Source organism: Capricornis sumatraensis, chromosome 7, assembly GCF_032405125.1.
Source record: "Capricornis sumatraensis isolate serow.1 chromosome 7, serow.2, whole genome shotgun sequence".
In the NCBI taxonomy this organism is placed as follows: Eukaryota; Metazoa; Chordata; class Mammalia; order Artiodactyla; family Bovidae; genus Capricornis; species Capricornis sumatraensis.
This window is the reverse complement of record NC_091075.1, coordinates 18,519,719-18,651,076: the sequence shown is the minus strand read 5'-3', so window position 1 is coordinate 18,651,076 and position 131,358 is coordinate 18,519,719. Positions and strand designations below refer to the sequence as shown.

General features: G+C 39.1%; 1 protein-coding gene and 1 pseudogene across 2 annotated transcripts; one reads left to right on the top strand and one right to left on the bottom strand.

The window, feature by feature from the left end:
* Positions 1-38,404: 38,404 nt before the first annotated feature.
* Positions 38,405-38,731, bottom strand: LOC138082235 (elongin-C pseudogene; annotated as a pseudogene).
* Positions 38,732-44,690: 5,959 nt separating this feature from the next.
* SEC24B (SEC24 homolog B, COPII coat complex component) lies at positions 44,691-123,811 on the top strand. Of its 2 annotated transcripts, XM_068975002.1 has the most exons (24): positions 44,691-44,817; positions 60,780-61,523; positions 69,514-69,684; positions 77,944-78,048; positions 91,765-91,845; positions 94,663-94,880; positions 101,738-101,922; positions 105,210-105,312; positions 106,964-107,090; positions 107,994-108,103; positions 108,936-109,048; positions 111,760-111,878; positions 112,233-112,288; positions 112,527-112,733; positions 114,652-114,775; positions 115,208-115,366; positions 115,851-116,024; positions 116,627-116,737; positions 117,382-117,557; positions 118,171-118,308; positions 119,267-119,371; positions 120,133-120,225; positions 122,614-122,717; positions 122,958-123,811. In XM_068975002.1, exons 1-24 carry the CDS (start codon positions 44,691-44,693, stop codon positions 123,070-123,072), a joined length of 3,765 nt encoding a protein of 1,254 aa, XP_068831103.1. In that variant the 3' UTR covers positions 123,073-123,811. The 2 variants fall into 2 exon arrangements, with proteins under 2 accessions (XP_068831103.1, XP_068831104.1); XM_068975003.1 differs by lacking the exon at positions 77,944-78,048.
* Positions 123,812-131,358: the final 7,547 nt, after the last annotated feature.

Here is a 131,358-nt window from a genome sequence, read left to right as displayed (position 1 = left end):
AATTGTTATTTAGTCAATATAGGAACAATTCGCTGGGGTCAAATGGAAACAAGCAATTGACTTTCTTCTCGGTAGCTGGGGGTGGGGGAGCCCTGGGTGGAGACAAGCTCTGTGAGGAAGGAAGTGCCTGGAATCAGATATCCAAGCAGGGATCAGAAGCACAAGTGGTGAGTCCTCTGTGGAGGGGCACTAAAGGCTGGCAGCCAACAAGTTAGCTGTTTATGTAAATGAAGGAGAGCTACTACAGCTCCTGGCCCTTGCTCCAGCAGAGGGTCACTGCAAACTCTCTACAGGCCATAAAAGGAGACTAAGAGGTGGTCAGCTCAAGCCCAAGGAGAATAAATAATATCCATCAGACTGATGGCATGTGAACCTCCCGTCAACTGCTCTGACAGCAGGGGACCTCAGGGATGCTGAGTGATATAAAAGGACACAAAGTCGAAAGAGCACCATAAAGTAATCTAGTCACCAGGGAAAGGGCTATAAATTTCCAATACCTTGGAGTAAGCTTAACAAGAAATATGCTTGCCAGCATACAGACACACACAATTTTACTGGGGAATATGAAAGTAGTGGTAAATGAATGGAGTAAAACATGTTCTCAGATGAGAAAAATTAATGTTGCAAAATCTCAGATCTCCTACATTTCATTTATAAATTTAATGTAATTAGATTTAAATGTGCATGTCCAAAGCTACGCAGCAAAAGAATAAAGAATGGATTTAAAACTCTTAAGCAAAAATATCTAGATGATATGTTTCCAGCCTGATACTAGGCAGACAGTTTAATGAAACAGACCCTAAATTCTGTGATACATCCAAGAATTTAGAATTAGTGAAGCACTTTGGTGCTCAGTATAGAACAAGTAGATTTTTAATGAATGGCAACTTAAAAATTGTGTTAACTATGGGGAAATATAATTAGATTCTTTACCTAACACCATATACTAACCTACATTTGCATTTTTCCATACACTGTGAAAATGAAATCAATGTATTACATAGTTTAAAAGGCAGAAAAAGATTTTTTTAAAGAGCTTAAATGATTAATAAAACTTTGAAATAGTCTTCAAACTCATTGCAATTTAGAACATGAAAAATTAAAATAATGAGATATGAGTGCAACCCATAAAATTGGAATTTAGAAAATGATTGCACAAGTGCCAATGAGAGTTCAAGAAAAGGGGCCTATCCATTCACTGCAGGTGAGAATGTAAATTGGTATAATCTTTCAAAGGGCAATTTGGCAATATTCTTCCAAAGTGTTGAAAAAAGATGTTCAGACCTTTTTCACCCAGCTTTTACCTCCAGAATACAATAAGAAATAATGAGGATGTCAATATCTACAACCATCATGAACTATGTAAACTGAAAATATGAAATAAGCTTTTCCTGCAAAACACCAAGAAATGTTGGATTAAAAATGAACTTATTTTTTTAAATGTTGGAGGGGGAAACAAAATAAATATGTTTATGAGCTAAAATTTTGGCAGACCCAGAGGGGTTTATTAATATCAACAAAAGAGGGGATTTTGTAGTGTAGGAAATATATTCAAATAATCCAAAGTTCAAGTCTTATAAAAGAGACGTAGGGAAAAAACTTATTCCCAAACCTTTCTTCAAACCACTCCCCAGAAGAAAATCTGCACTTGTACAGACTTATGTGTATTGTGGCAAAAGGTATTTGTAGACTGATTTTTAATCCATATGGCAGCACACTATAACACACTGTTCTGTACCTTGTTCTTTCCACTTCAGATAAGATTTTCTCATTTCAGCATATAAAGAGCTTTCTCATTCTTTGTTTACCAATACACAGTACTCCATTCAACAGCTGAACTATAATTTTGTAACCAAACTCCTATGCACAGACATTTAGACTTTTACCAGTCTTTAACAACAACAAATAAAACTTTAATTAATAACATTGAAGGTAGGTCATTTTGCACTTACACAAGTATATCTGTAGGAGAAATTCCAAGTGGAATAACTACAGGGAAGGATACAGCAGTTAAATACATATTATCAAAGTATCCTTGCTACATGTTACAGCAGTCCATACACTTACTCTCTATGTGGAAGACTACCAGCTTCCCAAACTCATGCCAACATAGTGTTGTATGAAATTTGTGGCTATCCGCCCAGTTAGGAATGTAAAAACAGTGTCAGTTCAGTTCAGTTCAGTCGCTCAGTCGTGTCCGACTCTTTGGGACCCCATGAATCGCAGCACGCCAGGCCTCCCTGTCCATCACCAACTCCCAGAGTTCACTCAGATTCACGTCCATCAAGTCAGTGATGCCATCCAGCCATCTCATCCTCTGTTGTCCCCATCTCCTCCTGCTCCCAATCCCTTCCAGCATCAGAGTCTTTGCCAATGAGTCAACTCTTCACATGAGGTGGCCAAAGTACTGGAGTTTCAGCTTAAGCATCATTCCTTCAAAGAAATCTCAGGGCTGATCTCCTTCAGAATGGACTTGTTAGATCTCCTTGCAGTCCAAGGGACTCTCAAGAGTCTTCTCCAACACCACACTTCAAAAGCATCAATTCTTTGGCGCTCAGCCTTCTTCACAGTCCAACTCTCACATCCATACATGACCACAGGAAAAACCATAGCCTTGACTAGACGGACCTTAGTCGGCAGAGTAATGTCTCTGCTTTTGAATATACTATCTAGGTTGGTCATAACTTTTCTTCCAAGGAGTTAGCGTCTTTTAATTTCATGGCTGCAGTCACCATCTGCAGTGATTTTGGAGCCCAAAAAAATAAAGTCTGACACTGTTTCTACTGTTTCTCCATTTATTTCCCATGAAGTGATAGGACCAGATGCCATGATCTTCGTTTTCTGAATGTTGAGCTTTAGGCCAACTTTTTTCACTCTCCTCTTTCACTTTCATCAAGAGGCTTTTAAGTTCCTCTTCACTTTCTGCCATAAGGGTGGTGTCATCTGCATATCTGAGGTGATTGATATTTCTCCCGGCAATCTTGATTCCAGCTTGTGTTTCTTCCAGTCCAGCATTTCTCATGATGTACTCTGCATAGAAGTTAAATAAGCAGGGTGACAGTATACAGCCTTGACATACTCCTTTTCCTATTTGGAACCAGTCTGTTGTTCCATGTCCAGTTCTAACTGTTGCTTCCTGGCCTGCATACAGATTTCTCAAGAGGCAGGTGACGTGGTCTTGTATTCCCATCTCTTTCAGAATTTTCCACAGTTTATTGTGACCCACACAGTCAAAGGCTTTGGCATAGTCAATAAAGCAGAAATAGATGTTTTTCTGGAACTCTCTAGCTTTTTCCATAATCCAGGGATGTTGGCAATTTGATCTCTGGTTCCTCTGCCTTTTCTAAAAGCAGCTTGGACATCAGGAAGTTCACAGTTCACGTATTGCTGAAGTCTGGCTTGGAGAACTTTGAGCATTACTTTACTAGCATGTGAGATGCGTGCAATTGTGCGGTAGTTTGAGCATTCTTTTGCATTGCCTTTCTTTGGAATTGGAATGAAAACTGACCTTTTCCAGTCCTGTGGCCACTGCTGAGTTCTCCAAATTTGCTGGCATATTGAGTGCAGCACTTTCACAGCATCATCTTTCAGGATTTGAAACAGCTCAACTGGAATTCCATTACCTCCACTAGCTTTGTTCGTAGCGATGCTTTCCAAGGCTCACTTGACTTCACATTCCAGGATGTCTGGCTCTAGATTAGTGATCACATCATCATGATTATCTGGGTAGTGAAGATCTTTTTTGTATAGTTCTTCCGTGTATTCTTGCCACCTCTTCTTATATCTTCTGCTTCTGTTAGGTCCAGACCATTTCTGTACTTTATTGAGCCCATCTTTGCACGAAATGTTCCCTTGGTATCTCTAATTTTCTTAAAGAGATCTCTAGTCTTTCCCATTCTGTTCTTTTCCTCTATTTCTTTGCATTGATTGCTGAAGAAGGCTTTCTCATCTCTTCTTGCTGTTCTCTGGAACTCTGCATTCAGATGCTTATATCTTTCCTTTTCTCCTTTGCTTTTTGCCTCTCTTCTTTTCACAGCTATTTGTAAGGCCTCCCCAGACAGCCATTTTGCTTTTTTTGCATTTCTTTTCCATGGGGATGGTCCTGATCCCTGTCTCCTGTACAATGTCACGAACCTCAGTCCATAGTTCATCAGGCACTCTATCTATCAGATCTAGGCCCTTAAATCTATTTCTCACTTCCACTGTATAATCATAAGGGATTTGATTTAGGTCATACCTGAATGGTCTAGCGGTTTTCCCTACTTTCTTCAATCTGAGTCTGAATTTGGCAATAAGGAGCTCATGATATGAGCCACAGTCACCTCCTGGTCTTGTTTTTGTTGACTGTATAGAGCTTCTCCATCTTGGCTGCAAAGAATATAATCAGTCTGATTTCGGTGTTGACCATCTGGTGATGTCCACGTGTAGAGTCTTCTCTTGTGTTGTTGGAAGAGGGTATTTGCTATGACCAGTGCATTTTCTTGGCAAAACTCTATTAGTCTTTGCCCTGCTTCATTCTGCATTCCAAGGCCAAATTTGCCTGTTACTCCAGGTGTTTCTTGACTTCCTACTTTTGCATTCCAGTCCCCTAGAATGAAAAGGACATCTTTTTTGGGTGTTAGTTCTAAAAGTTCTTGTAGGTCTTCATAAAACCGTTCAACTTCAGCTTCTTCAGCGTTACTGGTTGGGGCATAGACTGGGATTACCGGGATATTGAATGGTTTGCCTTGGAGACGAACAGAGATCATTCTGTCGTTTTTGAGATTGCATCCAAGTACTGCATTTCGGACTCTTTTGTTGATCATGATGGCTACTCCATTTCTTCTGAGGGATTCCTGCCCACAGTAGTAGATATAATGGTCATCTGAGTTAAATTCACCCATTCCAGTCCATTTTAGTTCGCTGATTCCTAGAATGTCGACGTTCACTCTTGCCATCTCCTGTTTGACCACATCCAATTTGCCTTGATTCACGGACCTGACATTCCAGGTTCCTTTGTAATATTGCTCTTTACAGCATCGGACCTTGCTTCTATTACCAGTCACATCCACAGCTCAGTATTGTTTTTGCTTTGGCTTCATCCCTTCATTCTTTCTGGAATTATTTCTCCACTCATCTCCAGTAGCATATTGGGCATCTACTGACCTGGGGAGTTCCTCTTTCAGTATCCTATCATTTTGCCTTTTCATACTGTTCATGGGTAGTGAACATAGTGTCAGTGGTGCTTTAATTTGAATTTTTCTCAGTGAGATTGAGTATTGTCTCTGTTTAAGGTCTAATTATATTTTCTTTTTCATGAACTGCTCATATCATTTATTCACTTTTCAGCTGTGTTTTCTTGTTTTCTAAGTGATTTGGTGCAGATTTTGTATTAAGGAAATTAGCCCTTTGCTTCTGATTTTAAAGTATTCTTTTAATTTTCATTTGCCTTCTGATTCTTTTAACAACTTTCTTGAGATAGAATTGACTTACAATAAACTGTTTATATTTAAAGTGTACTGCTTAGAACTTCCCTGGTGGTCCAGTGGTTAAGATTCTGCACTCCCAATGCAGGGAGCATGGGTTTGTTCCCTGGTCAGGGAATTAAGATTGCATATGCTGTGTGGCCAAAAAAATGCAAACATGAAAAAGCAAAGTGTACAACTTGAAAAGTTTTGAACACATTTATTGAGCTACAGTAGACATGTAATAAAGTGTACACATTAAAGTGTACAGTTTAATAAAATTTTACCTATTTTCAGCAGTAAAGAATCTGCCTTTGAATGCAGGAGATGAAGGTTCTGTCCCTGGGTCAGAAAGATCTCCTGGGGAAGGAAATGGCAATCCATTCCAGTATTCTTGCCTGGAGAATCCCATGGACAGAGGAGCCTGGTGGGTTATGGTCCATGGGGTTACAAAGAGTCGGACATAACTGAGCATGCACAAACCACCACCATACACTTAGGAAATCATCACCACAATCAAGACAATGGTCTATAATCCCTCTCTCTTGTTCCTCTCAGCCTCTCATCCTATCCCTCAGACAACAGATCTGCTCTCTGCCCATGTGGATAGGTTTGCATTCTCCATAGTTTTATGTGAACAGTAACATCCAGTATATAGCCTTTTTCTTGCCTAGCTTCTTTCATTCTGTATGAGATTCATCTGTGTTACACATGTCAATAGTTAACTTTTTTATTGCTGAGCAGTATTCCACAATCATCCCCAAATCATCCCAGATGATTCACAAATGGTTTCAGAAAAGATGCATAGAAAGAATATGAAAAAGTAAATGGAGCAAAATGTAAACAATTGATGAAACTGGGCAAAGAATAGATGGGAGTTCATTGAATCATTTTTTTAAAAGGATAAAAAGCTTTATTAAGATCAAATTCACATACTGTATAATTTACCTTTTTAAAGTGTACAATTTAACATTTTTTAGGGAATTCCCTGGAGGTCCAGTGGTTAGGTCTTTGCACTTTCACAGGCTCCAAGGATTAGAAAAAGGGCATATTTGGGAGGGTCATCATTTTGCACAGCACAGTGTCTATTCACTGCTCATTTTAAAATTGTTATTTGTCTTTTTATTATTGAGTTTTGTTCTTTATATTATATATTATAGAATTAAATGTTATTATAATACATTCTGAATACAAATCTCTTGTCAGATACATGTTTTGCCTATATTTTCCACTATTCCATGATGGTCTTTCCATTTTCTTGATGGTATCCTTTGAAGCACCAAAGTTTTAAATTTTAATAAAGTTAAATTTACCTACAGTTTCTTTTGTTGTTTGTGTGCTGTTTAGCCTAAGGCCATGAAAATTTATTCCTATGTTTTCTTCTGAAAGTTTCATCATTTTAGCTCTTACATTTCAGTATTCCATTCTTAGTTACCTTTTATTTTTATCGATGGTGAGAGACAAAAGTCCAATTTTTATTCTTTTCCATGCAGATATATCTAGATGCTCTAACAACATTTGTTGAAAATACTGTTCTTTTCCCACTGAATGGTCCTGGTAACCTCAGCAAACATCACATGACCATAAATGTAAGGGTTTATTTCTGGACCCTCAGGTCTATTTCACTAATACATATGTCTACCCTTAGGTCAGAACCATACCATCTTGATTACTGTCACTTCACGATAAGTTTTGAAATCAGGAAATATGAGTCCTCCCACAATGTTTCACTTTTCCAGATTGCTTTGGGTATTCAGGTTTCCTTTCCACATGATTTGAGGATCAGCTTGTCAACTTTTGCAAAAAAAAGCTAGGGGTCTTACTGGAATTGTCATAAATCTGTATGAATTTAAGAACAATTTGGGAAATAATGCCATCTTAAAAATGTTTGTCTTCCAATTCATGAACATAGGATGTGTTTCTATTTACTTATATCTTCTTTCTGTCAACATTTAGTAATTTTCAGTATACATGACTTGTACTTCTTCCGTTAAAAGTATATCTAAGGATTTTATTCTTTTTCATGCTATCATAATTGGAACTATTTCCTTAGTATCATTTTTCAAAATATTTGCTAGGATATAGAAATACAATTGATTTCTGTGTGTTGATCTTATATCCTGAAATTATTTATTTAAGTATAGTAATTTGATTATAATTACATACTTACTCTTAAAAATGTTCCTTGCCTCTTGCAATTTCTGGTAGCTCTTGGCATTCCTCAACATGTAACCACATCCTTCTAGTCTCTGCCTCCATCTTCGCATTTCTTTTTCCTCCGTTGTCTATCTTCTCCTCTTTGTGTCTTTTATAAGGATACATGTCATTTGATTTAGGTTCTATATGGCTAATCCAGAATGATCTCCTCATCACAACATCTTTAAGTCTACAAAATCTTTTTCCAAATTATCAGTCATAGATTCTGAGGATAAAAAATAGACATATCTTTTGTGGGGCCACCATTCAGCCCCCTACAAGTATCAAGTGATAGTGTTGAGTAAGCAGTAAGTAATATGAGATTTGGAGTCATCATTTTATAGATGTTTTTAAAGCCATGGAGCTGAATGGCATAACTTAGGAAGGACAAAAACTATCTAAGAACCAAAGCTTGGGGCCCTACTTAATTTAAACATCAGAAAAAGGGTAAGAGCTCAACAAAGAAACAGGGAAATACATGCTCTGTGAGGACAGAAACCTGTCTGTTTTGTTCCTTAACTATTTGGCATTATCTTAAACAGTGCCTGCCATTTGGAAAATACTTCAAAAAAACTCCAAACACTCCAAAGTATTGCTTTTGATTGGGTGGCCAGTGAGGTAAGGGGAAAAAAACAGACATGCCAATACAGTACCCCAGAATCCCAGTGAGAAACATAGTTTTCATGAAGAGGTATTTCCAGCTGTGGAGCTTCTTGTGGAGGCATCCTTGTCTCTGCCGGCCGCCCTGCTTCCCCAGGGTCCACTGCAGTCTGTGCAGGTCTTGGAAAGCAAGTAGGTGACCACAGCCTCAGTACAGCATGAAGAGCCAACTGTTTGTACAACTGAACAGTGGCCCCTGTAGGTGACTGGGCCGCTTGCTCTACGCTATATATATACATGCTCCTGGAGCCCAATCTGTTCCCGGGCAAAGAGCAGTTCCCCTGCATGGACATCCATCCCCACGTGAAAGGTGGCCCACATTTATGCCAGGGGCTAGCCCATCTCCAAAACCCTGGTGGCGTATTACCAGAAATACATGGATAGGTCTTCAAGGAGGAAATCAAAGACATACTCATCTGGCAGGACCACACACTCTCTGCTAGTAGCTGACCCCATCTCTGCAAACCCCAAAAGTTCAGAGGCCTTGGCACACACAGTGGCTACCAGAAGTCTTTCTATCTTTTCTTTTTTATTTTTTGGCTGTGCCACTCCGCATGCAGGATCTTATCTCCCCCACCAGGGATCATACCCATGTTCCCTGTAGTGGAAGCACGGAGACCCAACCACTGGACCAGGAAATTCCCAGCTACCAGAAGTCTCAGGGAGAAACCAACAGAGAGCTCACCTTTATATTAAACAAAGGTTGTGGGAGTTTTAAGGTTTAAAGAAGACAGTGGGCGGGGGGCGGAGGGGGGGGGTAGGTTTTCCAGGTAAAGGTGATGTAAATACACATTTAACTTTCTCCCTCCCAAAAGGGAGTTTTGTCCTAAACATACACGTGTCGGGAAAGCAGTAGAGGAAAAAACAGCAACAAGACTTTGCGAGTTAGAAAGCAGATGGATGTGCGATAACTGAGTTAGCACCCCCAAGAGACTCAAATCCCAAGTTGGCTGCAAGGAAAGTTCAAAATCAACATAATTTGCACCACAGCCTCAAAAAGATCAGAAATTAGCAATGTTAAGAAAAAAATCTGAAACGGAGTGTGAAGGAGCATTCCTAAATAAAGAGGTGGAGGTAAAAGCTGTTTGAGAAACAGTAAAAATCTCAGGTCACTTGCTCCAGCCCAGGAGAAAGAGCAGGGGTGCCATGAGAGCAGATGGCTCTTGAATCGCTGAATGCAGACACCCCTAGCCTTCTTCCCCGACACAACTCCCAGCATGCTGGCAGCCAGACATTTACCCTCCAGAAAAGAAACTGAAACTCCTTTCCACAGACTCTGACATAAGATCAAGACCTAAAGGCACCGACCTCAGAGTTTCCCCGATAAATGACCCACCCAGACTCCTATTCAATGAAATTCACAGTTGAAAAGTCCTTCCCACAGGCTCAGTGTGAATCCGTTTTTAGCCTCACACTTTCTTGATTATTCCCTGGAGAAGGAAGTGGCAACCCACTCCAGTATTCTTGCCTGGAGAACTCCATGGACAGAGGAGCCTGGTGGGCTACAGTCCGTGGGGTCACAAAGAGATGGACACGACTGAGCGACTAACACTTCTTGATTATGAGCAGAGAGCCAAGAGATGACAAGCCCAAAGAAGAAAGTCTCTGCCACAGAAAATGGAAATAACATAAGAGTGACTTTCCTGGTTGTCCAGTGGTGAAGGCTTCACTCTCCCGATGCAGGGAGCCTGAGTTCAATCCCAGGTGGGGAAAAGATCCCGCATGCCACAGGGCATGGTCAGAAAAAAAGTAAAGAGAAAAAAAAGGCAACTGTGGAGGAGACAAGAACTAGACGCTGTGAATTGATAACTGCGGGAGCAGAAAGATGATAGCAGGTAAGGGTTCATTTGTGCTCATTGCACATATTCACATTTTCTGTAACGTGGAGTTTGTTTTTTAAAGGAATGGTAGGGAAGATTTGGATTTCTCAGCAGTACTGGAAACAAAAGGAAATGAAGCAATGCCTTCAAAATTTCTAATAATTGAAAATTATTTCCAAACTAGGATTCCGTAACTAAACAAACTATAAATCAAGTGCAAAAAAAGTGTCCAAATAGATGGATTGGCCCTAGTGAATCAATGGCAGTCCACTCATTCTACTAGGAAGTAAGACCGAATATTTAGGAGTACACTCAGGTAGGTTGGTATGTTTGATAATGGAAATAAGAGCCAGTTCTCTTCTGATTGCTTTACTTTGAAGAGTTCATAGTGCAGTGGGACATTTGGATACATAAACAGATAGTGTTTACATGTACTAAAATAAAATGGCTAAGTTTTGTTACACAGCTATGTACAGTCTTATGGGACCCCAGCCTTTTGGCTCAGGTAAAGCTTTATGTGGTAGGTGATGTCTTAAGGAATGAATAGTGGTTACCCAGAGAATGAAGGGAAAAGCTTTCAAACTAGAAAGACTGTCATTAACAAAGGCACAAAGGAATAAAACCTCATCCTGTGTATAGAATATAGTACATCAAGCACAAGAAAGTATGTAGTAAATACTTCGTGGCATCAATTAAATCACTTGATATTTTCAAGGTCTTGGCATATCTAGTGTGACTGGAGGCTAAAGATAAAACCAGAAAGTATTCTGCAACTGTCTGTTATCCAAGTGTTGGGTTTATCGTTATGAAACAGCGTAGTCAAAGAAACAAGGTGCTGAAATCTGTATTCTGAAAGAGGCGTGAAGGAGCTGGAAAATAAGAAACAACCAAGATTATAAGTTCTTCAGCATCTTAAATTCTCCTATGGATGGATGGCAGCACTTACTTTTCAGAATATTCTGATTGATTCACGTGTCAAAAATTATTTTTGAACTAAGATTGTATTTCCCCTTGGCTAATATTGCATATGTTTAGTACAGCAGCGTTTGTCTTTACTGATTCTTTTGCTAGTCCAAACTACAAAAATGTTTCAGTATCCATTTGTACAGACATTTTATATAAAAGAGTTCTTGGGGTGTTTGCAGCCTGGAGGGAGAGGCAGATGCTAAAGAAATTATGCACAATTAAATATACAAATGATATTTTTACATGGCACATAGCTCCTGCCATATGACACAACCAGAATGTTCAAATATTTCAATACCAATCAGGTCAGCTTCAGTCTTAAAAATATTCCTAAGTACGATAGTAATTTTTAGTACATATTATCAAGGGCCGGGATGGGGAGGAAAAAAAATTGGGTCTTTATATGTGCTCATTTTTAATGAAAATACCAACTACTATTTACCTATACACGTGAAACTCTATATATTTTTATTCAAGTTGAGTTCAGGCCTATTGGACAGACTTTGAATACTATTAAAATGAAAGAATATACTACAGGGAAAGTATAAGAACATAGACCCATTTTCTTTTAAGTTTGAAAATAAGAGTCTTTGACTCAAATGGAGCTTCTGTTTGATGAATTAATGGGTCACCATAATCAAACAATTGTAAGTCACAATTTAACTGAAAACCAGAAGGATAAAAATAGCGGAGACTAAACATATAATATCCTTCTTTCTTCGTCATTACCTCTGGAAGGTGTGTCTTTCCTGAACTATGAATCACTGGCCAGACCTTGCAAATTTGTTCCATGAGCGGGAAGTACCAGAACAGCAGCAATACTCTCATTGTGGGCGTCCCTGCTCAGGAGCAAAAAGGTGCACAGCCCACAGCTTGGATAACTCTCCTTCCCCATAACATGGAAACTACTGTGAAAAGAAAAATAATTCAGGTAGTTTCAAACTTACCTTTCTATAATAACTGTAGTGATTATACTAATAACAGCATGGCAGCCCACTCCAGTATTCTTGCCTGGAGAATCCCATGGGCAGAGGAACCTGGCGAGATACAGTCAATAGGGTTGCACAGATTTGGACATCATTGAGCAACTGAGCACGCATGCATACTAATATTTAATAGACGGAAGATCTTATTCCCTCTTAGCCTTCTTCAACTTGTCTGGAGTGTTGTCATAACTAGCCACATCATAGGACTTCCCCGGTGGTACAGGGGATAAAAATCCACGTGCCAATGCAGGGGGACACAGGTCTGCTGCCTAGTCAGTGAAGATCACACATGCAGCGGAGCAAGTAAAGAAAGCCCACAAGCCACAGCCACTAAGCCTGTGTGCTGCAAGCCACAGCACCCTAGAGCCTTGCTCTGCAAGAGAACCCACCACAGTGAGAAGCCAGGGCACCACAAGAAGCCAGGAACTCTCACTCACCACAGCTAGAGCAAAGCCCACTCAGCAACAAAGATACAGCACAGGCAAAAACAAGTGCAAAATTTATATATATATGAAATGAGCCACATCATACAACTTCCAACAGCTCATCATAAAAGGTAAATGGAAGTGCAGGTCATTAAATGTACAGTTTACACTTGATGTTTTGGCCACTGTTACTACCTATAAGCCTAGAAATAAAATGATTACATCTTGAGTTTTGAACCAGAATCAGAATTGAGGTTTTCTTTCTTTCCAGACTTAGTTTGACTGCCACAGAATTTTACTAGATTTTCAGATTAATAATCATTATATTAACAAAATTTTTTTCAACATTGTTAAAAGTATAGTGTTGTCTATAGTCTATGCATGTTCCTTATTTATCATTTTTTGCATTCCCTATCATTTCTATTTTAGAGATTCCTTTTAGTTATTTTAATAAAAATGAAAATTAAGGTTATTTAAATTAAGAAAATAAAATTTTTCTTTTTTGGCTATTCTCCTAAGACATTTTACTTTCTGTATATGAAACAAAGGTTTCAAATGACAATGTCTTCAAAATTACATAAAAATAAGTTCAGTTCAGTTCAGTTCAGTTGCTCAGTCGTGTCCGACTCTTTGCGACCCCATGAACTGCAGCATGCCAGGCCTCCCTGTCCATCACCAACTCCCAGAGTTCGCTCAAACTCATGTCCATCGAGTCGGTGATGCCATCCACCCATTTCATCCTCTGTCGTCCCCTTTTCCTCCTGTCCCCAATCCCTCCCAGCATCAGAGTCTTTTCCAATGAGTCAACTCTTCGCATGAGGTGGCCAAAGTACTGGAGTTTCAGCTAAAATAAGTTAGGTACCATTTATTCTCTTGTCTTCCCAATAGTACTTGCTTAAACAATCATGATAATCAACTTGTGGGTGGAATTCTTATTTCTATTTCTTTACGCTCTCCTGGCTAATTCAGTGTACAACAGCAACACCTACTGGACAGTTTTGTACTTCTCAGCTAAGAAATATCTCTTACCTTTCAAAATAAGAAATCGGCTAAGGAATGCAATTTAAATGGATACTACTGACGATTTTGTAACCCAGCATTGCTCCAGTGAGCAAATGTGTGAATGTATAGAGTTCACCTGAAATAAACAATGATAATCAACCTCACAAGTTTTGAGTATTTAAAGATAAGAGAGAAGTATGTAAAATATGTGAAGGCACACATATAGTCTGTGCTTCAAATTTAAAATGTCATATTAATTATTTCCTAAAACTGACTTTATAGGAGAAGCAGAGCCAATGCCTGAATTGTTGGTAGTAAAAATCTCACTCACATTCCTGTGTATCTGTAGAAAGATGCTTAACAGAGCTAATTGATGCTGCTGTGATAAAACCTAGGCACAAAGGAGAAAACAATGTATGCTGTCCCAGAAGTTGATATGTAAATACAGTTAACAAGGGGGAAAGCTATGCTAATATCAACATTCTCATTTTCTCTTGTCTCAGGAAAGTTGGATTTGTTAGAATTCAATTAAAATCAGCATGGAAGGGAGGATTTTACACATTCATGGAGGAACATGAGTACCTGCCATCCAAATGCAATAATAATAATTCTAATACTCTCACCACTTTTCTCCCCAGAATAATTGAACCTAAGTGCACACAGCTCCCCTGCTAGTTTGGATCAAAGCCTAGTTGTGTGGAAGAAGCAACTCATTGGCTCTACGCTTTGGGGACTTCATCCAGCTTGTTCCTAGAATCAGACACGCTGGAGAGATTCTGGACTTAGATTCTGGTGCAGAGTGTGAGGGCACAAAACGGAATCGTTTGCAAGAGGCAAACAAAGAACAGCGGCATTCCTCGAGCATTCATCATGTAATCACTCATGTAATTAATCAGACATTTCTCAGTTAAATTCTATATCCACAAAGCACTGATCTGGGTACTATGGACTGGATAGGAGGGGTCTGCAAGCTAAAGCCATTGTGAAGCCTGTTTTTGCACAACCTGTGACCTAGAGATGAATTTTGCATTTTCAAAGGTTATTTGAAATAGAAAAAGAAAATGTGTCCTGGGAAAAACTCACTTTTTCCCCTCCTGTGAGTCTCCTTCACTCTCATGCTTCTACCAGACTCATAGCACTTCTGATACCAGCTATGGGTGTTTTCCCCCAACCAGGGAATTCATTGACACCAGCCAATTGTCCTACAAATTAACTCAATTCTGACACTGCCTACATGGAGACAGCATCTCATTCCACAAATTAAGGTCTCAGTTCCATGTGACTGTCCCTCCCTTCAGATGGACCCCAAGTTACCCAGAACTTCTGTCCAAGTTGTTGATAAGTCAGGGGTTCTCATAACCCTCTCCTGGAGTTTTTTACTTTCCTAGAGTGGGCCACACAACTCAGGAAACACTTTAGTTTACCAGTATTGAAGGATATGATAAAGAATACAGGGAAATATCAAGTTCTAGGCGGGGTCTGGGAGGGTCCCGAGCTCAGAATCTTCTGTTTCCTTGCAGTTGAAGTGGGTCACTCTCCCAGTGTGTGGATGTGTTTACCATTCTGAAAGCAATCTTAACCCCATATGATTGGGATTTTGTGAAAGTTTCCTCATCTAGGCATGATCAAATATTAATTCTGTGTCTAGCCCCTCTCCTCTCTCTCTGGAGAATAAGGAGAGGTTGTGAGCTGAAAATTCTAAGATTCTTATCATGGCTTGGTCTTTCTGGTGACCAGTCCCTTTCCAAGAAGCATCCAGGAATCCACCTAGAATCCTCTTTTTAGAGGGACTACCCTGGCAGTCCAGTGGTTACTGTGCTCTCAGTGCAGAGGGCACTAGTTTGGCCCCTGATCAAGGAACTAAGATTTCACATGCAGTAAGGCACAGTTAAAAAATAAGCAAGTAATTAATTTATTAAAAAGAGAGAGGACACCTCATTAGAACAAAAGACACTTCCGACACCAGAAGATTATAAGGTTTTCAGGAGCCCTATGTCTGCTGCTGCTAAGTCACTTCAGTCATGCCCGACTCTGTGCGACTCCATAGACGGCAGCCCACTAGGCTCCCCCGTCCCTGGGATTCTCCAGGCAAGAACACTGGAGTGGGTTGCCATTTCCTTCTCCAATGCATGAAAGTGAAAAGTGAAAGTGAAGTTGCTCAGTCGTGTCCGACTCTTCGCGACCCCATGGACCGCAGCCTACCAGGCTCCTCCGCCCATGGGATTTTCCAGGCAAGAGTACTGGAGTGGGGTGCTATTGCCTTCTCCTGGACACTGCTTATTTCACTTTGTGGGTTTACAATGCAGCAGCTGTGCTTCAGTTTGTCTTGTAAAGTTAGCTGCAGAGAAATATCATGAATTAAATCGGGCCCCAAAAGACCACAGATTACTTTACCAGTTACCCTCAAGTTGAGAGTCTATAGACTACGGCTGAATCTTAAATTGTTTTGCTGGTCAACTACATTTTTCTGTAGCTCTTAAGTGTCTATGAGAACACCTAAAGCAGGTGATGTTTTCAGTCCAGATTCAGAATTTAAAACTTATGTCATAGAATGTAAGCCTACCCACAGTTTTATGAGAATTTCTGTTAAGCTTTTTGGGGATTTGGGCTGTATGCTATCATCCTTCCTTTTAAAGAAAGACATATTTTGATGATGGTGTTTCCCGTATATATACTTCCTACTGTTGGCTGCATCTACCCCGTGTAATTTATAAATTGCTGTCAAACTTTCAAAACGTTTCTGCCTCATAGCATCCTGATCTTGATTCCTTCTCCTCTCTCTCTCACGAGGGATGGAGAAATACATGATCACAGCACTTTCAGGGGACCTTGGTAGGTTTGTGTGATCTAGGAGAGCTTGTGCAGAGAAAGGAGGAAGAGTAGAGAAACAGGAACCGTTCTTGGCAAAACAGCTTTGCCCGGGAATCAGTCCATCTGCGTGATATCTTGGTGCCAGCCTATAAGAAGAGTGGGCAGGTGATAGAGACACTCAGGGCGGCTCACTGGGGAAGAGTTATGGTTCCTGTAGACTGGGGCAGCAAGAGTTTGTCCTGCCTTTTCAAAATCCTGCCAAGAGACTTCTTTATCAGTGAAAGTGCCCTTGGACCACTGAAAGGGACAAACAAATTTACACATATGCCTTCAGGTGAAAAAAATTAAAAAAAAAAAAAAATTTCCTCTCCCCTGTACCTAGGAGAGATCTTCCCCCATGTCTCAGTGGCAAAGAAATCTGCCTGCAAGGCAGGAGACTCAGGTTCAATTCCTGGGTGGGGAAGATCCCTGGAGAAGGGCATGGCAACCCACTCCAGTATTCTTTCCTGGAGAATGCCCATGGACAGAGGAGCCTGGGGGGCCACAGTCCTTAGGGTCACAAAGAGTTGAACACAACTGCAGTGACTTAGCACACACACACACGTACCTGGGAGATCTGGGTTCTAGTTCTCGATTTATTGACAACTAGTTGTGTGGCCCAGAATAAAATCATTTAGCATCTACAACTTCTAGCTATGTTTTGTGAATAAAGGGAAGATCTGAGTCAATAATCTCCCTGGGCCTAAAATTTCCTGGGCCTACAATCCATTATGTATCTGGTAGCCTCGATAGAAGCCAAAGTCTGGTGCAGCATTTCCTCTAAAGCATCTATTGTCTAGTTCTGTCTACAACTGGGCCAAGTCCCGTAGTTTGTGGGATTAACACGAGGCACAAAATAACTGTGTGTCATCAGAAACGAAGAGTTTGGAAAGGACATTTCACCTAACGAAATTAAATATCACTGCGTAAAAATAATAAAAGGCTATAGAAAGAAAATATCAACGCCATCACAAATCAATGTCTGAGGAACAGCTCTAGAAAACATCTGGAAAATAGCATTGCGTTAACAAACCACTAGATAAAATGTTTGACTTCCCAGTCGCTGATGTTACTAACTGCAAAAGCAGTTAAAAGGCCTTATGAGGAATAATATCTTGGCAGTGGATGAACAGCAAGAAACCCAGCTGTTTGCACTTGCTGTGTAACAAGTGCCAATGTACATAGTGTAATCCACACAGTCTGCTGAGGATTAAACAGCCAACCACACGAAGTGATGGAGTCCTGAGGGGTGGAAGTGATCAGGCCATGGGGACTAAGGGCCGGGCATTGGCCTCTTTTTACTACAACAGCCCACTTTCAGGGCAACTTCCTTGTGAAATGTCATTTCTTGCTATATTTTCATTCATTTGCTTTTACTAAAAATTTATATCATGGCCTGGAAAGAACTTCTATTTTCAGACAAGGGTCCCCTCTAAAGCATAACAGATGTTGGGAACATTGTGAGACTGGTCAAAAGAGAAAAGGAGGGCCTTCCCTGGTGTTTCTTTGGTTAAGACTCTGCACTCCCTATGCAGGGGCACAGGTTTGATCCCTGGTCAAGGAACTAAGATCCCACGTGCTTCATGGCCTTAAAAAAAAAAAAAAGAAGAAAAAGAGGCGTGGTGGCACAGTGGATAAGAAGCTGCCTGCCAATGCAGGGGACACAGGTTGGCTCTCTGGCCTGGGAAGATTCCACATGCCCCGGGGCAGCTAAGCCCACACACAGCCCCTGAGCCCGTTCTGTAGCACCCACGAGCTGTAATTCCTGAAGCCTGGGCGCCCAGAGCCCATTCTCTGCAACAAGAGAAACCACCACAAAGAGAAGCTCTTGTACCTCAATGAAGAGTACCCCCCGCTAGCCATAACTAGAGAAAAACCTATGCAAAGCAACAAACACCCAGTGCAGCAAAAATAAATCGATAAATAAATAATTTTTTAAAAAAGAATATTTACAAGGCAGATGGGATATCAGCCAAGCACTGTATCAGTGGCAGACAGAAAAGGAACGGCCCTTGGGTGAGTAGATGTGAAGAAAGAGAAGCTGATAAACCCGATAATATGTATCCTTTAACTGCCTCACCTCAAAAGAATAGAAGATCCTATTCATTCTGCTAATGAGATATTGAAACAGACTAGTGTAAACTTGCAAGACAAAAGGAAAGGGAGGGAACATTTCAGACAACGTTTATATGCAAAGCTTCTCAGGCATTCCTTGAAATCAGCAGTTCTTTGAAATTTAAAGCTACAGCCTGGTCAACTTTGCAATCAATCATTCAATGATTAACTGTTAAGATTCTTCAGTATGTTTGAGGAAAGCTTCAAATTGTGGGTGGGGTGGGGAAAATTCAGTTCAGTTTAGTCACTCGATAGAGTCCACCTCTCTGCGACCCCATGGACTGCAGCATGCCAGGCTTCCCTATCCATCACCGACTCCTGAAGCTTGTTCAAACGCTCATATTTCAGCATATACACTCTTTAAATATTCTTTTCCATTATGGTTTATTACAGGATATTGAATATAGTTCTCTGGGCAGTACAGTAGGACTTGTTTAGTTTTTTTCATTTTCTTAACAATGTCTATCAGAGAAGTCCTTAACTTTTATGAAGTCAAACCTCTTAATTCTTCTCTGCTGCGGTTTGTGCTATTTGCAGTCATTCCCAATGCCTCTCTCAGCCTCATTCCATCACCCAAGTTCCGATCAGGAAACAAAAACTGTCAGTTATTTAAACAGAAAAGTTTAGTATAAATGTTGGTTAAGTAGTAAAATGTAGGGATCTACTAAGGGATATGGGCTTCTCTGGTGGCTCAGACAGCAATGCATCTGCCTGCAAGGCAGGAGACCCGGCTTCAATCCCTGGGTTAGGAAGATCCACTGGAGAAGGGCATGGCAACTCATTCCAGAATTCTCGCCTGGAGAATTCTGTGGACAAAGGAGCCTGGCCAGCTATAATGCATGGGGTTGCAAATAGTCAGACTGAGCAACTAACGCACACACACACACAAATGGAGATATAAGAGGATTCGAAGGACCCAGAAACAGCAACTGCAGATAGCAGCTACCGTGTTTAAAGTCAATGGAAAGCGAGCAAGGAAGGAAATTTCAAAATTTAGAGGCCTCCTTGGACTTCCCTGGTGGCTCAGACGGTAAACTGTCTGCCTACAATGCGAGAGACCTGGGTTCTATCCCTGGGTTGGGAAGATTCCCTGGAGAAGGAAATAGCAACCCACTCCAGTACTCTTGCCTTGAAAATCCCATGGACGGAGGAGCTTGGTGCAGGCTTCTGTCCATGGGGTCGCAAAGAGTTGGGCACGACTGAGCAACTTCACTTTCTTTCTTTCTTGTGCCCTAGGCTGAGAGGCGTTCCTCGAGGAGACATGTGGCTGCCGCAGGTGGTTACGGAACTGCTAGAGGGCATGAGCCACAGCAGCCCCACCACCAGGTGCCTGAGAACGCGATGGAGGGCACAGACATGAGCTGATCCACAGCACTCACTGATCGCAGCTCGGGTCTCAGGAGATGGACTTGTTAGTTAAAACACTCCTAGCAAGGGAGTGAGGAAAGAGAAGGGAAAGAAACTCAGGACCAAGAAGACTGAGAAGGAGCCTGACAGGTAAAAGGAAAAGATATTACAGAGGGTATTATGCTAAGTGAAATAAGTCAGACAGAGAAAGACAGCTCCTCTATGATACCACTTATACATGGAATCTTAAAAAAAACAAACAAACAACAAACTCATGAATATAATAACCAGGAAACAGATTCACTTCATGGATATAGAGAACAAACTAGTGGTTGCCAGGGGAGATGGGGGAGAGGGGAGGGGCATGATAGGGGTAGGGATAAAAAGTACAAATTATTGTTTACAAAATAAATAAACTACAAGGATATATTGTACAACACAGAGAATATAGCCAATATGTTATTTAAAAAACCATAAACAGAGTGATTCACTATGTTCTATGCTTAGAACTTCTATGATACTGTGCATCAACTATAGCTCAAAAAAAATTACACTTAAAAAACAAAAGAAGGAGCCAGACAGGTAAGAAGAAAAACAGAAAAGTGGAAAGTAACAGAATCTGAAAGTTAATATCTAATGCTGCTGAGAGAGAAGAAGGCAATGGCACCCCACTCCAGTACTCTTGCCTGGAAAATCCCATGGACGGAGGAGCCTGGTGGGCTGCAGTCCATGGGGTCGCGAAGAGTCGGATACGACTGAACAACTTCACTTTCACTTTTCACTTTCATGCATTGGAGAAAGAAATGGCAACCCACTCCAGTGTTCTTGCCTGGAGAATCCCAGGGACGGGGGAGCCTGGTGGGCTGCCGTCTATGGGGTTGCACAGAATCGGACACGACTGAAGTGACTTAGCAGCATAGCAGCAGCTGCTGAGAGAACTGTTTCAATACCAGCATTCTGTATTTGCAAGTTTCCTCTGTGAAATCTTTTCTTCTAACCCATCTTCATCTAATTCTACTTAACCTTTAAACCTTTCAATATCAATTTAGATATCTCCTCTCTGGGTGCTTTCTCAGATCTGCCCCTTAAACACATGGTTTGGTGCTCCTTTGGCTGCCAAATACATTTACACTTATCTTTGTGATAAAACTTAAGCTCCTTAAACTATGAGATTACATTTTATTCTGCACCATATCTTCAGATAGTAACATACTTCTCAGCATTGGTAAATGTTTTTATCTGAATAAATTGCACTTTTCTTTGTCCCAAATCACTTTTCTTATACTTCTGTCATGGAAGTGGTTACCTATTAATATCTATGTATGTTATTTCCTCTCCCCAAGAAACTATTGTGCTTAGTCATTCAGTCATGTCCGACTCTTTTCGACCCCAGGGACTGCAGCTTACCAGGCTCCTCTGTCCATGGCGATTCTCCAGGCAAGAATACTGGAGTGGGTTGCCATGCCCTCCTCCAGGGGATCTTCCCAATCCAGGGATCGAACCCAGGTCTCCCCCATTGGAGGCGGAGTCTTTACCGACAGAGCCACCAGGGAAACCCACTAAGAAACTATTATCTCCTGCTAGTCTTTGCATTCCTAGGACTGACAAGCACTGGGCATTGCACAGAGCAAGCACTTTTGAAATATTTACCGTATAAAACAACTCCAAGCCCATACAATGTGATTAAACTGTAATAGTGAGACTGGGGATTGACTTTTGAACTGGGTCTGAAGACATTTCCTTTAATAATTTTATCCGGAGTCATGCAAGAACCTAGGAGGGAGGTGTCTGTTTAAACTCATTTGACTACAAGAAACAAAGTATCTTAAATGGAGAGGAGGGGAGATTATTCCTATAAGGAGCAGAACTGCAGTGGAAACTGAAAGGAGCTGTAATCAGGTCCTTCGTCACCTGTCAGCAGCAGGCAGGAGTGTTCTCTGTTCCTCCTCTCCACATATCTTTCAGTTGCCTCTCATTCATTCCTTCATTCTTTTCCTCCTTTCTTTCCTTCCCTGATAACCATGATGGAATCACAGGCAAGGGAAGAAAAGCTGTTGAAAAGCATTCCCTAAGGTTGTCAGTGGCCTCCTAGAGCTCCAACATGTATAGCTCCTCCTTTCAAGAGAGATTACAAATTGAGACTAGATTATTTTACCCAGCCCCAGCCAGTGAAGGAACTGCGATTTAACTGGCTTGCCAAATTGCCTACTCAAGTGGTCCACACATAGTCCACCAGATGGCGATGGAAGCCCACCATCAGTTTATACCATCAGTTCAATTCAGTTCAGTCGCTCAGTCGTGTCCAACTCTTTGGGACCCCATGAATCACAGCACGCCAGGCCTCCCTGTCCATCACCAACTCCTGGAGTTCACTCAGACTCACGTCCATCGAGTCCGTGATGCCATCCAGCCATCTCATCCTCTGTCGTCCCCTTCTCCTCCTGCCCCCAGTCCCTTCCAGCATCAGAGTCTTTTCCAATGAGTCAACTCTTTGCATGAGGTGGCCAAAGTACTGGAGTTTCAGCTTTAGCATCATTCCTTCCAAAGAAATCCCAGGGCTGATCTCCTTTAGGATGGACTGGTTGGATCTCCTTGCAGTCCAAGGGACTCTCAAGAGTCTTCTCCAACACCACACTTCAAAAGCATCAATTCTTCGGTGCTCAGCCTTCTTCACAGTCCAACTCTCACATCCATACATGACCACTGGAAAAACCATAGTCTTGACTAGACGGACCTTAGTCGGCAAAGTAATGTCTCTGCTTTTGAATATACTATCTAGGTTGATCATAACTTTTCTTCCAAGGAGTAAGCGTCTTTTAATTTCATGGCTACAATCACCATCTGCAGTGATTTTGGAGCCCAAAAAAATAAAGTCTGACACTGTTTCCACTGTTTCCCCATCTATTTCCCATGAAGTGGTGGGACCAGATGCCATGATCTTCGTTTTCTGAATGTTGACCTTTAAGCCAACTTCTTCACTCTCCACTTTCATTTTCATCAAGAGGCTTTTTAGCTCCTCTTCACTTCCTGCCATAAGGGTGGTGTCATCTGCATACCTGAGGTTATTGAAATTTCTCCCAGCAATCTTGATTCCAGCTTGTGCTTCCTCCAGCCCAGCGTTTCTCATGATGTACTCGGCATAGAAGTTAAATAAGCAGGGTGACAATATACAGCCTTGATGGACTCCTTTTCCTATTTGGAACCAGTCTGTTGTTCCATGTCTAGTTCTAACTGCTGCTTCCTGACCTGCATACAGATTTCTCAAGAGGCAGGTCAGGTGGTCTGGTATTCCCATCTCTTTCAGAATTTTCCACAGTTTATTGTGATCAACACAGTGGCAGAAGAAAATTAAGACAAGTGGCTGTCGGGACCCTGCTTTTTTAAAATCTTTTTTAAGGGAAAGGCTGTTGCATTTTAGTGCCTCAGATACTGAGTTTTTAAAAAAATCCAACTATAAAAGAGAACTTTTTGAAAGATTCATTAGTGACAAAGTATTTTTAGCAATCTAACTAAGGATGAAATTGCTGGATGGCATCACTGACTCAATGAACCATGAGTTTGAGCAAACTCCTGGAGATGGTGAAGTTTAGGGAAGCCTGGCATGCTGCAGTTCATGGGGTCACAAAGAGTTGGACAAGACTTAGCTACTGAACAGAAACAACAACTAGATTATGTTTTCTGATAATTTGAAACAAAATAGTACTGAACATCATCACTGCCTGGGTAAAATTTGCTAAGACATATATTTTTTAAGTTCTCAGTAATGTCATTGAAGTGTCTAGGCTTGGGGAGGAGTAGAAAATGGCTTTTTTCTCTATATGCTTGTAATCTCACATACTTTTTCTCACTCAACTAAGGCACAGAAGAGAAAACCTTCTTAATGGACATCACCAGCTACTGGAAACTGGGTCAGCTAACTTTGCACGGGAATCTTGGAGTCTTCCAGGCAACCATTCCTTCTTCCTCTATGACTGTCCTCATTTCTCATCCCACTCACTGAATTACTGGGATAATTGTGAGCTTGAGGGGAGTTTCTTAAGCATTTTGACTTTCAGAGTTCTCCTCCTTAGAATTATGTTTTAAAAGTCTACTATTTTGTGGTAATAACATTTTAATGAACCTAGAACAATGCCTGGTGCTTCATAGGTGCTCAAGAAATAGCAACAATCATTATTTTTGCCTCCAACTTCTACTTTATTTTGAAAGTGAACATGTGACTTATGAAAGTCAAGTGATTCGCATCTAGTTCTTATAGCTTGTGCCTCATGATCTTGCAAGAGAATTATGACTTGTCTATAGTTTATGTGTGCAGATGAACCATCAAAATCTACACATTTTATGTTGGCAAAGAACGCAAGAATTCGTGTATTTGCAGCCATTGCAATTTTTGGTTTCTTTAGCCTGGTAGGCCAGTTACAACATAAAACACACACAGAGGGGTGGTACTAAGATGGCAGAGGGATAGGACAGGGAGACCACTTTCTCCCTCACAAATTCATCAAAAGTTCATTTGAATGTTGAGCAACTTTCACAAAACAACTTCTGAACACTGATGGAAGACACCAGGCACCCAGAAAGGCAGCCCATTCTCTTCAAAAGGAGGTAGGACAAAATATAAAAGACAAAAAGAGACACAAAGAGTTAGGGATGGAGACCTGTCCTTGGGAGGGAGTCGTGGAGGAAAAGTTTCCAAACACCAGGAAACCCTCTCACCTGTGGGTCTGTGGGGAGTTTTGGAATCTCAGAGGGCAACATAACCGGGAGGAAAAAAAAAAAACAACCCACAGAATATGCGCCTAACTGCAACTCCTGGGGAGAAGTAGCCCAGACGCTTGTGTCTGCCACCAGCGAGCGGGGGCTGAACAGGGAGGCGCGGGCTGCATTGCTTAGGGTAAGGACTGGGCCTGAAAGCCCTGAGGACAATCTGAGGGAGCTAACAGTGAGATAGCAACCAAAACAGTGGGATAGCCAGAGAGAGAGAAAAAAAGAGAGAGAGAGTGAGAGACAGAGAGAACACTCCCACGAAAAGCTCTAACCTGAGGCAGAGCCTGGCCCACTCACAGAACGAAGGACTGAGTGAATACCAAAGGAGAGCTAGTCAGCTGTGGACCCTCCCATCCCCCTGCTGGAGGCAGAGAGGCAGGTGGGCTACAGCCAGAACCGGAAGGCAAGGGGTAATTTCAGCCCCAGAGACGGCGTCCTCCACCAAACTGTGAGCAGGCTCCCAGCAGCTAACCAAGTCTTCCCGGGATCCTGGACAGTTGACATTTGCCAAGAGGGCTGCAGCCAGAAACCAGCTCCCCAGAAGAGACACACAGCACACCTGAGACGGTGCTCTCACGGCACACCCAGAAAACCCAGCAGCTGGGGCTGGGAAGGTGATTAAGACACACAGCCCACCTGGGACAGTGTGCTCACCAAGTACCTGGTCACCTGAGCTGCTCGGACCTGGGAAGGGCACCAAACGCACGCCCAACTGAGTCTGTGCCTTTGTGGAGCACCCAAGAACCTGAACCTGAGCAGCTTAGATCTGGGAAGTGCATGAAACTCAGGGTCCATTTTGAACAGTTTCCCTACAGAGCAACCTGAAGCCTGAGCAGTGTACACGGGGAAAGCACACGTGCCGTGAGCTGGGGCAAACCCAGTGTGGTCCATATACTGTGAGCACTCCCCAAATGCACCAGCGGTATTTGTTTGCAGTGTTCCTCCCTCCCCACAGCACAACTGAACAAGTGAGCCTTAATAAGTGACCACCTTTGCCCCCTTGTGTCAGGGTGGAAATTAGACACTGAAGAGACTTGCAAACAGAGGAAGCCAAAATAAACAAGAAGAGGGAAGCACTCTGGAAATCACGGGTGCAACAGATTAAACAGTAATTAGCATTGACTAAGCATTGGAAGGGGCCTATAGACCTTGCGAAGAAGTGTAAGCTGGAACAAGGAACTATCTGAAAATGAACTGACCCAACACTGCCCTCAACAGCTCCAGAGAAATTCCTAGATATATTTTGACTATTATCATTTTTTAATTTTTTTTATGTTTAAGTTCTTTATTACCACTTTAGTTTTCATTTTAATAATCTACTATTACCTTCCCAAAAAAGACCCTATTTTTAAAGCAAATTTCATATTTTTAAAAATAATTTTTGTGATTGATTTTGTTTTGTATTTTAATATTGTATTTTTCAGAGTCTAACCTCTACTCTAGATTTTTAATCTTTGCTTTTTGGTATTTGTTATCAATTTTGGGCCTTTAAGAATCTGATCTTCAGTACCCATGTTTGCTTAGGGGTGTGTTACTGGCTTGATTGCTCTCTCCCTTTTTGACTCTCCCTTTTCTCCCCCAGGTCACCTCTATCTTCTCCCTACCCCCCTCTTCTCTAAACTCTGAATCTACCTGGGTGTTCTGGGCTATGGAGAACACTTAGGGAACTGATCACTGGCTGGATTGGTCTCTCCCCTTTTGACTCCCCCTCTTCTCCTCCTGGTCACCTCTATCCCCCTCCTCCCTCTTCTCTTCTCTATGTAACTCCGTGAACCTCTTTGGGTGTTCCAGACTGTGGAGAATCTTTTCACCATTAACCTAGATGTTTTATCATCTGTGCTGTATGAATGAAGAAGTCTTGAGGCTACTGTAAGAATAAGACTAAAAGCCAGAGGCAGGAGGCTTAAATCCAAAACTTGAGAACACCAGAAAACTCCTGACTCCAGGGAACATTAATCAACAAGCACTCATCCAAAAGCCTCCATACCTACACTGAAATCATGCTCCACCCAAAAGCCAACAAGTTCCAGAGCAAGACGTGCCATGCTAATTCTCCAACAATGCAGGAACATAGCCCTGAGCATTAAAATACAGCCTGCTCAAAGTCACACCAAACCCACAGGCACCTCAAAACACACTACTGGACATTTCTTCACTCCAGAGAGAAGAGATCCAGCTCCACCTACCAGAACACTGATGCAAGCTTCCTTAACCAGGAAACCTTGACAAGCCACTCATCCAACCCCACGCACAGGGAGCAGGCTCCACAATAAAGAGGAACCACAATCTTCTAGCCTACAGAAAGGCCACCCCAAACACAGCAATCTAAACAAAATGAAAAGGCAGAGAAATATTCAGCAGGTAAAGGAACATGATAAATGCCCACCAAACCAAACAAAAGAGGAGGAGATAGGGAGTTTACCTGAAAAAAAATTCAGAATAATGATAGTAAAAACGATCCAACACCTTGAAAACAAAATGGAGTTACAGATAAATAGCCTAGAGACAAGGATTGAGAAGATGCAAGAAATGTTTAACAAGGACCTAGAAGAAAAAAAAAAATCCAATCAATAATGAATAATGCAATAACTGAGATCAAAAGCACTCTGGAGGGAACCAACAGTAGAATAACCGAGGCAGAAGATAGGATAAGTGAGGTGGAAGATTGAATGGTGGAAATAAATGAAGCAGAGAGGAAAAAATAAAAAATAATTTTAAAAAATGAGGACAACCTCAGAGACCTCTGGAACAATGTTAAACACCCCAACATTCAAATCATAGGAGAAGAAGAATCATCCCAAAAGAAGACAAAAAGAAAGGCCATGAGAAAATACTTGAGGAGATAATAGTTGAAAACTTCCCTAAAATGGGGAAGGAAATAGCCACCCAAGTCCAAGAAACCCAGAGAGTCTCAAACAGGATAAACCTCTGAAGTAAAACACCCCAATGCAAAACACCCCAAGACACATATTAATAAAATACAAAGCACAAATATTAAAAGCAGCAAAGGAAAAGCAACAAATAACACACAAGGGGATTCCCATAAGGATAACAGCTGATCTTTCAATAGAAACTCTTCAGACTAGAAGGGAATGGCAAGACATACTTAAAGTGATGAAAGAGAAAAACCTACAAACCAGATTACTGTACCCAGCAAGGATCTCATTCAAATATGAAGGAGAAATCAAAAGCTTTACAAACAAGCAAAAGCTGAGAGAATTCAGCACCACCAAACCAGCTCTTCAACAAATGCTAAAGGATCTTCTCTAGGCAGGAAACACAGAAAAGGTTTATAAACTTGAACCCAAAGCAAAAAAATAAATGGCAACAGGATCACACTTATCAATAATTACCTTAAAGGTAAATGGGTTGAATGCCCCAGCCAAAAGACAAAGACTGGCTGAAAGGATACAAAAACAAGACCCCTATATATGCTGTCTACAAGAAACCCACCTCAAAACAAGGGACACTTACAAACTGAAAGTGAAGGGCTGGAAAAAGATATTTCATGCAAATGGAGACCAAAAGAAAGCAGGAGTAGCAATACTCATATCAGATAAAATAGGCTTTGAAACATAGGCCGTGAAAAGAGACAAAGAAGGACACTACATAATGATCAAAGGATCAATCCAAAAAGAAGATATAACAATATAAATATATATGCACCCAACAGAGGCACACTGCAATATGTAAGGCAAATGCTAAGTATGAAAGAGGAAATTAACAGTAACATGATAATGTGGGAGACTTTAATACCCCACTCACACCTATGGATAGATCAACTAAACAGAAAATTAGCAAGGAAACATAAACTTTAAATGCTGCAATGGACCAGTTAGACCTAATTGGTATCTATAAGACATTTCACCCCAAAACAATGAATTTCACCTTTTTCTCAAGTGCACATGGAACATTCTCCAGGATAGATCACATCCTGGGCCATAAATCTAGCCTTGGTCAATTCAAAAAAATTGAAATCATTTCAAGCATCTTTTCTGATCACAATATGGTAAAATTAGATGTCAACTACAGGAAGAAAACTATTAAAAATACAAACATATGGAGGCTAAACAACACACTTCTGAATAACAACAAATCACAGAAGAAATCAACATATGCATAGAAATGAATGAAAAGGAAAACACAACAACCCAAAGCCTATGGGATTCAGTAAAAGCAGTGCTAAGGGGAAGGTTCATAGCAATACAAGCTTACTTCAAGAAACAAGAGAAAAATCAAATAAATAACCTAACTTTACACCTAAAGCAACTAGAAAAAGAAGAAATGAAGAACCCCAGGGTTAGTAGAAGGAAAGACACAAAAATTACAGCAGAAATAAATGAAAAAGAAACAAAGAAGACTATAGCAAAAATCAACAAAACTAAAAGCTGGTTCTTTGAGAAGATAAATAAAATAGACAAAGCATTAGCCAGACTCATCAAGAAAGACAGGGAGAAGAATCAAATCAACAAAATTAGAAATGAAAATGGAAAAATCACAATAGACAACACAGAAATACAAAGGATCATAAGAGACTACTATCAGCAACTATATGCCAATAAAATGGACAACTTGGAAGAAATGGACAAATTCTTAGAAAAGCATAACCTTCCAAAACTGAACCAGGAAGAAATAGAAAATCTTAACAGACCCATCACAAGCATGGAAATCGAAACTGTAATAAAAAATCTTCCAACAAACAAAAGCCCAGGACCAGATGGCTTCACAGGTGAATTCTACCAAAAATTTAGAGAAGAGCTAAATGGCAACCCACTTCAGTATTCTTGCCAGGAAAACCCCATGGACAGAGGAGCTTGTAGGCTACAGTCCATGGGGTCGCAAAAAGTTGGACATGACTGAATGACTTCACTTTCACTTCCTTTCAACACCTATCCTACTCAAACTCTTCCAGAAAATTGCAGAGGAAGGTAAACTTCCAAACTTATTCTATGAGGCCACCATCACCCTAATATGAAAACCAGACAAAGATGCCATAAAAAAAGAAAACTACAGGCCAATATCACTGATGAACATAGATGCAAAAATCCTCAACAAAATTCTAGCAATCAGAATCCAACAACACATTAAAAAAATCATACACCATGACCAAGTGGGCTTCATCCCAGGGATGCAAGGATTCTTCAATATCCACAGATCAATCAATGTGATATAACACAGTAACAAATTGAAAGATAAAAACCATATGATTATCTCAATAGATGCAGAGAAAGCCTTTGACAAAATTCAATATCCATTTATGATAAAAACCCTTCAGAAAGCAGGTATAGAAGGAACATACCTCAGCATAATAAAAGCCATATATGATAAACTCACAGCAAACATTATCCTCAATGGTGAAAAATTGAAAGCATTTCCCCTAAAGTCAGGAACAAGACAAGGGTGCCCACTCTCACCACTGCTATTCAACATAGTTTTGGAAGTTTTAGCCACAGCAATCAGAGAACAAAAAAAGGTATAAAAGGAATCCAAATTGGAAAAGAAGAAGTAAAACTCTCACTGTGTACATATGACATGATCCTCTACATAGAAACCCCTAAAGACTTCACCAGAAAATTACTAGAGCTAATCAATGAATATAGTAAAGTTGCAAGACATAAAATTAACACACACAGAAATCCCTTGTATTCCTATACACCAACAATGAGAAAACAGAAAGAGAAATTAAGGAAGCAATTCCATTCGCCATTGCAGAGAAAAGAATAAAATACTTAGGAATAAATCTACCTAAAGGGGCAAAAGACTTATATATAGAAAACTATAAAACACTGATAAAAAAATCAAAGGTGACACAAATAGATGGAGAAATATACCATGTTCATGGATCAGAATAATCAATATGGTGAAAATGTGTATACTACCCAAAGAAATCTATAGATTCAATGCAATCCCTATCAAGCTACCAATGGTATTTTTCAGAGAACTAGAACAAATAATTTCACAATATGTATGGAAATACAAAAAACCTCGAATAGCCAAAGCAATCTTGAGAAAGAAGAATGGAACTGGAGGAATCAACCTGCCTGACTTCAGGCTCTACTATAAAGGCACAGTCATCGAGACAGTATGGTACTGGCACAAAGACAGAAATATAGATCAATGGAACAAAATAGAAAGCCCAGAGATAAATCCATGCACCTATGGACACCTTTTTTGACAAAATAGGCAAGAATATACAATGAAGACAAGACAGTCTCTTTAACAAGTGGTGCTGGGGAAACTGGTCAACCACTTGTAAAAGAATGAAACTAGATCACTTTCTAACACCATACACAAAAATAAACTCAAAATGGATTAAAGATCTAAATGTAAGGCCAGAAACTATAAAACTCCTAGAGGAGAACATAGGCAAAACACTCTCCGACATAAATCACAGCAGGATCCTCTATGACCCACCTCCCAGAGTAATGGAAATAAAAGCAAAAATAAACAAATGCGACCTAAACTTAAAGGCTTTTTCACAACAAAGGAAACTATAAGCAAGGTGAAAAGACAGCCTTCTGAATGGGAGAAAATAAAAGCAAATGAAGCAACCGACAAAGAATTAATCTCAAAAATATACAAGCAGCACATGCAGCTCAATTCCAGAAAAATAAACGACCCAATCAAAAAATGGGCCAAAGACCTAAATAGACATTTCTCCAAAGAAGACATACAGATGGCTGACAAACACGTGAAAAGATGCTCAGCATTACTCATTATCAGAGAAATGCAAATTAAAACCACAATAAAGTATCATCTCACACCAGTCAGAATGGCTGCTATAAAAAGTCTATAAACAATAAATGCTGGAGAGGGTGTGGAGAAAAGGGAACCCTCTTACACTGTTGATGGGAAAGCAAACTATTACAGCCACTATGGAGAACAGTGTGGACATTCCTTAAAAAACTGGAAATAGAACTCCATATGACGCAGCAATCCCACTGCTGGGCATATACTCCAAGGAAACCAGAATTGAAAGAGACACGTGTACCCCAATGTTCATCACAGCACTGTTTACAAAAGGTAGGACATGGAAGCAACCTAGATGTCCATCAGCAGATGAATGGATAAGAAAGTTGGGGCACATATACACAATGGAATATTCAGTTCAGTTCAGTCGCTCAGTCGTGTCCGACTCTTTGCGACCCCATGAATCGCAGCATGCCAGGCCTCCCTGTCCATCACCAACTCCCAGAGTTCACTCAAACCTACGTCCATCGAGTCAGTAATGCCATCCAGCCATCTCATCCTCCGTCGTCCCTTTTTCCTCCCGCCCCCAATCCCTCCCAGCATCAGAGTCTTTGCCAATGAGTCAACTCTTCACATGAGGTGGCCAGAGTACTGGAGTTTCAGCTTTAGCATCATTCCTTCCAAAGAAATTCCAGGGCTAATCTCCTTTAGAATGGACTGATTGGATCTCCTTGCAGTCCAAGGGACTCTCAAGAGTCTTCTCCAACACCACACTTCAAAAGCATCAATTCTTTGGTGCTCAGCTTTCTTCACAGTCCAACTCTGGCATCCATACATGACCACTGGAAAAACCATAGCCTTGACTAGACAGACCTTTGTTGGCAAAGTAATGTCTCTGCTTTTGAATATGCTATCTAGGTTGGTCATAACTTTTCTTCCAAGGAGTAAGCGTCTTTTAATTTCATGGCTGCAGTCACCATCTGCAGTGATTTTGGAGCCCAAAAAAATAAAGTCTGACACTGTTTCCACTGTTTCCCCATCTATTTCCCATGAAGTGATGTGACCAGATGCCATGATCTTCATTTTCTGAATGTTGAGCTTTAAGCCAACTTTTTCACTCTCCTCTCTCACTCTCATCAAGAGGCTTTTGAGTTCCTCTTCACTTTCTGCCATAAGGGTGGTGTCATCTGCATATCTGAGGTTTTTGATATTTCTCCCAGCAATCTTGATTTCAGCTTGTGCTTCTTCCAGTCCAGCGTTTCTCATGATGTGCTCTGCATAGAAGTTAAATAAGCAGGGTGACGATATACAGCCTTAACGTACTCCTTTTCCTATTTGGAACCAGTCTGTTGTTCCATGTCCATTACTCAGCTTAAAAAGAATGCATTTGAATCAGTTCTAATGAGGTGGATAAAACTGGAGCCTATTATACAAAGTGAAGTAAAACAGAAAGAAAAACACCAACACAGTATATTAAAGCATATATATATGGAATTTAGAAAGATGGTAACGATGACCCTATATGCGAGACATCAAAAGAGACACAAATGTATAGAGCAGTCTTTTGGAGTCTGTGGGAGAAGGCGAGGGTGGGATGATCTGAGAGAATAGCATTGAAACATGTATATTATCATATGTGAAACAGATTGCCAGTCCAGGTTCCATGCATGAGACATGAGACAGGGCACTCAGGGCTGGTGCACTGGGATGACCCAGAGGGATGGGATGGGGAGGGAAATGTGAGGGGGGTTTCAGGATGGGGGACACATGTACACTCGTGGTGGATTCATGTCAATGTATGGCAAAACCAATACAATATTGTAAAGTAATTAGCCTCCAATTAAAATAAATAATTTACAAAAAATAAAAATAAAACACACAGAGAAGAAATGTTAACTCAGCCCAGAGTGTGTCTCAAAGCACATATTTTCCAAACTTTAGTTGAAGGGGAGAAACTAATAGACATCAGGACTGCAAATTTTCCCATTAGTAGTTATGGAGAAAGTATATGGATTAGAGTATATGCTTCAGCTATGCAACTTAGAGCTCCACTACAGTTTCATGGAAAACAAAGAACTGTTTTTTTTTTTAATCTTGTCATGGAAAGTAGGTAGGAAAGGCCCGCTTTACTCATATATGGAAACTCCCCCAGATCCAGGAAATAAGAACAATGAGGACTGGAAATTCTTTTTCGATTGTTTGTGCAGTCTACAAGTGGGTACCATGTGATCCGGGGTCTGTGAGGCGTCTCATTCAAAGATAATGAGACTAATTTTGTAAATAATGAAGATCTTTAGTATTAAAAGTGTCCTTAAAGGAAACTTATTTACAAAATTAGTCCCATTATCTTCAAATGAGATGCCTCACAGACACCGGATCGCATGGTACCCAGTGTAGACTGAACAAGCTTAATCCAAAAAAGGATTTAGAAGTTTCTTTAGAGATGTATGGTGACTTCCTTCCTACCTCAGTCAGTAAAGAAACCGCCTGCAATGCGGGAGACTTGGGTTCGATGCCTGGGTCAGGAAAATCCCCTGGAGAAGGAAATGGCAACCCACTCCAGTATTCCTGCCTGGGAAACCCCATGGTCAGAGGAGCCTGGCAGGCTACAGTCTTTGGCGGGTTGAGGAAGGGCGCTCGCGAGAGTCAGACACAACTTAGCGACTAAACCATCACCAAAGAGATGTATTAATAATGAAGCCTTTCCCTGAAAAAGCAAATAGGAAAACCTCCTACAACATAATCTCTTCTCTCGCTGAAGCTTCTTACAAGCTCCTTACTCATGACAACTAAAACCTCCTCCTGCTCTTTCTTTTTTTTTTTTAAATGTATATATATATTTTTTTAATTTTAATTTTTACTTTATTTTGCTTTTTTTTAATGTTTATTTTTTATTATTTTATTTGACTGTGCAGGTCTTAACTGTGGCATGTGGGATCTACCTCCCTGACTAGGGATGGAACCCAGGCCCTCTATATTGGGACTGTGGAATCTTAGCCACTGGACCACCACGGAAATCCCTCCTCCTGCTCTTTCAATCCCCGAGTCCCTAGGAGTTTTGCTTCTACTTTGCTCACTACCTTTTCCTACCTTTTCCCGACATGGTGTAAAAGTGAGAAGCTGTGGGGTGAGGTGTGCCTGGGCTCCAGCCACACCAAGGAGACGACTGGAGGCCTTTTCGCTATTCTTCTCTTAAAGCTCGTGGCATCCTTTAGAATATGCAATCTCTTTTCCTGAATGTTTGTCTACATTCCCTGCTTTGTTATAGTTAAAAGGAGAAAATCTCCTGGGAGAAGGTCTTGTTTAAAATAACCCCTTCTTATACCAAGTTTCCTGTAACTTGAATCCTATAACATCATATGTTTGCTAGAGTGTGATAAGGACTATTTTAGTTTATTACATAGCTACTGTCTTTAGGAATCTCCTTGATTTCTACTTTTCATTAGCGAAGAAGACTGTTATAGGAAAAAAAAAAAGCTTTTTGAAAGAGATGAAGAGATGGTGAACCAAGGAAGTAAAGAAACTCTCCTTCAATATAATTTAGAGAAAAGGAAGGACCCCCCACAGGAAGGACGTTGTTTAGTCTGCTAGAGTTGCCATAACAAAATACCACAGACCGGTTGACTTAAAACAATAAAAATTTATTTTCTCATAGTCCTGGGGGCTAGCGGTCAGTGTTTCAGTGGGGTTCACTGGCTTGCAGAGGGTGCCTTGTCTCTGTGTCCTAACAGGGTCTTTCCTCTTCTCCCAAGGACACCAGCCGTAATGGATTAGGACCCGTCTATACGACCTCAGTTCAGTTCAGTTCAGTTGCTCAGTAGTGTCCAACTCTTTGCGACCCCTATGAATCGCAGCACGCCAGGCCTCCTTATCCATCACCAACTCCCGGAGTTCACTCAGATTCACGTCCATCGAGTCAGTGATACCATCCAGCCATCTCATCCTCTGTCGTCCCCTTCTCCTCCTGCCCCTAATTCCTCCCAGCATCAAAGTCTTTTCCAGTGAGTCAACTCTTCACATGAGGTGGCCAGAGTACTGGAGTTTCAGCTTTAGCATCATTCCTTCCAAAGAAATCCCAGGGCTGATCCCCTTCAGAATGGACTGGTTGGATCTCCTTGCAGTCCAAGGGACTCTCAAGAGTCTTCTCCAACACCACACTTCAAAAGCATCAATTCTTCGGTGCTCAGCTTTCTTCACAGTCCAACTCTCACATCCATACACGACTACTGGAAAAACCATAGCCTTGATTAGACGGAACTTAGTTGGCAAAGTAATGTCTCTGCTTTTGAATATGCTATCTAGGTTGATCATAACTTTTCTTCCAAGGAGTAAGCGTCTTTTAATTTCATGGCTGCAGTCACCATCTGCAGTGATTTTGGAGCCCCCAAAAAATAAAGTCTGACACTGTTTCCACTGTTTCCCCATCTATTTCCTATGAAGTGATGGGACCAGACGCCATGATCTTCGTTTTCTGAATGTTGAGCTTTAAGCCAACTTTTTCACTCTCCACTTTCACTTTCATCAAGAGGCTTTTTAGTTCCTCTTTACTTTCTGCCATAAGGGTGGTGTCATCTGCATATCTGAGGTTACTGAAATTTCTCCCAGCAATCTTGATTCCAGCTTGTGCTTCCTCCAGCCCAGCGTTTCTCATGATGTACTCGGCACAGAAGTTAAATAAGCAGGGTGACAATATACAGCCTTGACGTACTCCTTTTCCTATTTGGAACCAGTCTGTTGTTCCATGTCCAGTTCTAACTGTTGCTTCTGACCTGCATACACATATCTCAAGAGGCAGGTCAGGTGGTCTGGTATTCCCATCTCTCTCAGAATTTTCTACAGTTTATTGTGATCCATACAGTCAAAGGCTTTGGCATAGTCAATAAAGCAGAAATAGATACATGACCTCACTTTGCCTTAATTACCTCTTTAAAGGTCCCATGTCCAAATACAGTCACATTCTGAGTTATTAGGGGTTGGAACTTCAACATTTGAATTATGAAAACTGAAAGTCGCTCAGTCATGTCCAACTCTTTGCAACCCCAGGGACTATACAGTCCATGGAATTCTCCAAGCCAGGATACTGGAGTGGGTAACCTTTCCCTTCTCCACGGGATCTTCCCAACCCAAGGATTGAAGCCAGGTCTCCCGGGTTGGAGGTGGATTCTTTACCAACTGAGCTATCAGGGAAGCCTTTTTTGAATTATGAGGGAACACAATTCAGCCCATAACAGGTTTAAATTTTACTGGAATTAGACTTGGATATGACTTTGAAGACTTTAAGGATATTAATAAAAGTTTTTTAATTACTGAAAATATCAAACTAAGCGAAATCCAAATGACAAATAGAATTATGGAATCTGGAACTGGGTGCAAGTTGCTGAACTTTTGTCCCAGTGCGTGGATACCTTCAACCCTGCAAATTCTTGGACATTTTTAATAAGGCAAGCTTTTTAGACATCTTGCCATCATAGTTGTTTTTTAAAGTATGTCCTCTCTAAATGAATTGAGATGAAATTTTTGAAATTTCATATCAAGTTGAATTTTTTTCAAGCTGGCATTTTCTGAATAGTGAATTGTCTCACACAACTGATTCTTTTTCAGCTAACTGAAGTTTATCCTTTAAAGTGGTTTAAAATTTTTAACCTAATTTTCTATAATAAAGAAACTCCTTATATTTTAACTTAGTTTCATTTAAAAAAAAAAGCTTTCTGGAGCAACAGTATATCAATTTTGCCTGCTTCCAGCAGATGGCACTAAAGATTGTACAAAGTAATTTTCTTCTGGGATAGAGCTTTCCAGCTCCTTCATGTCAGAGCAGAGGTGGAAAATAACAGTATTTTCACTTGATAAGTAAACAAGGGTTTTGCAGCCAAAGGAGACTAGCAGCTGGATCACCTAAAGGCCCCTCTGATTCTGATTTGTTGCTTCTACATTCACATGTTGAAGCTGTAACCACCACCACCCCTCAAGTGACTGTATTGGAAATAGGGCCTTTGAGGAGGTGATTAAGGTTAAATGAGGTCAGAAGTTTGGACCCCTGATCTGATAGAACTGGTACCCTTATAAGAAGAGACAGGAGAGAGAGCTCTCCCCACACCATGAAAAAACACAGTGAGAAGCTGGAGCCCTGCAAGCTAGGAAGAGAGCTCTCACTAGAACCCTGATCTCAGACTTCCAGCTGCCAGAGCTGTGCGACAAGAAATTTCTGTTGCTTAAGCCAGTCAGGCTATGGTATTTTGTTATGGCAGCCTGTGCTAATACAGTATTTTTCTAGGACAAACAATACCCAGCCAGAGGAAAAGTAATTGGCAAAATGGAAACATCGTTGAATGGGTGGCAAGATGGTTAATGTCAACATCAAGCATAGTAACCCATTAGGAGGCGGTTTGCTTTTTTTTTTTTTAACATTGCAAAGGAAACTTTAGAGTCAATGAAAATACAGTACTTTGGATTGATCAAAATGCACAATGCACATGAAACAAAAGTCTTATAGTTTGCTTGTGTGGTTACTGTTGAAAAAGTCCCTGCTTCTAAATCTGTACTTAGTAATCTTCCAAAATTTTAAATAAAGTTCTTAAATTGTAGCAATAAACAAAAAGATCAGATACACTTAAACAATACTGAAATTTATCAAAAGATGCTTAAGAAATTTCAACTCAAGTCTGACAGTTATAAAAATCAATATTTTGGCTAAATTATAAATATGTTTATAATGCAATTATTTGCAATGATATGCAATTGTATAACTCTAATAATGCTAACAACTGCTATAAGATCAGAATAGGTTTTTTGAAAAATACTAAAAACATAAACATATATAACTCCATTAATTACCTATAGAATATGTTCGATTTATGCCTAAATTTCAGCATTTACTGGGTCACCACAGTTCTAATTTAAAAAATCACATCTAAGGGTAAGGCAAAATCACCTAAGAGTGGCATATTTGTTCATGTCTCAATTTGTTGATGTATCAAACAAATTTCAACTCTGCTAGGCAAAGGAACAGAAGATAATCTGCTTTGCAATGAATTCAAAGTTCAATTGCACACAGGCAACATTCTATAGATTAAAAAAGTTACTAACTGAACTATAGGTATTAAACACTGAAAAAAGTTAAGTTTATTATAATTTATTTTTTAACAATCTAGGAAGTTCCTAGCTATCAGCAGTACCAAGGCAATTTCAGGTCTAATTGGGAATTCAAGAATCTCCATGGAATGAAACTTGTAGGCGAAATACATGCATACTTTTGGTAGCACACGTGAAGAGATCTCTCTAAAATTGACTACATTAGTTTCATTCTCAGCAAATGGACCTGGACCACTCAACATGGCTTTAACTGTTCCTGATGTTAGCTCATGTTCTTTTTTTACAATAAATTCATGACCATCGGAAGATACTGATTTGACATACACGGCATCAGGGCCCACAGGACCACCATAGGTTTTCTCTTTGCCATCCATTAGATTCTTAGGAAATTCTACTTTGCATCCAGAAGAATGTTAGTAGTCGCTTGCCATTCCCGCAGTCCGCAGTCACCACACCTGGTCCCCAGATCTACACCACGGCTCCCCACCTACCCCCAGCTGCCTGCCACCAAGGGTTCTGGGGAAGTTGGAGGAATCATTTCTGCTGGGTCACCAGTGGGTCAGTATCTTAAAAAAGTACTGCTGGTGTAGAAAGCCATGGATGTGCCAGACCCATTATAATCTATACTTCAACATGTTATTGTTCAGTTGCTCAGTCGTCTCTGACTCTTTGTGACCCCATGAACTGCAGCATGCCAGGCTTCCCTGTTCCTCACCATCTCCCAGAGCTTGCTCAAACTCAAGTCTATCGAGTTGGTGATGCCATCTAACCATGTCATCCTCTGTTGTCCCCTTCTCCTCTTGCCTGCAGTCTTTCCCAGCATCAGGGTCTTTTCCCATGAGTCAGCTCTTTGCATCAGGTGGCCAAAGTACTGGAGCTTCAGTTTCAGCATCAGTCTTTCCACTGAATATTCAGGATTGATTTCCTTTAGGATTGACTGGTTTGATCTCCTTGCAGTCCAAGGGACTCTCAAGTGTCTTCTCCAGCACCACAGTTCAAAAGCATCAATTCTTCGGCACTCACCCTTCTTTATGGTCAAACTCTCACATTCATACATGACTACTGGTAAAACCATAGCTTTGACTATATGGATCTTTGTCAGCAAAGTAACGCTTCTGTTTTTTAATATGTTGTCTAGGTTTGTCATAGCTTTTCTTCCAAGGAGCAAGCATCTTTTAATTTCATGGCTGCAGTCACCATCTGCAGTGATTTTGGAGCCCTAGAAAATAAAGTCTGTCATGGTTTCCATTGTTTCCCCATCTATTTGCCATAAAGTGATGTGGCTGGCTGCTATGATCTTCATTTTTGAATGTTGAGTTTGAAGCCAGCTTTTTCACCCTCTTCTTTCATCCACATGAGTGGGTGGGAATACACAGTAGCTGCTAAAAGACTCCCTTAGGAGGGCATTCCTTTCCTCAGTGGACTTTGAAATGTAAATGAAAAGATGCCTTTGGAACCTTGCTGCTCAAAGAGTGGTTGTGGACCACAAGCATCAGCATCTCCTTGGAGCTGGCCAGAAACTCAGAACCTCAGCCCTTTCCAAATCTACCCAACCAGAAGTTGCATTTTAACAAGATCTTCAAGTGATTCACAGGCCCATTGTAGTTTGAGATGCACCACTTTACATCTTGTATCAACAGAAAAGAGATGAGTAAGCTTGGTTCTAAAGCTTCAAAGAAACTCACTTTTCTGTTTGGTGGAAATACATTTGTGACCTATGAGAGTTCACCCTGGATTTGTGAGTATTGGGACTTTTGAAGAAAGGAGCTTTGGGAACCTAACCTGTTCATATGCGAAAGTTTCTAAGATTCTAAAAATGGGTTGTAGATCCTTGTTTTCTGGAACAGAGTATAGAGCAGAGATTTCTTCGTAGTTGAGAGGCAAAGCTATGAATATCTGTATATAAAAGAGTGATATTCTAAAGAGTTTTCAAGTTATACAGTAGATGCTCAGTAAATGAGAGTCCACTCTATTCAATTCCCTTCAGAATACCAGCTTAGAAATTCTCAGATGGTAGAGACCTGTGGGCTATGTTTATCATATTCTCAGTGAAATATATAAGGTTGTTCAATTGAACTAACTGCCTCAGGCTGCTATGTGTTTTAACTTCTACCTCCTTCCCAATTTTCTTGTCTCTCCTGTATTTATTCTACCAACTAATGGTGTTGCTGCTGCCATTGTGCCTATATCCACAGTGTTTCCTTCCTCTGCCTCATGATTCATTCTTTCTAACCTGCTGTGGGCTGGGTGAGTGGATAGCCACAGAAATTACCGTATAGCTAAAATAACAGCCAAATAGTCTAAGTGAGAACTTGACAGGATTTTCTGTAAGTGCACTTTTTGCATGTAGGCGATGTGGTAATTATTTGCCTAATAGTCCTACCCTTTTTAAAAAAAAAAATCTTTTAGGATCTTAGTTGTCTTAGACATTTCAGACTTCAATGCTAGTTAAATGACATCAACATAGGTGACCAAATGATATGAACAACTGTGAAATTATTTCTTCCTATCATAATATGAGTCTTGGAACTCAACTTGTGAAAGTGAGTGAAGTTGCTCAGTCATGTCCGACTCTTTGCGACCCCGTGGGAACTCAACTTAGGATGCCCTAATAAAAAGAAGAAATGAAGATACACAGGGAACATGAGAAAAAATAAAAGTAAGTTAAAAAAAAAAAAGAAAAATCAAAGAAATCCATATATAAGAAAGTCAGTAGTGGTATATGTAAAAGATACATATTTATACATATATATATGGAGACAGGTTACATACTATTAATCTTTGTATCCCCAATACCTGGCCTATTAAAAATGCAATAAATGTGTAAACAGATCAGAATAAGGAGAAGAAAAAAGAAAACTGTGTCTTCTTATTGGTAGAGGGACTCCTAATAGGGAATGCCACTAAAAGAGGAAAGTTGTTCTACAGAGATCAAATGTGATTTAAAAACTAGAGGGGGTTAAAAAAAAAAAAAGCTGTGGAAGATGGAAGCCAGAGACAACAGAGAAGGAACTGAATTAGCATTTTTTTTAAATATAAAAATAGGTATTCAGTTGTTCAAGGCTCCCACAACTTCTGTTACAGAGAATATGAGTCCCAAATTGGGGGTGACAAATAGTGGCACGTGTCAGAATTTGACATTCAGCAGAAATGTTCCTCTTGCACCTGTGGAGGTGCTCACTTTCAATAACAGCATTTTTTCCTTTTGGACACAGACCTGGTCTCAGCATTGCCCATCAAAACAAGCAAGATTGACACTACCATATTGGGGACTCTGGCACTGTAGTCACACACCTACAAAATATCACTTTCAATGATTGGTAAAAAATTGGAGAAATGTGCTGAAGAAAAGAACTATTATCCCCCAATGTAAAAAAAGAATGGACCGATTCAGCTTCGTTTTGCTATTCAAAGCAGTGGTTCTCAAAATTTCCAGTACATCAGAATTACCAGGAGAGCTTGCTCTTGGCTCCCATCTCCAGAGTTCAGTAGGTCTGGGGTGGGACCTGAGAATTTGCATTTCAAACACTCTAAGATTCACCATTCAAAAGAATACTGGAACAAATTCTAAATATGTAAAACTGAAAATCTTTTGACAAGCAAAATAGTATGTTGTAATTAGCATAGCTTTATGAAGAAAAACGTAAATTAAACAACTATAGCTTGTAGTGAATAGAGCAAAGATTTCGATGCTAAATAGACTTTGGTTTAAGCTCTGGTTCTATTTACAGATTTATGATTTTTACCAAGATTACTTAAACTTTATATAAGTCTTAGTTTCCTCTGGTAAAATGGGGATAAGAAAAATATCCCATAGAGTTACTGTGAGGACTAAAGGGGGGAAATATATCTAAAGAGACTAGCACAGTGCCTGGTACATAGTAAACATTCATTCAGTCCTTCATCCTTTTCCTCTTCTTGGCTGACAGCAGTCGTGGGTCTTGAAGCAGTAGAGTGAAATAATATATTTTCATAAAGACTGTCAAATCGGTCATGCAAAAAGACTCATAAAAATGCTAGAAAATATTATGATGAATTAGTGGACAAGTGTAAGCAGCTTAAGTGATAAAGATTGCAGGGAGGTCCAGTGGTTAAGACTCTGTGCTCCCAAAGCAAGGGGCATGGGTTCGATTCCTAGTTGGGGAACTGAGATTCCCCATGGCTGGCCAAAAGAAGAAAAAAAAGATCGTGGGGAAGAAGTGTTAAAACATAGCATTCTAGTCCTCCTCTTAGAAGAGTCTCCCCTAAAGAGACAAGGTTCAACTTCATCCCCTACACCTGTGATTAAAATGGGCTTCTTACACCCAAGAGGATACATTCCAGGGGCAGAAAGCCAACTGCCTAATTATTCCCTGAAGTGGCTGTTTTTTTCTGAGCCACTTTTCAAAGGACTCCCAGGAAGTGTTGAAAACTGTTATTGTATAATCTTCTTGACGAAGCAAGGTGTGACCTTTTGCTCACACAGAGGCTTAGGTTTTTGTGGAAAAGCTCCCAATGCTGTGGAAAAGCACTTGCTCATTTTGTGTAGATGAAATATAATGTATTGTTGAAAATCCTAAAACTCAAAAGTACAAACTATTACAAAACACAACTGTTAATTGTATATTTGATGATATACATTATTTTTAATGATTTTAGGTATAACAGTATTGTGATTATGTTATGCATTGAAAGATACATGTTTAATGCTTACCTATAAAATAGTATGTCTGAGATTTGTTTCAAAATAATCTCAGGAGAGCAGAGGTTGGTGCCAGTATACATGAAACAAGATTATCCCGAATTGACAAATGCTGACTAGTTGATGAGTATATGATAGTCCATTATACTATTTTCTCTTACATTGTATTTCATTATCGACCTAAAATGTTAAAAATTCAAGTAGTTTGTATCAATATGATACTGTTTTCTAGGACAGGATTGTCTTATATGTGTAATTTTCTCTAAAGATTCTGAAAATTTACATTTAACAAAATCATAGGTTTTAAACCTAAGAATCTGACAATGTATCTTCCACATGCAGGATCTAGCATATTTTAGCATTTGGTACTGTTTGGGTCCTTTATTAGTGTAAATGTATAAAATGGAAAGGAAAAATTAACCAGAATTGTGGAAATAAGAATATAAATAAATTGCAAAAAGAAAAACTACAAATCCAACTACTGAAACCCTATTTGTAATTCATCTGGTGCATTAAAGCACCAAGTATCATTAATTCATGGCAACAATTAAAAGGGAAACTTTGCATTATTCCAAGCCTACAACTCACTTTATGGTCGGCATAATCATTCAGTAATTAGAAATATCATCTTGCTGGATTCCATTCGGAGTTTGATGTTTTTGAACAGTTTCATTTCTAACACAGAGTAACTGCGGCCAGAATAAGATGGCAAAACGACTTGGGTAATGTAGTCCAGGGTTTGCTTGCCAGTTAGCATGCTGGGACATGCCAGAGATTCAAAGATTTTCCTCACGAAGACACACGAAGCTGAGATCTTGCTTTGAGTGCTACAGCTTCTCTTCTGAATACCAACAGGATGAGCCAACCCTTGGCAAAAACCTAAGTTTGTCTTTCAGTTTCCCTTACTCCATCTTCCCCTTTGCTCTTCCCAGTATGTAAGTCAGTGAGAAAAGTTCTCCGTTCCGACTGAGATTCTGTTTTATCATAGAGAAATGTTTCTTTTTCCTTTGCCTTGGATTATAATTGCCGAAGGACTGGGAGCTTGAATGCCTATTTCCTTTAGAATTTAATATTAAGGGGGGGGAACACCTCAAGATTAAAAAACAAAGACAAACCCCGGGTTCCTCTTCGGAGGAAGGGTGAGTGGGGTCAGTCCGCCCAGACCTAGCCCTGGGCTCCGGATGCCACCCCGCACGCAGCTCTGGGACTCCCGCCCCACCGCCGCCCCGCGCGGGAGCCGCCCCCGCGCCGCGTCGACGCAGGTCCCCCACTCTCGCCGCGGGAGGCGGCCGCCGCGAGCCCCGCCTCCGGCCTGGGTGCGCCAGGCTCCGCCTGCAGGGGGCGCTGCGGCGAGCGTAGCCCGTGCCTGCGGGGAGCGACCCGGGGTGGGAGTCCCGCGGCTCCGGGCTCGGGGCGGCGGCGGGGCAGCGGCCGGGCGGGGTCCCGGTGCCCGCGGCGGCCCAGCTGGGCTGCGGGGTGGAGCGCGAGCATTCCAGCCGCGCTCCCGGGTGACTCCCTCGGTGACGCCGGCCGCGTTCTTTCCTCTTCCTCTCGCCTCTCCGGCCCCGCCTTCCCTTTTCCTCCGCCCACCCCACCGAAGCCGAGCCGCTGCCGCCGCCGCCGCCGCCGCCGCCGCCGCCAGCAGCGCCGTCATGTCGGCCCCCGCCGGGTCCCCTCATCCGGCTGCCAGCGCCCGCATCCCGCCCAAGCTTGGCGGAGCCGCCGCCTCAGGAGCCGCCGCGCCGGCAGGCCCGGGCCCGGGGCCGCACCAGCAGAACGGTGAGGAGGGCGGCCGGGGCGGAGCGCGGGGCCTAGTGCCGGCGGGGCAGCCTGCGCGGCGCGATGGGGCGGGGAGGGCGGGCGGGCGGTGGGAGTTGGGGGCTGCCGGGCTGGGGCGGGGGGCGCACGGCGAGAGCCTGACTGGGGACGGGGCGAGGGGGGACGGACGCCCCGGCGCGGGGCCGACCCGGGGCATCGGGGACTCGGGCTGCTTCTGGAGTGTGGCCCCAGGCCCGGAACCTCCGGGGCGAGTTGGGGCGTAGAAAAGGGGCAGCCCAGAGACCACGTGAATCCCGGTTATCCCGTCCCTGGCGCGGGCGAGATGCCCCGAGCGACCCCTGTCGGGGAGAGACCCGGGGCCGCAGAGTGCGTGGTCCGGGGAAGGCTGCTTGTAGCCATGGAGCTGGGGAGGGTTGTGCCCTTCCTGTCTCGGGGAAAATTGCTCTGATTTCCGAGGCCCGGCGAGCACGCTGCCTGGAAGGAAACTTAAGTTAGTGCTCAAGTTTGTAGACAAAGGGTGTAAATAGGCAACACAAGTGTAACTGTAACCCTGACCCAGTTCGGCCTCGAGATCTGTCATTGCTGCTGCGGCTGCTATTAGAGCGTCGGGAGCTGGCTGGTCGTGTTTGAAAAGGAGCCGGTGTCAAATGGATTTAAACGAGTGCTTTTAGATCTGGGTGTTCCCCCCCGCCCCCCAGCTTCACTTTCAGAAACACAAAAACGTGCCAGAGTTGGCCCCGTTTGAGGCAAGGCCTTCATACCGGCAGCAGGCAATGCAACGTGAAGGCCGCTTTTACACTAAGGTCGTGGGCTTTGGGGATGTAACAGTCTCCGCTGAAAAATGATGCTTGTAGGATACCCATTCCCTCAGTTAGTGGATGGGGCCCGGGGAGAGGGGCCCTCTCTGTATAAACGGGAATATTTCAGATGAGAACTCTCGAAACTGACTGACTGAATACTTTAGAAGAATATGTCTGGTTCTCTGTTTGTGTAAGAGAGCAAAGTCTGGTGGTGCTCTTCAAATGATTGTTGGACTGACCTATTTTACCCAGTCTGCTAGTGAAAACTTACTGGACTTTATAAATCAGTTCAGCGAACATTTAATTTTTACAGCTGATGCTGTACATGCTTGCAGTTTATCGTTTATCCTGAGAACCAGAAGTTGAATTGTTTTTTTTTTTTTGTAAGTCAGACGTGATGGCTTAGTCTTCATAATCCTTTGGATCAGCCATAGTTGTCAGTGTTACATGCTGTACTTTTTCTGGTCATTGTTTACTGTATGGGTTTTGAATGTGAACAGTGTAGTACGTTTCATTCTTCTGCCCTGAACAAACACGAAGATATTATTTGTGAGCAGTTTTTGTTCTTGTAAACTTAACATAAATTCTTGTCTTTGTTTAGTTTTTGAAATAGCTTTGTGTGTGGAAGAACTGAAAGAAGAGATCCCCAGTCTTTTAGAATATTGTAAATCCATGTTTAATAGTGATCCGAAAATTGTGTCTTTTCTTGATTTCCTGAGTATGCATTATTTGTCGTAGTGTACAATTTTATTTGCCTTAGTCTTAAAATTTTGTGAATACTCAAAGAGTGGCAGGATATCAGTTGTAATCAAGATGTTAAATATGTAAAAGATCAGTTAATACATTTAGAAGCCAGATATAGATGATGCTTGATTTCTGCTGTTTATAATCATTGCTTTCCTTTGATATAATTCATTTCGGCATTTGTTGCATGCTTGCAGTTGGGGACTCGAGATTAGCCTCATAGATAAAACAAAATCCCAGCCTTTCTCCTAAATTGCCATGTATTTTGGTGACATTCAAGTTGGTTATGACCTTGAGGAATTTGACAGGTAGAGGTAAGAGGAGAGGGCTGTTGCAGGGGCATGAACTAAAGTTGAAAAATTTAGGAACCAAGAGGCAAAAAGTGCTAGGTGAGAGGGAAAACCCAATCGATCAAAGCTGAAAAGAATACTTAAAAGGGGGCAGATTACAGAAAGGTCTTGAGTGTTAAGGAATTTGGAAATTAAGATAAAGGACTAGAGTTAATTTTTGTTTGTTTTTGTGAAAATAAGTGGCTTAAGTTGATAAATAACAAGATCAAATCTGTTTTTGTTTTGCTTGTTAATCTCAGAGAAAAGTAACTTTTGTTTTTGGAATCCATAGATAATGGTTAAGCAATCGTTTGGGTTTGTGATTGATTCTTCAGTCCTGTATAAACTAGTTTGCCTTTTTATATCTCTGTGGAATTCCAGACATGGTGAAAAAGAAATAGATCAGAAGTATGAGTTTGAAACATCACAGAAGACAGAGTTGTAAAACTGGATTGGTACCCAGCAATCACTTACTTTAGTGTTTATCAAACATGTTTACAAACAGATTTCTTTTCCCAGAGGAGTTTGTAAAGCCCTGCTACAGACATCCGAAAAAAGCAGAGCTGTTGTGGTTAAAATAGAGGTGGAGGTCCCGGTGTTTTTGGAGTACAGTCTGTAAGACAGCTAGTTCGAGTCCCTAATTAAACAGATGAAATCAAGATCCAGAAAGGTTTGGATGGGTATTATTCACCAATGCCTATATAAGCTTCTTGAGGGTAGCTGCCTGTCTCCTGTTCACTGCTATATATTCAGTATTTTTGAGGCCCAGAACAAGTTATAGTTTCATTTGTTAAATGAAGTCTAATACAGTCTTTCTAGTTCCAGGTCCATATCTCTTTCTATTAACATACTCTAAAAAGTTCTCTTACTAGACACTTTGACTTTGGAAAGGCTTGGGAGGCAGAAGCCCAGACTTCATTAATATTTGTCCTTGTTTTCTGTGTTTAACTGTTAACATACTTTTCCCCACTTATTCCTCCCCCCTACCCCCCCACACACTTATTTGAAGATACAATTTGATTTCTTTGAGTTTGTGAAATATTTATTTTTGAACTTCCTTCCTTGGAGTTACATTTCTGTACTTAAGTTTTTCACTGAGCAGCATATGGGCAGTTTAGAATCATTGTATTTTCATAGAAAGTATTAGTTGAATATTTTTCAGCTTACACTTTGCCTTTTGAGAGTCCTTCCAAGAGTCCTCAAACAAGGAAAGACTGAGTGAATAATATCCGGGTAATTACAGCATAACCCCATTGTTGTTGTTTAGTTGCTAAGTCATGTCTAATTCTTTTTGGGTCTGCGGACTGTAGCCTGCCAAGCTCCTCCATTCATGGGATTCTGAAGGCAAGAACACTGGAGTGGGTTGCCATTTTCTTCTCCAGGGACTCTCTTCCCAACCCAGGGATCGCACCTACATCTCTACCTTGAGCCACCAGGGAACCTGGCATAACTCCATAATGTCTCCCCGTTAACTTAAATTGAAAGATATATTTTAGAAGTGGTTTTTTTGTTTGTTTTGGGTGGGGGGCACTCAGATTTATCAATAAAACTCTGCTTTCTGATTCTTCTTTTAGGAAGCAAATGGTGCTCATTTTCAAATGCTTTTTCTTCCTACCATGTGCCTTTCCCAAGAATGATACTATCGGCAGTTTTATCATTTCATTGTCCATAATGCAAGAAAGATGAGATAGTAATGGGAATTATCAGACTTCATTGCTTTATTATTAGACTTCATTACATAAACTGGAGAAGGCAATGGCACCCCACTCCAGTACTCTTGCCTGGAGAATCCCATGGACGGAGGAGCCTGGTAGGGCTGCAGTCCGTGGGGTCGCACAGAGTCTGACACGATGAAGCGACTTCACTTTCACTTTTCACTTTCATGCATTGGAGAAGGAAATGGCAACCCACTCCAGTGTTCTTGCCTGGAGAATCCCAGGGGCGGGGGAGCCTGGTGAGCTGCTGTCTGGGGTTGCACAGAGTCGGACATGACTGAAGCGACTTAGCATCAGCAGCAGCATTATATAAACATACCTATCACTCAGGAATACTATCTGGTGGGTTATAGGAAACTCTTCAACTTTGAGAGCACGTGCAAAATTTAAAATGATACAAGTGTACATACAGATACTAGTTTATCTGAAGTAAGTTATTTTTGATCAGAGCAGTGTCTTTGTCTCAAGTTTCTAGTCTTCCTTTATAGCCAACCAGAAGCATCTGGTCCTCTCATGAAGACAGTGCCATGCTATAATAGAACTTTCTGCATACATAATTTTCTCCTAAACTGATTAATAGATGTCTCAAGGATCTTATAAAATATATACACAAGTGTCTGGTATCTGGATTGTTTTTACTTTTTTGTTGTTGTGTTGCTTTCATTTCAGTTCAGTCACTCAGTCATGTCTGACTCTTTGCGACCCCATGAATCCCAGCACACCAGGCCTCCCTGTCCATCACCAACTCCCAGAGTTCACTCAGACTCAGGTCCATCGAGTCGGTGATGCCATCCAGCCATCTCATCCTCAGTCGTTCCCTTCTCCTCCTGCCCCCAATCCCTCCCAGCATCAGAGTCTTTTCCAATGAGTCAACTCTTCGCATGAGGTGGCCAAAGTACTGGAGCTTCAACTTCAGCATCATTCCTTCCAAAGAAATCCCAGGGCTGATCTCCTTCAGAATGGACTGGTTGGATCTTGCAGTCCAAGGGACTCTCAAGAGTCTTCTCCAACACCACAGTGCAAAAGCATCAATTCTTCGGCGCTCAGCCTTCTTCACTGTATTTTCATTCCCACCCCACACCTCCCCCTCAATTTTTGAGATAATGTGTATAATAATTTTTGTGGATCACGTTCATTGCCACTGATTCCAGTATTTCAGCTAACTTCCATCTTTCTGATTTATCTGTAAACCCTGAAGTATTAGATGCTAAAGACGTTGAAATAGAAGGGATTTTGAGTCAATCTTTAATGGACTTTCCTAGAAATGAGAGCATCTTCAGAGTTAACATTGCGTGTTAGAGCAGATCTTGTATTCAGCCCCCGGGAAGCCGCTATTATTTCCAGTAGGTTAAGCATACTCAGACTCGGCCAGAAAATGTAGGCTAGTGAAAAAGGTGTAGGCTCTGTTACAGCCCAGGGTTTTGTGGAGAAAATTACTTAACATCTCTGAGCTTTAGGGAATAATACCTTCCTCTTAGGGTTGTTGAGAAGATTACATTAAATGAGGTGCTGTTTTTTAAAGTACCTGGTGTTTAGTAAAATGAGATGCTTTGCAAATGAGGGGCTCCTTCATTTCCTTCAAAACACCAGGATATAAGTTCTTCAGGCAGCAGAGACCGTGTGAGTTTTCCTCCTCATATTTCCAGCGGCAGTGTGCGATAGGCACTCAATGGAGTATGTGAACTTGGCTACTAACTTTCTTACACTGTCCAGCCTTCCCTGCAAAGAATCTACTCTTGGAAGGTTTCCTCCGATAGGCCACTACTGTAGCTAGCTGGTTTATGGGAAGAGAGGTTTTAAGTTTTATACGATTGCGTGCCGAAAGCTGCCAGGAAAAGGAATTGAGGAAAAGGGAGATGAAATAGGGAGGCAAGAGGAAGTAGTAAAATCCCTTGCCTAGACTGTAGCCAAGTCCTAACTCACTTGTTTTTCCTAGTGTTTCTGAGAAATAGGTATTGTGAAATGGGTATGGAACCTTGACTTCACTGGCATCTTCATTACTTCCGAACTGTGTGAAATTGTATGAATTAATAACCTTTCACGTCATTGTTTGTTTGTAAAGTGATGATAGTGATACCTCACAGGATTTTATGAGAATTATATAAGATTATGGATAGAAAAGCAGAGTACCTTGCATGTAGTAGGTTTTCAACCAATACTGGTTTTCTTTTGGCCCCTTCACCCTTAGCAGTCGTTACGATGGCATCCAAGAGGACAGCTGATGGAGTGGCAGGAGTAATCTGTACTTAGTGCAGTGAGAGCTCATCTGAACGGTTCCATGCGCTCTGTCTGCCAGCCGTGACTGGAACAGTTACCTGTGTAGCTGTTAGCCTGCCATCAGGAAGAGTAATCCAGGGTAATCAGATGTGATCCAGACTTCCCATTTTTTAAATCACTAGGGTTTTAATTGCAGACTTTTTAGAGGTGTATGTGTCTGTATACATTTTATGCTCATTAAAAATGTATTTTAGCAATATTATTGATACTTTATATTCAAAATATTTAGTAATTAGTACTTAACATACTGACCACTGAATAGATCCCAGCTTTGACACTGGAGCAGAATTGTGTCAGACTGTAACGTGCCTGGCATTACTGCTTTAGTTGCTGGATCGTGAGTGGGTCTGGGGCAAGGGACCAGCATGGTGGGATGTAACAGGGAAGCAGGGTGAGGAGTGTGACTGTTCACCAGCTGGCTCAGCAATGTTTTAATAAAGATGATTGTTAAAGTACATACAGGCTGAATATTGAATTATTTCTTGGTAGTTCAGTGATGAATGAAATAAATTTTTAGTAATTAATTACTTTTCCAAATTAGTATGAATTGTATTTCAGTAGGACAGAGGAGCTTGTAGTTTGCTGACCTTGATGTTCTTTTGAAGATAATGAAAACTTCTTAATCTGCCTTTTTAAAAAAGTTGAAATTCTGGAATTCCTGACAGTCCTGTGGTTAGTACTGTGCACTTCCTCTGCAGGGGACGCAGGTTCGATCCCTGGTTGGGAAACTAAGATCCTGCATGTTGTGTGGCATGACCAAAAAATAAGAATAAATTTTTTTTTAATGTTAAAATTTTTTAAATTTCAGGAATTTGATCCAGGAATTCAATTTTTCCTGAATTAATTCAGTCTTTTCATTCAGGAAAAGGTTAATGAAACAAACATTTTTATATTCGGAATGTTGCTTCTCTACGGAATGAGGGGAATGAGGAAACATTTAAGAGCCTATGATTTTTCTGGTATAGTGACTAGATGTTCCATAAAATACTTGCTGTGTAAATTTTGATTTTCATTTCGAGTTTGCATAAAGCAAGAATAGAATCAGTTTTCCTTTGGTGAGAATCTGATCTCAAGAAGGAAATTATGTCACTGATGCAGATCTATCGTTTGGGTAGATTTTATGATAATTTTCTCTCAATAAGGATAGCAAGGGTGCTTATAGAAAATCAGAGGCTGTACCTCGCTGACCATCTAAAACCTTTGCAGCTGTGATTAGAGCTAGGGAGATTATCCTGGATCTGGGTGGGCCCGATATACTTGCAACCATCCTTATTGGAAACTGGAGGAGTCAGCCTACAGAGAAAGTAACAAGACCACAGGAGCAGAGGTTAGAATGATGATCTTTGAAGATGGAGGGAAGGGGCCACAAGCCAAGGAATGCAGGTGACCATTAGAAGCTGAACAAGGCAAGGAAATAGATTCTTTCATCAGGCTTCAGAAAGAACCAGCTTTGCCCATGACACCTTGACATTTGCCCAGTGAAACTGATTTTGGACTTCTGACTTCCAAACTGTAAAGTAATAAATTTGTACTATTTTAAGCCACTAAATTTGTAGTAATTTGTTACACTTCTACTAGGAAACTCATACATCTAATAAGAAGGAAAAAAAGCGGCAACATCAAAACACTTTAGATGCAATGAAATGCAGTGGATTTTTACTTGCCTTTTGTTTCGAGTGTTTTCATACTTGAACTACTAAAGAATAAAAAGTGTAGAATGGCAGAGAAAAAATATTCAGACTTGTAATTTGTTCTGGTAGTAGAGTATAAGTATTAAGTTTTGAGTTCTTTCTCTTTAAATACCATGCACGTGCATGCCTGCTGTCGCTCTGTCGTGTCTGACTCTTTGGGGCCTCATGGACCATAGCCCACCAGCCTCCTCTGTCCATGAGATTTCCCAGGCAAGAATACTGGAGTGGGTTGCCATTTCCTTCTCCAGGGGACCTTCCCAACCCAGATACTGAACCTGCATCTCTTAAGTCTCCTGCATTGGTGGGTGGATTCTTTACCACTGAGCCTCCAGGGAGGCCCTTAAATACCATGCAGTTGTTGATAGCTGTGATGAGATAAATGCCGTGATACAGAAATATTTGATGATTATTTACTGGGCTGATTTTTTTTTTTCTTCAAAACACAGCAATGGAATCCATGAGGCAGTCACTCTCCTAAACCTTAAGGATATGATAGAGCGGAGAGCCAAGTAGGCCCAGGTTTTTGACTTATAGAGTGTACACTAGTTACAGTTCCACATGCAAAGCACTGTCACAGAGGTCCAGTATACTGCAATACAACATTAAGCGGACATTAAGTGGGCATCGACTTGTAGAATTACAGAATGTTTTCTAGAGGAAGAGCTGAGAGCTGAAGGATAAGTAAGAGTTAGTCAGGTGAAGTGGGTAGAAGGGGACCTCGAAGGTTCCAGGTAGAAGGAAGAGCCTGTGTGAACAGTCGGAAGTGAACAAGCATGACTTGAGAACTCTCTGTGCTAAGAGTGAGTGTATGTGGAATAGAGATTTTCAGCCTTTTCACTCATGGCTACTTTAGTGCTGAAGTTTTTGGTGACATTCTTGAAGGAGTTAAACTTAGAACACATGTATTTTAAAACAACAAGTTCCAGGAAAAATATATTAACATGATCCTCTTCAGAAGTCTTTATAAGGCAACTTAATACTCTGCCCTAGTCAGCCTCTTTGCTGGCCTTTGGACACAAAGCTCTAGCATGCAGCCTTACCTGATGTTGTGCTGCGGCTGCTTTGCTTTTCTTGTGGCAAGTTATACTTCTTTACCAGCTCAGCATTCTGTGTCACTTCACCATAACGCTAGGCATTTCTAGTTGTAGCAGAGCTTTTAATACATTTTATTGATCAAAGTTTGGCAAACCCAGGTGAGGACTTGCAGTAGGTTAAGGTGTACCTTTAGGAAATGATTGTGAAAAGGAGGAGTACTGAGGTGTGAGGGGTAGAGGTTTCCCCAGTGGCTCAGTGGTAAGGAATCTGCCTGCCGGTGCAGGAGACACGGGTTCGATCCCTGGTTGGGGCAGGAAATGGCAACCCCCTCCAGTATTCTTACCTGGGAAATTCCATGGACAGAGGAGCCTGGCGCGCTGCAGACCATGGGGTCACAGAGTCGGACACAACTTGGCAGCTGAGCACAAGCACACACACAAGCAGGGCAGGGGTCAGATCATGAAAAGTCTCTGCATTGGTTTTATCTTTGCTTCTGTAACAAATTACCACAAACTGGTGGCTTAAAACAACATGAATTCAGAATTCCTCTTCTGTGGGTTGGAAATCTAACTGGGCTAAAATCCAGGTGTCATTAGGGCTGCATTCACTTCCAGAGGCTCTAGGAGAGAATCCATTTCTTCACCTTTTCCAGCTTCCAGAGGCTGTGCACATTCCTTGGCTCTTGGCCACTCTTTCCATCTTCAGAGCCAGCAACATTGCCTCTCTCAGAGGAGTCTTCTGTGGTCACATCTCCTTCTGACTCCCTTCTGCCTCCCTCTTCCACTTTTAAGGACGCTCATCATTATGTGGAGCTTACCTGGGTTATATATTCCCTCTTCGAAGATCCAGTGACTAACAGCCCTAATGCTCTCTGTAATGTTACCACCCCTGTGCCATGTAACCTAGCGTTTTCACTGGTTCTAGGGATTAGGACACGGACGTGGGGTGAGGGAGGGATTATCTTGTCTCCCACTATCTTACAGGCCATATTAGAGAATTTGAATTTATTCTTGATAGCAAGAGGAACCATTAGAAAGCTTTAAACAAGGAACTAACAATCTGCTATTCTTCTTCAAAGTTTTTTTTTTTTCTCTTTTCTATTTTAGTACCTTGCCTTTCCTTAGAAATTTTAGAATCTTCTTGTTGGTATCTACTAAAAAAAAAAAAAGCCTTCATGTGTTTTTGTTGGGATTGTATTGAATCTAAAGATCAAAATTAAGATAACTTACATCTTAATGTCAAGCCTTCCTGTCCACAAAGACTGTATATCATTCCATTTATTTAAGTCCTTGATTTCTTTCGTCAGTGTTTTGTAGTTTTCTACATACAGATTCTTCACATGTTTCATTAGATTTGTATTTTCAGTACTACTTTTTGTGTGAACTGTTGTAAATAGTATTTTGGCTTTAGAATCTGAATCCTAAATTTTTAAAAATAGTAACTGCTATTCTGGTTGCTATTACTACATAATAAATCACAACAGAACATAGAGGTTAAACAACCATTATTCTCACAGCTTGTGTTGAGCTAAGAATTTGAACAGGGCACGGCAGAGATGCTTTAGGATGCCTAGGGCCAGAGCTGGGAAGATGCAAAGGTTATTTTGATGGCTGGAGATTAGGATGACCTTGAAGGCTCATTTATTCACACATCTGGCACTTAGACTAGAATATATCAGACTTGTACTTAAAACCAGAGTGCCTAGCAGTGACCACTCTGTGTGACTGGGCATCCTCAGACCATGGCAGCTGTGGAGTAAAGGGGCTTCTTATGGAGTTGCTTAGGGATCCGCATGCAAATAATCCCATCAAACAATACAGGTGCTCAATTGTCTATGACTGAGTCTGGGAATTCACACAGCTTGGCTTCTGCCATTCTTTATTGGTGGAAGCTGTTACAAGCCTGCTCAAATTCAGGAGGAATAGACAGATTCTACCCTTTAATCAACAGAGTGTCAAAGAGTTTGGTGACCATGTTTTAAAACTGCCACGGTTGCTGAGGCAATTATTGGAAATATAAGTAAATGAAAATGCTAATACTAGTAAAATTCCCATAATTTACAGAGTGTCTTTTTTTTTTTTTTTCTTTTTAAAGTGAATGGTTACATTTGTGATCTTTGCCAGGCTTAATTTTTAGTTTATACAGAAGAAATATAACTTTAATATTCATCCCTCTTGGGCTTCCCTGTTGGCTCAGATGGTAAAAAATCTGCCTGCAATGTAGGAAACTGAAGTTCGATCCCTGGGTTGGGATGATCCCCTGGAGTAGGAAATGACAGTCCCCTCCAGTATTCTTGCCTGAAAAATCCCATGGACAGAGGAGCCTGGCAGGCTACAGTCCATGGGGTCTCAAAGAGTCAGACAGGACTGAGCATTCACTATTAATATACCCCAAGAAAAAGTTAAGAATTATCTAATACATTTTAAAGTTGATGAAAATGCACAACTTGTTAGGTCACAGTAAGACAAAATTTTTAAAATTATTTTCTTGTCCTAGCATTTTCTTTCAATTTAAACTGATCTTTATTTTTTTTTAGTGCAAGTTTTAAAAAATTGATCTTAAACATTCAAAAAATTATTTTACTTTGAAAGGAGTTAATTATTTTGGTTTAATTATACTAGAATCTTTGGGGAGGGTACTCGTGGATGATTTAGATTTTGATAAGGAATGGTATCCAAAATCACTGCAGATGGTGATTGCAGCCATGAAATTAAAAGACGCTTACTCCTTGGAAGAAAAGTTATGACCAATCTAGATAGTGTATTCAAAAGCAGAGACATTACTTTGCCAACTAAGGTTCGTCTAGTCAAGGCTATGGTTTTTCCTGTGGTCATGTACGGATGTGAGAGTTGGACTGTGAAGAAGGCTGAGCGCCGGAGAATTGATGCTTTTGAATTGTGGTGTTGGAGAAGACTCTTGAGAGTCCCTTGGACTGCAAGGAGATCCAACCAGTCCATTCTGAAGGAGATCAGTCCTGGGATTTCTTAGGAGGGAATGATGCTAAAGCTGAAACTCCAGTACTTTGGCCACCTCATGCGAAGAGTTGACTCTGATGCTGGGAGGGATTGGGGGCAGGAGGAGAAGGGGACGACAGAGGATGAGATGGCTGGATGGCATCACTGACTTGATGGACGTGAATCTGAGTGAACTCCGGGAGATGGTGATGGACAGGGAGGCCTGGCGTGCTGGGATTCATGGGGTCGCAAAGAGTCAGACATGACTGAGCGACTGAACTGAGCTGAGCTGAAGGAATGGTGTGCACTGACATATAATTAGCTATTCTTACCTTTGCACCCTCTCTCCAAATTGAGTACCTTCCGTTTCCTTGATGGATGGAAAAGTAAATAGACATTTTTGGGGGTAATTTACTTCTGATAAATTTTTACCAGTTCCAACATTCCTGTTATTTTTAGAAGAATGGCATTTGAGTAGCTTGGACAAGATAATGGTTATTGTCCTGTTTCCAGAGATTTAACATAGATAAGCCAAATCAAATCATAGAGTGAGTAGATATTTAAACAGATTTATCTGATCTCTTGATTAATAAATTTGTACATTGTTGGGTTTTCCCGGGCTATAATGAAGACTGGCAAAACCACTTTTTAAGATCTATTTTAGTAAGAGGAGAAGAACATTTTACACTTTCTTTTTTAAGGCATGTTAATGAAAGATTTGTATTAAGGCTTGTTTCCTTTTAAGTAAATAAATTCTTTTAAGTGAACTATGATCATGTGAAATATCCTATAAGAAAAGTAAATTATATGCCTAGTAAAATAGTGTTACCTGAGTTTTGGTTCATTGTATACTTGGAATTACGGAAGTGTGGACATTATTTTTTGTTTACAGCTTGATTATGTGAGTTATCTTTGGAGAATGTATTTAAATGACTAAATACTAAAGATTATTTAGTAGGAATTGAAAATAGAATAAGGAAATTATTCATGTATCTTTTATGAATACATATTTTCTATTTTATACATTATTGCAAGGAATACAGTGACACCTTCTGTGTCAGTGAACTTGAAGCAGCTTGAAATTTATATACGTATATCTTTGTGTGTGTGTGTGTATATATATATGTGTGTGTGTGTATATATATTTGATTATCCTTTCATTTGGACTTCCCTGGTGGCTCAGACAATAAAAAATCCACCTGCAGTGTGGAAGACCTGGGTTTTTACCCTGGGTTTGGAAGATCCCCTGGAGAAAGGAACGGCTACCCACTCCAGTATTCTTTCCTGGAGAATTCCATGGAAAGAGGAGCCAGGCAAGCTCCGGTCCACGGGGTCGCAAAGAGTCAGACATGACCAAACGACTTTTACTTTCACTTTTCATTTCAGGGGCTTCCCTGGTGGCTCAGAGGTTAAAGCATCTGCTTGCAATGCGGGGGACCCGGTTCGATCCCTGGGTCAGGAAGATCCCCTGGAGAAGGAAATGGCAACCCACTCCAGTATTCTTGCCTGGAGAATCCCATGGAGGGAGGAGCCTGGTAGACTACAGTCCACGGGGTCGCAAAGAGTCGGACACGACTGAGCTACTTCACTTCACAGATACCTATTTCATTCCAAAAGACAAGCAAATTAGATTCTAGGATAATTCAAGTTTGCCCTTGGAATCAAAACTGGAATTCCATTGTTTGAGATAATTGACCTACTGGGCTGAAGAAAGCTAGTAGGATTTTAGTGTAGCGAGGGCCAGGAGATCATTGTTTAAAAGCATGGACTTGAGCCACATTATCTAAATCAAATCCCAGCCCTATTATTTTCTAAGTATGTGACTTTATTAACTTAAATTTTGTTTCATTTATCTTATTATAAAGTAGTTATAATGATACTCTATTTCAGGTGGTTATGAGGAGGAATAAAGGAGTGAATATATGTAAAACATTAGAACAGTGAGTGGCACAAAGTGTAATGTTTAGAGTATTAATAAAATTAATATTAAGTTATGGTGAAGTGAAGCGAAGTGAAGTCGCTCAGTTGTATCCGACTCTTTGCGACCCCATAGACTGCAGCCTGCCAGGCTCCTCTGTCCATGGGATTTTCCAGGCAGTAGTACTGGAGTGGATTGCCATTTCCTTCTCCAGGGGATCTTCCCAACCCAGGGCTCAAACCCGGGTCTCCTGCATTGCAGACAGACGCTTTACCGTCTGAGCCACCAGGGAAGTCTAAGTTACGGTAACTTTAATGATACTGATAAAATAAATACATTCTATGGTGACCAAAGATGAATATGTAAAAATGAAAGTAATAAAAATACTAGAGGAAAACATGGGTAGTTTTATAATATTGGAGTGGGGGAGGCTCTATGAAGTATGAATTAAAATTTTATCAAGCATGAAAGATTTTACTACATGATAATTGAGAAACTATAGCAAGAGACAGCGTGGACAAAGTTAAGTAATCTGAAGGAAATACAGGCAGCACATAATAATAACATAGTTAAATTGCTTAATGTATGTGAACATTTATAAATTATTAAGGGACACACAATCCTTTGGGGAGAGGGTAGATAACAAAGATACCCAAGTGGCTAAGAAACATTTGTAAGGATTCTCAGCAGCACTCAAAGTTTAGTACTGCAAGCTAAAATGTTTCTCTCTTATTAGATTGGGAGACATTAAAATGGTACTCAGTGTTGGGAAGATGAGGCATTCTGAAGCATCACTGATGAGAGGAACAAATTGATAGACATTTTTGGAGATATTTGGCAATAATGGTCAATTTTCAGTTCAGTTCAGTCGCTCAGTCGTTTCTGACTCTTTGTGACCCCATGAATCGCAGCACACCAGGCCTCCCTGTCCATCACCAACTCCCGGAGTTCACTCAAACTCATGTCCATCGAGTCAGTGATGCCATCCAGCCATCTCATCCTCTGTCGTCCCCTTCTCCTCCTGCCTCCAATCCCTCCCAGCATCAGGGTCTTTTCCAATGAGTAAACCCTTCGCATGAGGTGGCCAAAGTACTGGAGTTTCAGCTTTAGCATCAGTCCTTCCAATGAACGCCCAGAACTGATCTCCTTCAGAATGGACTGGTTGGATCTCCTTGCAGTCCAAGGGACTCTCAGGAGTCTTCTCCAACACCACAGTTCAAAAGCATCAGTTCTTCGGCGCTCAGCCTTCTTCACAGTCCAGCTCTCACATCCATACATGACCACTCCTTTGTTGGCAAAGTAATGTCTCTGCTTTTTTAATATGCTATCTAAGTTGGTCATAACTTTCCTTCCAATTTTAATTGCCCCTAAACCCTTTGAACCTCCAGTTTCAATTCTAGGAACTTATCCTGCAGATTCATCACAGGTAGACCTCATAAATTAGTTCACTCCCTGGAATTAATATTCATCATGGGGATTTGGTAAATAATGTTATGTTTCTACAATGAAATATTGTTAGATTCTTTTAGAATAATAATAAAGATTTATATATGCTAACACAGAAGGATATCCTTGCTGAACTGTAGTATGGTCTTTGTGGTTAAGTATCTATATATGTGTATATATATATATTACATATACTGTACATATAGGTATCCAAAGAGTACATAAGAAACCATTAACTAAACTATATCTGGGAAGTAGGATTTCAGCTACCAGGGAAAGAAGGGCACTTGTACTTTTCACTTTATGTTCTTCATTGTTTGAATTTTTTAAATAGTAGATATATTGTTAGCTTTATAATTTAAAAAAGGGGGAGGCAGTAAGAAAGGTTTGAACTTCGTCTTTGGTAGGTATATTGTTATCTGTTACTACATGACGAAATAGCCTAAAACTTGCCAATTTAAAACAGCCAGTACTAATCTCATGGTTTCTGTGGGACCTGAAGCAGTCTAGCTGGGAGATTCTGGATTAGGGTCTCCAGCGTGAGATTGTAGTCAGGCTGTCAACTGGGGGTCTGGTTATCTTTAAGACTCTATTACGTGGTGTGAAGAGTCTGCTTCCAGACTCACTCTTGAGGTTGTGAGCAGACCTCAGTTTCTCTCTGGCTGTTGGTCATGAGAATGCGATTCCTCACTGTATGGATTATTCCAGAGAGCTCTTCACAACTTGGAAACTTTAATCTTCCGCACTGAGAGATCTGAGTGCCAGTGCCTGAGGCAGGACAAGTCTCAGGAGTGATAGCACTGCCTCTGCTGTGTGCTGCTGGTCACACAGTCCAATCCGGGTTTATCGTGGGAGGGTATGAGTACCAGAGCATGGAGGTAACTGGGCACCGTCTTGGAGGCTGACTACCACGGCAGGTCTGTTAGAGTACAGTCTCTTGTAACAGTTTGGGATTATGAAGAAGTAAATTAGGGCAACATTTAGATGGGAACTGTGCTTAAAAATTAGTTGCCTTCTTACTAATTCCTGTCAATACTTGCTTTTCTTTTTCAGGTCCAGCACAGAATCAAATGCAGGTTCCATCTGAGTATGGATTACCTCCTCAAAACTATATTGTTCCCTCAGGACATTACTCTCAAGGACCTGGGAAAATGACCTCATTGCCATTGGATAGCCAGAGTGGTGATTACTACTCTGGTCTCTATACGGTACCAACCCAGAACGTGGCGACTCCTAACACAGCCAGCCAGCAAGCAGGAGCACAGCAGATGTATGGCAGGGCTCCTCCCGCCCCTCATGCTGTGGGATCCACTCCGGGATCTTTCCAAGGTGCCTCGTCCTCCGCATCGCATTTGCAAACGAGTGCCTCCCAGCCGTACTCCTCTTTTGTGAATCATTACAACAGTCCAGCCACGCACTCTGCCGGTTCCTCTCTTGCTTCTCAGGGATTTCCCTCTACTTGCGGTCACTATGCTTTGTCAACTGTTTCTAATGCTGCGTATCCTAGTATTTCATATGCCTCTCTACCTGCTGGTGATCCATACGGGCCACAAATGTTTACCTCACAGAATGCTCCAGCTGTCAGGCCAATTAGAGATAACTCATTTTCTGGTCAAAACACCGCTGTCAGCCATCCGTCCCCGCTTCCACCTCCACCATCACGACAGTACCACCAGCAGCAGAGTCTTTCAGGATACAGTACTTTTTCGTGGTCAGCCCCAGGCCTTCCATCAACCCAAGACAATCTGATTCGAAACCACACCTCCCTGGCTACAGCCAGCAACCCAACAAATACTGGTAGGTTGAATGAAAAGTCCACCAAAACATGGTTGAAAGTCAGTGCATTTCCAATCCGTTTTTATTGCATGAAGGTTAAAGATGATATTGCCCGTTAGAAAAATCGGAAATTAGCTTACTTTTGCTATTTATTTGCTTTTATTTATTGTAAAATTTTGTAGCATCTCCTTGAACGCTTCCCCTTCATTTGTTCACAGTTAGCCTCCTGACCGTCTGCCTTCTATAGCATGGTTCCTTGCCACGATTAGGATCTCCGTTGCTGTTTACTAATACGTTTTCTTGCCTCTGCAGTAGCTGTCTTTAATGTGAGTTAGGAGTAGGGCACAGTGGAAGGGTCCATTTGAGGATATGTTTTGTTAGCTGCTACTTTGTTTTTTATATTAGTTCAGCTTTGGGACAGTCATTCTTCCAGTCATAGCCCCATTCTCTGTAGAAAAAATTACAGCCTGTAATTCCAAACTGGTTAGGCAGACTCTTATTTGCAGCTTTCACAGAAGGTATATTTCCTATACACTAAAGCTGATGTTTTCTCAGCCCCAGATAGATAAGTTAGAATGCAGGACAGTGAAGATGGAGAAAGATATATGAAGAATACCCTTGTAATTAGTTTTTTCACCTTCCTAGACCAAAATATGATTAAATTTATTTGTTTAAAATTTATATACACAAGGTATATATATAGTTTATTTAGTGTGGGGTTTGCATAAAATACACTCACTTTAATTCATCTTGTCACTTTGACCTTGACAAAATCTGCTCTTGAACGGAATGAAACAGTATGTAAAGAATGAGTACTGGAAATCTGGGATAGTTTTCTGAATGATGTCTCTACATGGTCTGTCAGAGTCTAGATAGCCACCTGTCAAGAATGTTGTAGAAAAGTATCCTTCCCTGGACAGTTAGCTTATTTAAAGTTAGACCTTCAGAATATTAGATCTGAACTGTACGTTTGAGATCTGTTCTTTCAGTGCGATGTTACTTAGAAACACCTTGGGTTGCAAGCAGCTAATAGTGGTGTAAACAGAAAAGGTGTGTTTTTTTCCTGGAGTCAAGAAGTCTAGGCAGATGCAGATCCAGACGTCCTCATTGTCTTCTCTGCCATCCTTAGTATGTTGGTTTATAGAAACAAGACAACTTACGTACCTGTCAAAATTAAAAGCAGAAAGAAGGGAGAGGATAGACAGTGGGTTCGTGGCACTGGCAGACTTCATCTTGCGTGTCATTTGCCATTGCTGTTTAAAAGGCCATGTCTAATATGAGGGAAGGCCAGAAAATGAATAGTTGGCTTTGGAGCCTCCATCGTAGAGAAGGGCATGAAAAAGGGGGTTAGCATTGACTGGGTCTTAGGTAAGTCAACTTGAAGCGTCCGTCACAGTTCCCAAATCTGGCTCTGCACCAGAATCCCTTGCATAGAATCCCTCAAACCCAACTGACTGAGCTAGAATAGAATAATCTCCAGGGTAGTCTTGGGAATCTGAATTTCTGCCTGGATCTTGAGTGATGTCCGGTAACAGATCCAGATTCTAGTGCCGTCCCTTCGCTTTACAGACTTGGAAAGCCTGTGGTCCTGAGCGCTGGAAGCAGAGTGTGTCCTGAAGCTTGGTTTCTTCTGACTCTCTGTCTACCTATCTCGGAACCAGGGCTTTCTGTCCTGTAGAAATCCTGTTTTCTTTTTCCTTTCAGCAGTCCTTTTACAGATCAGCTTATCTAAGGTCCCTCTGACCTAAGGATTTTATGACTTTTGTGACCAAGAAAAAGAAGAAAGTCAGGTAATTCCTGTCTTATTTCTGAGGTAGTAATAGGACCAGATAGGATGAGTTTATATTAAGATGTAGGATTGAAAAATGTGGGGCCACTTGGCTTATGAGTAGAATACCTATTGGCAAGGGCCTACTATTGAAAAAAATATTGAATAAAGAGTAAGGATAATTACGAAATTACCTTCTATTTGAATGACTAGTAATTAGTCCATTAGGCAAAGAGAAGGGAGTGTATTTCCATTGTTTTAATTGTAATACTATATTATGAAAGCCATAATAAATATAATTTTAGAAGTTAATGTGTAAAGAAGGGGGTTTTTCCCCCCTTAGATTGGTAAATGACTTTTTCATTGTAGTTCAGAAGTTGACAAATTAGATATATCTCAGGTTAATATGGCCTATTGCTTGTCATCATTTCAAAAGAAAGAGATTACTTTTAAAATTCAGTATTACAGAAGTTCCTAAACGTCCTCAGTTGATGTTTCTCTATTTTTTCCAGTGCCCCACACTACATCGTAGTAATAGTTCATAACGTTTTCTGACAGATGTTACTGTTTTTCTCTTGGAAAATTTTAAACATCCGTTGGAACCGTGAGTTTGTTGCAAGGGCAACTTGAGTACCTAAGTACACGGTTTGGGAACCATAGATATATTGATTGTAACTTTCTAGAAAGACAAGCAGTTTAATTGCTTTGGACACTTAAATTATATTGTCAAAGTAGGAATCTTATATGTTAAGCATGATTTTGTATGAAAACTAATCTTTGAGTAATTGATAAGAATGATTGCATTTTATTACTTGATTATATTAGTTTAATTTTCGGGTAATATAGTTAAACTTCAGCAATTCATGAAGGGTTGAGATCCAAAAGCATAATCTGAGCTAAGTGAAGTCGCTCAGTCGTGTCCGACTCTTTGCGAGCCCATGAACTGTAGCCTACCAGGCTCCTCTGTCCATGGGATTTTCCAGGCAAGAGTACTGAAGTGGGCTGCCATTTCCTTCTCCAAGGGATCTTCCCAACCCAGGAATTGAACCTGGGTCTCCGCATTGTAGGCAGATGCTTTACCATCTGTACCACCTGAGTTAAGTGATTATCAAAAATACAGTGATTGATACATGCTGTTACTTTTAGGCAGTTGAGTTCATATTCAGAAATGTGGAATAAAAGAGACATTTAAACGTTATCTCATTTGCCTTTTTAGAAAAGCACTTTAATTTAGCACTAGAATTTCAGGTTATTTTTGTTAAAAACAGTGATGTATGTTTTGAGTGCTATGTTTAGTTAATTTAGGGTGAAATTTTGGCTAGTGTTTAAAAGGTATCATTAGGCCATTAAATTTATTTTAACTGTCGCTATAGGTAAATTTCTCAAGGTTCAGAAGCTCTTTCCTAGTTTGAGGTGTAGTTGGTTGAGTAATACAAGTTCAACAAGGATTACATCTTGCTGGCATATTGTAAAATAGTACTATCTGATTAATGCTATTTTACCAAGTAGTTTTATTTTTTTAAAAAAGGAACTTTAAAAAATCTACTCATAAAAATAATAATAAACGTTGATAAAATCCTTGTGTAAAAACCTACAACTTACATGATACTAAGGTGTAATTGCTGATAGGTTAATATATGTCTGTCATCTTGGGGTGATGATGTGCCTGAGGAAAAGCAAAGTAGATACTAGGAGGTGACTCTGGATAAAGAAATCAAGTTAGAAATGTTAGAAAACTACGTTGGAGGTACAAATAGTACAGCTAAGAGATTATTTTCAGCTTCGGGAACTTGTGTTGAGACAGCAGAGTTGTGAGATAATAATACTTTTGCTCCCTCATACTCCTTCAGTTTTTCTTAGGCACTCTTGAACCTTACCTTTTCTCACCTTTGTACCTTCCACCTGAAGATTTTCTTTTTTTTTTTTTTTTTCACCTGAAGATTTTCTCTACTTGCTCCTTCAAGCTCAGAAGATGAAACGTCCATCTTTATGACCACTTCCTTCAAAACTTGGTTTTATCGGTTATTCCTTTTCTGGTGTCTCAGTTTCCCAGTTTCTGCTGGGCTGTGGCATTGGGAAGGTGAGAGGAAAGGATGAGGTGAAGGAAAAACATAAGCTTGGTTCTGTCTGTAATCAGCAGCCATCAGAAATTTATAAGCACAGTGGTGACACTGTCAGATTTGTGATTTAGATCTTTCTTTGTGAGAAGTGTGGTAGGTGAACTGGAAGAGGAAGAACTTGGAGACAAGACTAACTAGGAATTAACTACGACTATCTAGCTGAAGGATGATAACATAGGTTGGGATTTGTTCAGATAGAAGACAGGTGGCAAGAGATGATTTCAAGAATTGGTTGATAGGGTTTATGAAGGAAAAGGAATAATAGAAGTTGACTTAAAATTTTCTAGTTTGAACAGCTTGAATGAGTAATGGTATTATTAGTTGAGAATTTAATCTCCCTAGTTCCAGCAGAGTTGTATGTACACTTACTGAGAAGCTGCTAAGAACTAGGGAACTACCTTAATGCCAACAAATAAATAGATAAATGGTTTTTTTAAAAAATTGTGTTCTGTTGCTAAATATACCATATTTCATCTGTCACATTCTCTTTATGAAAGGGGTAGTTTTGTTGTTGGTTTTTTTCCTGGCATTTTTTGGGTGGTCTTTAATATTTGTGGAACTTGTCTTCATTTATTTGACAGATATTTGAAAGCTAACTATGTGACAGGCATTTATTTTAGTGCTGGGAAATAAAATAGCAAATGAAAAGACTCGATGCCTTACCTCGAGAAGCTGTAATCTTCTAGGAAGGCAAGTGAAGTCGCTCAGTCATGTCCAACTCTTTGCGACCCAATGGACTGTAGCCTACCAGGCTCCTCCGTCCATGGGATTTTCCAGGCGATAGTACTGGAGTGGATTGCCATTTCCTTCTCCAGGGGATCTTCCCGACCCAAGGATTGAACCCTGGTGTCCCGCATTGCAGGCATTTACCGTCTTGTGATAAAGTTAAAAAACCAGCAGAAATAATGTTTAGAGATACTTATCTGTGTGGTAAACTATTGAATAACAAAAGCAAGGGGATAGTGAACACAGTCAGGAGGGAGGCAGGGGAATGCCTGCTGTGAGGAGTGCACCAAGAGCGTCAGCAATATTTGAAACACTTTCTTTTCACAGTTGGATGCTGAGTTCATGGGTATTTCTTTTATTATGATTTTATAACTACATACACATATGTAAGGCATAGACTGACTTGTATCAATTATTTTATTAAAGCGAAAAGTCCGTTACATCTAAAGGGGCTTACGTGTAATTCCCTTTAATGGAAGAGAGCACGGCAAGTGCAAGGGACTGAAAGACTTTGAAGCTAGAGGAGAACCGTGGGCCAGGAGGAGGCTGGGATCATTCAGGGCCTGGTTGACCACATTAAGCTTTTCAGGACAAGATGTTTTGTCTGCACCCTCAAGCACTGGCAGAATATTGAAGGACTGTGAGCAGGACGATGCCGTGTATCAAGCTGGAGACTGGAGAGCGCAGAGGGCCCTGCGCACACCCCAACTATTTCTCGACTTGGTGCCTGGAATTTTGTTTCTGAAAAATTACTTGTGGGGCTGTCTAGAGGCCCAGGGGGATGGAATCATTCTCCAGAGAGGATTTATATTTCCTTCTGCCAGTTTCCTCCAAGAACTACCAGCTTGTGATCACATTCATCCCAGGCTAAGGCCCTAGGTGTAGTGGACTGTGTAGATGTTCTGAATCAAAGCTGCTGGCTTTTGTAAGGCCTGGCTTCCTGGTTTATCCTGGTCCTGAGGTTATAACCCTTCAGATACTATCCGAAAGTGAAGGTATGGGCTGCCGTAGCAGGTACCCTATCTTGGGTGTGCTGTGGGAGGCGTCTTATTTTCCACACTCTGCAGGGCCACCAAGAACAGCAGATCTGGTTTGCGATAGATTATCCACAGGGTTTCGAAAGCAGCTCTGTGTTGGGCTTATTTCTCTTCAGTTTTCAATTTCTTACAGATTTTCCCCGAGAGATTAGTTTATGTCATGTTAGGTTTTTGGTGATTTTAAGAAGATCTTTTAGAATATAGTTTTTAAAGTTATCTTCCTTAGAAGGTTTAGTCATAATTTCCTAGATCATCATTACCAGAGGCGGAAATATTTTCTATATTTTTTTACAGTGTCTTTTAGTTTCTCATATGAGCAAAGGTAAAATTAGCATATTTACTGTTTTCCATACCCCTTTTCTTTCTCACTCAATTTTAAGTGATTATAACTCTCTTAATTTTTACCTTGTACTGTTAAATATACTCATCACTCTTGTTACTTTGACATTTTGAATGATTTTATCGGTTATCTAATGCTGGTTGAAAACCAGAATTATTTATTATTTTTCACAGTTCTGTGGGTTAGTTGGATTCCTCTGCTTGTTTTCCTGGGCTTCTGTGACTTCATTTAGCTTGACAGTTGGCTGGGCTGAAAGATCCTAGGGCTTCACTCACATGTCTAGCATTGGTGCCCACTGTTCACGTGAGTACTTAGGTTTTTCTCCACATTGACCGGATCCGCTTCCTTACATGATGGGGTCAGGGCAGCATTTCAAGAGCAGAAAGGTATAAGCTTCAGTGCCTCTCAAAACCTGAGGTCTTGAGCTTGTACACCATTACTTTTGCCACATTCTGCTGGTGAAAGCCAGTCGAAAGTTTAACCTCAATTCAGGGAGTGGGAAAATAGATTCCTGCTTCTTAATGAGAGGAACTGAAAAATATTGTTGACTGTGTCTCTCACAGTGACGTTTGTCCATACTAAAAATAATGTGGCAGTCAGTGCATTTAGACCACAGTCCACCTTCTTTCCCCATTCCTCATATTTGTGTCGTTTGTACACTATTGGGAAATATATCACATTTTGTTCTGTTACTATATATATTGTTACATTTGTTTCAGTCTTAGACCTGAGTTTGTTCATGTATGTATACACACATCATGCATATAATACACATACGTACCTGTCTGTGTGTGTATGCTGTTTTGTAAGTTTAAGATGTGCCGCATAATGATATACAAATTTATTGCAAAATGACTACCATAGCAGGGTTAGTCACCTCTCATAATTGCCTTTTTTGTGTATTTGGTGAGAACATTTAAGATATACTGTCATACTTTAAAGTATATTATAACAGTGTTTTTAAGTATAGTCACCATACTGTACATTAGAGCTTCAGAACCTACTCCTAACTGAGAGTTTGTACCCTTTGACCAGTATCTCCCTATTTTACTCACCTCCCTGCTTCCGGTAACCCAAACTTTCTGCGAGTTTGGCTTTTTTAGGTTCCATATATAACTTAGACCATACACTGTTTTTCTGACTTAACCTCAGTTAGCATGATGACCTCAGGTCCATTCACGTTGTCTCGTGGCAGCATTTCCTGCATTTTTGTGGTTGAATGGTATTCCAGTGTATGTGTGTGTATTTCCTTTATTTCCACATTTTCTGTATCCATTCATGCCCTGTATGTGTGTATACACACACATACATATATATGCATACACATACCTCCATGTGTGTATATCTAGAGCCACCACATTTTTAAAGTCCATTCATCCGCCAGTGAACACCTGGGTCGTCATCGTAGGTTTTTCTATTATCTCTTGTTTGGCTGAAGAGGATCTTGCAGGTCGGGCAGTTGGAGCTGTCACAGAGACCGACTATGAATCACATGCACTTTTCTCCAGAAGTCCAACCTGATGTTAATCTCAGAACCTTACTTAGCTACCTGTGAGACAGGGCATCTGACTAGAGACAGCAAATGAGACGTGGCAGTTTACAGTACAAAGTGGGGTCAGAGCTAGTACTGGAAACATCTGTATAATTCACAGATCACATTACTGTTGATGCAGACCACCTCTATCATCTGAGGTACACCGCTGTACAGTGCAATAGTCCATATTAATAATAGTGATCTTTAGTAAAGATGGTTGGGGTTCATTTTGTTTAAGAAGGTTTGGAAGCTTCTGGAATGTTTTAGGAAAATTGCCATTAAAGGGTATTAAAACATTTAATGAGTTAAGTTTTTCATTTTTTGGAAAATCATTTCTTTGGACCCGTTATTTCCTAGATACAGACATACCAGATAAATGTGATGCTGCTGAAGTTTCTACAAGAACTTCAGATAAACTGTGTTTTGTTGGTATTTTAATGTATTTCAAGCTTTACTGCTGTGGGTGAAACAGTTTCCTGTCTTCAGTTGCAGATTCCTTGTCCTGTTCTGTAATGCAAAATGTTCAGCCCAAGTCCAGCCCAGTAGTATCCACTGTTGTGTCAGGAGCCTCGTCAACTAGAATGCCTCCTGCTGCAAATCGTCCAGTGGAGCCTGTGGCCTCGGTTACACAGCCGTCAGAGCTATTACAGCAGAAAGGTATTTGAGAAATCTTATTATACTAGGTATAGTACATACACACATATACGTACATGCTAATTCAAATAGCTGATTTTAAAAAGTCAAACTGAATAACCATAATTTATAGAAAATATGAAAAAACTAATTTATAGTTTCTATTCAGATGATTGTATTTTAATATATTCCAGCCTCTGTTTATGATTTTATATATGTTGTAGAATTTTGTTAAATCTGTTATGCATTTTATATAATTGTAATCAGTTTGCATAATATTTTGTATTTTGCTTTTACATTTATTAAATTATATAGTTCTCCGTATATGTCTGCACAGTTTTGTAATCATGATGACTAATTCATTGTGTCAGTATAATTTACTAATCATCCCTCTATTATGAACCATTTCATTTCTCTTTTTTTTTAAATAGATTATTGTTGTTTCTTCTAGGATGAAACACCCAAGATTTCCTTGTTTAGTGAATTTACATACCCTCTTTGATGACTTCTTTGCTTGTCTTTATAATTAATAGAAAGTAACTTTTGACCCAGTTTTTAGAATGAGAGGATGAAAATGAAATTGTAAGCCACACTCTTGCCTTGTTGACAAACAATATGGTTTATTTGTTTGCTCGTTTAATAGTTTGCATGTGTTAAGTGACAGGTGTTCTTTTAACCCTGTCTCCCCACACCACCTTTTCTTTTGGCAGTATTCTTGACTGTTTTGCGTCTGGCTAAAATTCCAAATCTGTTGATGTTTCAGGTTAATTTACTGTATTTCTCATTAGATGAGAGAGAACTGTTTTGGGGATGTGTTTTAGGCACTGCATCACTATGTGATGACAAACCCTCACCTTGAGTTTGAAGAACGCTTTTTTGTTTTGAAACTTGGGGAAAGCCACGTAAATCCTTCGACTTGTCTCACTGCTCTTACTGCACCTGCTAAGTGTTCCTGTGGTCAGCAGAGGCTTTTCTGTCATTTGATTGGATTGTACATTATAGATTTTCTTCTTCTTCTTTTCTATTTTTAAGAAAAACCAACTGCAGCACCAAAGGGTATCCGTTGATTCCCAACAAGCCAGTAGATGTATTAGGAACAGAATCTAGTTGTTACAGCATTAACCTTCAAAGTGAGGGACTATCAGGAGAGTTTTACTTATCATGAGTAGAAGAAGCTTAAGGGTAGGTAGGAGCCCTAACTAAATGAGTGGTGTGTTTCCTAACCATTGGTGGCCACCTTCCAGATATTACGTATCTTGCTGCTTTTGGTCCTTTACATTGCCCCCCACTAATTTATTTTAAACCCTTTATCAGTTCTACTAGGTAGACATCCTGGTTTTAAGATAAGAAAAGTGACATTCACAGCAATTAGGTAACTTGCTCAAGATGATAAATTAGGGAATAGTAGAATGAAAAATCTTTAACTCTCACCCTCCTATCTTGTGCTGTCTCTATGAGGCTGAATTATTGTTTTTGTCAGCTGTTAAGCTCTTATCTTACTCAAGATAACGCTCCTTGAATAAGTAACAGAAAAGATAATACTGGAGACATTTGAATTGCAGCTTTTATTGTTCTGTTTTCTGAAGTAGAAGATAGGCTGCTGAGTGGTCTCTTTGCCTTTGGATGGATTTGGAATGTACACACAGGTCTGTGTGAGCTCTGGCACCAAGCGTGTTGTGCACATAGTGGTTTGTGGGCCTGATAGTTCTGGTAGTTCTGCAGGCTACAGCTGTGTATGGTGTGCTCTGCGTCTGATACGATGTCTGAAATATTGTTACTTGAAAGAGATTAGTCTTTTTCTCCTGTGAATGAAAAATGTTGCCTGCTATATAACAAGGAATGGGGCAGCCACTGAGGCGCTGTAGCTGCCCGCCAGCAGTCAGCCCTGAGGGAACTCAGGACAGAGGCAATGGGGTGCCTGCTGCCTTGCCCTAAACCGCTGCAGCGGGGCGCCTGAGGGAGTTCGGAGAGGGAAAGAACTGGACGTTGGCCTAGCGGCAGTGCATATCAAAGGAGTGATTTCACTGCGTCTTGCCATATGTAGAAAAGTGCTACACCCATTAACTGGTTTTCTTAAATTAATGGTGATCTTTTGATGTTCCAGCTGCCTGGTCTTTGTCCCCCAAACCTCTATATATCCTGGCTCCTCCCTTACCCCTTCAGAACAGCCCCTCAGAGCTGTCTGATATCCCAGCCTCCAGGCTTAAGTCCTCAGAAAGCCCGGCAAATAAAACATAGTTCTCAACCTTTGCTGCTGCTGCTGCTGCTGCTGCTGCTAAGTCGCTTCAGTCGTGTCCGACTCTGTGCGACCCCATTTAGGTTGTGCTTTTTTCCTAGTGTTTCAGAGATACCCTTTCTTAGTTATTCCCTCAGCAATTTTTACTGGTTTTTAGAGTAGAGACTTCAAATTTTTGCTTGCATACCTCCTAAAATTTTTTTGAAGAAAACTAGAACTACTTGAACATTTTTAGATCGACATCTAAAACTTTTCACCAGAAGTTTAAATACTTGCAGTTACATAATTTTCAGTGTACTGCATACATTGACTTTTAAAACAAAGATGTTGTGTTTTTCGTTGTATCCACTGGGATGAAGTCTGTCATCCTTTAAAAAAAAATAGTGAAATGAACCCTTCTTTAACAATGAGAAAGTTTACATTTTTCCTTTTTCTTCTTAATATCATATCTCCTCTCTTGAATGTAGTAAAAATATATACTTAAGCTAGAAAATTTTTAACACTCCATCATGCTTCTCTGCTACTATATATATGTATATATACATATATAATTGAAGTTTTAAAATTTGTGTTATTGTCTATAACCACAGGTGTCTAAGAATTAACACTTTTTCTTCTTGATTATTCTATCAATACAGTTATTTTGAGTTTCTAGTTGGTGAAAACAATAAACATTATGAATTTTGGTGCTTTTTAAATGGAAAGTACCTTTTCATTGGAAATACATCTTTCATTGAGGTTAATGGCTTTCTCTCCGCCCCACCATAGCTTTCTGTACCTAGGTTGCATATGGTTCATTATTAAAATAAGATACATTTTAGAAAAATTTCATTTATAGTTGTTTATTTTTGTACAGATAATTACTGAGAAAATTTTGGTCATGTAAGGTAGATAGGAATGGTATTGGAAGGGTTTTATTAAAGCAATATTGTTCTTTTAGGTTTTTTAACCTTCTGAGTTTATTTTCCAGGTTGTAGATAGCTGGTAGCATTATTATTTCATGTAGCAGTTTACAGTTTACAAACACCTTTAGGTTTTATTGTCACACTTGATCATCGTGTGAAGCAGACATACCGTATATTTCTTTTATAGAAGAGAGAAGTTGAGGTTTAGAGAGGTGTTTGTTTTACTGAGTTAGCAGTTATTCAAGATACTGTAAATTTCATTATACTATTGCCAATATAATATCACATACTTTTATCTCACAGGTAGTATCTCCACATAACCTAATTGGCAAAGGCAGTCCTCATTTTCAAACCAGTGAGGCACATTTTATTCTTTGTCAGATAGTCTGATGTAGGTTTTAATCCAATAAAATGTGTTTCTAAAGTTTCAGGAGGCATCATAAACTCCACTGAGAAATAAATTTCATCTTGTATCTCATAAGCCAGAATTACTAAAAGCTGTCAAGTTTAAATGTCAAAGTCATTCTTTTTTATAGTAAGTTATAGAAACTAGACAGTGAATCCAAATGCTGTTTCTCATTGCCAAATTTGAAACAAAGCGTTGTAATATGTACCTAATATTAAGCTATTTGTGAAGCAAAGATTGTCTTAAAAAGCACTGTATTCCTATGGTAAAATACATGCATAGTGTTATGCGCTCCAGTCACATCCAGCTCGCGACCCCGTGCTGTAGCCTGCCAGGCTCCTTTGTCCATGGAATTCTCCAGCCAAGAACACTGGAGTAGGTTGCCCTTCCCTTCTGCAGGGGATCTGCAGGCAGATTCTTTATCTTCTGAGCCACCAGGGAAGCCCTAAATATTTGCATGCTGCTGCTCCCTCTAAGTCACTTCAGTCGTGTCCAACTCTGTGTGACCCCATAGACAGCAGCCCACCAGGCTCCCCCGTCCCTGGGATTCTCCAGGCAAGAACACGGGAGTGGCATAGTGTTTATCAAACTATGTTATTTGACTTTTTTTTTTAGTATTTAAATAGGAATCATGCATAAAAGTTAGAAATAATTCCATTAATCAGACATAGTAAAAATTTGTACATATACTAATATATATACAGCATGTATATATATTTTATAATATATATATATATATGCTACTAAGTACTAATAGGTTTATTGTTGTTTAGTTGCTAAGGTGTGTATGACTGTTTTGTGACACCATGGACTTGTAGCTCACCAGTGTCCTCTGTCCCTGGGATTTCCGAGGGAAGAATACTGGAGTGGGTTGCCATTTCCTCCTCCAGGGGTTCTTCCCAACCCGCGGATAGAACCTATGTCTCCTGCATTGGTGGGCAGATTCTGTACCACTGAGACACCTGGAAAGCCCAGCTAATAGGTTTACCTGCTAATAAATTTTTTGTTGTTGGTTTTAAAAGAAGGTAGAAGGAATTAAATATTGTATAAAATAGGAGATATGAAATAGTTATTATAAATATGTTATGATAAAATGTGCTTTAAAGTACTTTGTTGAATATCTCATAGACTTTGAGAGAAATCCAGTGTATCTTGAAAAAGACTGGTAGTCCTAGAAAATATTCTACATGTTTTTAAAGGAACTGGCATTACTCAAAGTGTTGCTCAGATTGGTGGAAGGTTCTTTTTCTAATGACTTGCCCTAGGGATAAGTATTGAGAATAGTTGAAAATAATTGTTTTCTTTTAAATATACACAAAAACATGTTTTGAAGTTCAGTAGTGATTGTAGCAAATACTTGTGTAGTATTTACTGTATTTCAGGTTCCATTCTAGGATTTAAAATATATTAATTCATTTAATCCTCCCAGCAACCATTTGAGGTAGTCATTGTCCCGTCTTACAGATGATATAAATGAAGAACAGAGAGGTTAGTAATTTGCCCCAAAACACACAGGTAGTAAGTGGTATTTCCTGGAATTGAACTCAGAGACCCCATTTTATCCATAATGTCCTGCTGCTTGTCTGTTTAATATTTCTTACTATTTTTGCTTTGTTCTCATCGAACTCTGAAAAGCAGTGGCTTCTTTGATAGTAGTGGTTGGGGCCTGCATATGTGCAGAGTCATTAAATAAATCATTATTCCCAGTACCCTACTTTTCAATATAAAGCCAACCCTGTTTCTAATATGTTTAATTTTTAACTGAAGCATGTATGGCAAGGTAAAAGAAAGTCTGTAGATTTAAGGTGCCTTGATTAATCATTTAAAGAAGGAGGAAACTTTCCTATATTAAGATTTAGAATAAGTGAAGGGAATGTTTTCTTTTGTAAGTTGAGAAAAAGTCTGTTCTTGACACAGGTACTTTCTTGGACAAAGTATAGGAAAGAAAGTACTGTGGAAAGTGATTACCGTAAAAACCGTTCTTTTGTGGGAATCCTTGCAAAGTTTTCTAGTGTATGTGCTTGGAAGACTAGGTTAGGAAAGGTAACAGTCGCTCAAAAGTCTGAGCTCTTGAGTTTAAAAAAGCTAGCCTCCCCAAAGGATTTATTTTCTCTTTAGACTGGTTTTATTTATTCTCAGTGTAACTGTATCTAGGGAACAGTAAAGATGCCTTTTATTAAGCAACTCCAACTTTCATGACAAGTAGTTTAAAGAGAATGTCTTTTTTAAAATATTGGACACCTGTTAATAACAGGTTCTTTATCATGTCATTCAGTCTGTGAAATAATGTTCTCCCTCTTGGTTTTCTAGATTTATACCTTGAGAGCTCTGACAGAATAAAATAGGAATGTGGCTTTGCGTCCTTGTTTGATGGTGATGGTGATGGTGGTGGTTGGACATGTGCCCCGTGTACATTTCTACAGTGTACTGTGTATAGTCTAGAGCAGGGCATTTAATATGGATTGATTGTTTTCCTAGAACTCTTACCATTCTTCTGTGGATTAAACAGAATGTTATATTCTTGTACCGTTAGTATTCCTAAACTTTTAACAAACTTTAGTTAAACGAGCAAAGAAAGGTTAAAATGCACAGTAGATTGAGTCATCATTGGGAAAGAGCTTAAATACTGATACATTCATCTCTAGCACTTCTCAAAAGAGATTGCCTCTTTTTAGGACAGTGAAATTAAGTATGTTGTGTGACATTCAGTTAATATAGTATGTTGACAACCATTGAATGATCTAAAATGATATTATAATAAATAATATTACTGTTCCATCTTATTTTTAGGTTTGTTCCAGTGCATTAAATAGTTGCTCTATAAAAAAAATTTTTTTTTGCTTCCAATTCAGCATTGGATATTTTCCCAGTAAAATGTGAAACCTGTTTTTATTCAGTAAATCTGGAAAAAGAGGAAAATATTTATCTTATAACACACATAGGTTTGCCCTATGCTTTGACTCCTCTGATTAGGTACAAAATCAACAGTCTACACAGTCATGAAAAGAATGGATTTTCTTCCTGTTTTTTGGACTCTCTTAGCTTAGCACAGCAGATAGAAATTTCTTGTTTTCTTCTTTCTCTTGTTTCTTATTATATACATACACATACGTGTACTTTTTAAAGTGCAGTGCTAATTGGTATTTTGAGAAAGTATTTCATTTTTAAAGAAGTCCTTAAATTGGAGAATTTTTCTAAAAAATATTTTTACTGTTAACATGTCTAAATATAAACTTCTTAGTCTATTTAACCTAAAGTCTAATATTAGTCAAATTTTCATTTTAACTAGGCTATTATTAGAGGAACTTGCCACTCTGAATTTGGTCTTTCAAGGTATCAAGTTTATTTTTTGTGTTGCCTGAACTTACTTTGCACTGATTTTTACTTTTTCAGGTGAATTTGTTATAACTGCCATTTTATCTGTATTTCAAACGTATTTCAGCAAAGCTAGCAGATTTGTCAATGACGTCTTTAGTCATGAGGATCAAAGCTTTACTCATATACAGTTTAACCTTTGCTGTCTTCTAAGTTCAGACTTGACTTTGTTAAAATTTTTTTATTATACTCCATGCTAATTAAGAAGGTCACCTGAAAAAAAAACAAAACCGAGCATGAGAGGACTACCACATGATTTTTTAGTGAGGCAGGGCTTCATTGTACTTACAATATTGTGACATGTTATTGAAAATCCACGTTATATTTCTGGGTTCTTTTTTTTCTTTTTCAAATTGAGCTCTAAGATTTTTCTTTGTAAGGATGTTTATTCTTTTTTATTTTTAGAATGTTTATTCTTATTTATGAAGAGTATGTATTTTTAAGTGTATATATATATTATTTTTAAGTGTATATATATATATATATGTTTTTAAAATTTTCCCTCTTAAAAATTTTGTGGATCTTAGTTTTTGTCCTGATTTTGCTAGAATAATTAAATAATGAAAATATGCAGCCAACTTTTTTGTTTTAAAGGGCGGTGTTGTCCAGTTACTAGTTGTGCCTTTTCCATAGGCTGCTTTCTCTTGCTGTATCTCCCACTGCGGACCTGTCTCCTTCACTTAATTCAGTCTCACGTGTAGGCAGTAGGCTGATGCTGAGATGATTTGCTGCCTCTGAAAATTCACTTTAATTGTCTCACTTGTCGGGCTACAGTTAATAAGCAGCCCCCCCCCTTTTTTTTTTCTTTTGAGCATCTCCTCTGAGCAGAGAAGGATGCTAGATACAGTTCTTTTCTTTAACTGTCATTCTTTTTCCGTTATGAGAACTGAGTCACCATCAGGGTGGCATTAGCAGAAGGAAGGTACCGAGGATTTGTATGTGTGTTGTATGCTGTATAAATTCATTTCAGTAGAAGTGATCACTGCTCACCAAGAATACATGGTCCCAAAGGAAGTATACCACAAGGGCCCCAAGGTCAAAGAAGGTAAACATGTGTAGAGCTCAGTAAAATGTTCAGAGACTATCAGTGGAGTTTCCTAAATATTATCGATGTCAGACATGGTGCTTTTTTTTTTTTTTTAACACATAAACCAGTTCATATTAAAGCTGCTTTTACTAAACTGCTTCACAGAGATTTCTAACAGTTTCAGTTTTGATTATAAATTAGCTAATATTAATATGCATGCTGGGGTGTTCTTTGGAATGTCAGAGTTCTTTCTCACTTTTGATGCAATGTCAAAATTTTATTTCTCATCTTTCCCGTTGGTTTGACTCTTGTGTTTGTGCTTTCCACTTTACAGGCATGCAGTATGGTGAATATGTTAATAACCAAGCTAGCTCCGCACCAACTCCCTTGTCATCAACTTCCGATGATGAGGAAGAGGAGGAGGAGGATGAGGAAGCAGGTCTGCTTTAGCTTTACCCCAGTTCTTGAACTTTTCCTACTCAAGTTTTCTTTTTATGTCCATAGTCTTACTCGTCCTTAAACAATGTGTCTTTGCAGATTTAGCTCATTAGATTGGTTTGGGCTATAGAAGGTGGGGGTCACTGGAGGCGTTTTGCTTGTTTGTTTTGTGTTTCCTTTTTTGGACATCTTTACCATTTTGTAAGTAACAATGCATTTTTCATGATGATAGAGTGCTTTCTTCTTTCAGAAGTTTATTTTCTCTCATGCCACATGCTAAAGAATGAGTCCTGACTGATGCTTTTGGCCGATGATTGCTGTAGCACCCTTTTAGGAATGTTTTATTTTCTGCTTTGCATGCTACTTTGGGATAATCAAAATGAATCATGTGGGTTTTATAAAACTGATATAAAAATTGGAGAGCGTTTCTCTGAGGTCTTTTCTTTGTGGCCCGTCTTGTCATATATTTTGAAGACCCCATATTTGTAGTAGCTTTCCTACTTCATGAAGTAGAAGTTCACATCTTGCTAGTTGAAGAAATTGTGCATGCGATGTTGTGTTGCAGCCTGTTTAGTATCTTTTTCTACCTTTGATAAGTATAACTGCTAACTTTTAAGTAATTCAGTTCCTCTGTTAATTTTAATATTTTAAGACTGAATCAATAAGTGATGATCTTTCAAGTTATACATGACCATGATTCTCTGTTATCTTTGTAACTGAGTGGAAGGATTTGCTCTGTAAACAGTCTGTTTAAATAGAGCTTTCTGTTTCCTTTGCATTTTTTAAACATTCAAATCCTTATGCATGATTTGTGGGCACAGGGTGAAAGTTAAGGGTTCCAGAAGGATGGTATTTTTTTCTTCCCTTAAAAAATCCAGATACCCATTTATCTTTATGAATTTTTGGTAGTTTTTTATTTTACATAATTTCAGTCTTACAGAAGAGTGAAAGAAACTACCGTATGTACTTTACCAAGATAAACCATTTTTGCCTCATCCTCGCTATATGCAGTTTTTCCTGTGTCATTTGAATGTAAGGTGGAGATACCATGAACCTTTACCTCTGAATATTTCAGTGTGTTTTTCCTGACTGTAAGGACAGTGTCTTACATAACACAAGCATAATATAGTTATCAGGAAATCAGTCACTGTTACCTTAATATCTGTTACACGGTCCACAGTCATATCTTAACAGCTGTCTTAATAAGATCTTTTATAGCTGTTTCCATGGCCTGGGATCTAATCCAGGGTCATGGTGTTGAATTTAGTCGCCATTTATTTAGACTTCTTCAACCTACAACAGTCTCTTAACCTTTCTTTATTTTTCGGACTTTGACACTTTTTTGATTAAATTGAAATCACTCATTTTTGGTGAGATTACCACTGAAGTATGGTGTGTTCTCAGAGCCTCCTGTTAAGAGGCACATGCTGTTGATTTGTTCCCATATTGATGATATTTAACTTTGATGACTTAAGATGGTGTCTGCCAGATTTCTCAACTGTAAAGTTACTTCTCTTTTCCCTTGAAATTAATAAGTAATTTGTGGGGAAGTTCTTTGATACTATTATAAATATCTTGTTATTTATTAAACTAGCATACATTAGTTTGAACATTCTTCAGAGATTTTCCAGTTCTAACATTCCCTCTTTGTTCATGAGTTCAGGTTTCACTGTGAAGAAGAGCCTTCTCTTCTCTCTTATTGATTTCTTTGGGTTTATAATGACTCATGGATTCTTGTTTTATTCAGTGGGTCATAATCCATTACTGTCATTAGTTATTCTAATAGCAATTTGTCTTCAACCTGGGCAGCAGCAGCTTCTTCAAGCTGTCTTTTAAAAATGTTCCCATGAATCTTTAAGCACTTATTTTAAGTCCCTTAAGTCCTCACTAAGATGTTCCTAGCTCATCTTGTGTTTGGGCTGCTGCAACCTGGGATGGACCATTTCCCTCAGTCCTGGTACCTGTACTGCAGAAGGGCATTGTAGGAGCCAGGGTCTTACTGTAACTGATGGCCCTTGATGGCCTTTGCTGCTGAAGGGCCACTGGTCCCAGGCCCTGGCATTCTAATTATTTAACGCAGGGGTTATTCAGATCCTACAAATGTCTCAGTTTTTAACCTTATGATCCTAATTTTACACAGTTCAAAAATGTGTTACTTTGTGTAATGTTGTCAGCCTAAATTGCCCTGTTTTTGTTCTGCTGAACGATTAGGTGCGTTGGTTGAAAATCCCGTTTCCTTAGATGGAAAAAAAATCAGATAATGAAAAAGATTTAGCATTTATGGCTTTTCTCCTGTCACCTTACATTATTTAACTACAGCTATGGGTTTTTGTATCATTTCTTCTCGATTCAAACCCCCATTTTGTTACTTACTAGCTTTGTGACCTGAGACAAGTTTCTTAAACTCATTGAGCCTCAATTGACTCATCTTGTCAGTGGAGAATGATAGTAACAGTTACACATGGTTGTTTTTAGGATTGAAGGTGTTCTTTGTCAAGAGCTTAGAACAGTGTCTGGCAAATGCTGAAATCTCTCTAAAAATTAGTTGTCATTAATAATGTTGAGAACATGTTCTTATCTCAGTTTTATTCTTCCCTACAATCTTGCAACGCAGAGATAATTGGCTCCATTTTGCAGATGAGTTGATTGAGATGTGAACAATGCATTTGCCTCAAACTAGGTCTGTTTGTCTGCTGAGAGGTATGGACAGTGTAGTCCTCATGTCCTCGTGAGAACATGAAGCCCTGAAGTAGAGGGGACTAAAGAGCACATGCAGTGGCCACTGTGGCTTGGCTTAGGTATTGTCTTCCTCTTTGCCTTTTTATCGTGCAGCAGGATAATAGGGCTTCCCTTGTGGCTTAGCTGGTAAAGAATCCGCCTGCAATGCAGGAGACCTGGGTTCGATCCCTGGGTTGGGAAGATCCCCTGCAGAATGGAAAGGCTACCCACTCCAGTATTCTGGCCTGGAGAATTCCATGGACTGTATAATCCATGGCGTTGCGAAGAGTCGACACGACTGAGTGACTTTCACTATTCACACTAAAATAAAATAAGACTGTATTATGGACATTTTCCCTAGGATCCTGGTGTTATCTCCTTATGGTTTGTAAATAAAAATACTGTTTTTGTTGGTTGCAAATTAAAGGGACATTCTGAGTGAGAGGAAAGAAAAAATAGAAAGGAAATTTAGCTTTAAAATGATTTTTTAAAAGTCCTGGTCAGTTACAGTATTTTTTCCATATGTAAAATGGTAAACGAAAGTGCCTCAAATTGGTGTGGAGGTTACATATAAGCAGCTCTATGAAGTAGAGAATTTGGAGTGTTCTATTTGTTAACTGTTTCAGAGGTGTTTTTTTTTCCTATAATCATTAGATTCTTGGGTGTTTAGTTCATGTGAAATTATTCTCCAACTTTGGAAAAATTTGTTAAGCAGTAGTAAAATACCAACTAACAGGTCGGGAAATCGTAATATTAATATTCTTTATGCTGTGCTCTATGTGCTTAGTCACTCAGTCGTGTCCAGTTCTTCGCGACCCCATCGACAGTAGACCGCCAAGCTCCTCTGTCCGTGGGAATTCTCCAGGCAAGAATACGGGAGGGGTTGCCATGCCCTCCTCCAGGGGATCTTCCCAACCCAGGGATCCAACTCAGGTCTCCCGCACCGGAGGCAGATTCTTTACTGTCTGAGCCACCAGGGAAGCCCGTATATATTCTTTATGCTTTTCATTTATTGAAGCTTATGGTTTGTTTGACAGTGTGTCTATCTAGGAGTCAAGTACAGGGATATTTCTTTAAAGCTTTCATTTCATTTTTTTTTTTTAAAGCTTTTGGATTTAAAAGAAAATTTTAATTTCAGTTCTGATTTTACATTAAACCATCTAATTATATCTTTAAAATTACATGCTACAAATAGGCTTCCTTTTTTCAAGTTTCCTTGTTAAATGCATACTTGGAAACTGAAATAGGATTTTGTACTGGAGACAGTCTTATGTTTTGTTGGAAGCTTGTGAAAGTTCAGAATTGTTCGAGAATAAACTTAGATTTAAAGAAAGCAGATAGCAAGCTGCTTATAATGGTTATATTTTAAATTCTTCACTAAGTTTATTCAGTTACAGATATTCTCTCCTTCAGTTGTTAGTGCTAGAGTGGACCTTTGGTGGACAAATACCATCATACCTGTACTAGTAAGGAATACTAACTTGAAAATGGGAGTGAAAGCAGTGACCTGAAATTGAGCAGTGAGATAAAGTGAAAGGGGGGGCGGTGTAAAAAGCCAAAGACCAGGGCCAGCCCTAGTCCCTGGAAGACACTATTGTCTAGCATTCTGTCACCTGCTCTCCGTATGCCCAGCCGCCTTTCCTCTAGGGAATTTTCAGGTTGGGAAGAGGCCGGAGGACAAGAGGAAGTTCTCTCCCATAATGTGACAGCTTGATGCTTTATTCTGTAAATAATGTTAGAAGAAAAAAACTTTTTTTTTTTCATAATGAGTTTTAAGGTGCTAGTCAGTTTTTACTTGACTTTCACACAGACTAATAGTAATTATTCAGTGCCAGGCACTACCTCAGAGAGAATATGTTTTTGCTTGACTTGGTTATTTTAAAAGGTAATGCTGCATTTTGACATAGAACAAATAAAGTCAACTCTTATAAAGGACAGGACAGTATTGGCCTTATTTCTACCTTCCAAAGAAAATTCCTTTAAAAAAAAAAAAAAGTTCAAGTATATCATGCAGTGTCACTAACTGTAATCATTATGTGCTGTACATTAGATTCCCAGGTCCCTAGAACTGTTACAACTGGAAGATTTTCTTCTTTGATCAACATCTTCCCTTTTCCTCCACCATCCTAACACCCCTTGCCAAAGGAAATCCCTAAAAGGGTTCAATCTGACTCTCTGTCTTTTTAATAATTTTATTTATTTTTGGGTGTGCTGGGTCTTCATTGCTGCACCGGCCTTTTCTCTAGTTGCAGGGGGAGGGGGCGCCTACGCTCCAGTTGCAGTGCACAGGCTTGTTGCGGTGGCTCCTCTTTTTGTGGATCACGGGCTCGGTAGTTGCGGCACAGGGCTCGGCAGCTGCTACTCATCAGCTCCAGAGCGCGGGCTCGGTAGCTGTGGCACAGGGCTTGGTAGTTGCGGCACAGGGCTCGGCAGCTGCTGCTCATCAGCTCCAGAGCACGGGCTCGGTAGTTGCGGCACAGGGCTCGCCAGCTGCTGCTCATCAGCTCCAGGGCACGGGCTCGGTAGTTGCAGCACAGGGCTCGGCAGCTGCTGCTCATCAGCTCCAGGGCACGGGCTCGGTAGTGGCGGCACAGGGCTCGGCAGCTGCTGCTCATCAGCTCCAGAGCACGGGCTTGGTAGTTGTGGCACAGGGCTCGGTAGCTGCTGCTCATTAGCTCCAGGGCATGGGCTCGGTAGTGGCGGCACAGGGCTCTGTAGTTATGGCACAGGGCTCGGCAGCTGCTGCTCATCAGCTCCAGGGCACGGGCTCGGTAGTTGTGGCACAGGGCTCGGTAGCTGCTGCTCATTAGCTCCAGGGCACGGGCTCGGTAGTGGCGGCACAGGGCTCTGTAGTTATGGCACAGGGCTCTGTAGTTATGGCACAGGGCTCGGCAGCTGCTGCTCATCAGCTCCAGGGCACGGGCTCAGTAGTTGCGGCACATGGGTTTAGTTGTTCTTCAGCGTGTGGGATCTTCCCAGACCAGGGATTGAACCCATCTCTCTTGCACTGGCAGGCTGATTCTTTTACCGCTGAGGGAAGCCCTAATAGGTTGGGGCTACCAGGAAAGCCCCAATCTATCTTTCTTGCTAACTAATGTACTACTATTTGATTATTTTAAAAAGTAAATATCTTCAAACTAAATTCAGTACATATTTAGTATATTTTTAAAATTTTAGAAATTGAGCACATATACTGGCTCTGTGAAGGAAGTAAACAGATATCATTGCCATTAAGAAAAATATTAGTTTGAGGGTCTTCAGTATTCATTGAAATCAATCAGTTCAGTTGACAGTCATGTCTGACTTTTTGCAACCCCATGGACTGCAGCATGCAAGGCTTCCCTGTCCATCACCAACTCCCGGAGCTTACTCAGACTCATGTCCATCGAGTTGGTGATGCCATCCAACCATCTCATCTTCTGTTGTCCCCTTCTACTCTTGCCTTCAGCCTTCCCAGCATCAGGGTCTTTTCCAAGGAGTCAGTTCTTCACATCAGGTGGCCAAAGTATTGGAATTTCAGCGTCAGTCCTTCCAATGAATATTCTGGACTGATTTCCTTTAGGATTGACTGGTTTGATCTTCTTGCAGTCCAAGGGACCCTCAAGAGTCTTCTCTAAAACCACAGGTCAAAAGCAGCAGTTCTTCAGCGCTCAGTTTTTTTTATAGTCCAGCTCACATCCACGCATGACTACTGGAAAAACCATAGCTTTGACTAGACAAACCTTTGTTGCCAAAGTGATGTCTGCTTTCTATGCTGTCTAGGTTGGTCATAGCTTTTCTTCCAAGGAGCAGTTGTCTTTTAATTTCATGTCTGCAGTCGCCATCTGCAGTGATTTTGGAGCCCCCCAAATAAAGTCTGTCGCTGTTTCCATTGTTTCACCATCTATTTGCCATGAAGTGATGGGACCAGATGCCATGATCTTAAGTTTTCTGAATGTTGAGTTTTAAGCCAACTTTGTTTCACTCTCCTCTTTCACTTTCATTAAGAGGCTCTTAATTTCTTCTTCACTTTCTGCCATAAGGCTGGTAGTATCTGCGTATCTGAGGTTATTGATATTTCTCCTGGCAATCTTGATTCCAGCTTGTGCTTCATCCAGCCTGGCAGTTCACATAATGTACTCTGCATATAGATTAAATAAGTAGGATAACAATATACAGCATTGACGGACTTCTTTCCCGATTTGGAACCAATCAGTTGTTCCATGTCCAGTTCTAACTGTTACTTCCTGATCTGCATACAGATTTCTCAGGAGGCAGGTAAGATGGTCTGGTATTTTTATCTCTTGAAGAATAGTCCCCTGTTTGTTGTTATCCACACAGTCAAAGGCTTTGGTGTAGTCAATAAAGCAGAAGTTTTTCTGGAACTCCTTGCTTTTTTGATGATCCAATGGATGTTGGCAATTTGATCTCTGTTTCCTCTGCTTTTTCTAAATCCAGCTTGAACCTCTGGAAGTTTTCAGTTCGTGTACTGTTGTTCTGTTGAAGCCTGGCTTGGAGAATTTTGAGTATTACTTCGCTAGCATGTGAGATTAGTGAAATTGTGCAGTAGTTTGAGCATTCTTTGGCATTGCCTTCGTTTGGGACTGGAATGAAAATTGACCTTTTCCAGCTCTGTGGCCACTGCTGAGTTTTCCAAATTTGCTGACATATTGAGTATAGCACTTTAACAACATCATCTTTCAGGATCTGAAATAGCTCAACTGAAATTCAGTCACTTCCACTAGCTTTGTTTGTAATGATGCTTCCCAAGGACCATTTGAATTCTCATTCTGGGATGTCTGACTTAAGGTGTGTGATCATACCATCATGGTTATCTGGGTCATGAAGATCTTTTTGTATAGTTACTCTGTATTTTTGCCGCTTCTTCTTAATATCTTCTCCTTCTGTTAGGTTGATACCATTTCTGTCCTTTATTGAGCCCATCTTTGCATGAAATGTTCCCTTGGTTATCTCTAATTTTCTTGAAGAGATCTCTAGTCTTTCCCATTCTATTGTTGCCCTCTATTTCTTTGCATTGATCACTGAGGAAGGCTTTCTTATCTCTCCTTGCTATTCTTTGGAACTCTGCATTCAGATGGGTGTATCTTTCCTTTTCTCTTTTGCCTTTAGCTTCTCTTCTTTTCTCAGCTATTTGCAAGGCCTCACCAGACAACCATTTTGCCTTTTTGCATTTCTTTTTCTTGGGGATGGTATTGATCACTGCTTCCTGTACAGTGTGTCACAAGCCTCTGTCCAAAGTTCTTTAGGGACTCTGTCTGTCAGATCTAGTCCCTTGAATCTATTTCTCACTTCCACTGTATAATCGTAAGGGATTTGATTTAGGTCATACCTGAACAGTCTAGTGGTTTTCCCTACTTTCTTCAATTTAAGTCTGAATTTTGCAATAAGGAGTTCATGGTCTGAGCCACAGTCAGCTCCTGGTCTTGTTTTTGCTGACTGTGTAGAGCTTCCCCATCTTTGGCTGCAAAGAATATAATCAATCTGATTTTGGTCTTGACTGAACTGGGATAATAAAACCAGTTATTTTATTATTTCTCTGAAACATGTTTTGAATTCTGAACAACCAAATTATAAACAGATTAACAACACTCCATATGTAAGCTTGATTGAAAACCCAAGAAGCTCACAGTCTGATTTGGAATATAGAATGGAATTACACTCAGTCCTGTGTTAATTATGGTGCTTTATAGGAATACATAGGAGAATCTAGAACCAGATGTAGGGTGGAGATGACCAGGAGGGTTCTGGAGGGCAGACAGGGGAACCTGAAGTGAATCTGAAAGAACTTGGAATTGAGAGAGTGAGGGACCTCGGGAGAGGCAGAGACACTTTTTTGAAACAAAGCAAGAAGCATGAGAGATAGTGGCATATTTGGGGAACTTTACTGAGTTTGGACCTATTGTTTGCAGAGGGCAAGTGGTAAGATTTGGAATGAAGGTGAGTAGGCTGGATAAGATCTTTAAGAACCTCACATTTCCTAGTAAGAAGTTTGGGTTTTATCTTTAAGGTAGTGAGAGGTCATTGAACGAGTTTACATGGGAAAATAACATAACCAAATTTGTATTTAAGAAATGCAGATTGATTTTCCTTAACAGAAGAAATTGATTAGCACTAGAGGCTTTTGAAATAAGGAATAAGCTAGTGAGAAATAAGACTAAGGTAGCAGAAATTTGGAGGAGGGAAGCATATTAGCAGAGTCTTTCTGAAAGAAGGGAACCATTTTTACAAATCGAAAGAAACTTGGTTGGCAGTGATAAATGTTAAGTTTGGGTCGAGGCCTGAGAAAAAACGCTTGGCTTTATCAATCAGGAGGTTTTGTCTTGTTCTCTCTTTTCCTCTCTTTTGTAGCGGTTTTAGGATAGGAAGAGGGAAGAGAAAAGATGAAGAATGTTTTCTCAGTCTTTGGCTAGTAACTATTTAGTTTATATCTGTTATAGCTCTTTAATCTTAACATTACCATGTAGAGTTATAAAATCTGTTGTTACAAATAATAAATCACTCAGAAATGTTAGGAGTCCTGTCCATTCTCTCTTGGGCTTCACTTATAGCTCAGTTGGTAAAGATTCTGCCTGCAATGCGGGAGACCTGGGTTCGGTTCCTGGGTTGGGAAGATCCTCTGGAGAAGGAAATGGCAACCCACTCCAGTATTCCTGCCTGCAGAATCCCATGGACAGAGGAGCCTGGTGGGCTGCAGTCCACGGGGTCGTGAGAGCCGGACACTCCTGAGCAACTGAACCACCACCGCCCGTTTTCTCTCACCTCCTAAGTGGCAGAGGTGGGATTTGGCTTACACTTTTTCTGTGTTTTATACATGTTATGAGGAAATGCAATTTCAAATTGCCTCGTTAATTTTACGTTGAAAAATATTAATAAGTGCATTCGACTTTGTTGACCCAAGGAGAGAGAATGAAGTCTTTTTTAGAAGGCTTTAGTGTGCCGTGGTTTGTTTTCCCTGAACTTCACAGATTCTCAGCTATGTACTTGACCTTACTTGTGACTCGGCTCCCACTCTTTTCCAGCTTCTTGTCTTCTCTCAACCTGTGACATAGAGCCAGTAAAAGAATGAGGAAAAATGTTCCCTGAGTGTTACATCCCTTTGAGCTCAGAATATTTATTATCGGTAGCTGTAGTGTGAAGTGACTGAGGCAGACTGGATGTAACGTTTAAGAGTGGCAACAAGTGCCAGAGCTTCTCATTCAGCTAAAACTAGATTGGATGCAGAAAGCAGTATTTTACTTGGTGTCATGGTTCCAGATATCAATATAGTAGCATAGCTGCCTCTGTGTACTTGTAGTGTGATAGGGCAGCATACTGTGATCACTCAGCCAGTACAGTGTATGATTACAGTACAGCTGGGAGAGTGCAGGAATTTGTCCCAGCCCCCCTTTTCCTTTAGCAGCCATAAGTTTGCTTTCTATGTCTGTGAGTCTGTATTTTGTATATGAATTCATTTGTATTATTTTTTAGGTTCTCTGCATAAGTGATATCATACAGTGTTTGTCTGTCTGACTTCACTAACGACAGTTTTCTCTAGGTCCACCCATGTTGCTGCAAATGGTGATATTTCATTCTGTTTCTAATGGCTGCATAGGAGACCCGGGTTTGATCCCTGGGTTGGGAAGATCCCCTGGAGAAGGAAATGGCAACCCACTCCAGTACTCTTGCCTGGAAAATCCAATGGACAGAGAAGCCTGGTAGGCTACAGTGTGTGGGGTCACAAAGAGTCAGACACAACTGAGTGACTTCACTTTCACTTTCTTTACTCTGTTACATATATTTGTATCACACCTCCTTACGCCAGTTGTCTGTTGACGAGCACTTGGGTTGTCTTCGTGTCTTGGCTGTTGTAAATAGTCCTGCTGTGAACATTGGGGTGCACGGATCTTTTCTAGCTGGGTCATGTGATAGCTTTGTTAGTACTTCTTCAAGGGACCCCCATACTGGTGTCCATAGTGGTTGTACCAGTTTACATTCCCATCTACAGTGAATGAAGGTTCTCTTCTCCACACTCTCCGCAGCATTTCTTATTGGTAGAATTTTTGATGATTGCCAGTCTGATCAGTGTGAGGTGATACTCGTTGTAGTTTTGATTGGCGTTTTTCTAATTAGTAATGTTGGGCATCGTTTCATGTGCTTTTTGGCCATTTGTTTATCTTTTTTTTTGTAATAAATATCTGTTTAGATCCTTTGCTCATTTAATTTGATTATTTGTCTTTTTATTGTTGAGTCATAAGAGTTCTGTAAATATTTTGGGTATTAGTGAAAGTCGCTCAGTTGTATCTGACTCTGCGACCCCATAGCCTGCTTTGTTCCTCTGTCCATGGAATTCTCCAGGCCAGCATACTGGAGTGGACAGCAGTTTCCTTCTCTAGGGGATCTTCCCAACCCAGGGATCAAACCCAGGTCTCCTGCAATTCCTCTGTCCATGGAATTCTCCAGGCCAGCATACTGGAGTGGACAGCAGTTTCCTTCTCTAGGGGATCTTCCCAACCCAGGGATCAAACCCAGGTCTCCTGCATTGCACAGTGGATTCTTTACCATCTGAGCCACCAGGGAAGCCCAAGAATACTGGAATCCATTTTCCAGGGGATCTTCCTGACCCAGGAATTGAACTGGGGTCTCCTGCATTGCAGGAGGATTCTTTACCAGCTGAGCTACCAGGGAAGCCCAAGTTTGGATATTAGACCTTTATTAATTAGATATATGATTTGATATTCTCTCATTCTGGGGTTATCTCTTAACTTTCTTGATAATATCTTTGGAACACAAGTTTTTAACTTGATGAAGTCCATTATATCTATTTTCTTTCTTTTGTTGTTTGTGCCTTTGATGTCATATCTAAAAATCTATTGCTTAATCCAAGGTTGTGAAGATTTACTCTCATATTTTAAGAGTTTTAGCAGTTAGGTCTATGATAATTAATTTTAGCGTAAGGTGTAAGAAAGGGATCTAACTTCTGTCTTCATTTTTTCATATCCTCCTCTCAGCCCTTGGCAACCACCAGTCTACTTTCTACCTCTGTGGATTTACCTATTCTGGGTATTTCATATAAATCATACATGTGCCCTTTTTTGTCTGGCTTCTTTCATTTAACATGTTTTTAAGGGTCATTCATATTGTAGCCTGTATCCGTACTTAATTCCTTTCTACTGTTGAATAATATCCCATTGTATAGATATACTACATTTAGTCCATTTTGTTTATCCATTCATCTCCTGGTGAATATTTGGGTTTTTGTTTTTTGTTTTTTAATCCTATTACTTCAAGACTTTTGACCTTATATATCAGCATGCTTCTTTAGATATAAATTCACAAATATAAGGAACAAAAAGGAAGAGCCCATACTTCTCACTCTTAATTAAGAGTAATGACAAAAATATGCAACAGTTTTCTATTTACCACCAAGAAAGCACTTTGTGTTAGTGTCTTTCGCCTGTTATTTATTTTATAGTCTTCATGTTTTGTAAGTTGCTTAATATCAACTGCCTCATTTAGGCATCACAAGAACATTAAAAAGCACACATAGGGCATTTAAAAAATTGTTCTTGTTTTGCAGGAGAGAGTATTATTGATGGTTGTCACTTACCCAAAGCTGTGTAGCACTTCAGTGGCAAAGTCTAATGTAACTATAATCTTTTGCCTCTGCTGCTGCCGAGTCGTTTCAGTTGTGTCCGACTCTGTGCGACCCCATAGATGGCAGCCCACCCGGCTCCCCGGTCCCTGGGATTCTCCAGGCAAGAACACTGGAGTGGGTTGCCATTTCCTTCTCCAGTGCATGAAAGTAAAAGTGAAGTCGCTTAGTCATGTCCGACTCTTTGCGACCCCATGGACTGCAGCCTACCAGGCTCCTCCATCCATGGGATTTTCCAGGCAAGAGTACTGGAGTGGGGTGCCATTGCCTTCTCCTAAATCTTTTGCTTCTAAATCATGTTATTTACTAATAACAAAATGATCCTACACAAAGAATTTTAGCTATTATGCTCTGAGTCAGTACACTGAATTCTTGCCATTAACCTAAATCACTCAATGAAAGATATTATGCATACTTATTCTTTTTATATCACAATTGAAAATTAACCTAAAATATAGTTTTAACCCCAGTTATAATATTGGTATTAAGAGCTAGGGATCATCTCTGTAACTCAGGATTTGTCTTCTGGTGAAAAAAAGCCAACACGAGAGGGGCCATATGCATTTTCAGTTTTATTCAGTAGTATATACTTTAGTGTATCTACCTATGTTAACTATAGGCTTTCAATAAAGTGTTTGTTGAGTGAATAACTGAGAGAATTTATATTGTATTCTACTATCTGTGTGACATTACTAAATATTATAAATTGCCACTGAACATTCCAATTAATCTTACAAGTTTTGAATGAACACAGTAATAAAAGTTTTTATAGTCTATCACATATTTAATAGAGTACCACTTATTTTTGTTATCTTATTAAAATCACAGATATTATTTAATCTTTATTGAGCAGATGAATAAGCCAAGACATAGAAAAGCTTAGTAACATGCTAGGTGGCAACCCAAGCCAGAGATTCCTCTTATGTGAGTTTCATACAGCTGTACTGAGTTGTAAAAGTCATTAAAATTTAATTATCTTAAAATAGCCTGATATTGATAAGATATATTTAATAGCTTGTGATTTGGTAGAGCCTGTCTTTGAGGTGTGATTATATTAACATTTCTATCATTCTAAATTGATATTTGTGTTTTACTGCTTCTAAAGTTATATATCATTAAGATGCCTTCATGTGTGTCTGATTAAATTTTATTCTACTCATCAGCTCTGTATTCTTCCCACTTTCATCCCCTGTTCTTATCAGAGATTTATATATGGTTTTTAAAATGACATTAAACATCAGCCATCTCATGTTTCTAGGATCAGGAATTTTCCTAGATCAGCAAAACATCTTTTTTCAAAATTGCCAAAGGGTGCTTTAAGATACATGGTCATCTTAAACTTAGCGGATATTTTGATTCTCCTTTTAGGTGTTGACAGCTCTTCTACGACAAGCAGTGCTTCTCCAATGCCCAACAGTTACGATGCTCTAGAAGGAGGCAGCTATCCAGGTAATTTGTTTTGTGCATAGTTGAAGTTTATTTGAAAAGTTACTGACCATCAATTACTTTCAGACATGAACACTTAACTGTACATAATTAGCAGGCTGTATTTTTAACAGAGAAAGGAAACATTTTCCTGTTCTTTTCAGCCTTAATTTCATGGTGTAATTGTCATGTAACAACTATGGATGCTGTCTCTGGGAGGCCTAAGGAAATTTAGTATTTGGTTTTTGTTACCATGCTCTTTATCCTTTTCCTCTTTCTGGAAGACTTAGTACTGAATAAGTTTCCTCTTCTTTCCCTTCTTTTTTATGCTAATAACTCCTTAAATTTATGTTTCTGTTCTCATGCTTAGGTCCTTGAATTTCTTCCAACTAGCCTCTGAGTATAAAGACTTTGACTCTTTCCTCTCCCTATGGCTCCTGCCTGCCTCCACCAGTAAATAGATTAACCAATTTGGGGGTAGGTTTTGGAGGCATTACTTTTAACCATATCTGGAAATAACTTTGGTCATCATGTAGGAGCAGGAGTGGTGGATAGTGTTAAAAAAATCTACAAATTTGACTTCTAAAATAGATAGGTGTTTCATTCTAGCATCTTGTACAGTTATTTTCCTTATTTGCCTGTTTCCTAACACCAACAGCCTGACAACCACACCTGACCTTCTGCCTTTTCTTTTTAATGATTCCAAACTTTAGGACTAACAAAACAACTTTTTGTGCTCTTCTCTTTCTTATCGCATTGGTAGTTATCCAGGATGAAGCTTAATTGAAGTTGGAATGAGCTGGACTTCACACACTGTCTTGCTGTCACTATCGTTATGAATCAGTAGAAAACTTCAATCTTCTTAGCTTAATATAGCGCTCCCTTTTAATATTTCAAGAATACTTAAATGAGCTACTCAGTCTTTTGTGGTTAAGGGTTTTTTCTCCTAGGAATCTGTGGATCTGTGTGTACATGTATGGGTGAGAAGTTGTGGACCATTCCAAAAGCAATCCCCATTATCAGAATATTCTAGAAGAGTCACTTCATTCACTAAAAGATGAAAACTATAACTATAGTATTTCATGAGCATCAGGTTAACCCAAAGTAAAACATCCAATGTAGTGGAGTTAAAAGATGGTGGCCTTGGAGTTAGACCTTGCTGTGTTTGTCGGTATTCATTTAATCAGCAGATCTTCATCTTGTTATGGACTGTGCTTGGACAGTAAGTGAATGACCCTGGGCAAGTTTTCTAGCTATTTGTACTACACCAAAATTAAGGAAAGATGAGAATCTGTCAAAGTAAGATTAAGTGAAATAAGTCTGTATGTCAGATACTAGATAGGTCTTAGGGCCTGTAGAGACGTATGAAATATTGTCCCTTTCCTAAATAAGGTGAAAAGTGTTGGACCCTCATATTAAGGACTCCAGTTCTTCATTTCTTAAGCTGATGACTCTTGCTGTGTTAAGAGACCTTTCTATTAATACTTCTATTCCTATCACCGTCAGGAGAGACATGCAGGAAATCTAAGGAAATGACATGATGCTGATGCTTTTGTCCTTTTAAGAATATCCAGGAAGGTCTCTTCAAAAATGAGAGCCAATAGAGTCAGTAGAAGGATGGGATTCCTCAGTAAACTTTGAAAAAATAAATCTATTAAAGTCAGATGCTTTTAAGAACTTTTTTGCAGGATTTGATTGCTAGTGAAGAATATAATTTTTATATGAAAAATAGATTAAAATACATATATTTTATTTTTAAAAGAACTTTTTACTTAGTTTTGGAGTATAGCTGATTAACAATGTTGTGATAGTTTCAGGCGAACAGGGAAGGGACTCAGCCATATATATCCATGTGTCCATTCTCCCCCTAACTTCTCTCTTGTCCAGGCTGTCACATTAACATTAAACAGAGTTCCATGTGCTGTTCAGCAGGTCCTTTTAAATACAGCAGTGTAAAGTACACATATATTTTAGATTTGACTTTAAAAATAAGACTAACAGTATAACGAAGTGTTAATAATGATTTTGTGTAGTAGAGTAATAGGCTTTCTTTTGTTGATGTTATTCTTTATATGATAATTAAATTCTCTACAGTTAGTTTCCCCCTGCAGTTTTCATCAAGTTTTAGTTTCTGTTTTAAATTTAAATGAAGGAAAAGCATTCATTCACTAAATTTTATTTGGCCTCTACTATATACCAGACATTGTTTTAGGAGCTGGACACTATTCTAGACACTGTCTTTCATAGTTTTACAGTTTTGCCTCTGAAAATAAAGCAGACTTATGGGGGACTGTGGAGATAGGCCACTTCTTCCATGGGTCTTTTTTTTTTTTTTTTTTAATAAATATCAAGGTCAGATAAAAAGGCAAGTTGGAGAAGAGAGTAATTGACACTCTTTTTATTGCTTTGCTTTGTCTTCTGCTTCTTAGCCCCATTTCTGCTGAGAGAACAAAGGGAAAAAATATGTTCATATATATAAATATATATTTATATTATAACATATGCTATATTGTATTTATTATATACATTTAATATGTTATCTGTTAGGAATATCAACTGCAGTATGTGTTAGTGAAATGATGCAAGGTGGAGTTTTCCTGTAATATATTTGTTAAAAAAAATAAAGATGGAGTAGGAACATGTGAAACAAGATTAGCAAAATATTTAAAGCTAAGTACTGGATATATGGGTTTATTATTTTGTTCCATTTTTGTATACATTCACAATTTCTCATAATAAAAGTTTTAATGAAAGAAAGGAAAGTGCCAGAAGTAGTGGCTCACCCAGGCGTCTTTGTGGAGGGCTGCTTTTCAGTGAACACCATCCTTTTTCCTTTGTTAGATGTGCTTTCCTCATCAGCAAGTAGTCCTGCTCCAGACCCCGCTCCTGACCCTGTTCCAGCACCAGCTCCAGCTGCTCCTCAGCCTTCAAAAATGCCTAAGCCATTTGGGTATGGTTATCCGACTCTTCAGCCTGGGTATCAGAATGCCACAGCACCACTTAATTCTGGAGGACCATCCAGTAGCCCAGTGTATTCTGGATTCCAGCAGTATGCTCAAGTATGTATTTAGTCATATGAAGTTATATAACAATTGTGAAACTTAGCAGTTCTAACAAGTCCCTGGTGGTTCAAATGGATCATAGGTGCTAATGTAGACAAGCCTAGATTAAACATGCGCAGACTTTGGTTCCAGTTTGTATGTGTGTGTTTATGTGTGTATGTATACAGAGAAGAAGGTAAAACTGATTTTTCTTTTCTGCCTGTACTTTTATTTTTCAGAGCCTCTGTAATGTGCAGATTCATTCTATGATCAGGAGATTAAATGTTATTTTAAATTTTGTGTTACTAAGCTGGCTTTCTCAAAAACTGACAGGGTATGAATGTAGTTTGGGATTTTGGTTTCAGCGTTTAACTTGAAGTCTCTGTGACATATAACTAAAATTGGTAAAAGCTTCAACAAATGCTCATTAATACATTTGTTCATTATTTTTTACTTGACCTTTCATGGAGTTGCCTCTTAAATACCATAGCAGTTTATTAAAAGAACAATACGTATTTTGCATTTATACTTGTTGAGAAAAAGTAAAATGTAAAGAAACAGTTTAAATGACAAAAGCATTCAACTTATAATAAAAAACTGCTCTCAGTAGACTAACTACAGAGATTTCATCTTATGGTGAACTGATGAAATTAGAGAAGAAAAAAAAAACATTTCTTCCTGGAATTTAATTTTAGAATTAAAGCACTGAAGGAAAAAGGAAACAGAGAGGCACTGGAGAAATATGGTTGGTTAGTTCAGATTTCCCTGCCTTCCGTTTTGTTAGATTTTCTTTAGGGCTGTATTGGTCCAAAGGAAATTCCACTATTTCATGATAAGTGAACAATAATGATTTAAGCACATAGCAAGGATGTGCATTTAAATTCTTATCTGGCTACTTAAAAAAAGATTATAGATTTTAATCTAATATTACCATTAACAAGCCAATTTTAAAAGAAGCCATTTATTTTTCAAGTCCTATTTAGAATAGGAATATTTTACTTTAAATAGCTTTCTGTAGTAAAATTGAAAAGTGAAAGTGAAAGTCACTCAGTCATGTCCTACTCTTTGCAACCCCATGGTCTATACAGTCCGTGGAATTCTCCAGGCCAGAATACTGGAGTGGGTAGCCTTTCCCTTCTCCAGGGGATCTTCCAAACCCAGGGATTGAACCCAGGTCTCCCACATTATAGGCAGATTCTTCACCAGCTGAACCACAAGGAGTAAAATTAAAATGACTCTAAATATTGCATTTAATATAACCCAGTGGGAGGGCCCTGAATCTTAAGGGCTTCCTTGGTATTCATTTATTTGAGATGACCTATACTAAGAAGTGAGAAACCCCAGTGGTTGCCCTTTGAGGAAGAAAAAAACTTAAAATTAGTTTTTCAGAGTTGAAAAACAGAAAAAATTGATGTTTTAAAAAGAAGGGAATTCCCTCAGTCCAGTGTTTAAGACATGGTGCCTTTACTGCCTTGGGCTCAGGTTCAGTCACTGGTTGGGAAAGTAAGATCCCGCAAGCCATGTAGTATGGCCAAAAAGAACCCTCTAAAAATTAAAAAATAAATTAATTTTAAAAGAAAAGTTAGAAAAATATTTTAGGGCTTCCCTGGTGGTTCAGTGGTTAGGAATCTGCCTTGCAATGCAAGGGACACCACTTCAGTCCCTTTCCAGAAATATCCCACATGCCAAGGAGCAACTAAGCCTGTACACTACAACTACGGAACCTGGGTGCTGAGAGCCTGTGCTCCAAAACAGGAGAAGCCCCCGCAGTGGGAAGCCCTTGTACCACAACCGGAGAGTAGCCCCCTCTCCCCACAGCTAGAAAAAGCCCATGTGCAACAGCAAAGACCCACCACAGCCAAAAGAGTTTTACATCTTTAAAAAAATATATTTTAGTGAATATGTAAAAAAAAACCCAGATACAGATACTGTATGGCTTTTTTTTTTTTTCTAAATTAAAAAGTGGTGCATGAGCAGTTGTAGGAAAATGCAGATAAGCAGAAAAGAAAATAAATATCAGTCAGTATCCCACCATCAAGATATAAATAGTAACACTTGCAGTTTGTCCTTCTAGGTTTCTTGCTATATGCATCTACGGGAGAAAGCCACTAAAGGAGCTGGGCATCTAAATGACTTATTTACACAAACAAGTTGATTTTTATTTTAAAATCCTTGAACAGCATGAGAGGGAACCTTTCCATGTTATTTCATACCTTTCATCTAATAGCTGTGTGATGTTTTATAATCGCCCAGCCTACTGCTATTGGTCATAACTGAGCATCAAAATCAGCATGTACAAGTGTGCACAGACCTTTGTGCATTTGTCTCGTTATTTCCTTAGATGAAATTTCTTCAGGTAAAAGTAGTCAATCACAGCCGCTAATACCAGACTTTAGAGTTTCTCCCTGCTTATTCATGCAGTGAAAACTGAGTTTCTACTATGTGACAGCCCTCCTGTAGGCACCGAGGCTATAAGAGGAAGCCAAGTGAACACAACAGAGTTCCCTCTCTCAAGAAACTTGGTGGGAAGGCCGCACCAATAGGACAAGAAGTAAATCCATAAATTAACAAGCTGATTTCAAACAATTACAAATGCTGTGAAACAAGATGAGTTGAAGAAATTGCGGGGCTTGGGTATATAGAGTAAACAGGAAAGCCCTCACTGTAGAAGTTATGTTTAGTTAATATTTGAGTGACAGGAAAAGCCAGACAAAGATAAATATGAGGGTAGAGAATTTCAGGCTGAGGAAACATATATACAGAAACGTAAGGCAGAGGCAACTTTGACGTGTTTCAGAACTGAAGTCCCAGTGTGGCTCTAGCTCAGCTGGCAAAGGGAAGAATAATAGTAATGAAATCAGAGAGTTTGGGAAAGACCATAGTCAGAAACTTAAGTTTTATACCAGTGCAGAGGAAAGACATAGGAGATTTTATGGAATGGAATGAAATCTGGTTTAGGTATTTAGAGAATCATTTGGCTACTAAGTGAAGAACGGATTAGGGATGGGAGTATTTGAAAAGATAAAAATGGAAACAGGGAGACAGATGGAAGCTTTGCATCATCCCAGAAATAGATGATTATGCTTTGTTCTAAGGTGGTAATGGCAGAGGTAGTAAAAAGTGGATGGATAAGGAATATCTTTTGACTGATGTGGGTGAGAGAAAGGAAGCATTAAGGATAACTTAGGTTTTTGGCAGGACAGCTGGATAGAGGGTAGTGTATTTATTTAGATGGAAGACAGAAGAATAGTTCTGGAAATGGGAATCACGTTTTCCAGATTAATTTAAAATGCCCAGTAGACATCCAAGTGGAGATGTCTAGCAGACAGTGGTTTTCGGTGCTCAGATATGAGGAAATAATGTACCAATTTATATTCCTAGCAAAAGTGTCTATGACTGCCCACTTTTCAGTATGCCAAGAATTATTTTTTTATAAGCAAAAATGTTTTACTATTTTCATAATTATTTAGTTGTGTTTCTTTACTGAAATCCTTGTTCATTATTCTTTCACCATTATTCTGTTCAGGTCCTTCTGGCTTGTAAAAGCTGTCTGTAATAAGTACATTAACCTTTTTTGGCCTAGTTTATATTATAGTTTGTTCCCTCCCAGCTTGACATTTGTTTTTAATTTTAATGCTTTTTTTTTTTAATACTTTAGAGAACTGTTTGTATAGTCATATTATAATTTCTTTTGTTTTTACCTTTGTATCCTTTAAAAGTCTTTCAACCTTAAGATAGGAAAAATTCCCTCTTATTTTTTTTAGTTCTTTGGTGACTTTCCTTTTGCATCTTTTAAGGTTTTATTTTGGTATATAAATATAAATCTCATTCCCTCTCCAAAATAGTTCTGATTGCACTGATATTAAATAATCTGCTCTTTCTTATTGATTAAATATTCTACCCTTATTTGAACGCCGAGAGTTGGTGATGGACAGGGAGGCCTGGCGTGCTGCAATCCATGGGGTCGCAAAGAGTTGGACACGACTGAGCGACTGAACTGAACTGAACTGAACCCTTATTTTGTATCCTAAATTCTTAAATTTAAATTCTAAATTCTTATCCTAAACTTGGGTCTGTTTGGGGTTTTCTGTTAAATGCTGTTACTAATTCATATAATCATTTTTCTCCCCTCCTTTACATCTCTGCTGAAAACTCAGAGAATTCCTTTTATTATGCAGGGTTTTTTTCCCTTTTGCTTAGCGCATACGCGTGCGCGCACACACGCACACCCCCACACCCCCTTTTCTTGCTGAGGGTCTTAAAGCTGCACACGCACACATACCCTTTTCTTGCTGAGGGTCTTAAAGCTACACACACACACCCTTTTCTTGCGGAGGGTCTTAAAGCTACACACACACCCTTTTCTTGCTGAGGGTCTTAAAGCTACACACACACACACACACACACCCTTTTCTTGCTGAGGGTCTTAAAGCTACACACACACACACACACCCCCTTTTCTTGCTGAGGGTCTTAAAGCTACACACACACACACACCCTTTTCTTGCTGAGGGTCTTAAAGCTAACCCTGGGCAGGCAAAGCAGAGAGATGAAAAAGATAATTTCTTGCAAACTGTAATATCACTATTACAGCCACAAAATTAACAACGGTTTCTAAATGTCGTTTAAAATTCAGTCAGTTTTCAGAGTTGCCTGGGTAGTTTCCAGGCTACTATTCTGTAGTTGGTTTGTTCAAATCAAGACTCACTAATTGTATTAGCGTATGTCTCTTAATTCTCTTATTAACTCTAATACAAAACTCTGCCCCTATTTTTTGTGCCTTTGATCTTTTGAAAAAAACTAAGTCTCTTGATCTATAGACTGTCCCACATTCTGAATTTGACTAATTGCTTCTTGTGGTATCATTTGACTTGTTCCTCTGTTTCATTTTCTGTGGACTAGAAATTAGACCCAATGGCTTGATTAAATTCAGTATATTACTTCATTTATTTCATAAGCCAGAATATATATTTTGGTTGTGTGTACAACATAATAATACCTGATTGTCTCACCTTAGTGGTGCTAAGATAGATAGTGGGTTCATTTGGTGACAGCCTTATCTTCATTGTGAAGCTCCTCGTTAAGCTTTCACTCATCTCTTGGTATCTGTTTGTCATCTATTTCAGATGACCATTACCTGTGTCATTTATTCTCATATGGGTTGTAAAATAGTGGTTTTCCTGACGTTATCATTCTGTACTGATTAGCTGGAATTCCTCAGTATGTTCACATAATGGAGTGTTTGATAACTAGACAAAAGAATGTGGAGAATCTCTATATACAGATGTAAAGTTATTGCTAGCATTTTTTTTTTTTAGGTGAAAAGGTCACATTTAGAGCAGTGTATATATTAGTTTATATTGTATTATTAAGCAGAGACAATGGAAGGTAAGACCAAAAGCTAATAGTTAACTTAAGGAGGGGGATCAAGAGTGAAACAAGATATTTCTGAATTATTGTAAAGTTTTGACATTAAAACTATGTAAATTTTACTCAAAAAACATAAAATGAATGAAAGAAAGCAATCCTTGAAAATTAAAATCAAACAAAAAGAAGTGAACCAGTTTATCAAGTTGAATACATTCTGATATAGAAAAAAGTATTGTTTTAACAAATCTTAAAACTCAGTATTTTATATGTTCTGAATGGAAAATAATCTAAGGACAAAAGAACTACAAAGAAATCTTTAAATAACCTTACACTTATAATAATATTAGTGTTGTTATCTTGGAACTATCTTAGGATATTGTAGGATGAAACAAATAAGTAAGGCTGTTACCGGAGCTTCCCAGGTGGCTCAGTGATAAAGAATCCACCTGCCGACGCAGAGCTCGATCCCTGGGTTGGTAATTTCCCGTGGAGGAGGAAATGGCAGCTCACTCCAGTATTCTTGCCTGGAATATTCCAGGACAGAGGAGCCTGGCAGGTGCAGTCCATGGGGATACAAAGAGCTGGACTTGACTGAGCACATGTAGAGAAGGCTGTTACCACTAGAATTCGAGATTTTCAGCAAAAGAGAAGAGCAATATAGGCATAAAAGCAAAAAAGTTAAAATGCCATTACCTAAATTTGAATTGGAAGTGTCAATGTGAACTCATTATTTTTTTTTTTCTTCTATGATTTCTAACTCTGTTGTAGGAGTCTGGAAGTAATAACAGCACAATAACAATGTTTTCTAGATTATAGTCTCTAGATACCATCCCAATTTAAAAGGAACCAGGAATCTTTTTTGGATAAATGGCTAATTTCAGTTCTGAAGGAGGAGTGATATAGAATGTAATGCCAGAAAACAAGGAAACTAACAGAGACAGTGGGTTCATATCAAAAGGACACTGGAATCAGCTGTAAGGGGCTGTCACTGGCAAAAGATTGGGTAGTGTGGGCTTCAAAGCGAATAGTAACTTCTATTCATTAAGTCACTTTGAGTTAATAAGAGCCATGACTTCATAATAATACTAAAAATATAAAAGGGAACAAAAACTAAGCAAGCAGAACTCAGGGAACATCATTATCATTCCTATGGCAGCAACGTATTCTGAAAATTGAAAAAGTTTAAAAATAAGCATTTATCCTGCCTTTCCAGTATGAAAGATATTCAGAGAAACCAAATTCTTGATGTTGAAAAGCATTGTTGAAATTTTGTTGTTAAGTCTAACCATTCACATAAGGTTTAAGTTTATTCAATATTTTCGCTTTGAGTTTTTTAAAGAGTGCTTTAAAGTGAGCTGCCCAATTAGGTTTTTCTACTGTTACAAAGCTAGATTCAAATTTTATCTTCTTGCTTTCCTGTATGTTAATTTCCTATACATAGTATAATAAATTATGTTCGTGTTTGATACATTGCTCTTTTGTGTTGTTTCAAATTGCCCTTTCAGCAATATCCTGGTATGAACCAGCTGTCTTCCAGTCTGGGAGGATTGAGTCTTCAGAGTTCTTCACAGCCAGAAAGCTTGAGACCTGTCAACCTCACTCAGGAGAGGAATATTTTACCCATGACTCCTGTTTGGGCCCCTGTACCCAACTTGAATTTAGACCTCAAAAAATTAAACTGTAGCCCAGAGTAAGTATTTATAATCTTTAGTAAGTAAAACCTTGTCAAAAACATTGTGTGACTTTCAAACATAATAAAAATACTATGGTAGTAATTCCTTGACTGGAAGTTTTGTTAATGTGAACTCTTGTAATTTAGTTTGTGTAGAAATTCTAGATGTAGAATTTAGTTTAAGTCATCGGTTCCTGTCCTCTTTGTTACTATCGAGTCTCATTCCCTATTATCTAAAGCTAGGGAAAGTTTTTTCTATTTTAGTGAAGGATTTTAGAAACCCAAATCTAACTATATTTTTCTTAAATTTCCTTCTCCTCACTTTTCACCGGTAATAACTTCTGATGCCTTTTAAATTAGGTGAAATCTTAATTTAATGCAATTCAATCTCTGCTTGAAAAGGATACAGATTAGATTAGTAGTTTTATTTCTAAATTTTCTTTTCCCACTTAGTGTTGAATGAGAAGACCCTTGCCCCAGTGTGTATTTTTCCACTTATTTAGCCTGAATATTAATTTGGATTTTCTTTATTGAGTATTTCCTCACCTCACGGAGAAGTTTAGTTGGCAGCCTCCATCTGATGGCTGCAAGCCACTGGTGTCTGCTGAGCTCTGTGACTCACCTCGCAGTGGCCCCCAAACCAAAAGTTCTCTGTTGGTGCCTGCTTTCTGTTTTTCTGTCTCCTAAGTATAGAATGTTTCTCTGTACCCAGACATCGTCCTGCTTCTGGAATCTCTCCTCATAAGCTCTGATTCACAGACAACATTGTCTTCCTTGCATTAGAATTAGTGTTCTTTAGAGGCAACACCAGAGAAGGCAATGGCACGCCACCCCAGCACTCTTGCCTGGAAAATCCCATGGGCGGAGAAGCCTGGTGGGCTGCAGTCCATGGGGTTGCTAAGAGTCGGACACGACCGAGCGACTTCACTTTGACCTTTCACTTTCATGCATTGGAGAAGAAAATGGCAACCCACTCCAGTGTTCTTGCCTGGAGAATCTGAGGGACAGGGGAGCCTGGTAGGAGGCCATCTATGGGTTCGCACAGAGTTGGACATGACTGAAACGACTTAGCAGCAGCAACATCAGAGGCAACATATATATATGTATTTTTAAGGCAATAGTTTTCTAGCTTTAAAAAATAAAAAAGCTATATGTATTTTTAAGGCAATAGTTTTCTAGCTTAAAAAAAAGAAAAGCTTATAAGTTTCTCTCTTTTTAACCAAAGTCTTATATAGATTTCTAATAGAGGAAACAGAAAATGGGGGTGCTTTGAGGGTTCCACCTCTTCCACCACACCCTACACCAGTCCCCAATCAGTGCTTAAGGCAGTGCCAAGACCATTTCTATAAAACTGTATAACCATTGATTCCAGATTGAAAGTAGCTGCCCAAACTACGTGTAAGTTGCTGTCAGGTCAATAAGTATGTGAATTATGGCCTTGTACTATGAATTAGGCACTGCCTCCCCACCCCAAGTAGGTAAATACAGTGTATGTTTATGTGTAAGAGATCACATAGATAGGGAATAGTTCTGTTTCTACTCAATTCTATGTTTCTACTCAGTTCAGTGTTTCTACTCAATACATACTCAATGTACGTGTAAAATACATAAAATACCTCTTACCTAAATAGCAAAGCAGAGTAGTAGGCTTTAGAGCATAGATTTAAAGTTTGACAGACCTAGGGACTTATCATGGTTCCACTGATAAGTATCCATGAAGCTGTCCCAATTACTCAACGTTTGAAATCTGTGTTGTCAACTGTAAAACAGGAATAGTAATTGTGTCTGCATATTAAGATGAGTCATTCAGTATTTAAGTCAGTTCAGTTCAGTTGCTCAGTCGTGTCGGACTCTTTGCGACCCCATGGACTGCAGCATGACAGGCTTCCCTGTCCATCACCAACTCCTGGAGCTTGCTCAAACTCATGTCCATCACGTCAGTGATGCCATCCAGTCGTCTCACCCTCTGTCGTTGCCTTCTCCTCCCGTCTTCAGTCTTTCCCAGGGACTTTTCCAGTGAGTCAGTTCTTCGCATCAGATGGCCAAAGTATTGAAGCTTCAGTCCTTCCAATGAATATTCAGGACTGATCTCCTTTAGGATGGACTGGTTGGATCTCCTTGCAGTCCAAGGGACTCTGCAAGAGTCTTTTCTAACACCACAGTTCAAAAGCATCAATTCTTCGGCACTCAGCTAATAGTCCAACTCTCACATCCATACGTGACCACTGGAACTGAATGCTTTCTAAATTAGGTGCCAGACACTGTTTCTAGGTGCTGGGAATGAAGCGGTAAACCAAAGAAAGTTCTCAGTCTTGTACAGCCTGTATCCTATTAGGGAAGATACACTGTGAATAATCAAACCAATGGGTATGCAGTGTAACCTCAGAATAACTATGAAGTAGGGAATAAAACGGATTGAGGTTGATTATCTGTTAGTGCCTGCTTTCTGTGTTTTCCCAAGTAGTTAACATTTGAATAGAGATTTGAATGAAATGAGAGAGCAAAATGTGACTCAGGGAAGAGGGTGCCAAGCTTCATGAACAGCAAATGCAGTGGTCCTGAAGCAGAAACCAGCTTGGTGTGTTCAGGGAACACACCAGTGTGGAGTCAGTCCGTATCTGGGTTGTCTCTACATACTGTCAGCCACTTTCCTTAAAATTCCTGCCACCGTTTCCAGTACCTCTGCTTTTGCTCCTTTATTGATTCTGTGTCTGCTGATCTCAAGTTGTAAGCTCTTGGTCTGTGAGAGGAATGGTGCTGGGGTGACACAGTGAACAAAAGGTCGCTGATAGAGGAGAAGTGCACAACTAAAGCAGGTCAGACTAACCGATGCCATGGACGCGTAAGCAGGCCTCGGAGCACAGAGGAGGAAGTCTTTCCTTCTGACTTGTGATCGGGGGTGAGGGTGGTTTCACAGGAAGCTAGAACGCTGATGAGTCTCAGAGAAAAAGGAGGCTTTCAACAGGTGAAGGATGCACGGGAGAGCAGGAACCGCATCCTTAGGATGCAAAGGTACCTTTTCACTCACATTTTCTGCCCCCTCCTATTCATGCCCTGATGGTCATACTAGAGTTACTGTGTTTTTCCTAAGTGTGTTGTACTTTTTCACCATGAACATGTTGAGTCCTTAATTTGGATCTTTTGAGGTATAAATTACATACATACCTGTTAAGTCATCAGGACCCTCATAGTTACAGCTATGTAGTGTGTCCAGTGATTTTCACGTATCCTCTTAACTGTCTGGCTGTCTGCACGTATCCACATCCTGATCGCTAACATAATCCATGTGGTTTCTGTCTTTACAGTTCATTCCGGTGTACTTTAACAAATATTCCACAGACACAGGCGTTACTGAATAAAGCTAAGCTTCCTTTAGGATTGTTGTTACATCCCTTCAGAGACCTAACGGTAAAGTAGCATATTTTAAGGTATTTGTGGGTATTGACCTCTGTACTTATGTGCAGCATGTTTAGATTGTATATTTTCTTAGAATTTTTATTTGTTTTATTGAAGGTAGAATTAATTATTTCTGTCAGTTTCGATACAACAACTGCTTTCTGTCAGCTGCTGACAGGAGCAGAAACGTAGAGGCAGATGCTGCCGTGCAGGATCACTAATACCTGGGACTAGTCAGACTCTGTGAAGTAGCGAGGTGACGAACACAGTCCTGGAGGGGTTTCCTCTGGGCACAGCAGCAGATGTTTTCTACAAGCAAAGAGATCTGAGCTGGATTTGGAAAGAGTAGTAGTTTTGGTGGTACTGTGGAATGGCCATAGGTGACAGATAAACTTTAGGGGTTCTTTTTTAAACATAAAGGAAACCCCACCAACGATGCACAGTTAGGGAGGAAAACCATGCGATTGTTCCCAACTGTATTAATCAAGTAACCTTTGTAATAATAATAAAGTCTAAACTCTTCAAGCCTATTGAATTAAAACATTATTTGTTAAAGTTTCCATAGTCTGTTTGATTTAATACCTAGCATGCTGGATTTTTATCCATATTCTGGTATTTTATGCAAGTATATATAAACTAAAATTTCTAAACTTCAGAAAAAACGTTTAATCAGATGCATTTTATTTATAAGTTGTATTTCTCCTTCATACCTCTTTATAACTGTTATTTTTTTTACCCTCTCATTGCTAATGAGTTTCTTTTGCTCTCATTCAACCAAAAAATATTTTTTGATTACCTGTCATGCTGAGTGCTGAGGATACAAAGGTCATTAAGCTTCCTTGTGGAGTTTTCTTTCCTCAAGTGAATAGAAAATAAAATAATTATAATATGTTATAAGTACCTTCATTATATTCATTCAGTAAGTACTATTTGACCAGCTGTAATAAAATTGCAGCTTTATCTCTAAACCAAGATAGGTAATTTCCCAGATACATAGGTGAAAATTTTTGTCTAAATATGTATTCCATATATGATACCTTCTGGAAGTGTATACGCTAAATTGGCAGCAGTAACTTCCTTGGGAATGTAGAATTCTGGGTAATTTTTAATTTTCTCATTTATACGTTTCCTAATTTTTTCACAAATAACATATAGTTACTTATGTACAAAGTTCCTGTCCCACACTAAGCCTTGAGAGATGCACTGTCTTTCAGGCACGTGTCCTTGGTTTCTGGTGACTGTGGTCCCTGTCCAGGCTGTGTGGTTGCCTAACCCCAGGGCCCTGGAGTCGGGTACCAGGTGCAGGCAGGCGGCAGAGACAAATGTTGTATAAAGCACGAGTTTCTCACTCTTGCTTCTTATCAGTTTAGCTGATAAGCTGAGGTTATTATATTATCTTGGCCAACCAGACTTTTCTTGTCTGCCAGTAACTCTCATTACATTTGATTTGGCTTTATTTTAGTGTTATTTTACAGTTTGTGTCAGAAGAGGGAGAAACTTGATAGCTGCTTCTGTTGCTCAGTGCACCACTGGAATTTATTAAAATACTTCAGTTTCAAAACACAAATGTGTTTTCTGTTCTGCATAGGGAGCAGAGCAGTATGTGGTCCATTTTTCCTCTGGGGTGTTTTTTCTGCTATAACGTCTTTATTCTTTTTCTTAGCAATTACCAGTGATAACATCCAATACCATTGTGAGGTGCCGATCTTGTCGAACATACATCAACCCTTTTGTATCCTTCATTGATCAGCGTAGATGGAAATGCAATTTGTGCTATAGAGTTAATGATGGTGAGTTTAATATTCTTTTTTAAATATTTATTTCATTTATTTGTCTGTTCCAGGTCTTAGTTGAGGATATATAGTTGTGGCATGTGGAGTCTTTAGTTAACAGCTGGTGAGCTCTAGATCTCGGACTAGGGATCAAACCTGGGCTGCCTGCATTGGGGGCAGAGTCTTAGCCACTGGACTACCAGGGAAGTCCCTCAGATTCTCAAAATAACGTGTCTTATATTAGACATTTTGACATTGTTGCTGTTATCTGGTGTCTCCTCACTGTTTATAAACTTTCATGACACTTTTAATGAAGAGAATGCAGGCTAGGGACACTTCATTTTTGGCTGGCCACGGGGATAATTGATAGTGCGGACGGCGACAGGGAGGAGAGAAGGTAAAAAGAATTCATAGAGTATTTTTGAAGAAGTGAGGTGAAGCAGTGCATGTCCGACAGATGAGAGCATGCGCAGTAATCATGCGTCACCCTGACAAGTTTAGATTGCCTTCCTTCTGTAGGTTTGGTTCATTCAGCTCAGTGTCGACCTCTGCCGGTGTGTGTGGACACACGTGTGCACGTGCATCTGCTGTCCCCTTCAGGGACGTGTCCTAGACTCTCTTACGATGATTGCTTTCTGATTTCTTTCCCATGTCATGTGACCTAATAAATAGGACACAAGCCTAAGAATAAGAAGCAAGGCTACTTGTGTCCTGGTTTTCTCATCTGATTTCATAAGTTTTCTTGTCCTCCTGATTTATTTTTTAAAGAAGTTTTAGGGGATTAGTTTTTACCATTAGATTTTCACAAAGCTATTATAAACTTCATATATATTAATGATAGAGGTGTCTATTTCTAGGCATATATATGTGTGTTTAGAAATTGTGCTACTAACTTTGTACTGGATTCCTAATCTTATCTAGTTCCTGAAGAATTTATGTATAATCCCCTTACCCGATCCTATGGAGAGCCTCATAAACGGCCAGAAGTTCAGAATTCAACAGTGGAGTTCATTGCTTCTTCAGATTATATGGTAACTATTCAGTATTAAAATATTAGTCCTGGAGTGCAATTGTATCGGTCATTTGGTAGTTTACTCATAAGTGAATTCTTGTCTAAATTTTTAAATTGTCCATAGTATGATTTTTTTGAAGTAGTGCTGAAAGCTTGTACTTAACAAATAGATAACTCTTTGTATCTTTGTAAAGATTACTTGATCTCCTAAAAGAATGCAGTTACATCACTAAGAAATGTTTCCTAATAAATATGTTTCCTAATCATCTATAATTTGTTGCCATTTTGATTTCATTACTTGCTTGTAATGAATATAAATATTCTTTTTACCATTTAGTATTTAAAATCCTTCAACAGAAAAACTCGTATTTTTGTCAAAAATTGCTTTTAAGAACTTGCTGTACACCTAGCACTTAACCCTTGGGATTCAACTGGCATCAAGTGGCCCAATGGTACTAATGATTGTCAGGTTTAAAAATATAAATGTTTAAAGTAAAATATTTTTAGGAGTAGGGAAGGGGTTTAAAGGTTAATATTTAATAATAAATATGTTTAATTTTCCTTGGAAAGATATCTCAGCCATCACTCTATCAGGAAGACATTTAGCCCATCTGCTTAACCATTACTGCGTAATTACTGCCTAATCATGCTTAATCCATGACCAAATTTAAAAGAAAAGAAATCAAAGGAATGTCATTTTCATTACCTAAGATCTTATAAAACATTGATCCTATTTGTGTGGATAGATAGAGATATATATATTACAGTCAGTAAATATCCAGTACTAGTTGTGATATAAAAAGAATGACTTGTACCTACTAAATATGTTACATTGTTTCTATTCCTTTCAGCTCCGTCCGCCTCAGCCCGCAGTTTACTTGTTTGTTTTAGATGTGTCTCATAATGCAGTAGAAGCTGGATATTTGACAATTTTGTGCCAGTCACTGTTAGAAAATCTAGACAAGTAAGAATTTTTTTTACTCATTGTGTGTGTGTGTGTATAAATGTATAAAATGTGAAGTGTATTTATAGCAATTTATGGGGTTGGCTTTTATTAAGTTTGATTTCATTTATCACTAAAAGAGTACATCCTATCTGCTTTAGAATAAAGATCTACTACATATATTATTTGGATTTATAACTTTATATCTGAATCTTAAAACCATAATAGTTTTAATACTTAGGAATTTAGATTTTATCTAACTATCCCCCTGACTTAGCAAGTCTGAGCACTTAGATCCAAAAAACTCAACCTAGCCAGGGTATCAAGGATCTGGATGAGAGGAATTGAGCTGTAATTTATGCTTGAGCAAGAAGTTTTTCATAAGATAGTTTCAGATGTGCTAATGAGAAAATGAGCCAGATAAAGAAGGACTTGATACTGTGCTGAATATTTCAAGAACCCAGAAACTGAACTGGCACATTAGTAAGAAGCTTTATGGTGAAAGTAGAAACAAAGTATAGGATAGGTGATAAAACTTGGCTCTAATTCCTGCCTGTCTATCTACCAGTATGAGTCTCAAAGGACACCCTTAACTAACTTAAAAAGTGGATGTTCCAGATCTCTGGGAAACAAAGTTGTTTGTACATTTCTTTTTCTACTCCAACACCCATAAGAAATATGACTTCAGGTTGTTAGTAAGAGTAGCTTCCTACTGCAGTGGTTCTGGACTTGTGGAGAGGTGTAGGGGTGAATATATATATATATATATATAGTATATATATTGTGTATATATAATATATGTATTCAATATATATTGAAATACATTTCAGTATTCAAAATACATGAATAATTTGTCAGAAGTGCTCGGTGATTCCAAAAGGTTCTTCTCTCCCATTTTCCATTTGAGTTTAAGAGTCCTTATTCTGTTGAGTGCTAGCTCTAGTCGCTATAATTGCATATCATTGATCTTGGCCTGTGAATAAACTGATAACATTGAAACATTCAAGATTAAAAACATCCAGAGATATTAAATGATTTGCTTTAAGTTTCTGTTAGTAACTTATTGATTTCATATTTTTGTCCTTTATTGAAGCATTTGCCCTTTTTAAGTCACAAGTGCTTAATTCAGACATGACTTTAGCAGTGAGTAGCAAAGGGGGACACTCTGCAAAGAAACAGCTGTTAAGACTGAAGAGTTAGCTTGCTGGGAAGGTATTTGATGATATAGCACTAGAAATAGGAGCCAGTGCAATGCAAGAGACCAGGGCTCAATCCCCAGGTCGGGAAGATCCCCTGGAGAAGGAAGTGGCAGCCTACTCCAGTATTCTTGCCTGGAGAATTCTATGGACAGAGGAGCCAGTGAACTACAGTCCATGGGGTTGCAAACAGTCAGACACGACTGAGACAAACACATTCACTTTTCACTTTCAACAGAGATGAGTGATTATTTGCAAATTAAATGGTCTAAGGAAAGCCAAAAAGGTAATATTGGGAATGAAAATTAGTTTTTAAAGTGTATATGTTTGATTAAAGTGGAAATTAAAAGTATCAGAAAAGTAAAAAAGTAAAGGCGATAGGCTAGCAATAAGATATTATGCTTTTGGAAAGGGCTGTGTATATAACTTTGAGAAAGGAAGTTTGATGCTGGAGCGGTTCTAGCTCAGCTTTGTATTTTGGCCTAGAGGTACGTAGTCTCTATTGTGATTGATAACAAATGACTCTAATAATCAGTGACCTTAGAAATCTCAAAGAAGTGAAGAAATTAGAAACAAGATAAACCTTGACCAGTATTACTAAGCTAAACACCTGCATGACTTGTTGTTTTCTGTTTTCTGAAATTCCTTTTTTAAAAATTGGAATATAATTGCTTTACAGTGTTGTGTTAGTTTCTGCTTTACAGTGTCATGAATCAGCCTCTGAGTAGCCTGATTGATCCTTCCTAATAATAACAGTGCTTCTTGCTTTGACGCACACTGTTTTGGCATCCTGTAATATTAAAAAACATCTTTAAAGACAGTGCTAAAACAATAAATTACATAAAAAATTGTAATAAATTACATTTAAAATTATAGCAGTTAACATGAGGGAATTTAGAAATACACTGACACTTTTGTAAGACAGGGCATCTATCTTATTAAAAAGGATAGCTTGACAGGCTATTTTCGGAACAGACTTTAAATGGTTATTTATTCTTTGCTGTATTATTGACTTGAATACTGACAGAAAATTTGAATACTTGAATACTCAGAAAATTTTTAAAAGAGTGATCAGAGATAAAATGTCTTGATGTTTCTGAATGTGGTTTTTATTTAAAATTTTACATGTTATAATCTTTTCTTGAACAGTACTCATTTTGTCACTGTTCTTAAAATACTTAAACAACATACATGATTTTTGTAATATTGAAACTGAAAATATGAGCAACTTTTACTTAAAGGAGTTTGTTTCAGAGGAAAGTTTGCAAGAAATCTTTGTTTTTTAAGTATATCATTTTAGGTTTTGATTAATTATTTGAAGATAGTTCTGTTATCAGAGGCATGAACTCTAAACATGTCTGGTTTCATCTGAAAATGGAATGTTTTATACTTACTCTTTTCTGATATGCATTGGTTTAGATAGGGGTAACTATTCTGTCCTCTGCATAAAAACATAAACAATTATTCTTAGTATTTTTAAAAAATAGAATATGTCACTTAGCAGTTTGAATTTAAAATTATCATTTTTATCTTTAGGCTCCCTGGAGATTCACGAACAAGAATAGGATTCATGACCTTTGATAGCACTATTCATTTCTACAATTTGCAAGAAGGATTATCACAGCCTCAAATGTTGATTGTATCTGATATAGATGGTAAGCAGTGAATAAAACAAAACTGTATTAATAAAACAAAATTTTGGAATTAAGCATACTTTATTTTACAATACATCTTGTCATAATGCTGTACAGATAATTTAGTTCATTAGATATTTATTTTAAAATAATTGCTTTCCTGGAAAGTACTTGAGTCAAAGTTTTTTACACCTATGTATGTGTACTAACACATGCTCACACACACACGTATGATATGTACAGAGGATATATATTAAATAAAGCAATATTGTGCATACCCTTTATATGTATGGACTTAGAAAACTAAGATATTTTTAATTCGAAATTCTTTTGAGTTTATTTATATTTTGGTTAAAATATATGTTTTCCCTATAGATGTTTTTCTACCTACTCCGGATAGCTTACTTGTGAATCTATATGAAAGTAAAGAGGTGAGATTGAATTTTTTTTTTTTAAGTATTAAAGTATTTCTGTTACTTCAACTGATGTAATGTTGAACATGTGTTTACTTGGTATATATTAACATTGCAGTAAACAATGTAGGTAGTCTTGACTACTCACTTTACAGTCCTCCAAAATGTAGTGGCATATACTGTACTCTGGAATATTTTAAAGAAGAATATTGCCCTTCCTTCTCAGTAATTCAACTTTTAATCTTTGTTTTCCCAGCTTATAAAAGACTTATTGAATGCATTACCAAATATGTTCACCAATACAAGAGAAACACACAGTGCCCTGGGTCCTGCTCTCCAGGCTGCCTTTAAATTAATGTCTCCAACAGGTGGCCGTGTGTCTGTATTTCAGACACAGTTACCTTCCTTGGGGGCAGGACTTCTGCAGTCCAGAGAAGATCCTAATCAGAGATCAAGCACAAAGGTATTTTATATTAGTTCCTCTCTCATATTCAAGATCATGGCTTCTACCTCTGTCGACTTGTTTAATTATTTGTTAGTCTATTTTTCTAATTCTTTGATAGTTAAAAAAAAAAAAACTGGTAAGAGAGTTTAATTCAAATTACCATTTGTTGTTGTGTTGCAGTGTGTGCTTTTTAATACTTTATGAGTCATAGAAATTTAGAAATTATCTACTATAACCTTTTTTTTTACAGATGAGGGAACAGATAAACAGTCTTGCCAAAAGTTAAATAAATATTTAATGGTAAAGATGTGACTTGGATTTTCTGACTCTAGTGTTCTTTTCTATTTCACAATTGTTAAAACTTAATAAATCTGAGATATAATTTAATATGCACATATTAATAAACTTTTAATGAAGGTAATACAAATCATTGTATAAAACTTGGAACATGGAAACATATAGATGATCAGTTATCTCACTGTCAAGATAATAGTAGTTAAATACAAGTAATTGCAGTTGGGTATCATACATGTATACTATATTTTTTCATTGACTTTTTTCACTGATGTGAGCATTTACTCATAGTGAGCATTTTTGGAGGTCCCTAAAAATTCCACAAAAAAGATTTTTTAGTAAATGTGAACAACATGATTTTGTTAATTGCCTACTTGCTGTTTAAGAGTGAAATGAGGCTGAATGTTCCTAGGGTTTTACAGTGAAGATTTGGGAAGGGTATTAAATACTCATTTTTGTTCTATAAATAAATTTTGCCTGACCTTGACTTATATATATGAAGATGCCATTGCAACTAGTTATGAGTATGGATTAAACAGTTTGAATAGTGTTATAAATCTTTAGCCACATATTCAGTTTTTCCCTAAGGTAAATTCCTAGAAGTAAAATTATTGGATCAGTGAGTATAAACTGTATTTAAAGTTATTATTTTACTTATTGGGATTTTTAATCAACCTGTACTCTTAAGGACTCTGATCTTCTGGGCACCATTAAGGATTGCTACTTTTTTATTCTTTACCAATTTGCTAAAGAAGAATAACACTGTGTTTTACTTTTGAATAGCACCATATTTTACTTTTTGTGAAATTGTATTTTTAAATTGCTTTTGAGAAAGAAGCTAATTTCAAAATAAACTGGGGACAAATATATTTTTTTAACTCATCAACAAGTACAGCTAGCTTTATCCAGTGCGTTGATCCATTGTAATCCATTATGGAATGCTGAACAAAAGCAAAGTGTTTACTGATTTCTTTGATACAGTTTTGGGTTTTTTGTTCTCATGTAACTTTTAGAAGTATTGTCTATCTGCCTGAGACTCAAGAATTTAAGTGTCTGTTCTGTTTCAAACTTAATATAAGAATCATGCACTATAATTGAAACATTTTCTTGTGCAATGTAGTGAAATAATTAAGAACTTGGAGCCTGGCTTTTGCATTTTTAACTCTTCTCTAGTGCCATCTCCTCAGCTCAAGTGTCTTCATACCAACAAGAAAGACTTTGCTTAATCTGTTAGTCTCTCATGTTATTGTGTAACAATATGCATGTAATAATTGGTAACAGCACTCATTCTGGAGCCAGACTGCTTGGATATTCCAGCATCTACCACTCAATAACTATGTAATTAGTCATTTGTTTGCCTCAGTTTCCTCATCTATAAAATGTTGGTAACTGTGAAATATATATTATTATGAAGATTAAATAATTTAATTATATTAAGACATCTATGCTGCCCTATATGTGCTTTTATAAATGTTAGTGATTATTCTCATAGGAAATCTATGCCAACTACCTAGACATTAAAAAAAAAAAAATCCTTAGTTTGATAGAGGGACAGATGATATTCTCTTCCTGATTGTAACAGACAGAAATATATGCATAATTCAAGGTTTTCTAGCTCTTACTTTATGGCCTGTTGACTTAGGTTGTACAACATCTTGGCCCTGCGACTGATTTTTATAAGAAACTCGCTTTAGATTGCTCCGGGCAGCAGACTGCAGTGGATCTGTTCCTTTTAAGTTCACAGTATTCTGATCTCGCTTCTCTAGGTAAGAAGATACCATTGTATTTACCTGTTTTTACATAAACATTTTTAGCATATAATTAAATGTAAATTCTTTACTAAGAGTTATCAATTGTTGGGGGAGAAAGACATGTGAATTAGATAATGTCTATGAAAATTACTACTAAACTTTAAAAAAAAAAAACCCTAACCCTATACAAATATAAAATGCTAATCTGGGTTGTTGTTTTTATTTAAATACAATTATTTTACCGTTCTGCTCAACAGTAAACTTAATATATATTATGTTTTATAAATATTTCTTTCTCAGATTTATATATTATCCCCATTTTTGACCACTGTAGGGTTTTTTTTGATTATAACTTAGATTTCTTCATAATACAGAATCTGCATTGCTGTTGGACAAGTAAAATGTTATCATTTCAGTAGCTAATACTTTTCCTTTTTCTCTCTAAAGCTTGCATGTCCAAGTATTCTGCAGGGTGCATCTATTATTATCCGTCTTTCCACTATACTCACAATCCCTCGCAAGCAGAAAAGTTACAAAAAGATCTAAAACGGTATCTCACAAGAAAAATTGGATTTGAAGCTGTTATGAGAATAAGGTGTACTAAAGGTATGAAATTATAAAAATTATGCTTTATATTATATACTTTTTTCAAAATTAATAAGCATTCATATATTGACAACCTGTGACCACCTTTCATTATCATAAAAAAGATTTTCTACTTGATCCAACTAGCTGTACTGTTTTAAATATTATTATTAAATAATCATTGTTCAATTTTTTAAGTAATTTGAATAAGTAGGCAGAGGAAATGCTTTGCCTTATTAGGAGGAAGTCAAGAGAAAGCCCATATTGGAGGTGATTTCAGATGAATTTGAGGAATAGGGAAGATCTTAAGTGAAAATTGTCAAATTAATAATGATCTTTGCCTTCCTCATCATTCAGACAGTCTCTGTTTTATGTGAAAAGTATTGCTCCCCAGTTATCCTTTTGATTCAAAATCAGAGATATTTCTTATTTAAAAAGTAGCTTTAACCTGAGGTAAAGAGACTAGTGCTACCTCATCTTTTATAACAAGTCTTCTTTTCCCTAGGTCTTTCCATGCACACTTTTCATGGAAATTTCTTTGTCCGTTCCACTGATTTGTTATCCCTCGCCAACATCAATCCTGACGCTGGATTTGCAGTACAACTCTCTATTGAAGAAAGTTTGACAGATACTTCTTTAGTGTGCTTTCAGACAGCCCTGTTATATACATCTAGCAAAGGTAATGTTAACAGAAGTGAAATGTAACCTGCCCCAGTAACTCTCCCGTCTTTTCAACTACTGGCAGACTGGGGAGAGTGAACACCAATGGGAAGTAATGGAATTTGTGTTCATCAAATATATGTTCCGTTCTTTTTTTTAATACTCATTTTTGAATCTTCAAAGAGTACCTGTTTTGACTTGTGGAAGACTTGTACTCTCAAAATCATATTAGCATAATAACTCAAACTAAATCTGTCTGGGTTATCCTGAGCGTTATTTTTTATCCATAACATGAGAAATTCTCCATGGCACTTAAGGTCTACATGGTCTGTTTTCTGACATTATACCATGTAACATATAATTTAGAATGAGTAATGCTAAGATAAAAACCAGAACTAGTGTTCAAAATATAGTGTATGTTCATAGTCTGTGTTTAGGTTTAGAGAATGTTTAATTTTCTTTAAAACATGTTCATTGTAAAACTTTGTTTTTGCCATTTCAAAATCCTGTTGGTAATTTAATACCATCAAACAATAACTTGAATGATATTTTGACCTATTTGCTTTCTTTGTTTCTTGGCCTAACGTATTTTGCAATGACATGGATTCATCCTTTGACTAGGTGAGCGGAGGATTAGAGTGCACACTCTCTGCTTGCCAGTGGGCAGCTCACTAGCAGATGTATATGCAGGAGTGGATGTACAAGCTGCCGTCTGCCTCCTGGCAAACATGGGTAAGTAAAAAAGTGAAGCGACAGGTGAAATATATTTTTCTATACTAAAAACTGAAGCCTGGGCATTGTTTTACCCTGGAAATTCCTCATTTAAAAAGTATATATATTTTACGTTTTCATTTACAACAGTGTGAATTGGGCTGTTCTCATTCTCACGAATTCTTTAGCTTAAAAATCATGTGTGAGATTCATAATCATTAATAGCTGGTAGCATCTCAAGTGTTTTTCACATGGTAACTTCATGAACTGTGGTACATCCATATGATGGGAGTACAACTCGGCAATAAAAAGGAATGAACTGTTGATAAGTGAACAGACATGGATGACTCTCAAAGGTGTTATGCTAAGTGAAAGAAGCTAAACTCAAAGTGCTACATACAAATGATTCATTCATTCAACATTCTGGAAAAGTGAAAATTATAAGAAAGAAGAATGGCTCACTGATTGATGATCAGGGTTGGTGGCAGGAGGAGGATTTTTACTACAAAGGGGCAGCTACACTCAAGGGAACAACTGAAATGTATTTTTCTAACCTAAAAATGAACTTTCTGTTTGTTTCTTAAGTACTGCATGTACATTTTATCTCTTACAGTATTCACTGGCGTCTAATGGTTAAAAACTTTTTCATTTTGGTTGCTTTATAGCTGTGGATCGATCAATTTCCTCAAGTCTATCGGATGCAAGGGATGCCTTAGTGAACGCTGTGGTGGATTCATTATCTGCGTATGGCTCAACTGTCTCAAATTTACAGCACTCGGGGTTGATAGCACCCAGCTCCCTCAAGTTATTTCCTCTCTATGTTTTGGCCCTTCTCAAACAGGTAGCTCTCTATACACTGTTAGATTTAATAAAGTCTTTTGAAATTTTCAATATATAGGTTTCCAAACCTAGTTTTTCTGGTGAGGGGTAGGGGATTAAATACTTGATTAGACATTTGCAGCTTAGCATTGGAAGAGTTATAAACAGGAAGAGATGAATGGAAAATGAAGGTATACAAATACATGATGACTGTCACGAAACTGTATGGTCTCACTCGAGCATGTGGGAGCAGCTTGAATAATGGTGTGCGTATAGCACACTCTCAGTGTGTGCTCCTGGAAAGAGACTCTAAGGAAAGGGCCTACTGTTCATTGAGCATCTTCCCAAGTCTCAGGCACCGTAATACGTGTTATATACGCATCATCGTATTTAATCCTTATAGCCGCCTAGAGATATTATTTTCCCCTTTTTTCTTGCGATGTCAATATACCTTTGAGAAGCTAAGTAACTTGCTCACATATCTACCAATTAAATTCTCAGAGCTGAAAACTGAATCCAGGCCCATGTTGGTGTGAAGGCTGTGCTTTTCCCATGGCTGATGGTATATATCTGTTTTAATATTTGTCCACTATATTTATGTTTTACTGAAAAATGTGTATTGTTTCTCCACGTAGAAAGCATTTAGAACCGGCACAAGCACACGCCTGGATGATCGTGTGTATGCCATGTGTCAGATAAAGTGTCAGCCACTTGTTCATCTAATGAAAATGATTCATCCCAACCTGTACAGGATAGACAGATTGACAGATGAGGTATGATTTTTTTTTCATTGTGTTTGAAATTTTTTAATTTAAATTTATTTGAGTGTCTTGATTCTGCATCTAAGATAGTAATGTATTGTTAACAATTTCTTCCATCTGTTTTTCCCCTGTGACAATAATACATTAAATACAGACGTTAACTATGGATTTGATTGGACAACAGGACTGTTAGATAGTATCATGGTTATGGCATTTTCAAAAATAGTTTCACATGGGAAGTGATTCACTTTGTGGATTTGGTTACATTTCCTACACAGCTACATTATAGAAGGGCATTTCCATTTGTATTTTGAAGATACTGACAGTTTCTGACGTGATCAGAGTGCAACTTTGACTATATTATTGTAAAACGAATCTGGTATCTAATAGTATTTTTAATATGCAGATATGTAATGTCTTTTTTTTCCTACTCTTTGGAATCAAAAAATCCTTTGTAGCAGATATCGTAGTTGTACTTTTAATATATTCTGACCCCAGAAAGGAAGGAAATGGGCAGATCTTTTTACGTAGTCAAGTTTTTATCTTTTAAATTTGAATACCTTTGAGCATCTTTTAATTTAAATACATTTGAGAGTCTTGATTGTACAGCCAAGGTGGTATATATTATCAATATAGTTCACCCTTGAGCAGCGTGGGGGTTGTGAGCACCAACCCCTGTGCGATTGAAAGGCCATGTATAACTTCATAGTCAGTCCTCTGTATCCTCTATTCGGTGTCCACAGATTCAACCAACTGCAGATCATGTACTTCTGTAGCATATATTGAGAAAAACTGCATATAGGTGGACCCATATAGTTCAAACTCACGTTGTTCAAAGGTCAGCTGTAGTTTTTACATATCACAAAATTATCAAGTATTATTTTTCAGTATCAGAGCTAGTGGCCATTAGCTTCCAGCCTGGGATAATAGTAATGGAAGGTCATTCACATTCTATCTTTTTTCTTTTCAGGGTGCAATACACGTTAATGATAGGGTTGTACCTCAGCCACCTCTTCAAAAATTGTCTGCAGAGAAACTGACACGAGAAGGTGCTTTCCTTATGGACTGTGGCTCTGTAAGTACCCGTTAGTGTCAAAGCTTAGCACTTGCAGCTGGCAAAAGGAGAAACGCAGGATCCAGCTGTTACCACAGATCAGGCAATGAAAGGTGGACGGGGAACTCAGGGGCTATAAATTGGAACTGGCACAGGAGATCAATTTATTTAAGAGAAGTAAAGAGATAAATTCCTTATTTCAAGGAATTTTTCATCTAGAATCATAAAATTTTAAGGGAACTCAAGAATATTTCTAGTTCAACTTAATTTGTTGTCTCAAATGCCATTAATAATTAAGATTTCAGGAGGTGTCATTGGACAGGGTGGTGGTGAAGGGTGTCAGAATAGGCAGGGTGGCTTCATGAACGATACCTTGTGAACAGGAAAAGAATTCCAATAGCCACAGTACGGGGTGGGGCAGTGGTAGAGGGCAGGGGACATTAGTTAAAGTACAGAGACGGTGATTGAAATAATGAAAGTAGTGGGTAGGAAATATAGTAAGTCATATATCTTGGTTGAAGCATTGGAAGAAAAGTAAGGAAAATGGTAAGATATATTTTATGAGAAGCTTGAAATTTAAGCAGAAAAGATCTGAGCCACTCTGGATTCCTGAATGCAGATTCCAAATGTGCAGGTTACAGGTTGCCTTTTTTACTTTCATGTTTATTCCTACTTGCTTTGAGCTAGTGTACTTTGCCTCGTTTATGCTTGATGATTTTGAGAAAATCAGCTGTAATGGGTTTCCAATTAGGGAGTGTTACTGTGATTTGTTTTGTTTTTAGATTTTTTACATTTGGATTGGAAAGAGCTGTGACAATAACTTTATAGAGGATGTGCTTGGATATCCTGATTTTGCATCAATACCACAGAAAATGGTCAGTGGCTTTATATAGCTTTAACTTTTTGTGTACATACTTGTTTAATTCTTTTTTTTTTTTTGGAAATATAATGCACATAAGAGTCACCATTTTAATCATTTTAAAATGTACAATGCATTTGCTTTTAGTATATTCACAGTGTTTACAAGCATTTCCAGTATATAATTTCAGAGCATTTATATCACCTGAAAAAGAAACCTGTATCTCCCAACTCTTCCTTTCTGTTTTCCTTGGGCAGCCACTAGCCTACTTTCTATCTGTGTGGATTTGCCTGTTCTGGACAGTTCAGATGTATGGAATCACACAATGCAAGGCCTTTTGAGTTTGGCTTCTTCTCACCATGATTTCAACATCCATGTTGTAATGTGTGTCAGTACTTCCCCCTTTTTTATGACTAGATAATAGTCCATTGTACGAATATATCACATTTTGTTTATCCAGTCATCTCTTCCTGGACATTTAGGTTATCTCTACTCTGGTGCTGTTGTGAGGAGTGCTTCCATGAACAGTTTGTGTACAAATGTTGTGTGAACATGTTTTTAAGTTCTCTTGGATATGTAACTAGCAGTAGAATTGCTGGGTCATATGGTAAACTTTTTGAGCAACTCCAAGCTATTTTCCAACAACTTTAACTACTCTAATTTAAATTATTTTGCTGATAATAAACATAGTTTTTTCAGTAAGCCTGTACTGTATGTATGTTGATACCAAAGAAATATGATTCTGAAAGCAGTTCTCTATGCTACTTAATGGAAAAGGCCTACCTTATTCTTGGGTATTGTAAATATGCCCTTTCTCCTAAAATTAATATAAGTCAACGTGATTCTTAACCACGTTCGCTATTTGATTTATTTTTTTAAATTTGCCACATTAATCCAGAGTTTATTTCTAAGACTCAAAAAAGAAGAAAAATGAGAAAATGATTTGAACAGGTAATTCATAGATGGAAATTATAGTAGTGGCTATATGGATCAATGTTCAGCTTCATTTATAATTAAGAAAACAAAACAAACTATTAAGAACAGCATAGTATTTCCTTCATTTATCAGATTTTGCCCCCTAAAAATTTGCTTAATTTGATAATAGGCAGTAATGCAGAACGAATAGGTCAGCAGCCCCATGGATTGCACTGTATACATTCACTAGTCTTTAGGAGGACCGTTTGACAATACCTGTTGAAATTAAAATAACACAGCGTGTGACACAGTGAATTATTTACGCCTAAAATGTATCCTGTAGATACACTCATGGAAGTATTCATATGTACATATATACTTAAGAGGATATCATGCTTGTATGCCAGGTCTCTTCAGTCATGTCCAACTCTTTGTGACCTTTGGACTGTAGCCCAAGCTCCTCTGTCCATGGGATTATCCAGGCAGGAATACAGGAGTGCGTTGCCATGCCCTCCTCCAGGGTATCTTCCTGACCCGGGGACTGAACCTGCATCTCCTGTGGCCCTTACATTGCTGATGAATTCTCTATTACTGAGCCACCAGGGAAGCCCCAGCAAAACATATGACTCTATTTAAAAGAATACAATCTGAAAAAGAAAACAATGCATAATATCCATTTGTATTTTCAAAATGTGTTTCTATATATAATAGTGGCTATATTATAGATATTTAGAAAATATATGAAAGAATGTACATAAAAATGTTTTCCTTGTACTTTTAAAATATTGATATAAATTTAAATATAATTAACCCAAACTTTTCTGTTTAAATTTTTGTATACTATGTACTTTGGAAAAAACTCACTGCACACATAGAAGAATATCCTTTTTCTTCATTGCAGGTGGATTCTTTACTGTCTGAGCCACCAGGGAAGCCCTCAGATATACATGTACACACACACACATATATATAAAAGAATAGATTCTTTAGGTCTTTAAAAAAAGTCTTGCATATGGTTTTTAAATATATTTAAACATTCACACTATTCTTTTAAATTTTTTGCCCTTAAATATTAAGGATAAAGGAAACATAAAATTACGTAAGAATGTCTGTTATTAGAATAATGTATAATTGTTTATAAGTGAAATTGAAGCTTAATGATAGCCCTTCTGATCTGAATATTTCCTTTGGAAGAAACAAAAAGTATAACACGATTTGAGTACCATGCTAATTGTGTATGTTTTATTGACTTGTCTGGAAAAACTATGATATTCAGGTAGAATGTCAGTGGCATACTTATCATTAAATATGTCTTATTAGTCAGAAAAACAGATTTATCAGCAATGTAATAAATCTCTTGTGTTTGGTTGCTGCTGTGGGTGCTGGAATTGAGTGCTGGCGTTAGATGGTAGTGGTGATTATGATTGAGTTCTAATACTGCCTAAGTCTATAAGAAAGAAAATGACTTCCTAATTGCATTTTTTGCCAGACACATCTTCCAGAGCTAGACACACTTTCATCAGAGAGAGCCAGATCCTTTATAACTTGGCTTAGAGACAGCAGACCATTAAGCCCAGTTCTTCACGTGGTAAAGTAAGTACTTCTGTAATTTAATTATGAAATTGTCTTATCCTGTCCAATCTATGTGAAATTGTTTGTCTTCAAATCAAATTTTAAATAATAATATCAAAACACATTCTAGTGGTAGAAGGCTGTTACTTGATTAACATCCCCTATCCTTTTTCATAAAAGTCCCCACATATTTTTTCTAATGTATAAGTATTCTTTTTAATAATATGCATTTTTAGATAAATGTTCCTTTTTCTTTTTCAGAGATGAGAGTCCTGCCAAAACAGAATTTTTTCAACATTTGATTGAAGACCGGACAGAAGCCGCCTTATCTTACTATGAATTTTTGCTTCATGTTCAGCAGCAGATTTGTAAGTGAAGTGAAATAAAATTGAATAAGAAGAAAGAGATCTATAACCTAGGTAAAGCATAATCTGTCAGAGAAGCACATAGGAAATTTGAAATGAAGGGACTTGTTACAAGAGGCAGTGCGTAGCATAGCACCTTGTCTAAGTCTTTGGCAAAAGATACAGAGGAAGAAGGAACTTGACAGATTTTTCTTCACCCTAAGTTTGATGCTGATGATGCTGTTTCACTAAGTATATTTTGAATTGGTTTCCACACATTTCCAGAGTGCAGCAGTACAGTTCTCTGTTCATTGCAAGCTGGCAAACTTCTGTAGCTATGTGGGATGATATGTCAATGAAAAATTAGATAAATTCTTTTTTATTATAATTAATATAGCACTTCTGGACTTGAACTCTGACAGGAGATGCCAAAAGGCAGTGGTACCGTGTTATTTGTTTATATGAATTACTTTTTAACAAGGAATGATTCATATTCATTAAATGAATTCAATATTTTCCCTGTAAAAACAATAGAGTTTCAGTACATGAACTATAGAAAAAAATATATATATGATGTACATAAATGTTACATTTGTAAAGAAAATGTAAAAATGTAACTACAGAATATGAATTGCTTAAACTGTGCTGCATTGTTGGATGACAACTCTTTGTCGCAGTTAGAGAATGAGGTTGACTAATGCATATTATGAATTGAGTCCACAAAAGAAACACAAAACTCTTTGTAATTCTGTTAAATCTTTTATGTGGATTTATTTATGATCAGCCTACTAATTAAAAATATTTTGCTTGACAATATGGCTTGGTGTTTTGTGTGTTTATGGTTGGGGAGAATTGGTGGTATTCTTACATTTAGGATTTACTGCTCGAGGAAATGGCATTGATACTGTATTTCAACTAGTAATATATGTGAACATGTTTTCATTAATTTGTGAACATTACCAAGTACTTATTCTCTGTATTCAGAAAACAAACCCTACTTTCAAAATATATATGACTGTTAACGAATCATAACCTTAATTTGTCTTTCTTTGTTAAATTAGGCATTCTTTTTCCTTGCACATTCATAGCAGAATTTTTATAACATGTGACTATCCTATTTAATTGACTTTTAAGATTACCATCTGGAACTTTGAGAGCGATCTTTCTGATTTTAAAAAATCTCGTTTACTAACATTTATTTAGTATAAAAACTGTTAATGATCCACTAGGTTGTAGAATAAAATTTTATTATAAACACTATAAAAGTCCTACTGATGAACTTTGGAAGGGAAAAGGCTCTTGATGTGTGTGATGAGTGGTTTTTCGCTTGTTGGATCTCTTTTCTTTGGATAAAAATAAAAGTACTCTCTCACATTCCCTGCTGGAAATGAGAGGTTAAATGACTCACCCTAAATGACATTACTAATTAGTGACAGAGCTGATAGCAGAAGTCAAATGTTCTACCCACCCACCACCTACTCCGAGCCCAGCCCACCCCCAGGGCTGTGTGTGTCCCCGTGCCCTGCAGCCTCCAGCAGGAGAGAATCTTACTGAATTAGGAGAAACTGCAGTGTTCCAAGGGCAGCTATATACTGTAATTATACAATACGAAGTATCGTGCTTCTAAATTTTTTGTCTTTGGATAGTTTGTTCCTCATTTAATAGGTATTTATTAGCACTTAATACTTGCTAGATATTGGTCTAGGCTCAAAACACAGAAAATCCTGATTTCCCAGTGCTTACACTCCAGAGTGAGTGTCTGGAGGACTGGGGGAAAGAGCACATTTGGATGTCAGGTGTGGGAAATGCAATGGGGAAAAATAAGGCAGAAAAAGTACCAGGAATGCTGGTTTTGACAGTAACTAGGGAGGCCCTTCTGAAAAGGTGACCGTTGAGGAGAGCCGTGTGGCTGTCTGGAAGGAGAGGCATCAGAGGGTGAATCTTTATGGTAGCTAAATGTGGAAGTTAGCCTTTGGTCACTGTGGTTTTCCCTATTAAAGAAGCACTTGGAGTTATCAGTTGAGAAAGGGTAAAGAGTGTTAGAATCCCAAGAAATAGTTGCGTAGATCGACTGACCAGTGGCTTGCAGTAGGGTTGTCAGGCAGCATGAACGTCAACCAGTTAGCATGCCTCTTCCTTCCAGCCACACTTACTGCTTGGTGGAAGGTTGGATTTCAGTTAGAACAGAAGAGCAGGGGAACTGTGGATGTATACAAGGAAGCTCCTCTGTGTCATTCAAGTGAAAGGGCTGCAAACCGAGTGATAGACAGACGAGCTCAGTAGTGGCAGTAGATAGAGAAGGGCTTAGTAGTGTGAAGGTCCTGTTGAGGTCAGAGAGCTGTCCAAGTGTGGAGACCAGAGGGAATGAACTGGAAAGACGGGAAGTGGCGGTCAGGATACGGGATGCTTGAAATTGAGATTTGGGGAAGTTTAGATGTCTACAAATGCATGGAGAGATGCCTACCTGGGGTTTGAGATCAAAAAGAGCCACCTTGAAAAGCCTTGTCCTCTAAAGGCAGCCAGACTTCAGTTAGAGAATGGAGATTGACATCAAGGGGAACATAGGTGTGAGGAGGAATCGTAATGGGCTGTAGATAGATTATCTGTCCTCCTCACTCCCTCCTATGGGACAATTCTCTGCCCATTTGTTTTCTGAGGTGGGGAGTGATGAGAGAAAGGGGCGTGCTGACCAGGAGTTCTCTGAGCCCCTTTTCAACAAATTGAAACTGTCATTAAAGTTAACAGTTTCGGGGTATCCCAGGTGATGTGAACATCTGCCAAACTGCTATTCAAACCATTGTTTGATAGGAACATAGAATTTGGTTTATAGTTGACACGCTACTCTTAAGGAATATATCCTAGCACAAATCGAGTGCATTGATGGAAATCGAGTGCATTGATGGCATCATTAGGTGCCCAATATGCTACTGGAGGTCAGTGGAGAAATAACTCCAGAAAGAATGAAGGGATGGAGCCAAAGCAAAAACAATACCCAGCTGTGGATGTGACTGGTGATAGAAGCAAGGTCCGATGCTGTAAAGAGCAATATTGCATAGGAACCTGGAATGTCAGGTCCATGAATCAAGGCAAATTGGAAGTGGTCAAACGAGATGGCAAGAGTGAACGTCAACATTCTAGGAATCAGCGAAATAAAATGGACTGGAATGGGTGAATTTAACTCAGATGACCATATATCTACTACTGCGGGCAGGAATCTCTCAGAAGAAATGGAGTAGCCATCATGGTCAACAAAAGAGTCCAAAATGCAGTACTTGGATGCAGTCTCAATAACGACGGAATGATCTCTGTTCGTCTCCAAGGCAAACCATTCAATATCGCAGTTATCCAAGTCTATGCCCCAACCAGTAATGCTGAAGAGGCTGAAGTTGAACGGTTTTATGAAGACCTACAAGACCTTTTAGAACTAACACCCAAAAAAGATGTCCTTTTCATTCTAGGGGACTGGAATGCAAAAGTAGGAAGTCAAGAAACACCTGGAGTAACAGGCAAATTTGGCCTTGGAATGCGGAATGAAGCAGGGCAAAGACTAATAGAGTTTTGCCAAGAAAATGCACTGGTCATAGCAAACACCCTCTTCCAACAACACAAGAGAAGACTACACATGGACGTCACCAGATGGTCAACACCGAAATCAGATTGATTATATTCTTTGCAGCCAAAGATGGAGAAGCTCAATACAGTCAACAAAAACAAGACCCAGGAGCTGACTGTGGCTCAGATCATGAACTCCTTATTACCAAATTCAGACTGAAATTGAAGAAAGTAGGGAAAACCACTAGACCATTCAGGTATGACCTAAATCAAATCCCTTATTATAAAGTGGAAGTGAGAAATAGATTTAAGGGCCTAGATCTAATAGATACAGTGCCTGATGAACTATGGACTGAGGTTCATGACATTGCACAGGAGACAGGGATCAGGACCATCCCCATGGAAAAGAAAGGCAAAAAAGCAAAATGGCTGTCTGGGGAGGCCTTACAAATAGCTGTGAAAAGAAGAGAGGTGAAAAGCAAAGGAGAAAAGGAAAGATATAAGCATCTGAATGCAGAGTTCCAGAGAATAGCAAGAAGAGATAAGAAAGCCTTCTTCAGCAATCAATGCAAAGAAATAGAGGAAAACAAGAGAATGGGAAAGACTAGAGATCTCTTCAAGAAAATTACAGATACCAAGGGAACATTTCATGCAAAGATGGGCTCAATAAAGGACGAATGGTATGGACCTAACAGAAGCAGAAGATATTAAGAAGAGGTGGCAAGAATACACGGAAGAACTGTACAAAAATGATCTTCACGACCCAGATAATCATGATGATGTGATCACTAATCTAGAGCCAAACATCTTGGAATGTGAAGTCAAGTGAGCCTTAGAAAGCACCACTATGAACAAAGCTAGTGGAGGTGATGGAATTCCAGTTGAGCTGTTTCAAATCCTGAAAGATGATGTTGTGAAAGTGCTGCACTCAATATGCCAACAAGTTTGGAAAAGTCAGCAGTGGCCACAGGACTGGAAAAGGTCAGTTTTCATTCCAGTCCCAAAGAAAGGCAATGCCAAAGAATGCTCAAACTACCGCACAATTGCACTCATCTCACATGCTAGTAAAGTAATGCTCAAAATTCTCCAAGCCAGACTTAAGCAATACGTGAAATGTGAATTCCCTGATGTTCAAGCTGGTTTTAGAAAAGGCAGAGGAACCAGAGATCAAATTGCTAACATCTGGTGGATCATCGAAAAAGCAAGAGAGTTTCAGAAAAACATCTATTTCTGCTTTCTTGACTATGCCAAAGCCTTTGACTATGTGGATCACGATAAACTGTGGAAAATTCTGAGAGATGGGAATACCAGACCACCTGACCTGCCTCTTGAGAAATCTGTATGCAGGTCAAGAAGCAACAGTTAGAACTGGACATGGAACACCAGACTGGTTCCAAATAGGAAAAGGAGTACATCAAGGCTGTATATTGTCACCCTGCGTATTTAACTTCTATGCAGAGTACATCATGAGAAACGCTGGACTGAAAGAAACACAAGCTGGAATCAAGATTGCCGGGAGAAATATCAATAACCTCAGATATGCAGATGACACCACCCTTATGGCAGAAAGTGAAGAGGAGCTAAAAAGCCTCTTGATGAAAGTGAAAGAGGAGAGTGAAAAGTTGGCTTAAAGCTCAACATTCAGAAAACAAAGATCATGGCATCTGGTCCCATCACTTCATGGGAAATAGATGGGGAAACAGTAGAAACAGTGTCAGACTTTGTTTTTTTGGGCTCCAAAATCACTGCAGATGGTGACTGCAGCCATGAAACTAAAAGACCCTTACTCCTTGGAAAAAATGTTATGACCAACCTAGATAGTATATTCAAAAGCAGAGACATTACTTTGCTGACTAAGGTCCATCTAGTCAAGGCTATGGTTTTTCCTGTGGTCACGTATGGATGTGAGAATTGGACTGTGAAGAAAGCTGAGCACCGAAGAATTGATGCTTTTGAAGTGTGGTGTTGGAGAAGACTCTTGAGAGTCCCTTAGACTGCAAGGAGATCCAACCAGTCCATTCTGAAGGAGATCAACCCTGGGATTTCTTTGGAAGGAATGATGCTAAAGCTGAAGCTCCAGTACTTTGGACACCTCATGAGAAGAGTTGAGTTCATTGGAAAAGACTCTGATGCTGGGAGGGATTGGGGGCAGGAGGAGAAGGGGACGACCGAGGATGAGATGGCTGCATGGCATCACTGACTCGATGGACGTGAGTCTGAGTGAACTCCAGATGTTGGTGATGGACAGGGAGGCCTGGGGTGCTGCGATTCATGGGGTCTCAAAGAGTCGGACACGACTGAGCAACTGAACTGAACTGATGGACAAAGAATTTTATTTTTCATTTATACATTAATGTATGCTGCTGCTGCTGCTGCTGCTAAGTCACTTCGGTCGTGTCCGACTCTGTGTGACCCCAATGATGGCAGCCCACCAGGCTCCTCCATCCATGAGATTTTCCAGGCAAGAATACTGCAGTGGGTTGCCATTGCCTTCTCCGACATTAGTGTATATTTGTGTGCTAAAAACTATTTGAAAGCTGTTTATAGACAGGAATCTGTTGTAGTCAACCTGTGAGGCTATGAAATGCATATATTATTAATAGCAAAGTGTTAAGAAAACCAGGACTCCTCTGTTCAAAGTAACTTTTGAAGACACTGAAAATACTTTTAAAGGCCAAAAAAGATGAAAATTAACGAGACTGAAAGCAGCACTGCAGGTATTATTTAGGTGGAATCTCGAGTTACTAAAGACAGTTTAAAATTTTAAAAAGATACACAAATCTTTGGCACATGAAACAAAGACCTCCTGAAAAATAAAAATGATAGATACTTCATGAATCACTCATCTTTTATCTCTAAATTCAGAGATGAAATCTGTGTCAAACAGAAAACTGGGCATCCTCCTCCTCTGCCTTTTTAGGATACCTCTGAGAGGCAGAGAAGTGAGCCATGATTAGGGGATACAGAGAGGCTCTTAACCCATTGCCCTCTCATGCATCTTGAGTTGAGCCAAAATTGAAAGCCCTTTCTTTAGTTCCCATTAGTTAATAGGCACAGTTTTATAGATTTTCATTTCAATTTTGGAGCTGAAAAGGATTGCTTACCAGCAACCCACCAAATGAGTTTGCTGAAGATTGTTGTTTGCAGTCAAGTGAAAACCAGTTTTTATTAGAGATTACTCCGAAGAAACCTGGTTCCTGTGCAAGTTTGTCATTTTGCAAAAACTCCCCAAAGTGCACATATACAGATTCTGGGTTGCAACCTCCTCAGAAGCTTCTTGGGTAGAATCCGGAACACACCCTCACACGTGCAGAGGACAAGGAGAGGCCGAAGGAAGAGGTAGCCACTCCAGATGGGTGGGTGGCAGGTTTCATAAACAAAGGAACTTACACGGCTTGTCTTGGGTGGCCGTAGTCACGCATCCAGTCCTCAAGACCACACTTCTGTTTCAAGGCTAGATCCTCGGAGCAGCTTCTGGCAGTAGGGGAGGCAAGCAGGATCCAAGGACGGAGAGTGAGTGGGTGTGAGAGTTTCTAGCTCTTGGGTCAATGGCCTGTCAGACAATTGACAGAAACTACCCTATAGTCAGGCCAGTTTTTTATGACTACATCATCACTGCTCAGAGATGTTCATGGTTTTTACTGCTGTTTTTGCTTTTCAGGTACATATTATTTTAGCTTATTAGCCAACTAATTTGTTGATTATTGGATTAGTGTGTAGTGACGCATATGCTTAGATTTACACTATAATTTTCCAAAACTAGATTTTAAAATGCATTTTGGGTAGACATAAAATGATTATACTGTCATTGTTAAAACAGAAATATGTGTAACCTGCACTTCTGCCTTGCTTGTAAACTTTACGGATGATGTAGCTGGTACATATGTATGAATTTAAGTAATTTATAAATAGAATTAAGGTAAGTGCAAAATAATTACTAGGTTCTTTTAAAGGTAGTAGGCAATGACTTTATAATATTAACTCATGTTCTCTTTAGAAATAAATAATAAATAATTATATTTCTCTCAGTTCTTTCATTACATAGAAATTTACTTTAAATCGGTATTATTTAGTCTTTCTAGTACTCCCAACTCACATATTAACCTTTCTTACAATGGAGGAATTTCAGAATGACCCTCGGAAAAGCTGTGAAACAGTGTACCAGTTTGGAAAGCTGGTACCAGTTTAGAAAGTACCAGTTTGGAGATTTTAATGAAAATTTTATGGAAATTTTTTCTGTATTTCAATTTCAAATTCTGTTCCTTTGGGACTTAATGTTTTATGATTTGCATAGTAACAATAGGAAAGGCCTGTTAGTAGGTGCTTCCTATTGAAACCTGAGTAATTTTACTAGAATGAAAGGGACCTCTAGACTGTCTCCTATTATCAGAAACTGATAAGTAATTTTTAGAGTTAAGAATAACAGGGAGACAGAAAGATGAAAGAATTCAATCTTTAAGCAAGAAAGATCAAAGCTTAAAGCCTTCAATGCAGAGGGGTGATGTGATCTGACCCCAAAAGGTGACATCTAGCCAGCCTACCATAGGAGGTGGAAGAGGGGAAGGGTGGACACAGTGAACGATTTTTGAACAAACAGCCCCCAAGCCTGGTTTAGATGGGGTGTGTTTGGATTAAGAGAATGTGAAATGTGGGAATTGACCTTGGCAGCGTGGATGAATTTTTACTTGATCATTCATTTATTACACTGCTGGGTTCAATTTGCTAACACTTCATTTAGGATGTTTTATTTACTTTAGAAGACTGGT

Bases quoted from the DNA above. Each gene is read 5' to 3' on its own strand.
- SEC24B (XM_068975002.1), top strand. From the start codon at position 44,691: ATGTCGGCCCCCGCCGGGTCCCCTCATCCGGCTGCCAGCGCCCGCATC. The intron at 101,923-105,209 runs GTAAGTATTTAT...CTGTCTTTACAG, and splicing joins AAATTAAACTGTAGCCCAGA to TTCATTCCGGTGTACTTTAA. The intron at 114,776-115,207 runs GTAAGAAGATAC...TTCTCTCTAAAG, and splicing joins TTCTGATCTCGCTTCTCTAG to CTTGCATGTCCAAGTATTCT.